Source organism: Phocoena phocoena, chromosome 10, assembly GCF_963924675.1.
Source record: "Phocoena phocoena chromosome 10, mPhoPho1.1, whole genome shotgun sequence".
NCBI lineage: Eukaryota > Metazoa > Chordata > Mammalia > Artiodactyla > Phocoenidae > Phocoena > Phocoena phocoena.
The window spans coordinates 16,018,216-16,162,394 of record NC_089228.1 but is presented as its reverse complement, the minus strand read 5'-3'; the positions used below and the strand labels follow the sequence as shown (position 1 = coordinate 16,162,394).

At 36.5% G+C, this 144,179-nt stretch overlaps 1 pseudogene; it reads right to left on the bottom strand.

Annotated features, from left to right (window-relative positions):
- Nucleotides 1-68,024: 68,024 nt before the first annotated feature.
- Nucleotides 68,025-105,315, bottom strand: LOC136129522 (ubiquitin-conjugating enzyme E2 Q1 pseudogene; annotated as a pseudogene).
- Between the last annotated feature and the right edge of the window lie 38,864 nt (nt 105,316-144,179).

Genomic DNA, 144,179 nt, shown 5'->3' with positions numbered 1-144,179 from the left:
AAGGATTCTTCAATATATGCAAATCAATCAATGTGATAAACCATATTAACAAATTGAACGATGAAAACCATATGATCATTTCAATAGATGCAGAAAAAGCTTTCAACAAAATTCAACACCCATTTATGATAAAAACCCTCCAGAAAGTAGGCATAGAGGGAACTTTCCTCAACATAATAAAAGCCATATATGACAAACCCACAGCCAACATCGTCCTCAATGGTGAAAAACTGAAACCATTTCCACTAAGATCAGGAAAAAGACAAGGTTGCCCACTCTCACCACTATTATTCAACTTAGTTTTGGAAGTTTTAGGCACAGCAATCAGAGAAGAAAAAGAAATAAAAGGTATCCAAATCACAAAAGAAGAAGTAAATCTTTCACTGTTTGTAGATGACATGATACTATACATAGACAATCCTAAAGACACTACCAGAAACTACTAGAGCTAATCAATGAATTTGGTAAAGTAGCAGGATACAAAATTAATGCACAGAAATCTCTTGCATTCGTATACACTAATGATGAAAAATCTGAAAGTGAAATTAAGAAAACACTCCCATTTACTATTGCAACAAAAAGAATAAAATATCAGGAATAAACCTACCCAAGGAGACAAAAGACCTGTATCCAGAAAATTATAAGACACTGACGAAATAAATTAAAGATGATACAAATTGATGGAGAGATATACCATGTTCTCAGATTGGAAGAATCAACAGTGTGAAAATGACTCTACTAACCTAGCAATCTACAGATTCAATGCAATCCCTGTCAAACTACTAATGGCATTTTTCACAGAACTAGAACAAAAAATTTCACAGTTTGTATGGAAACACAAAAGACCCCGAAGAGCCAAAGCAATCTTGAGAAAGAAAAACAGAGCTGGAGGAATCAGGCTCCCTGACTTCAGACTATACTACAAAGCCACAGTAATCAAGATAGTATGGTACTGGCACAAAAACAGAAATATAGATCAATGGAACAGGATAGAAAGCCCAGAGATAAATCCATGCACATATGGTCAACTTATCTTTGATAAAGGAGGCAAGAATATACAGTGGAGAAAAGACAGCCTCTTTAGTAAGTTGTGCTGGGAAAACTGGAGAGCTACATGTAAAAGAATGATATGAAAACACTCCCTAACACCATGCACAAAAATAAACTTAAAATGGATTAAAGCCCTAAATGTAAGGCCAGACACTATAAAACTCTTAGAGGAAAACATAGGCAGAACACTCTTGACATAAATCATAGCAAGATCCTTTTTCACCCACGTCCTAGAGAAATGGAAATAAAACCAAAAATAAACAAGTGGGACCTAATGAAACTTAAAAGGTTTTGCACAGCAAAGGAAACCATAAACAAGACCGAAAGAAAACCCTCAGAATGGGAGATAATATTTGTAAATGAAGCAACTGACAAAGTATTAATCTCCAAAATTTACAAGCAGCTCATGCAGCTCAATATCAAAAAAACAACCCAATCCAAAAATGGGCAGAAGACCTAAATAGACATTTCTCCAAAGAAGATATACAGATTGCCAAGAAACAAATGAAAGAATGCTCAACATCATTAATCATTAGAGAAGTGCAAATCAAAACTACAATGAGATATCATCTTACACCAGTTAGAATGGCCATCATCAAAAAATCTAGAAACAATAAATGCTGGAGCGGGTGTGGAGAAAAGGGAACCCTCTTGCACTGTTGGTGGGAATGTATATTGATACAGCCAGTATGGAGAACAGTATGGAGGTTCCTTAAAAAACTAAAAATAGAACTACCGTAAGACCCAGCAATCTCACTACTGGGCGTATACCCTGAGAAAACAATAATTCAGTAAGAGCCATGTATCAAAATGTTCATTGCAGCTCTATTTACAACAGCCAGGACATGGAAGCAACCTAAGTGTCCATCAACAGATGAATGGATAAAGAAGATGTGGCACATATATACAGTGGAATATTACTCAGCCATAAAAAGAAATGAAACTGAGTTATTTGTAGTGAGGTGGATGGACCTAGTGTCTGTCATACAGAGTGAAGTAAGTCAGAAAGAGAAAAACAAATACCGTATGCTAACACATATATATTGAATCTAAAAAAGAAGGTTCTGAAGAATGTAGGGGCAGGATGGGAATAAAGATGCAGACATAGAGAATGGACTTGAGGATATGGGGAAGGGGAAGGGGAAGCTGCGACAAAGTGAGAGACTGGCATGGACATATATACACTACCAAACGTAAAATAGCTAGCTAGTGGGAAGCAGCCACATAGCACAGGGAGATCAGCTCGGTGCTTTTTGACCACCTAGAGGGGTGGGATAGGGAGGGTGGGAGGGAGGGAGAGTCAAGAGGGAAGAGATATGGGGACATATGTATATGTATAACTGATTCACTTTGTTATAAAGCAAAAACTAACACACCATAGTAGAGCAATTATACTGCAATAAAGATGTTAAAAAAAGAGTAGCTGCACCATTTTATATTCCTCCAGCAATCTGTGAAGGTTCCAGCTTCTCCACACCCTCACCAACACTTCTTATTTCCTGTTTTTTTTTTTTTATTATAGCCATTCTTACATTTTCCGTTTTGATCAGTGTTTGAATGGTATATTTATTTCCATCGTTTCACCTTTAACCTATGTATTTATATTCACATGGTTTCTTCTGAAAGTATAAAATTCATCTTACATTATCTGTGTGTATATATAAATCACTTTTAATATTAACTTTTGTAATTTTTTTTGAGAGCTATGCTTTAAAAAATATGGAACACTTCATGAATTTACATGTCCTCCCTGCTCAGGGACCATGCTAACCTTTGGAAAGCTATGTGGTATGAATAGCTTCAAATTTTCCAGTAGTGTATTATTAAGAGGATTAAAGATTTTAACTGTTATTCACTGATATTTATGCAGATGTATCTATTTAAATTTTATTTTCAGTTGACTAAAAAAAATAATAAAACCTTTTTAACAAAATTGAGTTTTGCCATAGATTTGCTCCTCTTTTCCATAAAGTACGGATTGCATAATTTCAATTTTTAAAAAGTTCATAGATTAAAATTGATCCATACTACTTGACACCCTTAAAGTCAACAGATATACAGAGGTTAACACATTCTCTGAAATGTTGAATCAACAAAGCTGGACTTAGTAACATTCTGATTAAAAGATTCTTTCCATGTTGGCATTGGTTTTGGAAGATTCAGTTTATGCCAATAATGGAATTGGAAATGTGACAGAACAGTTATGATGAGACTTTGGCTATATGGTGCCCTTGGACACTTTGAGATTTCCCTAACTGAACTCCCTTTTTGTCTAATACTAGTTACAGTATCTAATATTGATGCCAACACCTCCCTTGCAGAATACATACCTGTCAAGAATTGAGCACAATGCATGTACTAGACAGCTCAGCACACAGGGACTTACGATCTTATGCATTCATTTTCAAGTTAAGTTTTACTGTTTGCTCATACAATAAGCTAAATTTGGCTTTTATTTTTCTAAATATGTGTCACCAACACAAGGTCTCAGGAATGACTTATTCTTTAGAGGAAAGTGGAATACTGGCTATTACGCTTAGATTTTCTAACTAGCTATGCGACCTAGATTGTTCTTCATCTGTTTTTCTGTTGTGAAGCAGAGATAATATCTGTTTACCTCTGGCAATATACGGAGCTGGTAAAGACAGAAGACACTATTTGCAAATAGCTTTCAAAAATAAATATTTAAAACTATCTTTTGGTTTTGCACATTTTATCAGAGTTTCAAATTGTTGGCCCTTGGACTAGTTGGGTCCCAAGACGTTTTATTTGGCTTATGTATGTGATTTCTTTCAGAAAGAGCCTGTGTGTTCTTCACAAGTCCTATGTTCCTGTTGGCCCATTTTATTAATTCATTTTCTGTAAATACTTGAGTTGCTACTGCAGCTCTTAGGAATTCAGAAATGAAAATTTATTTTGTGGAAACATTGAGAACTTCTAGTCATTTCTTTCTTTTTCTATTTTTTTTTTTTTTGTGGTACGCGGGCTACTCATTGTTGTGACCTCTCCCGTTGCGGAGCACAGGCTCTGGACGCACAGGCTCAGCGGCCGTGGCTCACAGGCCCAGCCGCTCCGCGGCATGTGGGATCTTCCCGGAGCGGGGCACGAACCCGTGTCCCCTGCATCGGCAGGCGGACTCTCAACCACTGCGCCACCAGGGAAGCCCCTAGTCATTTCTTTCTTAAAATCACTTTGGGTTAGAACATCCTCAAGGTTCTTTTAGCAAGATCTATCAATATAATATTATTACTCCAAAACCACAATTCTTATCCAGTGGTCCTTGATAGAACCCAGAAGGTTTGTGAATTGGAGTGGGAAAATATAAAATATTACATCTTTATTTTCAGCATGTCCCCTAATTATGATTGTAGGTAACAAACCACCCTAGTATTACCTAATAAAAATTACAGATATTTTTGTACATTACATATATTTCTGATATCCTGAAATATTATTCTTTACTTTGAAATTATGTTTATTGTTACACTCACTGCTAGACTGTGTTATTTAATATGTAATTAAAGAAGTGCACATATTTCTATATTACAAATATATATTATTAATATTTTTATAATTGCATTTCAGAATGTGTTTCCTTTCTAATCCTATATGGTTTAGTTCATGAGCTTAAGAAATGTATTCTGAGAGGTATCTTGGTGAGAGAAAAAGAAAACAAGAAATAAAAACAAAAAACTAGTGCCCTAAAACATTGTGCTTTTATCTAGAGAAAGTACTTATTAGTTCAAACAATGTACATATCAAGTCTATGTTGTCATATAATCTCTTATATTCACTGGAAAAAAATACTGGAAATATATATATTCCAATTGCAAAATTATTCCATTAGACAATGTTTCTTTTCTTGGAAACATCCTTCTCAGAAACACGATTATATGCCTACTTTACCTTTTATCACACTTTGCTAAAAGGAGCACAGAATGGTTTACAGTTATGTATTAAGAATTTATTATGCCAACCACTATATTAACATAGACTTGAAAATAGCAAAAGAGCACTGTATAAATCATGCACAACAGGAGTTTTAAAAATCTGGATAAAACATTCAGTTGTAAAAGTTTAAATAGTAGATTGGGACTTCAAGAGTCTGTTACTTCAATAATATACAGTTGTTATCTGCTGCAACTGGCCAATTTATGTTTTCTACATTTTGGAGTACCAGGAAGGCAGGATTTTAATCTTTTTTTTTTTTTTTTAACATCTTTACTGGAGTATAATTGCTTTACAATGTTGTGTTAGTTGCTGCTGTGTAACAAAGTGAATCACCTATATGTATACATATATCCTCATATCTCCTCTCTCTTGCACCTCCATCCCACCCCCCACATGGCACGTGGGATCCCACCGGACCGGGGCATGAACCCGCGTCCCCGCACTGGTAGGCGGACCCCCAACCACTGTGCTACCAGGGAAGCCCTCCCAGCGCCACTTATTGAGGAGGCTGTCTTTCCTCCACTGTATATTCTTGCCTCCTTTGTCAAAGATAAGGTGACCATATTGATGGGTGTATCTCTGGGCTTTCTATCCTGTTCCATTGATCTATATTTCTGTTTTTGTGCTAGTACCATACTATCTTGATTACTGTAGGTTTGTAGTATAATCTGAAGTCAGGCAGCCTGATTCCTCCAGCTCTGTTTTTCTTTCTCAAGATTACTTTGGCTCTTCGAGGTCTTTTGTGTTTCCATACAAACTGTGAAATTTTTTGTTCTAGTTCTGTGAAAAATGCCAGTGGTAGTTTGACAGGGATTGCATTGAATCTGTAGATTGCTTTGGGTATTAGAGTCATTTTCAGAATGTTGATTCTTCCTAATCCAAGAACATGGTATATCTCTCCATCTGTTTGTATCACCTATACTTTCTTTCATCAGTGTCTTATAGTTTTCTGCATACAGGTCTTTTGTCCACTTGGGTAGGTTTATTCCTAGGTAATTTTTTTGTTGCACTCATAAATGGGAGTGCTTCCTTAATTTCTCTTTCAGATTTTTCATCATTAGTGTATACGAATGCAAGAGATTTCTGTGCATTAATTTTGTGTCCTGCTACTTTACCAAATTCATTGATTAGTGCTAGTAGTTCTCTGGTAGCATCTTTAGGATTCTCTATGTATAGTATCATGTCATCCGCAAACAGTGACAGTTTTACTTCTTCTTTTCCGATTTGGATTCCTTTTATATCTTTTTCTTCTCTGATCGCTGTGGCTAGAATTTCCAAAACTAAGTTGAATAATAGTGGTGAGAGTGGGCAACCTTGTCTTGTTCCTGATCTTAGTGGAAATGGTTTCAGTTTTTCACCATTGAGAATGATGTTGGCTGCCGGTTTGTCATATCTGGCCTTTATCATGTTGATGTAAGCTCCCTCTATGTCTACTTTCTAGAGGGTTTTTTTTTTTTTTTTTTTTATGCGTTACGCGGGCCTCTCACTGTTGTGGCCTCTCCCGTTGCGGAGGACAGGCTCCGGACGCGCAGGCTCAGCGGCCATGGCTCACGGGCCCAGCCGCTCCGCGGCACGTGGGATCTTCCCAGACCGGGGCACGAACCCGCGTCCCCTGCATCGGCAGGCGGACTCTCAACCACTGCGCCACCAGGGAAGCCCTAGAGGGTTTTTATTATAAACTGTTGTTGAATTTTGTCGAAAGCTTTTTCTGCATCTATTGAGATGATCATATGGTTTTTCTCCTTCAGTTTGTTACTATGGTGTATCACATTGATTGATTTGCATATACTGAAGAATCCTTGCATTCTGGGATAAACCCAACTCGATCATGGTGTATGATCCTTTTAATGTGCTGTTGGATTCTGTTTGCTAGTATTTAGTTGAGGATTTTTGCATCTGTGTTCATCAGAGATATTGGCCTGTAGTTTTCTTTCTTTGTGACATCATTGTCTGGTTTTGGTATCAGGGAGATGGTGCCCTCATAGAATGACTTTGGGAGTGTTCCTCCCTCTGCTGTATTTTGGAAGAGTTTGAGGATAGGTGTTAGCTCTTCTCTAAATGTTTGATAGAATTCGCCTGTGAAGCCATGTGGTCCTGGGCTTTTGTTTGTTGCAAGATTTTTAGTCACAGTTTCAATTTCAGTGCTTTTGATTGGTCTGTTTATATTTTCTATTTATTCCTGGTTCAGTCCCAGAACGTTGTACTTTTGTAAGAATTTGTCCATTTCTTGCAGGTTGTCCTTTTTATTGGCATGTAATTGCTTGTAGTAATCTCTCATGATCCTTTGTATTTCTGTAGTGTCAATTGTTACTTCTCCTTTTTCATTTCTAATTCTATCAATTTGAGTCTTCTCCCTTTTTTTGTTGATAAATCGGTCTAGTGGTTTATCAATTTTGTTTATCTTTCAAAGAACCAGCTTTTAGTTTTATTGATATTTGCTATCATTTCCGTCATTTCCTTTTCATTTATAAGTGATCTGATATTTATGATTTCTTTCCTTCTGCTAACTTTCGGTGTTTTTTTTCGTTGTTGTTCTTTCTCTAATTGCTTTAGGTGTAAGGTTAGGTTGTGTATTTGAGATTTTTCTTGTGTCTTGAGGTAGAACTGTATTTCTATAAAGTTCCCTCTTAGAATTGATTTTGCTGCATCCTATAGGTTTTGGGTCCTCGTGTTTTCATTGTCATTTGTTTCTAGGTATTTTATGATTTCCTCTTTGATTTCTTCATTGATCTCTCGGTTATTTAGTAGAATATTGTTTTGCATCCATGTGTTTGTATTTTTAAAGTTTTTTTCCTGTAATTGATATCTAGTCTCATAGCGTTGTGGTTTGAAAAGATAGTTGATACGATTTCAATTTTCTTAAATTTACCGAGGCTTGATTTGTGACCCAAGATATGATCTATCCTGGAGAATGTTCCATGAGCACTTGAGAAGAATGTGTATTCTGTTGTTTTTGGATGGAATGTCCTATAAATATCAATTAAGCCCATCTTGTTTAATGCATCATTTAAAGCTTGTGTTTCCTTATTTATTTTCATTTTGGATGATCTGTCCATTAGTGAAAGTGGGGTGTTAAAGTCCCCTACTATGATTGTGTTACTGTTGATTTCCCCTTTTATGGCTGTTAGTATCTGCCTTATGTATTGAGGTGCTCCTATGTTGGGTTCATAAATATTTACAATTGTTTTATCCTCTTCTTGTATTGATCCCTTGATCATTATGTAGTGACCTTCTTTGTCTCCTATAATAATCTTTATTTTAAAGCCTCTTTTGTCTGATATGAGAATTGCTACTCCAGCTTTCTTTGATTTCCCTTTGCATGGAATATCTTTTTCCATCACCTCACTTTCAGTCTGTATGTGTCCCTAGGTCTGAAGTGGGTGTCTTGCAGACAGCATATATATGTGTCCTGTTTTTGTATCCATTCAACCAGTCTATGTCTTTTGGTTGGAGCATTTAATCCATTTACATTTAAAGTAGTTATCGATATGTATGTTCCTATTACCATTTTCTTAATTGTTTTGGGTTTGTTTTTGTAGGTCTTTTCCTTCTCTTGTGTTTCCTGCTTAGAGAAGTTCCTTTAGCATTTGTTTTAAAGCCGGTTTGATGGTGCTGAATTCTCTTAGCTTTTGCTTGTCTGTTAAGGTTGTAATTTCTCCATCGAATCTGAATGAGATCCTTGCTGGGTAGAGTAATCTTGTTTGTAGGTTTTTCCTTTTCATCACTTTAAATATGTCCTGCCAGTCCCTTCTGGCTTGCAGAGTTTCTGCTGAAAGATCAGCTGTTAACCTTATGGGGATTCACATGTATGTTATTTGTTGCTTTTCCTTTGCTGCTTTTAATATTTTTTCTTTGTATTTAATTTTTTAAAATTAATTAATTAATTTATTTTTGGCTGTGTTGGGTCTTCATTGCTGTGCATGGGCTTTCTCTAGTTGCAGTGAGCAGGGGCTACTCTTCATTGCAGAGCACTGGCTTCTCATTGCGGCAGCTTCTCTTGTTGTGGAGCACCAACTCTAGGCGTGCGGGCTCAGTAGTTGTGGCACTCAGGCTCAGTAGTTGTGGCTCGTGGGCTCTAGAGCACAGGCTCAGTAGTTGTGGTGCACGGGCTTAGTTAGACCGTGGCATGTGGGATCTTCCCGGACAAGGGGTCGAACCTGTTTCCCCTGCATTGTCCACCAGGGAAGTCCCTGTATTTAATTTTGATAGTTTAATTAATATGTGCCTTGGTGTGTTTCTCCTTGAATTTATCCTATATGGGACTCTCCGTGCTTCCTGGACTTGATTGACTCTTTCCTTTCCCATGTTAGGGAAGTTTTCAACTACAATCTCTTCAAATATTTTCTCAGTCCCATTCTTTTTCTCTTCTTCTTCTGGGACCCCTATAATTCAAATGTTTGTGTGTTTAATGTTGTCCCAGAAGTCTCTGAGACTGTCCTCAATTCTTTTCATTCCTTTTTCTTCATTCTGCTCTGCAGTAGTTATTTCCACTATTTTATCTTCCAGGTCACTTATCCGTTCTTCTGCCTCAGTTATTCTGCTATTGATCCCTTCTAGAGAATTTTTAATTTCATTTATTGTGTTGTTCATCATTGTTTGTTTGCGCTTTAGTTCTTCTAGGTCCTTGTTGTATGTTTCTTATACTTTCTCCATTCTACTTCCAGGAATTTGGATCACCTTTACTATCATTACTCTGAATTCTTTTTCAGGTAGACTGCTTATTTCCTCTTCATTTGTTTGTTCTGGTGGCTTTTTACCTTGCTCCTTCATCTGCTGAGTATTTCTCTGTCTTCTCATTTTGCTTAACTTACTGTGTTTGGGGTCTCCTTTTCACAGGCTGCAGGTTTGTAGTTCCCATTGTTTTTGGTGTCTGCCCCCAGTGGGTAAGGTTGGTTCAGTGGGTTGTGTGGGCTTCCTGGTGGAGGGGACTGGTGCCTTTGTTCTGGTGGATGTGGCTGGAACTTGTCTTTCTGGTGGGCAGGACTGCATCCAGTAGTGTGTTTTGGTGTGTTTGTGAACTTAGTATGATTTTAAGCAGCCTCTCTGGTTATGGGTGGGGTTGTTTTCCTGTCTTACTAGTTGTTTGGCATAGGGTGTCCAGCACTATAGCTTCCTGGTCTTTGAGTGAAGCTGGGTATTAGCGTTGAGATGGAGATATCTGGAAGAGCGTTCGCCATTTGATATTACGTGGGGCCAGGAGGTCTCTGGTGGACCAATGCCCTACTCAGCTCTTCCACCTCAGAGGCTCTGGCCTGGCACCTGGCCGGAGCACCAAGACCCTGTCAGCCACACGTGACTAGAAACAATGTAGTGTGCCTCTTTACCAGCATTTGAGTGACTCAAGCATTACAGGGTTGGGTATGCAGTAAGCTGCTCTGCATGGTGCTGACACATTAAGGTGGACCATGGTCTTGGCTCCCAAAGCTGAGTCTACTTGCTTGTTTGGACCCTAAGGAAGTTTTTACTCATCTACGCATCGAATACACCAGGGGCCGGAAGAGTTGCATTTTGTCGGGAAGACCCAGTAGGATTTTTATCTTAATGTCAGCTCTGAGTTTCTGCAGAAAATTCAGTCACGCCAGATATACCAGATGCTTCCCTGTGTCTTTAGAACTATCAAGGTAATGATGTTCTGTACTAATGTAGCTTTCGTCAGATCAGAGTGTGAATATGAAGGATTATTTTCAAGCTGAACAAATTATGTTTTTTCTTACATACCTCCCTAATAAGTGATTGTCAGAATTCTAACTTTCAGGCAACAAGCATGACATTAAAAATATCCAAGGTATTAAAAGGTCAGAATGCCAAAGGAACTTACTTAATACTATTGTAACATTACTGTCCCCCACCCCAGTGAAAAACAAAATAAGAAAGAAAAGAAAAAAAAACTTTTTAATCAATGTGGAGAAAAGATGCAGATATATTATAAATTTATATCCCTATCCTGGTTTCTCCCTTCAACTACAGACTCTATTAGTGTCTAAGAGAATAGTCATATTTCATACATTAATAATAATTTCTACAATTCACCCTACATTGTAAACTCCAAAAAGTGGTGAACTTTCTTTAGGCCCATCATTCCAATGCAGGATGTTTTGGAATGCTTTATTGGTGAAATGATCCAAAGTGTATCATAGGGGCATGAGGAACTGAGAGAGGGAAGGGAAGGAAGCCAGTAAGTAGCACCGGTGGCGGTTCAATTCCTCTGGAAAACTCTGGAAGGGAGTGTGGGAAACAACTGAGAAGCTGGAATAGTTATTCTCCAGCTCTCATGTATTACTGGTTGTGGGCTGTTGTGAAGGCATTAATGCCCTTGCACTTTCCACTTTCTGTTTGTCCCATGTAGAGCTCAACAGGACAAGAAAAAGCCCTTAGGTAGAAAGTATCAGGGATCATAGGATAAGGACTTCCACACCTGCAGAACTGATGCACAAAGAGATATCAGGGGAGACCAGTTGTACCTCTTGCAACTGTCATACCAGGACAGAGTGAAGATGATTTTTGTATGATTCATAAAAAGAAAGTTATATGAGGTTAGGAGGGAAAAATTGCATAGAAATTCTAAGAAACCAAGACTAAAAATAAACAAAAATCACCTTCCAATGCTTCTTCCATTTCTGCTGTTAGAATAATCATTAAAATTTTTTTCAACAGAAGCATGTATGCTCTTTAAAAAAAAATTTACAGGGAGAAGGTAGGTGGAAGGTATGGGCTAAGTACTTGCAATGAGGAAAGAAAAAGAGTAAAATTGCAGTAGTGAAAGAAAGCAAAATGTGCTCAGTCTCCCACAGTATTTCAGCACAGAAGGCATGAAGGAAGAACAAAGGGCAAATATCTCATCCTTTACTCCCACCAGGCAGACTTCGTACTGTGAAAATTAACCTTCTTTTGCCTCATCAGAATTAAAATCATACACCGTTTGCAGACATATGCTCACACTTGAAATAGTTTGGAAAGAAATGATTCATTCTACAGTATCCATTAGAAAATGCCTCAGAATTATGGACAGTTTCTCAGTGTGAGGCAATAGTTTGTTTTAATTATTTTTTTTGACTAGAATATAAACTCAGTGAAATCAGAAACTGTAGTGTTTTTCACCATCTTACTAATGCAATGCCTGGTATGTAGTATTCACTCTATATGTAAGAGTTGGATGAGTGAATTTAATTGGTTAAATTAAGTGAAGTCATTTCATAACCCAGTGGTTCTTAAAGGGAGATAATAGGATTCTGTCTTTCCCCTGGGACATTTGTCAATGCCTAGAGATATTTTGGGTTGTCACAACAGGAGAGAGAGTGCTATAGGCATCTAGTGGGTAGAGGTCAGAGATGCTGCTAAACATCTTACAATGCACTGGACAGTCTGCACAACAAAGAATTACCCATCTCAAAATGCAACAGTGGCAAGACTTTCTAACCCTGCTATAATACCTAGCAGTGTTCAGTCGTTGACATAGTCTATTCATACTTTATAAAATGCACTTTTAGTCAATAACCAGCAAGTTGATTTTTTTTGTCCAACGTAAGTCAGTCTCACATGTAAAGTTCTTTGATTCATTCTCGAGTTAATGTTTGCCCTGTGTTTGGGTTCCCCTAAAAGCCAACCCAGAGACAAGGAGTTCTACAAAAGTAGTTTAATTGACAAGTGACTTCTGAGACACCAGTAGGAAGTGGAAAACTGAGGTAGGGAAAAAAGGAAGGAGTCAATGGTGTAGCATTATCAGGACATTTACCACTGTGACAACTGGGGCTAACAACTACTGGAGAACCCTGGGAGATAGGGTAGAGTGCAGCTGAAGATAATCCCAACTGAAAGATAAGGATGCTGGGGTATGTATCCACTGATTCAGTAGTAGCTACTCCATCATGATGTGGCAGGTTTATGACCAAACATGAGTTCACGTAGGCAACTGCATAACAAAAATTGTTTACAGTGAGTTTTTACTAAATGCTTCCTTTTCTCTTTAGAGACTTAGTACTCTTTAATCCTTAATCTTATTCTTATTCTTGTGATATTTTAGAATCCTAGAATCATGAAGCCTTTCAGTGTATCTAACCCAACCTGTTCCATAACTTGGACAAATGGATAGTTAGCTTCTGTTTCAGCATTTATGTCCTACTATGTCTAACTATTTGATTAATTAAATTGATACTGAATAAGGAATAGTCTGTTTTCCTTTGTGTTTTCACTTTTCATTATGGATTAATTAATGTCAGACTGTCCTTGACATCTAGATCTATTGCTACTAGAAATGCCTTGACATTAATACTTGATTTATTCTTGGAGAAAGATACTAAACTCAAAAGAATTGGCAAAATTTTACGTAGAAAATGGTGACTGTTTGAAGGTCTCTGTATTTTGTGTTCATTTGTAGTTTAAATATTAATGAAAGCTTTCCATTAAATATTCCAGTAGGTATATGATACTAATTTATAAGGAAACACAAAATTAGTTTTATAGAAACTTCTAAAACTAGTATAAATCAACCCCCTATGCAATATTCATCTCTGTCCACACATTATATTAAAGTGTGCTAAAATGTGTAAATTTAACCCTGGTACATAGGGGCTGAAGGCTCTTTTACATGATTTATGGGATCACTAAAAGATTTGTTTCTCCTCCTCAGTTATTTTTCTACTATTGTCCCAGGATTTATATTATCCAATCAGGTAAAGACCACTTTCAACCCTATTTGAATAAGTGCTGATAGGTCATAACATTTCTAGAAAGGTATATCAGGTACAGTAATGATGTTCTTTGATTTGATAAATCTTGAACAGGGAAAGTTTGGCTGCTGAGATTTTCAACATCAATCCACTTTTCATGTTCTTATGGGTCTTATTTTTAGTCTCAAAACACAAAAATGAACTATGTCAACTTCTCAAAAACTGTTACCAAAAAAAACAAAAAAAAACAACCCAAAAGACTTGTTACCAAAAAAACTATTCAATTTATTTTAAATTTAATTTCAGGAAAGAATATCAATATGGATGATTGTATGACAGTTACAACAATTACTGCCAAGCCATAAATAATTCTCTTTAACTTAAATATATATTTCTCTTCAAAGTCTGCTTAAATGCAATATAATTTTTGTGCAGATGCATTTATCTCACATTTTATTCACTGCTGTTATATCACTCTGTAGAGAGTTAACAAAGGGCAAGAACACTAAAGATTTTACATTTTAGATACCATTTTATAAATATTTTATAGAAGGCTGATCTAGGAGGAAAAGTTTGGTACCACTAAACACAAAGAAAATGCTATTTAAATCATTTAGATCATGCCACTGGAACTATTTTTCAAATAGTTTATGAAAATTATGTTTCAGAAGAGATTCTAACACCATGAAAGACACCGTGGTTTTTAATGGTGGTTTACAGAAGGACATTTCTTGAAAAATTGATTTATATATTTACAGTGAATCTGGAGTGAGTTTGTCCTAGTTCCATTTTGATATATGAATTTCATTTGGTATCTTTGACAAAGTGCTACAGCAATCAACCTGGTTTTTATTTAGTGTGTGAAAGGACAATCAGCCAAATTCTAATCTCAAATGTGTGAATTTATCACATACTTCATAAAATATGCTGCTTCGCCGTATCAAAAATGGATTTAAGACATTTATGGCAATGCACAGTACATGAGAAGCACATGAGAGTGGATGAATTCATTTTCAGGGAATCAACCTGGGGCTTTGCTAGTGCCTTCAAGAACACAAGACTTTTATTATTCTCTTTAGGTTCTTGTCAGCTCAGGAAACTTGTAATTTATCAGTGGGCAGAATGGAGAGGCTAACCATTTTGTGTGGGAAGAAAGAAGGGCAGCAAAACTTGCAAGTCATAGATTATCTGAGAGCTACGCAGTGCACAAAATGGTTGTGTTTTCTTTCAGTGATCCCTGATTGAACTAGTCATTGATCATTTGCATTCTCCCGCATAGATTTTCATAAATTGCAGTTATACTTCCTTTTACATTGGGTTGATACACTGCCAAATATGACCATTACCTCTTTAATATAGGCTTTCTTGATTTGATTTTTTCTGCTCACTTTCTCCACCTCACAATGAGTAGAGTTATAAAAATGTTAGAAGGTGGCAAAGAACCTTTAATATTTATACATTTCAGTTAACCTTCTAAACTTCTGGGTATCCTTGAGAAGCAATCCAGAATGTTTCACCCTTTGAGGCTTCTCATTTCAGTTTTAAAATGCAACTTAGTTGTATCATTAAGAGAAATATTTACTGCAGGAACTTACATTTTGTACATCTTAACTTTCACATTTTGTGGCCTGATCAACTGTTCTATAGTCCATATTTCCAGTGTATTGTATATAATTATGTTGAATTGATTGCAGCTTTTTGACAAGTTCTAATGAAATATTCAGTTGTCAATTTTTAGTTTTCTTTACTGGAGCTATGGCTCTTAAATATTATTTAATATGACTAATAATACCAGTTTTGGATATAGGCTACATTCTGATAAACACTTAGGTATTCTGGGTGTCTGGGACCAGGCAAGTCCCAGTAGCTTTATTTTTAAACATGCAATTCAATTGAAACTGACATTATGCAGTTCAAAATATATATATTTAGTCTCCTTTCACTTTGAAGAATTACAGTCTCTGAATGCATTTCTTTCCGTTGTTAATAAGCGCTATGCCTGAAGATCAGGTCCTATAGCAAACCACATGCCAACCTTCACTACACATTGCTTCTTTTAAGTGGATAATTTAAAACATACGCACTCAAGTATACTATCTTTCTTCCTCTTTAGATGCTGTTTGAGTATCTCATCTGAAAGAGTCTAAAGCATAAATATTTGGTGTTTTTTATTGTAACTAACACTTTTCACTCCACAATAGCATACCGTTTGCATCGTATAGTAAAGACCCTTTGCAAATCAAGCTGGATGGTATGAATGAGAGGGATCAACATTAGCTTCTAAGTGGCTATGAAGAAGATTGGGAATTTTGAGTCTTGGGAATCCTGAATATGTAATAGAGAAAATTGTGTAACTACTTATTGCAACATTTTACAAAGGGACCTTACATCTTTTAGGAATGCTTAGAGTTATAATGTAATAGTTGATACACTTCCATGAGTAATGTTGCCTATAAACATTAAATATTGAAGAAACTTAATGTACTGGCCAGACTGAACCCTTTCATGGAGCTATTGTTACGGTTATCATTGTTATTATTATTGCTGCAGGAGGTTCAATACACAGCTAACACAGACCCTTTTAAATTGAATTTGCATCTCTGCTATTTAACACCATCCGAGGAAATCTCTAAATGAGAAACACAGTTACCTAAACGCTTGTAATATAAAAACCCAATGTACACAACATTAATCATCAAGCATTGGTAACTGGATGATTCAGTGATGGAGACTCACTGAATATTTCAAAATCAAATCTAGATATTGAATTTTTGGTAAAGTTACATGTTTAATACCTTGGTTTCATTGATGAATCCTGTCTTCTCTAATTCAATTATTAATTCTTAATTTTAAAAAGTTGTTTAGCATAACATTTCTCTAAACTATGATACTTTGCTATTTGCTTAGAATTCTACAAAAACTTATTGAGCCCTTACTGCATGCCTTATATCATGATAGGCACTAAGTGCCTTACTCATAAAGATAGCGGTAAGACACCATTCCTGACCTCAGAACTTCAAGATTTATTCAAATAAGCATAATCTGTGATATGATAAGAATCATGATGAAGGAATAAAAAAGGGAAGTAGTAATGGCACAACTATATTCTAATGAAGATTAAATTATCAAAATTCTCTGTGATCCATTTTTTTCAACAAATGCTCATTAAGTACTTAACCATGTACTGGGTCTTATTCAAAACACTGGGGATTTCTCAGTGAATGAAACAGACAAAATCCCTCTTCTGGTGAGGCTAACATGCTAGTGGGGGGAGGTGGAAAATATATCCTAAGTATCATACATAAGTAAATTTTGTAGCATGCAATATTTGATTAACCATCTTCCCCCTTTAAAGGAGATAAACTTACGTCCTGGTAAAGGGACATATTTGGGGCAATTTTAAAAAATTATTTAACTCAAATTATTCATGTTGAATATTCAAATATATTCGAAAAATATGAAATCAGTTCTAGGTTGACTTCACCAAATTTCATATTTTATTGCTGCTAAGATACACATCTCCTTACATATTTAGTGACTCTGAAAACAGAGTGTCGATTAATCAATAGGATGTAACAATCATTGTCAACAGGGCAGCAGGTGCAGTGCAAGTTGTCACCTGCTGTGCACGCACCAACTTGGATTTCACTCATGATGACACGATGAGAATACAACTACCCCTTGGCCTTTCAGTTGACACACCATGTATGAACACGTTAAAGAAAGAATATGAGTGCTGGTTGTGGTCTGAAACCTCCCATTAATTCCTTGTGTAAGGTCAAGAAAGCACTGAATAAAAACTTACCAGAAGTGTGGCAGCAGCTTAAAGGAAAAAACTGGAGACAACTGAGGAGCAATCTTTTGAGAAGTGCTGTATCACCAATGCTGTCGATGGGGACGATACTGTGGGAATAAAGAAGAACAAGGATATGGATGACTGATGTGAAAACATTTTGAGAATACTCTACCCAATTTATTTGGTTTATATTTCCCTTTTCATGTGTACACAACGTGATATGTTAAAGATGTTAGCTAAGTCTAAAACATCTCTACGATATCTTTAAAAAAAATTTCAGGCAATATGAATGTATAATCCATCAAATTGGCAACTTTCTTCTTGTCTTTCAGGGGAATATAAGTTATTGGTTTGTCTTATAATTAATGGTGTTTTAAGTTTTATCAAGTACAATAATTGTATAAGCAATAGCTGGATTTTCACTTTTATTCATGGAAATAATTATTCTCAAATGAGGAAAAAAATTCCTTATATTTGAAAACTATCACAGAAAAGATCATGTCTTTGGATGTTTGCACATGAACATTCTATGATCAGCAGGTGAAAAAGACTGAGACCATCTGCTGCAATTAAACATGGAAGCTTTCATTCAAATGACTGAATAATTCCTATAAGCTCTCAGCAGGAAAATCAAAAGCCAATGCCTTAGTTCTTTTTGTCATTCAGAATAGTTCAGTCAGGTTTTTGAAGACCAGGGTGCATTTTTTAAAAGATACATTGTTGCATGATTTAGAATTTTTTCATCTCCACCACTCTGCTTTTTAAAAAATGTATTTGAGTTGATTTATAACAATGATGTACTTTTCTTTGTAGATTCAATTATGTTTGCAAAGCTATTGCTCCGTTGTGTATACCTAGCTTTCAAACCACTACTATTATGATGACCAAGCACAACTGATTGTCTAACAGGTTGCTTGGAGATAATGGCAAGGTGGTAAAGAATTGAGCGCATGCGTCAACTTCTGTTTGGTATGTATTACGATTTCAGTCTCTTTTCAATCTTTGAGGTTCCTGGCCATCGGTTATTACACCACTTCTTCCTTCTGTCTCATGACAAACCATACACACACAATGAGTAATAATTTTTATCTTAAAAAATACGAAGGGAACAGACAGGTTTTTGCTGTCCATCTTTTGGTGTGCTGGGGAAGGGAAGAATTCTTCCTGATGCTCCTCAAATAATGCCCAGTGGCTACTATCTTTAGAGTTTTTGATCAATTCTGGTGAAAAGGAAAGTACAGCTACTGATGCATAGTAAGTCATTTTAAAAATCAGATAAAATGTGGACTTTCCGTTACTGTTTTTGATTTAAGAATGTAGTACTTTTCTGCTTTGTTGAGCCAATGTCATTTTAAGAAATGTACAAGACTCTATTATTTATTCATGTTATTGTTTGTGTTAATAGTATCATTAATAAAATGAATCGTCTATATGCCATATGGTAAAATACCACTAACATTTCCACTAAAATTTCTTTCTGAAGTTATTAGTAGACGTTTCTCATTTTAGGTCACATAATTTCCTTTTGTCATTAAGGATATTGGTAAAATTATAGAAAATCTAAATGATGCATTAGGAGACCCACATCTCAGCAACAGGGTTTTACTGTGATGTAGTCTACGGTGTGCCAAGTTTACTAGGCACTGGAGAACAATGGAAGTTTGGATAAATGGGCATTTTCTCTTTAATTGGCATAACTTTAAATGTTATCCACTTGGATGCAAGTTTTTCTTTAAATGTAATGTACTCTGTTCTTCCTTAAGACGTAGAACACACTTGACTTTGCTTGACAGGTCCCAAAATCAGGATCATCTTTAATAACATTGATTACTGGACGGCAGTTATAAAAAAAAATGAATTTTGTGAGGGGAGCTCCTAAGGGCCAGTTAATTAGCATATGAAAATACATTTATGAATGGTGTATTCTGCTTATGACCACCACTTACACCTGCTGTGTACTCAAGTAATTTTTCCTAGTCTCTACATCTCCACTGGCCATGACTACCAGCTCTTTACATCCATTGTTTTCTTTCAACTTTTGTCCATTTTTTTCCTTTCCTCTATCTTCTTTTCTTTTATCTTGTCTCTTTTTTCTCAGACTCTTTGGCTTTCATACATTTCAGATTTGGCTGATAGTTATAATTAGACAACAAAAGCAAATTCTTGGTTGGATTAACATCGCTTCTTTAGTTCTTCTTGGCTAGATTTATTGGTAGGGTTTTCTATTCCTTCTCTTGTTGGAACCGTTTCAGAACATTGGCCATGCCCACTATCCAAGTGCTGAGTATACAGTGTTCCTGTAATAAAAATTAGAGCCTTTGGATACCAATTTTATTAGCTTACCGAAATGTGAATTCTCTTATGCCAATTTTATATAATGTGGCATTTGGATACATAACAATATTTTATGAAGGACACTATGTGTTGTTGCCAGAGTTTGTGTTTGATCTAATGTCTGTGACTGCTGTGCCAACAAGATGGCTTATGAGTAGATTAAAAAAAATCAGATCTGACGTTCATCTGAAAAGAAAGTGTTTAGTCATTATAGGTTATCATTTATCTGATTTCATGAGATAAGAAGTTGGCGTTGAAAGCATTTTCTTAAAATTTTGAAATTTATCTTCTGTGTAATTGATACATCTCTGTACCATCCCAATCTATTTGGATGAAGTCACCAAAATAATCAAAAAGCCCATAACTTAGAGTTTTTATCATTATTGTCTAATACAACAAGGACTCAGGTTTCATGATGAAGTGTATTCTGGACAAATAATGTAACCAGGCCCATATGTCTTGTAGTTAAGTCTTATCTATTATATAATTGCCGACATGTGTCTTTGTTCCTAATTATATCTATTTCTAAGTTAAAACATACATAATGCTCCCAATTTCTACATGGGAAAATATGTAAAAGAATTTTGTGAATCAAGCCTATGTTTCTTCTTCTATGGCTTCACGATTTCTACTCAATTCCAAAGCACTATATTTTTAAAGCAAGAGACAATGTTATGGGATATATGAGCTCTTTCAAATAATAGTGTAATGTGAAAGCTAACAGCTGACTCTGGAGTTACACTAACTTAGGTCAAGCCTCAGTGCCATTATTTTAATTGCAGGATACTGGGCAATCCTGGGCTTCACTTTCCTCATCTGTAAAATGGGAGGGGGTGGGGGATACTAAGGGTGCATATATTATAGAGCTTTGGAGAGGATTAAATGAGAAAATACATTTAAAGCACTTAAATATACCTGACCTATAGGAAACATTTGACAAATGTTAGATCTTATACATATATTTTCTGAGTAGCTATGTTACATTTAGACATGAAATGTAAGAATGCACAAGAATTTACAGATGGATTTATTGGAGAAGCCATGATTACATATTAGAGTCACAAGTAAAAGGACAGCATGATCTTTCCTTATATATATATTTCTTTGAATAATCCATCTTCCACACTATGCAATCTAACTCAGTCCCACATGGAAACACCTTCAGAATGTAGCCAAAAGATCAAGGCTTGGTTTCTCTGAATATTGCCACTATGCTGGAGAGAAAACAGGGGATGATACTAAGTGGATTTGATTTTTTACTATCTAGAAACTTACTGTCTGAAATGAATTTGTATAAAGAGAAGTTGGTCTTTTAGAATTTGTGACACATAGAATGGAATTCAGCTAGACACAGGGTAATTTTCAGTCCTTCTGATTACTGTATGTCACCCACTTTAATTTTAACATAATACTTAAAAATCTGATACCAGACCTGATGTGTGGTATCTAATATCAAAGATAATACAGAGGAAAATTTGAAAGCTAAAAAGTAATAAAAATTACAATGTTTGTTGGTATTTTTATACACAAAAATAAAAAGCAGTATAGGTTATAAGGCTAAGTTTCCAGAAATGACTGTTTTAAGTTACTAATAATTCAGTTGTCAGATGTAGAATATAGTGTTTTTTTCACATGCTTCAACTTCTTTTCTCTCTTCTTTAAAAGTGAATTGAAATATTTTGTGAGTTTGAGTTGAATGGTATTAAATAATTCATGTTTTAGTAATACATTATTCTGTTTTAATAAGATATGACCGACTTAATCAATGGGATACTAAAACACATACTTTCATTCATGTTTCAATTAATCAGCCATCCAAAAATTTATTGAAGGATTTTAGAAATTATGAGTAATGCTGAAAAGGGTATTAAATATTTTCAAGGAGTTTACAGTTCAAACAGAGGACAATAGTAATGCATATGTCACAAGCATATAAAAGCATAATTAAATGTACCTCAGAGTACACAGGATATTTTTCAAAAACTCTAAAATAACAGTTAAGTCTATGGTGCTGTCAGCATTTCATGCAAGTCATGCCACTCCACAACACAGCAAAGCATCATCAGAAGAGCTACAGAAACTGGCTTAACATTTGAAGTTTTTTCACTGCACCATCCAGACTATGCCATGTCACTGCAGCGCACAATTATCAGCACTATCTGGGCAGAGGCTGCTTCAACAGTGAATATATTAATACTGTATTTTGGAAGATTTTTATGGGATAATAGAATACTTTTCATATTCTATGCAATTTCTGCATAAAGCTGTAGTATTGCCAAGGGAAATGTAAAAGCAGTGCAGAGCATAGTAGCCCCTATAAAATAGAATGGAGAACTGGCAGTCATTAGTGGATCATTTTCTATTGCAAAATGCTGAGGATATGCACATATTCACCACATATGGCTGTTCAAGTTGTGCACTACACAACTCTAAGGGATAATAACTATCATTTGCTTACTCAACCCAGGAAACATTTTTTTCACTACAAATGTTTGATGACAGAGAGGAATCTCAAGAGCAAAGTGCAGATCCAGGACAAAGAAAATAGGTAGGCTTTTCAAGGCAGGAATGGCTATGTCCGTACAAGTGGTGGTGATGATGTATGCAAACTATCCATTGCTTATATATCCTTCAGGATACATATGGCAGGATTCTGACAGATAATTTTTTGAAGGGGTAAGAAAATATTTTATTTTCAGTTTCTGCTGTTTGCCTAGGTTCTATATCAGTTGCTTTGGAGAACTGAATTGGTGAAAAGAACCTTATGTTTTTGTGTGTTTGGGTTATTGAAAGATCTTCAGTGAAGCTGCAAGCATATCTCTCTACACAACATGTAACAATTAAATATTAGCTTAACTCTTTCTATCACCTCCTGTGTCTTTATAAACCACCCTCAAACTAACTCAGCAGGATTAAGAACATTTCTAATAACTGAAACAAAAAAGCTTATTTTATTTGTACATTCTGGATAAATGCATATAAGTGTATAGTGTATAGTATATTTGGATACAGCATCATAGTCTGAAGAACTATGAACAGAGACAAGAGTGTTCAAATGTACTAACATATGCTGTGTGCAGATTCAGCTGCCATCAGCTGCCATCATTTTCCTTTGCCACATTTCTGCATAGAGGAGGGACACATAGATGGAACAGCAGAAGAAAGTCTTTTCTGAATTACATATTCTTACCCTTATCAGTTGAAATCATTTATCTTGATTAAAATGGAGACCAGAAATGCCTAACGTTTTATGGACTTTGCAAACTCAGTTCCCTGATCTATAGTGACAGAAAACAAGAGTGGTGGAATAGGGCTGGGTGTTGGATGTGGCATTGATTGGGAAAGGATAGACACGACTTTTTGAGGTGATGGACGTGCTATATCTTGAATGTGATGGGCATTATATGAGTGCATCTACTTGCCAAAAGTCATTAACTGAACATGTACAATGGGGGCATTTTATGGTATGTAATTTATATTTCAGTAAAAGTGATCTTGAAATACTAGCTGCCTATATCCAAAATTAATATTTCTATATCCAACATAGAAAAAAAAATTGTGTTCTGAAGAAACAGTAGTACATCTGTATATTTGAAAACAAAAGTAGTACATCTGTATATTTGAAAACAAAAGAAGAAGTCTTGTTGAGAATTAATTCTTGAAGAACTGTAAATTTAACTAAAAGTAAAATATGACAACATGATTTTAAAATGTTCAGGTCATTAAATCACTATGAGTATGCTTGAGTGTATGAGTGAAGAAATAATTATTCTATTGCTAAGTAATCTAAAAATGTATAATTTGTTTGCTATACATATTGAAACGTTTCCTCCCTTAAAAATTGTAATATTGGTACGAATCAGTACATTCTCTTTGAAATGTCTGAGCAGTATGAAATACTTCCTCCCTTCTTATCCTTCTTTGTCTCCTAATGTTTACTGCTAAACTGAGACTTCACATTGGAAGCTCACACTTGTACTTCACTGTGTATCATTTCAGATTTTATTCATTCATTGAACATTTTGGGTATGAATGAGTGGATTTACAATGTAGATATACACACACTAATTCTGCAACTTGATCTTCACTTAAGTATTTTAAAAATATTTCAAATATTATTAAGACTGTCCAGATCCAAATTCAGTTGGTCAATTGTAAAGCATATGCTTCCTCCAAAGTATATTCCAGAGGGATTTTAAAGTAGTTAACATTTTGAAGTTGTTGATTCCAGTGGGATATTAGAGCAAATATTTTAAACATTTTAAACTTAAGTGTAAATTATTAAGCATATATCTTAAACTCAGTGAGTCTTGACAACTGCATACATGTCAAGACTCACTGAGTCTCACTCTATCTAGACATAGAATTTTCTCAACTTCCCAGAAACTTCTGTCATAACCTTTCTCAAGCAGCACCTGTGGCAATTGTTCTTATTTCTTTTACCAACGATTAGTTTTGTCTGTTCTAGGACTTCATATAGATAGAATCAAACTGTTCGCATACTGTCTCTAGTCTCTTTGGCTTACCAACATGTTTTTGAGCTTCTACATATATAAGTAACCTGTTCCTTTTTACTGCTGACTAGTATTTGGTTGTAGGAATATATTACACTTTGTTTATCTATTCTCCCTTTGATGGATATTTGGGTTAGTTTTAATTTGAGGTTATTATGAATAAGTGTTTATGACCATTTTTATACAACTCATTTTTGTGCCTGTATGCTTTATTTCTTTGGGGGTAAATATTTAGAAATGGAATCGCTGGGTCTTAGAGTTAGTTCTGGTTAACTTTGAGAATCCACTAGACTCACTTCTAAAGCGGTTATATCATTTTACACTCCCACCAGCAGTGCATGCCAGTTCTGGTTAATAGCCTATATTTTAAAGCTATTAACTTCAAAGGGATTTTGGTACCCAGTATTTTAAAAGAACTATGAGTCTAAATAGACAATTTGGCCAATGCCATCAGGGAGCTACTTTCAGCTCTAGGAGCTCATTTTGTAGGGCAAGAGTTAAATGTCAGAAACCGAAGAAAGGTTTAAACTTCTGCTAATTATCAGGTGTATTAATAAAAGTCCTTGACTTTGGCTGATTTTACAACTACCACATGTGCTTCAGTATTGGATATATTTTGAAATATTATATAAATTAGTAGTTGCTTAAAACAATATAATTTCCTGTGTTTTCCTTTTTAAAAGCTGGTACAAGCCATCATTTCTCACTGACTTAATTGTAAAGTGCATGACCCAGCACAGAAATAAACACATACCCTCAATTTTGTCCTAAATCTTTGAGTTTTCGCCAACCCTGTCATTTCTTTACACCTCTTAAGTCTTCCAGTGGGGGATATGAGGTCATGCAGACATCAAATTCTAATTCTGCCCCTTACTTGCTTTAGAATTTGGGCAAGTTAGTCAACAGAGAAGGGACAAACGGAGGCTGTAAAAACGACATGAAGTAATGCAGATAAGGCACTTAATAACTGATGGCAGGAATTTGTGGCTGTTGGATATTGTAGCAGCAGGAATTTCTTTCCTTAATCCTGTGCCATAGACAGGTGGAGTACTTTTTGTTTTCTAGATGTAGCCTGTTTTCTCTCTGCAGTGCCTTTATCCATACTGTTCCTACCATCTAGGCAGGTCTCTCTTCTCCTTTTTATAAGTCTAGATCCTCATGGTAGTTCTCAAGTCAAAGGCCACCTCTTTGGGCTTCCCTGGTGGCGCAGTGGTTGAGAGTCCGCCTGCCAATGCAGGGGACACGGGTTTGTGTCCCAGTCCGGGAAGATCCCACATGCCGCGGAGCGGCTGGGCCCGTGAGCCATGGTCACTGAGCCTGCGCGTCCGGAGCCTGTGCTCCGCCACGGGAGAGGCCACAACAGTGAGAGGCCCGCATACCGCAAAAAAAAAAAAAAAAGGCCACCTCTTTATCTGAATCTCTCCAAACTTCCTATCTGGAAACAAACAAATTTTCAACTGAAGTGTAACGGTCCTTTAAAAACAAAACAATTTTGTTTTCTTTGTAACTTGTCATCACGTTTAGTACTATTAGAGAATAAGTTATAATGAAAACAAAAGTTGTTTAGTTCTGTTTATTTATATTTTTCACTCTTTGAGAGGTAGAAAGAGTACCATACTGTATATTACCATCTTTATCATCACCACGAGAACTAACATTAATTAAATGCTTCACACATGCCAGACTCAGTACTAAGCAGTGACATTATTAAATGAATGAGTCAGATACACTTGGAAATTTTTAAAATCTCACTAACATTAGCTTCTTTCCTTCAAAACTTCTTTTAAATAAGCTAATTTCCTTTCATCTATTACTGAGACTCAGGGTGGACATTAAATGAAAAATCACTGCAGAAAATGCTGCATTCATCTAGAGTTGTGACAGGGATTAAAAATCAACATACATTATTAATGTCTAATTTCCACTATTTTTAAAAGTGTTCTTTCTCTCTCCCTCACTTTTTCCCCCTCCTTTAGTCCCGGCTCATATATGAGTTTCAGCATTAACATTCATAAATTGGACTATGGCGAGGATGAATCACTGAAATACTATATGCACTCTTTCAATACATATGTGCAGTGTAAGAATGAACATGTCAAACTACTGTAGTGCATCTGTCTTTAGCACTGAACTTTTGTAGGTCATCTGAGAAGGCAAAGCAGTTTTTCAGGCATCGAAGAAGCAAAACCATATCAAAGTTTCCTCCATGTCCTGGAAACTTTCTCTGATTTAATCAGTGGATGTATTGTCCTGTAATAACTTGTGATTGAAATGTAGTTTGTTTATTAACTTTACTGTAATTTTAGACATTAAATGATATTTTAAATGACTCTTTTGAGGTACAATTCATATACAATAATATGAACCTATTTAAGTGTATAGCTTAATGAGTTTTGTCAAATGTGCACTCATGTCCACCTCCAGGCAACCACTTCTTTTGTGTTCTGACACTGTAGATCAAGTATTGCCTCTTTTACAACTTCATATAAATGGAATTCACAGAGTCTGTACTCTTGCATCTGGCTCATTTAGCGCTCCATAATATTTTTGAGATTCAGCCAAATTCAGTTTTTTCATATGATCTAAGAACTATCATAAAATTATTTTTGTATAGAAAGGATATGGAGTAAAATATGTTGATTTTTTTTTTTTTTCCCGTATGGATGTTCAGTTATTCCAGCACCATTTGTTAAAAAGGTTTTTCCTTTCCACACTAAACTCGATTGGCACCTTTGTCAAAATTTCAGTTGGCTACATACTATGGGTCTACTTCGGGACTCTCTATTCTGTTCCTTTGAGCAAGTTGTCTACTCTCATACCAAAACTGCACTGTCTTCACTACTAGAGCTTTATAGAAGGTCTTGCAATCAGGGGTAAATTTTGCTCTTCTTTTGAATTTGACTTTATTCTCTTTTTCAAAATTGTTTGCCCATTCCTAATCTTTGCTATTTCCATATAAATTTTAACAACAGTTTATCAACTTATACTAAAAAAGATGGGAAAATTTTGATAATGATTGCATTGAAACTATACAGCAATTTGGAAAAAAATGGTACCTGAATACTATTGAATCTTCCAAAACATGAACAGTGTATATCTATATATTTATTTAGGTCCTCTCTAATTTCTTTAACTGCTATAGTTTTCATCGTAATGATATTGCCCAATTTCCAATGCATTCATTCCTAGGAAGTTGGTGTTTTTTAATGCAGATATAAATGATATTCAAAAAATTACTTTATAATTGTTCCTTGATAAGATATTAAAGTGCCATTTATTTTTCTGTATACTGATCTTATGTCTTGCAGCCATACTGAATCCACTTATTATTTCTAGTAGTATGAGTTTTTTGTGTGCATATTCTTTTAGATTTTCTATGCACACAATCATATCTTCCAGGAATAATGGCATTTTTACTTCTTCCATTTTCTACCTTTCAGTTCTATAGACTCTTTTTTTTCTTATGTTCTTGCACTGACCAAAACTTTTAGTACAATATTGACCAGAAGTCGAGGCAGCAGACATCCCTGCATTGCTCCCAAACTTAAAGGACAAAGATTCACTTGTTCACCATTAAGTGTAATATTGTAAGTTTTTCATAGATACTCATTATCACATTGAGAAAATCTATTTAATTCCTAGTTTTCTGAAAGTTCTTATAATGAATGTGTACTAAAATTTATGAAATGCTTTTAATGTATCATTTGAGGTAAACATATGGTATTTCCTTTCTGTTTTGAATATATTGTGAAGTATATTTATTAAAATCCTCATGTTAAAGGAGTCTTTGATTCCTAGGATAAATCCCACTTAGTATTATATATTTTACATGTTGCTGGATTTCATGTGCTAATTTCTAATAAATATTTTTGCACCTACATTTATATGGACATTACTTTTCTTTCCTTGGATTACCTTTGACTTGGTTTAGTATCTCATTAATTCTGGCCTAATAAGATAAAAAGGAATTGTTCTTTCCATTCATTTTCTGAAATAGTTTGTTAACATTTTTATCTTATGTTTGAAATAATTCATCAGTAAAGCGAGCTTGATTTGATTTTTTTTCCTTGTTGGAAGGTTAACAGCATTTTAATGTTTTTATATACGTATGGGACTATTCATATTTTTTCCTTTTGTATTTTACATTTTTGTTGGTAAAAATGTTTCTTTTATGGAAATTGTTCATTTCATCTAACTTTTCACATTTATCGGCAAAAATTGTCCTTTAATCTTTTCTTCTCGTTTTCTTTTAGTGTTTGTAGGATCTGTACAGATGGCTGCTTTTTTATTCCTGATACTGACGATTTATACCATCGGGTCTACTCCATTGATCTATAAGCTTTATCCTTATGCCAATACCATACTTCTTTGATTACTGTAGCTTTATACTAAATCTTGAATTTTGGGGTAATGCCATTCCTTTGAATTTGTTCTTCTTCAATATTGTATTGGCCATGCTAGGTTATTTTGCCTTTCCATATAAATTTTTGAATCAGTTTGTTGATAGTCATCATGAAATAATTTGCTGGAATTTTTATTGATATTGTGTAGAATCTATAGATCAAGTAGGGAAGAACTGACATTTCAACAATACTGAGTCATCCTATCCATTAATATGGAAGTAGTGTACCTTCTTCATCATAGTTATTTTAAATTTATCATTTAAAAAACCTTCTTAATCATGGTTATTTTAGATTTATCATCTGATAATTCCAACATCTGTGTCATATCTGAATTTCATGCTGTTGTTTGCTTTGTCGCTTTAGACTGTGCTATTCCTTGCCTTTTAGCATGCCTGTAATTTTTTGTTGAATACTGGATATCTTCTATCATGTAATAAGAACTGAGGCAAACAGACTTTTTTCTCATATATAATTATTTTTTCTTTCATTTTATTTAGATATAATTGGCATATAGTTCTATATAAGTTTAAGGTGTACACCATAATGACTTGTGTGCATTGCAAAATGATTGCCACAACAAATTTAGTTAACTTCCCTCACTTCGGACAGATAGATTAGGAAAAAAAAACAGGTAAACAGGCTTTTTTTTTTTTTTTTTTTTTTTGGCGGTATGCGGGCCTCGCACTGTTGTGGCCTCTCCCATTGCGAAGCACAGGCTCCGGATGTGCAAGCTCACTGGCCATGGCTCACCGGCCCAGCCGCTCCGCAGCATGTGGGATCTTCCCGGACCGGGGCACGAACCCTTGTCCCCCGCATCGGCAGGCGGACTCCCAACCACCGCACCACCAGGGAAGCCCGGTACATAGGCTTTTAATGTGAGGATTTATTTTAATCTTGGCTAGGACTTGGGCTGTGTTTAATGTTAACTGAAGCTGTAGATTACAGAGCCTTCAGATTCTTCAACTGCTATCTTTGGCTCCTTTGTTGAATCTGGTCTGGGCTTCCCTAAGTACTTCTTCTTAGAGACACTGTGACTTTATGCTGTTTCAGCTGTAATCCACTGTTATTATATAGAGCCCTGTTGGTGTGGTTGTAATGTGGAGGGAGGGGATGCATTGTATAATCTTATGGCTAAATCATTTATGTGTTTCTGGGTCAGGCTTTGACCTTCAAGAGTTTTTCTCCAGAGGCACAGCTTTTTTTCCCCCTTTAGAAGAAGACAGGAAGATGAGAGGGGGACAAAATGACTTTCTACCAGCTGGGAGAATCTGGTAAAGTCTTTTCTCTTGGAGAGCATGCCTTTGTTATGGAGAATGTTCTGGGCATATTTCTCAAGGATTCATCTTTCCTGCTCCTTTCCAGAACCATGAGAGAATCATTCTCTGATCTTCACCAGTTGGTAAAGCTCACTAAAGTGTCAGAGATCCCTGGGTGAGGGCCCAGGAGTTTCCCACTTTCATGCTAGTCCACACTCAGCCTCCAGCAATTCCTTAAATTTATCACTTAAGTGGTCCTACTAGTTTATATCTTCTGCTCCAATTAAGTAAATCTTGGCTGTGATTCCTTTTATTCTTCTCTCTCTCCAGATTTTGGAGTCTTAGTTTGTCCTGAAGCTTGGTTAACTGATGGATTGAAGAAAAGTCATTGATTTTCTGTGTTTGGATTTTTCTGTTTATAAGGGCAAGCATGATGAGTTTCAAGGTCTTTAAATGTCAAAACTGAAACCAGAAGTCTGTGCGTTTATTTTTTTAGTGTTTTGGTTTTTCTGGACTTCGGTTTAGGTAATTTCTATTATTTTTAACTTCAAGTCCATTGATCTTTTCTTCTTTAGTATTTCATATGATATTAAGACATTCTATTAGTTTTAAATACACATGATGTGTTTTTCACCTCCAGAATTTCCATTTGGTTCTTCTTCTTATCTCCTGTTTTTCTCCTCATTATGTTAATGCTTTTATTTAAATCCTTGAGCATATTTAGAATAACTGTAATTGCTTTTTTAAAATTCCTTCACTGCTATTTCCATTATCTTTGCTATTTCTTGGTTTGTTTTTATTGACGGATTTTCCTTGGGATTATGGGTCATAATGTATGCTACTTTTTTGTACATCTATAAGCTTCTTTAGTCAAGCGGCTCAGTTATTTATTGATCAGCTTATCTTTTTCCTTTTACTTCTCTTAAAAACCCTCTTTTATTTTTAAGCTTTGTTAGAGCATATTTACAGTAACCTTTACAGTAAAGCTAGTTTAGTCTTAATATTTAGGTGTGACTCTCTGGCAGCTCTGCTGATTGCCTCAGTGTTCAACAAGGTCTCACTACTTCCCGTGAGTTCTAGAAGGATTTGCTTATAGATATCCAACTCTTTTTGTTTTGTTTTGCTTCAGCTGATGGAATATTTCCTTTTGAAAATGATGATTACTATTTAGCTGAAAACTCTGCAAACCTCCTATGCAGACTACTGGAGCCCTTTTTTTCTGTATCTCCCTCCCACTCAGTACTCTGTCCCACAAATTACAGCTGATTTCGCTTCCCCAAACTCCAATCAGTGTATCTTAAGCTTATCAAGATCTCCATTCTCTGCTCAGGTTCCTCCTTCCTGTGCCATTGTTCTGAAATTGGCTCTAGGTAGTAAGCTGTGGCAGTTTTTAAGGTGGACTACTTCTTTCTCTTCCCTCAGGGATCACAGTCCTACACTTCTTGTTCAAATGTTTGAAAACAGTCCTTTCCTATATTCAGTCAAGTTTCTATCTCTTATTTCAGAAAGGCAAGTTTCATACCTGTCACTCTTTCATAGTCAGATGCAAAAGTTCTGAATTATACTTCCATGTCATTGAATTCCCATAATATAAACTATCATAATGATTGGGGACTCTGGGATCACAAAATAACCTTAACTTTATAGAGATTTATGGGATAAGTTGTAAAGAATTTTAGTTTCCTTATTTTTAGCCAATTTTATTCTTAAAAATGATTAGCTAATTGCACATTAATATAGTAATATTGTTTTTAATTATTCAGTTGCTTGGCAATGGATCGATTTCTTTCCCCAAAGTTTCTCAGCATACATTCAAAATTAGTAAAAATGTATTGAGGTTAACTGGGATAATAATGACAACATTAGCTAATATTTATGGAGCCCTAATTATGCGCCAGCTGCTGAGCTAGATTCTTTATATAGTTTATTTTATTGAAACTCTGAACTGTCTTTAAAGGCAGTTGTTATTATTGTACTGATATTATTGATGAGAAAACAAATAAGGTAGGTAGCATTATCATACCCATGTTACATAAGGAACTAAATGCTTAGAAAGATTATATACTTAATAGGATATGAACTTAGGTTTCTCTCAGAAAAGTACAAATAAATGCTATTTTCTCTTTAAAAAATTGTGAATTTAATGTGTATGATTTAGGATATTCTTGAAAAAGTAACCTTAAAAGCTAAAGTGAGAGGCTTATTTGGGTGTGTGAAAAACACTTCTCTGTTAAAATTACTTTCAGTGTCCATTTGAGATTTCAAAGGTTCATATCAGAAACATAAAGTTTATCTCACAATCTTTTATTTATTTTCACTTTTATAGTTATTGACATCATTATTTTATGTGGACAAATATCTTCCCCTTTTCTAATTTGTAATCAAGATCATCACCATTTGTATTTCTCCAAAGATCTACCTACCATTAGGATCTGTTCTGTTTTACTCTAGACGTGGATTTATTTATATTCCAGCACCTCCCAGTGCACTTTGCACATACTGTAGTGGTATTCATTATGCATTTGTTGAATAAATGAGTAAATGCAATAAATAAGTAATGAAAGCCTGAAATCCCTGTCTGCTCTCCAAGTTCCCTATGCCAATTGCTTGCTCTTTTCACTCGCCACAGAATTCCACATCTCTAAATCACTTATACTGTGAACGAGTCATTGCTCTTCTGTAGAGAATCTAAATTTTAACACTCTCTTCATTCTTTCCTCCCTTCTTCTCTTTACCCTTACCTCTCTAAATTGTAAATGTGCACTTATAAACAAAACACAGACCCACATACAGCATACATTTACCCACAGTTTACTTATAATTGTGTTACAAGTTTCATTTACTCTTTCACTAATGGAAAACTCCTCATTGACAGGAAACATAATTTTTCTCTTTCCAGCACTTTATTCCTCAGTTGCAATGAGTGGAATCAATGTGTCCATCAAAGATTGTCCACTCCCAAGGAAAATGTTATCTGATATTTTTTTGGTTGCTTACTAGCGCACCATATGCCACCAAATTTGGTCATATTTAAGGATTACACACACACACAAACACGACCAAGTACTGTCTGCACATAGCATTTTATTGTGTATGCATTTTATTTCATGATATAAGTAAACAGACACAATCCTAATTTATAGAAATTTACATTATAATATGAAGAGAATTTCAAAAAGTTTAACCCAGGAATAATGACAGAGAGGCTATTTAAAATAATATGCATAGAGTACAGAGTAGTGAGACTGAAACAATTAAAATTAGGAAAAGATTAAAAATTACCATGATAATGATATATACACAGTTACTTGTATATATTTCATGTATACACGTTTTGACCCTTGAACAATGCAGGGGTTAGGGATGCTGACCCTCCATGCAGTCTCAAACTGATGTGTCCGATGTGTAACTTATAGCTGGCCTGCTGTATATGCAATTCCTCATATCCACAGATTTAACTAACCTCGGATCCTGTCTACTCTAGTATTTACACTGAAAATATCCATATATAAGTGAACCAATGCAGTTCAAACCTGTGTTGTTCAAGGGTCAAATGTATATATTTTGGGGAAATATAAAACTGGAAATGCAGAAGAGGATATAACCTAAGATTAAGGACATGGATTTGGGTATCAGCTCTGGGTTTAAATGTTAACTCTGGACACACAAGCTGTAGGACTCTGGGAGAGTTACAGAAACTCTCTGATCCTTGGAGATAATACCTGTTTTATGGCACTATTTTGATGATTGAATGATAAAAAGCAACTTCTCTCACATATTATTTTCCCATGAATACTTTCACAATCATCGCCATATTTACATATCACCTATAATTTACTTAATGTTTCTATAAATGTACTCATATTTTGACTATTGTATTTAAAAAGAAAACTATAAATGGAAGCAGTATTTTTCTAATTCACACGAAAATGAATGCATACATATTAATATAAGAAATATTTGTGTATCTTCCATGGTACACATACTATTGTACTGATACTTGGGTTAACCCTGAGATAATACTAAATTGAATTGTATTATCTCTTCATTACGTAGATAACACTAAATTGAATTTACTGCTCAGTAAATTATGACTGTAATTATTGCTCATAGCTAAAATAGTATAATAATGAAAAAATAAATTGTGTTATTAGAGGTATTTTTTAAGGAGAAGATGAAATTTCACTGTGGTAGCTAAGCAGTGAAATTTGGTAAATGTGTGCTAAAGTTTCAGGGAGCATCCTAATTTCATTTAATCAAACCCTGTTCTGAGCCTATATCCCAATTTTTGCTTCCAAATATATGAAACAGGATATAGGTTTGGTGCTTGAGGTCTAGGGAGGAGAGCAGAGCGTGTATTTCTAGTAAATTTCCAAGTAGTACTGATACTGCTGGTTCTTGGTTCACACTTAGAGAACCACTGCTCTAAGTCATTTAGTCCATCTTTCTCTGTTGTTCATTTGCACATTTGTTTCTTTACTTCATGTTGGAATAAATCTACCCTTAGAGGAAATGAATTCATGTGAAATATTGGGACTTAAGATAAGGGACTCCCCTAAATTATCTACATTAGGTTAGTCCCTTTTTTCTTGAGTTTGACAATCCAATTCGCCCACCCTAGCTCACTAACCCTAATGATTCTGAATCTTAAGATAAATCTCTTCTATCAAGGTTCATAAATCCCTTCCCAAACCCTGCTCCTTCTTTCACAGAGTTGCATCTGAGCAGAATCTGCTCTTAGGAACTTTTTCCAAACACCACTGATGCTTCTATCAAAGTCTACCAGTCCTTTGTCTTCCTCTTGACTCTGCTATCTTATTGGACTGGACAAATAAGCTTGTATTATGTCTGATAATGTATATTTTCATAAGCAAAAGTGGATACTTTATCACTTGGATATAGACATGTCTTATATAACATAAGGGCAAGGAATGTGACTGGACTTCCTAAGGACTGGCTAGAATCAGGAACTGCAAAGCTATCAGGAAATCAAGTGACTACTCACTTGTTTTCTCCCCTTCAGAAAACACAGTCACTTGTCTGTTGCATTCATCTCTGCAGACAGCTTTCTATTTCTCCATTCATATGTCCATGCCACAGCTCTCAATTTCATGTTTGTATGAGCAAACAGGATGATCAGTGTCTTTGTTACAAATCAATGGAATACAGAATTTGGCCCATGTTGGTGTCAACTGTCCAGCCCTTTATCAATTAACCATGTCCACAGGAAAAGTGTATATAGTAAAATTGTAACTGTTGATGCCAAACCCTGGGGATCAGGACAACTCTTAAGATGAATGTGGATTTCTCATAAAAGGAGAACATTGATATTTATGTTCTACTGAAAAATATGTATATATGAATTTTAAAATTATAAAAATAAAACTTGCATATAATAAAACAAAACACATTCAGATAGGTCATTAATGGAGCTGGAGGAATCAGGCTCCCTGACTTCAGACTATACTACAAAGCTACAGTCATCAAAACAGTATGTTACTGGCACAAAAACAGAAATATAGCTCAATGGAACAGGATAGAAAGTCCAGAGAAACCCATGCACCTATGGTCACCTAATCTATGGCAAAGGAGGCAAGAATATACAATAGAGAAAAGACAGTCTCTTCAATAAGTGGTGCTGGGAAAACTGAACGGCTACATTAAATGAATATTAGAATACTCCCTAACACCATACAAAATAAAAAACTCAAAATGGATTAAAGACTCAAGTAAGACCAGATACTATAAAACTCTTAGAGGAAAACATAGGCAGAACACTCTCTGACATAAATTGCAGCAAGATCTTTTTTGATCCACCTCCTAGAATAATGAAATAAAAACAAAAATAAATATATGGGACCTAATTAAAGTTAAAAGCCTTTGCACAGCAGAGGAAACCATAAACAAAATGTAAAGACAACCCACAGAATGGGAGAAAATACTTGCAAACGAAGGAACCAACAAGGGATTAATTTCCAAAATATACAAACAGCTCATGCAGCCCAATTAAAAAATAAATAAAAAATGGGTGATATATCTAAATAGACATTCCTCCAAAGAAGACATACAGATGGCCAAGAATCACATGAAAAGATGCTCAACATCACTAATTATTAGAGAAGTGCAAATCAAAACTACAATGAGGTATCGCCTCATACTGCTCAGAATGGCCATCATCAAAAAATCTACAAACAATAAATGCTGGAGAGGGTGTGGAGAAAAGGGAACCCTCTTGCACTGTTGGTAGGGATGTAATTTGGTATGGCCACTATGGAGAACAGTATAGAGGCTCCTTGCTAAAAACAGACCTACCATATGATCCAGCAATCCCACTCCTGGGCATATACCTGGAGAAAACCATAATTTGAAAAGATACATGCACCCCAATGTTCATTGCAGCACTATTTGCAATAGTCAGGACATGGAAGCAACCTAAATGTCCATCAGACAGAGGAATAGATAAAGAAGATGTGGTAAATATATACAGTGGAATATTAGCCATAAAAAAGAGTGAAATAATGCCATTTGCAGCAACATGGATGGACCTAGAGATTGTCATGCTGAGTGAAGTAAGTCAGACAGAGAAAGACAAATACCATATGATATTGCTTATATGTGGAATCTAAAGATGGTACAAATGAACTTATTTACAAAACAGAAGTAGAGTCACAGATGTAGAAAACAAACTTGTGGTTACCAGAGGGCAAAGGGTGGGGAAGGGGTAAACTGGGAGACTGGGATTGACATATATGTACTACTATACATAAAATAGATAACTAATAAAGACCTACTGTTTAGCACAAGGAACTCTACCTAATACTCTGCTATGACTTATATGGGAAAAGAATTTTAAAAAGAGTGGATACATGTATATGTATAACTGATTCACTTTGTTGTACAGCAGAAAATAACACAACATTGTAAATCAGCTATACTCCAATAAAAAGTTTTTTAAAAATATATATTATACATACCATCCTTGAGGTAACCACTTTTAACTTTTTTTAGTTTGCATGATTATTTCTTTTTGAATATTTAAAAAACTTAAATAGATGAAAACAGATATTCAGATATTCAATTTTTCCAACAACATTCTCTAAAAGGTTCTTTTCTAACAAAAAATTGGGGGTTTGTCAACACTCAGTTTGCAAAATATTTGTGGGTATCTCCATACTCTCTATTCTGTTCCATTTATCATTTAACTGTACTTAAAACCAAGAGAACACTATCTTCATTAACGTAGTTTCATATGCAGTCTTGACATTAGGTAGTAGGAGTCTTACAGCTTGTGGAATCTTAGTTCCCTGACCAGGGACCAAACCCGCACCCTCGGCAGTGAAAGCACAGAGTCCTAACAACTGAACGGCCAGGGAATTCCCTGTTCTACTCTTTCAAGATTGCTTTGGTATAGTAGATTGTTGGCATTTCATAATAAATTTTAGAACCAGTTTGTCAGTTTCTCTAAAAATCCTGTTAGGATTTTGATCAGGATTTACTTGAGCTATTCATTGGTTTTGGTGAGAATAGACATTGATGTCTTCTAATCCGTATGATGGTACATTTCTCCATTTATTTAGATCATCTTTGGTTTCTCTCTCAACAATGTTTTGTAGTTTTCAGTATAGAGAACTTACCCCGTTTATTCCTAGGTATTTGATATTTTGACATGCAAAGAGTTTTCTTAAAATTTCACTTTCCCATTGTTCATTAACGAGATATAGAACTAGGATTGAATTTTGATTACTGACTTTATATCCCTTGGCCTTACAAAATTCACTAATTGTAGTATATTAAAAAAAAAAAATTCTTGGTGTTTTCTATGTACACAATTCTGTCATATAGAAATCATTAAAAAATTTAATTTCCCTTTCCACTCTGTATGCTTTTTTTTTCCTTTTTCTTATTTTATTTCAGTGGCTAAGACGTCTAGTACAATGTTGAATAGAAGTGCTGGGTGAAAATATTCTTGTCTCATTTGTTATGCAGGGACAAAGCCTTCAGTGTTTTATCATTAAGTAGAGGTTTAGGCTTTTTGTCAGACAGAAGCATTTTCCTTCTATTTCTAGTTTACTAAACATTTTTATTATTCCAGTTATTAAAATGATGGTATGGTTTTCTTCTTCCTTTCATCTGTTAACATTGTAATATTGATTGATTTTCTAATGTTAAATTAACCTAACATTACTGGGATAAACTCTATGTGATTATGATATATTCTCTTTTCATATATTTTTAGATGCTCTTTGCTAATAGTGCCTTAAGCATTTCGTATTTATGATCATGAGTGATAATAAGTAATTTTTTTCTTTGTCGGGTTTTGATATTAGGGTTATGCTGCTCTTACAAAGCAAGTTGGGTTGTGTTCCTTCTACTTTTAAGTTGAAAGAGTTGTCTAAGATTGACATTCCTTCTTTCCTAAATGATTAATAAAATTCACAAGTGAAAGCCTCTAGACCATTGTCTAGCCATTGTCTAACCATTGTGGGATGGTTTTTGATTAGGAACTCAGTGTTTAATGTATATAGAGCTATTCAGATTTTCAATATCTTCTTGCAATATTTTTTGTAATTTTTGTTTTTTAAGGAATTTATTTCTCCTAAGTTTCTGAATTAATTAGCATAATGTTCATAGTATTATCTTATTGTCATTATTGTCCTTTTCATCTTTGCAGGATCTGTTCTGATGTCTCCTCTTTCATTCCTGAATTATGTCATTTGTATTTTTTGTTCCTTGATCCATCATGCTAAGAGTTTATCAATTTTATTAATCCTTTCAAAGTTCAATTTCTGATTGTTTCTCTATTATTTATTTGTTATTTACTTCATTTATTTTATTTCTATTTTTATTACTTCCTTTAAAATTTTCCTTTGGTTTAAGCTTGATATTTTAAATTTTATTATAAGTTGATTGGGACATTTTTATTGTCCAGATTATGGTAAATCTTAGTAAATATTCTAAGAGAACATGAAAAAATTATATTCTGTGCTTGATGACTACAGTGTTCTATAAAAGTTCATTCAAATTGGGGGATGGTACTGTTTAAATATTTTATGTTTTTACTGAATTTTTGTCTACTTTTCTCTACATATACCTGTCCACTTGTCTTCTATGTTCTGATTTTGATTGTCTCCTTATTGTGAACGTGTCCATTATATTAGTTTTCTACTGGTGTGTAAAAATTACCAGACATTTAGCAGCTTAAAAGAACACAAATTTATTATCTCATAGTTTCTGAGGTCAGGAATCTGGTATGTGTTCCCTAGATACTGTGCTCAGGGTTCCAACCTGGCTAGGGCTGCAATTTCATCTGACGTTTGGAGTCCTCTTCCAAGATCATTCTAATTTTTGGCAGAATTTATTTGTAGAATCTATGTCCCTGCTGACGGTTGGGGTTCACTGTCAGCTCCTAGAGGCTGCTCTCAAAGCCTAACCATGTGGTACTCTCACAACATGGCAACTTACTTCAAAACCAGGAAAAGAAGCTCTCATTAGTCTCCTAAGGCAGAGTCATATGTAATATAGCATAGTCAGGAGAGAGATCATTGCAACAACTTTATCATACGATGTATCCTAATTAAGGGAATGACTATCTCATGGTATTCACAGGTCACACATACACTCAAGGGAACGAGATTATTCAGTGTGTACACCAAGGGGCAGAAACCTTGGGAGCCTTCTTAGAATTTGTCTGCCACAATGAGGAAATCAAAATGAACCAGTAGGATTGCTCTATTGTATATCAAACATCTCCACGTTCATAGGATTACTGTAAAAAAGTGTAACTTGTGATTCCTTGAAGTGATGGGCTGGGCCCTGGAAATGTGGCAGAAGGATCTGGGCCATGTTTGAAGAGCTATATTTTATCATGAGGAGAGGGATTTTAATTGCCTGAAGAACATCCCAGAGTAGAAGCTTGTATAATAAAAGAGTAGCTAGGCACTGCCTTGTGGGTAAAATATTTTTAAAAGAAAATTGCTGCCAAAAGCATGGGATGAAGGAACTTTGGAGAGCAGAAAAGTTGAAATGATATTTTTCAAATGAAATACATTGCAATGTTACATGAGGACATCTACTCACTCCCCAATCTCAGTAAAGACCATAAAATTTGCAAAAATAAATTGACATTTTCATATTTTTTGTAGAAACTAGTGAAGGGGCTGGATTCCATGTCTTACTCGATGCGAGGGCAAAGACTTACTCTCAGTCTGGGCAGATGAGAAGGCGGACATCTCTGTGATAGTGGAAATTGCTGTTTAATAAACATACAACCCATCCTTAATCAATTTTGTGATAAAAAAGTTTGGCAGATAACATGTGAAACTAGTTTCCCCTAACCCCTTTTCTAGCTATAAATTAGGTTAGCTCAATGACTCTTACACTGTATTTTTTTGGACATATTTGGCTGTTTCTTGAACTTCTTAAAAGCTTAATTGTAGGAACAATTTGCTGCTGAAAGCAGAGTTTCAAAAATGTTCATTTTATTAAAAAATTACTTCTGAGTATTTATAAAATTTAGAAAAGTGCATATAATAAAATAATACTCCTCCATATTTTCCACTGCTGTGGAAATCTTAGCCTATTTGCTTGCTTTCTTTACTTCCAGTCTCCTCCTCCTCCTTCTTCTCTCTCTCACTCTCTCTGTCTGTCTCTATCTCTCATTCTGTGTCTCTCAACTTCTTACTCTATTAATTTTGTTAAAATTATAACTGCACAGCATAAAAACTAAAATAATCCAACAATTATAATGTTATTGTAAGATCAAAATTAAAACAATGGCAATAAAATAAACGTAAAACGCACCACTATGAACATTAGGTGACTGTCACTTCCTGTTTTACGTGTAGTAGCAGGGTAAATAGAATGCTAGATAGGCAGGTAGACAGACAGACTTATATTAAAAAGTAAGTAATATATATTATATTTTTTATATAATTACTGCTATTTTTAAATTTGAGAGTAATAACTTTATTATTTGAATTAAATTTACTTGAATGAACAAGTAAATATCTGTTTCAAGAAATATTTCGTAAATGACATTTAGGTTCAAAAAAGTGATTATAAAATGCATTAGGTAGTTGAATTCATATTCTTTAGCCTGCATTTCCCTATCATAAACAATTCGGACATGGACATTCTCCCAGGTCTCCTCTCCACCCACACGTGTCTTTTTATTTTTGTTTTAAAAAACTGATCGACATTTTCATTGTGGATAATCTTGGTTTATATTCTTTTTCTCTCAGATACTGGTATATGTTGTTCTGTTGTCTTCTGGCATCGAACTTTGCCTCAGAGGTGAGGACAGCCAGCTGCTTTGTATTTCTCCATTATCGGTTGCTTGTTTGTTTTTCTTTCTGGGTATTTAAAAGAATTCTTTATGTTTGAGGTACTGACTAGGCTATTTCTAGGTGTGGAATGTCTATGTCAACTTTTTTTTGAAACAGGATGGGTTATTTCAATCTGTAGTGTTTTCTTCATTTAAAGTAAAATATATAAATCTATGTCATTTCTGGCTTCTTTAGTTTTATATCAATGTCTATAATTTTAAACGCTTTGACTTTTTAATTTGTATTCACTTTGCTTAAGCTTTCTTTTTATGTCAACAATTCAGTTTTTAGTGTGGCCTCTATTCGGCCCCTTCTTATTTTTTAACTTATTTCTTAGCTCTGTAATGATGATGCCATTCTGTTGGTCAATGTGTTTCTTTGGGAGGGTCTGCAATCTGAGTTTCATTTCATACTATCATTTATTTCATTGCTGTTTTGTGTTGTTTTATCAAATTCATGTTCTAATTGATTTGTTGTCTATTGTGAAAAATAATTATGAGGAATTTTATTCTTTTCCTTGAAATTTTAATTTTTTCTGAACTGGATTACTTGTTTTCCTATTACACCTTACTTCCTCTCTTTCTTTTTTCTGTCTTCCTCCTTCCCTTCCTCTCTCCCTTTCTTCCCTTCCTCCCTCCCTCCCTTCCTTGCTTCTTTCCCTGCTCTGTAGTATATCTCCATTATTGCCATGTGGTTTCTTTCATCTGGGTTATGCTTGGCTATTCTGCCCATAAATTTTTTTGTTTATATATAGAGTGAATGAATCTTGACTCTCCTCTTGGAGTATCTGACACTAGTTTGCTTTTCCTTTCAAGGTAGAGATAGGTGTTGGGGATTGTGTATCTTGACCATGTTCCTGCAGATTTATATGGGATAGTAGAACGAGGGATGTAAAGATGAGGTGAGTGAGAACTCAGTAGAGTTCTCGCACTTTTCAGCTTCTGGTTAAGGTCTTGAAGCAGGTTTCACTCTGTCTAATTTGAAGGCTGGTATTTTTTTCATGGAGAGACTTTTGGCGTACCCTTGGGCTTTGGACTTTTTTCTCAATTTAATATGTAGAGCCTTTAGTTGATTGAGTCATTTCCTTTGTTGTCTTCTTTATATTAACCTTCAGATTCCAATATTCCTCAATACAAAAAGGAAAAATAAAGTGGATGTCCACTCAGTTGCTTCATTCTGGGTTTGGGGAGGCATTAACAGTGAGTACTAATGGGATTTTGTTAACTCATTAGTAAAACTTCTAGAAAGTGAGATCAGTGTTAGGAATCAAATGCTTTATCTCCTGTAGCCACTATTACTTGCTAAAGAATCTTAATATAGGAAGCAACTAAAGTTTCTGTGTCACATGGTGTCTTAATTTGGGTGCCTCCAGAAGAGCTTGAGACAAGATTTGACTGCAGGTAGTTCATTTGGGAGGTAACTCCAGGTGCTGAAGAGGAGACTTGAGCAGAGAAAGAAAGACATTGTCAGTGCTTACTTTTCAAGACAGACAGTCACATAAATAGTTGGAGAAACTCTGGAAGCCACTCCTCAGAATTCTGCCACCTGAGAAATAAATACCTGCCACCAGGTATTTATACCCCAAACACCTGTTAGTCATTCATTAGTTGCGTGTTGTTCCTGAGGTTGTTAATCCTCAGCACTTTTAATCTGTTGTATAGTCAGAAAAGCAGGTTTCATCCTGCCAGAGAAAACCCTCAGGCAAAGCAGTGTAGGTGCTGCAGGTTGGAAGATGCAGTGAACACTTAATTAGTAATGGGGGAATGGGCACGGTTCTGACAGCATCTGTTACAGATAGATGAATTTTCCACTAATTTGCTGTCAATATGGTGAAATGGTAGCCAAAGGAAAAAAGAATATGCCCATATAATTTATGGTAGACCCCAGTACAGTCTAAAAAGCTATTAATTTATAAATAATAAGGGTTTACCAATTTTGCTCCAGTATTTGGCTTAATGTGTGTTTTTATTTCCCTCAAGTGACACTTAAAAATACAAAGGTTAGATCAAACCACTCAAAAGTAATGTGTAACAACAATATTATAAAGCACATTTCAGGAAATCACAGCAAATGACACAGAAGAAAGAAATTCAGCTACAACATTACAAAAGGGATGAAAATTTGCTGAACATATTAACATAAATAATTTTAGCTTCTAGCTCAATTTTGGAAGTTGGAAAGTTTGGATCTCTTCCTCGGAGATCCCATTATGATCATGGCATTGAAGTACAAATAATAATAAACCCAGAACGACAAAGAGAATTAACACGTGAGATCTCAAGACATTTCTGCAAGCTAGAAAGTCTGTTGTTTGAACAATGAATGTACTTCAGACTCTTAGAAGCTGTAGGCCAACATATGACCCTACAGAACTCTTGTGGAGGTAAGATTCGGTCTTCAAAACAAAACTTCAGAAAGGTGCTCAAATTGGAGTTAGAAGAAAGGAAAGAGAGAAATAATGAGAATGAATGTAGGAATTGGGGGAATGATTGACCAGGAAACAACCCAGTATAAATAGCCACTACCAATCCAGGAGGGTCTTCTATAAAGAAATCAGATGCAGTCTCTTGGGAGAACTAATACATCTGGTACATGTGATGGCGACTTGGAATAAAACTCTTCTTAATTCTGTCATTTAATAGAACCACGCTTGGCCTGCTAGCATTTTCTTGCGTGATCACCCTAAATTGAAGCTTTATAGTTAACACCAGACTTCCTAATCTGGCATGCCACTCTGAGAAAAGATCTGTTAGAAAAAAGACAAGGTTATTAAAAAGCAAAAGAAACTCATATTAGCTACCTAAAGTAGTCCTCTCAGCTCTTTATTCTTAAATAAGAAATGGTACTTAGATATCACCTGATTATGAAGAAAGCTAGAATAATGAAAAAGATAGGTGTAAATTGAAGAAAAACTGACCTCCTTAGGATACAGAAATAATTCTTTAAAACTATCTCTTAAAAATAAAACAGTGATGTCTTCAAAACAGAATATAATAAAACCTGAAAAACTAATTTTAATCGTCCTTGAGTGGTAAACAATTGCACTCATAAAACATGAAGAATAGATAATGTGATATAAAGCATTGTAGAGCATGAAAATAACTGTTATAAGTTAAAAATATGATTGCAAAATTTTTAAATCAATTGAAGAGTTGGAAATTAATCTAAATAAAATATCCCAGAATGAAGAGCTAAAATATTAGACACAGAAACTATTTGAAAAAACTTGAGAAACAGAGAGCTAGTATAGAACATTCATCATCAGAATTATAGCCCTGGAAAAAGAGTTAAGAAAACAGACAAGAGAAAAATCATCAAAGAAATTACACCAGAAAATCTCACTGTGGAAGGGAACTACAAGTCTCTAACATAAAAGTGTTCGTGATGAATATGAAAATTGCTACACCTTGTCACATTTATGTGATTTCATGAATGATGAGAAAACTCTGAAACTAAGTTGAAAAATACTTAAACAGAAGATAGGATATGTACAAAGTAAAGCAAAGCAGGCAGGTATCAGTAACATGAAATGACAAAAGTTAATGAAGCAATACCTTTAAAGTTCTGAGAAAAAAATATATTAAATCTGGAATTCTATATTCATCCAAAATATCAATCAATTCAAACATTAAAAATGTTCAAGACTGTCAGCATTTACCATTTGTGTACCTTTTCATAGAAATTTCTTGAAATACTCTAGCAAAATTAGGAAGAAAACCAAGAAAAACAAAGCTCATGAGATCCAGGAAAGTATAGTTATAGCCTAGGAGAGTGGAGAAGTTCTAGGTTAACAGCTTTTGACCACAGGACTCTAAGGTTGGAGAAGATTATAGCACTTTGGTATTTTTATATTTGGGGGAAAAGATCTTATATGTGATATTTTTGTCAATAGGTATATGATAAATTGAAGCTATGGTGAAGCTTCTTCTTGTTTTGGTTTTTGGTCAAGAAGAAAAAGGAAAGGCGAATAGACTGTTCGGGAAAAATCAAATTTTGTATAGGAAAATATGAAGCGGACTAATATGTGGAATGGTTTGAAGTAAAGGAGTGTAAGAAAAGTAATTTTATTTGACTTATTCCTCACAGCTACTCTGGAATCGAAATAAGCTACAATAAAGTAGAAAGTTCTCAATATGGCAAAGACATGTGAAGTTAGGACATTCATAATAATATTGATATAGACTATTAGTTTTCAACTTTACAAATACATCTGTACAAAAGGTGAGACAAAATTATGAATATAGAATATAATGTTGTTTTTTTTGTTGTTTTTTTTTGTATATTTTTTGCCTCTGAGTCCTTGTGGGATTTTTTTTTTATTCAAACAGAAAGTCACAAAAATTATAATCGTCCTCATCAGTTCACTCTGTCCCATCGAATTAATTTTTTTTCATCTTGATCTTTTGTTAGCACTTTTATGAATTCATCAGTTTTCCATTAAAGTTCTGAAAATGCTTATTCATTCAGTTCAGCAGTATAGTCAGTTACCAGAAACCTGTACTTGTCAGAGTCTTTTCCATGAATTCCTTGAAGATGAAACCCTTTTATAGGAACATTTTTGCGAAAGCATCAGAGTACACCCAGAATATAATGTTAATTTTAATCTTAAAAATATGCAAACAAAGAAATATTTGAGAAAAGATAGAAGGTTAAATGTAGTGGGAGAAGATGGGATGGAAGGGCATGGGTGATGATATGTCCATCTTACCTTAACAAAACTATTATACTGACTGAGGTTAATGACATAAGAAATAGAGCTGTAAAAATTTTATTCAAAATTACAAAAAAATGACATAAAGAGTGCAATTGTGAGGATGGTTGCTTTTCATTATAATTTTTATGTACTCTTTAATTTTTATTATTTCCCGGTATTACTATGATAAATTATTAATTTATGTGCAATATGGAGAATCAATTTGTTTGCTTTTTATGTTACTTTATCTCTTATGTGACACTATGCAAAAGCAACATTTTTCTCGGTGTAATTATTTCATGATAGCTGGAGAATGGCTCCATTTATAATTGCTCAAAAATTTTAATCCATTTTATTATCAAAAAATAAAATAAACCAAGGGTGATATAAAAAAACCAAGGCAGACTTAAACTCTAAAACTGATTCTGAAAAGGATTTAAGGGCAAGGGGAAGTGGCTGAATAAATTTACAATGAATGTGAATTTTCAGGCTGCCAATAAATCTGTTAATTACTAGGCAATTCATTGTGAAATATTTAACTTATATAAAAGAAAAGGAAAATTTAAGCAATTACTTTTATAGCAGATGGTTTTAACTCTCTAGTTACAAATCTTATCTCTTTCTGGCTCCCGTATTTATGATCTCTTTTCAAATGTACTGTTAAGACAATTTCTTATTAAAAATAGATTGAGTAACATATGCCTCCTAATATATGAGTTTACAAAGTCAATTGTAGTTGTATTATCACAGAGCTTTTTACATGTCTGTAATAAGACTTACAGTCTTATTTAGATGGCAATATTAAACACATTCATAACATTTAGGCACAAATATTTTAGGGATACAAGGTGAAAAACTGCAGTTTTCATTTTGGTGTTTCATTTCAGTACGCTGGCTGTCATTACGTACTACGTGATGTGCTTTGAGCTCTACAGCTTAACAAAAGATGTGGGAAAATGAGAGAGTCAATGAAAAGGATTAAAGAATTGACAAGATTTAAGATTTGGATATAGAAATTGGGGTTTAGTTTGGCAAAAATGATTTTTGGAGAAATAACTAGTCATTTGTGCCATTTTAACAGGGTGACTGTGTAAGTCACATTGAGGGGGTTAATTTCTCCATCCTTAAATTTAAAGGATTATTTTAGAAAATCTTTAAGCTCTCTTCCATATATAAAATTGTGTAATTCTAGGAAGCATTAGCACAGAAAAGGTATTGTCTTAAAATATTTTAAATTGAAGCAAGAAAAGGATAGGTTACATATTGCAAAGCAAAAAAAAAAAAACAAAAAAACTGTTAACTTAGTTATATTCTTTTAAAAGAATCTCTTTACAGATTTTTGTAACATCAGGCAGCTAATTTGTGTGGGGAAAATGTCTACTTATATGTTGGGACAGAGTGGACTGAGTCCACTTTAAAAATTGATACCTAATCTTAGAAATCTAAGTTCTAAAGAAACGAAAGCCAGCCACAGCTTCAGTCATTTGCTTTAAATAGTCCAGACTCACAGACCTTCTCCTGGTCCTAAGTATTCTTCACCAACCCCCCCACCTTCACAGGATCTTTGCACATGCTGTTGCCTCCATTTAGAATATTTTTCCATCACCTTTTAAGTCTGCTCATCCTGAAGATCTCAGTTTAAGCATCATTCCTCCCTTGGACATCCTTAACTCTCCTCATTACATCAAACTGCCCTAATACGAACTCTTTTAGCAGCAAAATATCTCCTCTACAAAGTACATGTCAGAGTTGGAATCTTCATGTCATTTGTGTACATACTTGGATGTGTTCTGTCTCCTTCTGTTCTCTAACTCCATGGGGGTAGGGACGAATTAGGGTTTGATCTTAGTTGCATTCCCAGTGTCCTGAGACAGACACTGGTACAAAGAAGGCACAAAACACATAGATGTTGAATGAAGGGATGGATATTTTTAAACCTCTATCCATAATTTTGGAGGTCCTAGCTCTCTTTGCAATATCATTATTTTCTAGAATTCCCATTCTGAGGATTGATAAAGTTCTTTATAAACTCACAATTTCTTCCTTCACTTTTACTCTCAGATGCTAGGTAATCCTTATTAATATTCAGGAAATAAATTGTTAGAATAATGAGACAGTGGGAAGGGCAATGTCATACAATATAAAAAATATCAGATATCAGAAAGACATAGGTTCCAGTCCAAGATATAATGTATTAGCCTTGTCCTTTCTTCCTTGTTTATCTGTAAAATAGAATTAATAATATTTGCCTTACCTGCTATGCTGGATGGCTTTATGAATAAAGATGAAATACTTCCAAATTTTATTGTTTTTCTGTTGTTTATTAAACTGTGTATATTTATCTAAATATAACCAGGAAAAACAATAAGCAAATCATGAACAGTTATGTGTTATTAGAGCTCTTTCAATTGTAAGTAATGCAAATGAAATTCAAATAGGCTTAAGAAAAAAGGGACTGTATTAACTCATTCAAACTGAAATGTTCAAAAGAGATTTGAGCACAACTGGATTCAAAGGCTTAAATGAACTCTTAAGCTTCACCTGTACTCTGCTCCCATTGTATTAGCTTTAGTTTCAGGTAGGACCACCACATATGTTGACTAAGATGGCCACACGCAAATCCATTGCCTACCAGGTTAGCATCCCCAGCTGGAAAAAAAAAAAAAAAATCTTCCTTAATTGCTGCCTCAAACGTCCCAATATTCACTGGCCTGTCTTGCCTCATTCTGTCTCCTGAACCAATCATTTTGAGATTTGATTAGTTAGGCCTGAGACAAACATGCTTTTGTTGAGTAAAGGGTAGGGTATGTCATACCCACACTTGGATTGAATTGCGGAGGACTGAATTGAGTTTTCTACAGCAAAAACAGTGGGCTCTTTGGGAGGATGAAATACTAAGAAGGCAAAAGAAAATATGCCTCCAATATTTATCTTGTTACTAGGATTACCTATAATCTGTTATCTACTTTTTGCTTCTCTGTGTTTTTCAATAATTCTACAATAATCGTGTACTGTGTGGGCAGTAACAAAAATATAAATGAGATACTGTATACAATAGTGTGCTCTAAACTCTAGGGAGCTATATAATGAAAGGGATTATTAAGAAGACTGGAATTTTTTTCAAATAGAAGAAACAGGGTAAGCAAAAACCTCAACCAAAACACCTTTAATCCCCATTTTAGACTTATTGAGAATGTTTTTGTAATTTTTTTTAATGTGCTTGACCTGAGAAAAGAATTTGAGATGGTTTTTCCAGCATAAAGCTGTCATTGCCTCTTAAGGAAGATTTGGTCTATTTGCTGTGAATGCCAGTGAATAACTGTGGCTTCTTATGATAACTCAGCACCTATTTCTCTACACGCTTTATGGCTTAAGGGAGCATTTTCTCATTTTTTCATATATTTCCAGTCGTGTTCTATTATTTTATCTTTGGCACTGCAGACTGGTGGTAGATGGAACCCACGTATGGCTCTTAGAGTTGGTAGAGTCTAGATGGAAAGTGGGTCTCAACACAGTCATTTGGTTTTCCATGAATGTGTTTTATTTAGCCCATCATACTGAGAGAAACAATCTAAGTGATTATTTTCAACTGAAAGTTGCTGTTATGCTTGTTTTTTCTCACCCCCTCATCTTGCACAGTATTTTCAAAGGACTCAGCTTTAGAACGGTTCTGTGTATGATAAACTCTCTTAGGTCAGGTTACCCAGGAAATAGACTAGGAGACAGAGATTTGCGTGCACAAGGTTTTTTGGGGAGTGCCTTTCGAGCAACACCTACCAGGGAGGGATGAAACAAGATCACGCAGAGAAAAAAGTTGTACTGTGACGTTGTGAGAACAGAGGCTGATTCTGTGGGGAGCTGTGGAGCTGCAGTGACCCTTCAGACTTGTCCTGAATTCCGGCGAGGCGGCTGGACTTTTGTACCCAGCACAGACCAGTCACTGAATGTGGGGGTCCCTGGGACAGAGGTGCAATGGGGGTGAGGGAGCCCCTGTGAATGAGGGCAGTTCTTGAGCAGGTCTCTTCTGTGAGTGTTCAGTAGCCAACAAGTCTTGGCAGCTGAGGAAATAAGAACTTTTGTCCTTTAGGACAAAAGTGACATAATGGTTTTCCTCCTCTCTTTAACATATTTAAGCTTCATTTGTAATGTCTTTGATTTTTTGCATTTTGATTATTATGTATCTATGCATGTTTTCCTTAGAATTTATCCTATTTGGAATTTATTGAGTTTCTAGATTCTATACATTTATGATTCCCACCAAATTTAGCATATTTTGAAATGTTATTTCTACAATTACAATTCTGCCCTAAACTCTTTATTCTCTTCTTCTGGGACAACAATGTAACTTACTTTAGACCTTTTCCTATTGTTCCACAGATCCCTAAGTCTTGTTCAATTTTTAGGAAGTATTTGGGCAGCACGACACAGCTTCTACTACATATATCTAGTGAATTGATGGTTTCATTTATAATTGAAATTAAAATAACATTTGAACAATCTCCATAGTTAGGGCCAAAAATCTAATTTAAGGTTTTGATATTTGTATCTAGCTATCCAAATCAATTTCATTCTTTTTATCAGCATGCATTTTGTTAGAATTTTCTCAATCTCTTCCTTTATTCCTGAAGATTAAATTTTTCCTCTACTATTATTTTCCTTCAACTTGAACTTCCTTAAATTTTTTCTTATAGTTTAGATTGGCTGGCAACAAACTGTCTTTGTTGTTCCTTGATTTGACAACATCTTTATTTCCCTTTCATTCCTGAAGGATATTTTTGCTAGATATATAATCGGAGCTTTTATGTTTTTATTTTTCCTGTCAGCATTTTATTTCACTAACTACTATTCTTGATGGATTTTGATAAGAAATCCAGTGACTTATTTAAATGGCTTTCCTCCTCTCTTTAACATATTTAAGTTTTGTTTGTAATGTCTTTGATTTTTTTGCAGTTTGATTATTATGTATCTATGCATGTTTTCCTTAGAATTTATCCTATTTGGAATTTACTGAGCTTCTAGATTCTATAAACTTATGATTCTCACCAAATTTAGCATATTTTGAAATGCTATTTCCTCAAATACACTTCTGCCCTAAACTCTTTATTCTCTTCTTCTAGGACAACAATGTAACTTACTTTAGACCTTCTATATATATATGTATATATATATATATATATACATATATATCTGTTTATATATATACATATTCTGGTTTTGAGCCCATTCAGTGAACTATTTATGTAAGTAAGATAGTGTACTTTTAAAATTTTCATTTACTTATTTTTTTTAACATCTTTATTGGAGTATAATTGCTTCATTTAGTTATTTTTTATAGTTTCATTTTCTACTGATATTTCTCATCTTTACATTCATTTCAGTATATTTGTTATGAAAGTTGTAACAAATAGTGATATTTAAAATAGCTGCTGGAAAGTCTTTGTTGGATAATTACAAAATCTGGGTCATCTTGACCTTGGCATCTGTTGTCTTTTCACTTAAAAATGAGTCTCTTTTTCCTACGTCTTTCCATGTCAATTTTGGGTTGTATGTTGGTCATTGTTAATGTTATATTTTATACATTCTGGTTTCTATTATAATCCTCTTGGGAGTGTGGATATTTTTGTTTTGGGAGGCAACCAGTCTGGATACATCTGAACTGTAAGATCTGTCTTGTCTTTTGTGGGTGGTGGTTTAAATTTCAGCTCAGTTCTTTCAGCTTTTACTATGCTGTTTTTTTTGGTTTTGGTTCTTTTTTTTTTTTTTTTTTTCATCTTGCTCTATTCTCAGTAAGTTATACTCATGAGTTGCATTTTTCCTTATCATCAAGCAATATCATAAATTACCAATTACAGACTGACATATCTCAGCTAAATTTTCTGCATGTCATTGAACTAAATTTACATTAGGGAAATCTTGTCTCTATTAGATTTATCAGACAAGATAATATTTTAATATTTTTGAAAGCTGGTCCATTAACTTCTACAAATATTTATTTTTTAAGCAATGATAAAGAAATTCTGCTTCTAGTAATGACTAACTAGGAGTTTTCGGAACAGCCTTTTTGCTGAGAACAATGAAATAAGCTAGAAAAATATTTAGAAAATTATCAGTTTTAAGACATAAAAAAGGTACCAATACATTGAAAACTTAAAGAACCAGGAGACAGAAAATGAGGAATACCAAGGGAGGTTATTTCAGTATCTGGAGCCACTTTTACCAGTAAAATTAATGCCAAATGCTAAAGCAGTGGTTGAGAGGATATCAAATGCCAAATGCTAAAGCAGTGGTTGAGAGGATAATCAACTGAGCAGAATATGGGCTGTCTTATGTTGCTGGGGAAACTATGGTATTAAGGGCTCTGGGTAAATACCCCGATCTGTCAGTTGGTATCTAAAGGTAGTGCATTCTACATGTGATGTTGAATGGGAACTAAATAAGCTCTCATAATAACTAATGCCCAGCTTAAAATCATCTCATCTACTCTGTGGATTATGGCGATGTACCCCCCTGCTTCATGATAACAAAAATAATTCCTCTCTGGAGAAAGATGACATTAGTTAAAGCTTCAAATGATTGATACTAATTTTCTATACAATGGTAGGCAATGTGGGTGAGCAATAAAAAGTAATCAGGCACTTATAAAATAAATAAGATACAAGGATGTATTGTACAGTGAATATAACCAATATTTTATAATAAGTATAAATGGAGTATAATCTATAAAATATCAAATCGCTATGTTGTACACCTGAAACTAATATAACACTTTAAATCAACTATACTTCCATAAAAAACAATCAGGTGCAAAACATCAAGAACCGGCCAAAAACAAGAAAAAAAAGCCAAGAGAACAACCACATATTAGAGTTATAAACTATAGCTTAATTCATATGTTCAGAAATTGTGACAAGATGGAAAATTTTAGCAGAGAACTGGAAATTTTAAAAGATGGGAATTCTAGTACTTAAGTAATAAAATGAGTGGTTAAGATCTCAACAGTGGAGATTTTATTAAACTAAGTGACTAGATACAGCTGAAGAAAGAAGAAGCTGGAAAATAAGTCAAAAGAAAATATTCAAACTGAAGGTGAAGCTCCAAAAGGATAGAAAATTTAGAGAAGAACATAATGGATATTTAGAATATAGTACAAAAATGTCTAACAAATATGTAATTGGGGTCTTAGAAGCAGACAAAAGATTGAATTGGGCAGAAACAATAGTTGAGAATATTGAGATTAAGAATGTTAAAAAAACTGAATAGAGTGTTCAAGGCAGAGATTCAAGAAGTGGTATAAAACCGAAGAAACACAGATACAAAGAAAAATATGAGCTATGTCATATTGCTGAAAACAAAAGATAAATAATAAATCACAAAAGCAGTCAGAAATCTGTAGATTCAACTCAGTCCCAATCAAAATTCCAGCAGTAGTTTTTGAAGAAATTCATGAACTTATTCTAAAATTAATATGCAATTGCAAAGGATATGTATATTTACATAAAATATAATAAAATATATGTTTATATAAAAGCATGTATATTTTTTTCTTAATGAACAAAGTTGAAAGACATATTACCTGCTATTGAGAACCACTATAAAGCTACGTTAATTAAGACTGTAGTATCAGTATAAGCAATAACAAATAGATCAGATGACCCAAACGGAGTTGAGATATAGACCTATATATACAGCCAGCTATTTTAAACCAAGGTGCAAAATTAAATCCATGGGATAGGAAAGTTTTTTTTAAACAAATAATGCTGAATCAATTCCATATATCACTCCAAAATTAAATTAATTCAAGATAGATCAAAGGCCTACATCTAAAATCTACAACTATAAATCTGTAGGAAAATGTCTTCATCATCTTGAGTAGGCAAAGATTTACTGGACAAACACAAAAAAACACTAGTCATTACAAAAACTGATATGAACTTTATCAACATTAAAGATAAAACTTCTGGGCTTCCCTGGTGGTGCAGTGGTTGAGAATCTGCCTGCCAATGCAGGGGGCACGGGTTCGAGCCCTGGTCTGGGAGGATCCCACATGCCACGAAGCAACTAGGACCGTGAGCCACAACTACTGAGCCTGCGCGTCTGGAGCTTGTTGTGCTCCACAAGAGAGGCCGCGAGAGTGAGAGGCCCGTGCACCATGATGAAGAGTGGCCCCCGCTCGCTGCAACTGGAGAAAGCCCTTGCACAGAAACGAAGACCCAACACAGCCATTAATAAATAAATAAATAAAATTTTAAAAAACAAATAAAACAAAAAAACCCTTCTATTTTTGAAAAAAATTAGGAAAATGAATAGGCAAGTCACAGACTGAAACAAAATATTTACAATGCATAAATCTGACAAAGGACTTTTTTCTGTAATATATAAAGAACTTCTACTTATCAATGTTACAAAGACAGATTACTCAATAAAAAGGGTAAAACTTTTGAACAGACACTTCCCAAAAGGAGATATAAGAATGATCAATAAGCACAAGCATGTAAAAAAACGCTTAACATCATTAATTATCAGAAAATTAAAACAACAATCATATATCATTTTACACCCACTGCAATGGATATAGCCGTTAAGAGTAACAATGCCAATTGTTGGCAAAGATGTGGAGCTACTGTAACTTTCATAAATGCTGGTAGGAACGTTAAATTGTTCAAATACTTTGCATAACTGTTTGGCAGTTTCTTATCAAATTAAATATACATTCTATCTCACACCCTGAGAATTCCATTCTAGGTATTTACCCAAAATAAATAAAAAGCTCTGTCTGCAAAAGATTTATAAAAATGTTCATCATAACCTAATTTGAAACAACTCAAACGCTCATCCACAAGGAGAACGGAATAAACAATCTGCGGTATATTCATACAATGGAATATTGCTTGACAACGAAAAGGAAATTAATAATGCTGACACATGCCATGACAAATGTTATAAACACAACATCGAGCACCCAATGTTGAGCAAAAGAAGCCACACATAAGTGATTTTATGCTGTAGGATTTTACTTATTTGAAGTCCAACAAGAGAAACTATAGTGACAGAAATCAGGACAGTAATTCTTAAGGTGAGAGTATGAAATTGAATGGAAAAAGGCAAGAGAACTTTCTGGGATAATGGAAATATTCTATATATTTTGCTTTGGATAGTAGTTACATGGGTAAATAAATTTGTCAAAACCCATCGATACTTATGTGCCTTTTGTTGCATGTATACTATACCTCAATAAAACAGGAACCCAGTGAGATGTCACTACATATAAAAAATGGCTAAAATTCAAAACAAAGTAAACATGGTAATACTAATGAGGGGTTTATGGACCCATGGAAACATCCAAGCAGTGCTTGCAATAGCGTAAGTTAGCACTATCAGTTTGGAAACCTAAAGAATGAGCTCCACAGTGCTTTGACCCAGCAATTCCACTCCTAGTTATATTCCAAAAATACCTAAGTAGAAAAGGTGGTCCAGGCTATTTATAACAATACACTATTTTAATGGCAAAACTTGTGGTATATACATTAGAGCAATGAAAATTACTACTACATGTAACAACATGGAAGAAAATTTCACAACCATAATAATTTGTGAAGGAAACCCCAAAAGAAAGTATACATATTGTGTGAGTCCATTTATAAAAGCTTCAAAAATGATTATAAATTTCTGTATGCATTTTTGTGTTTGTATGTTTTATTTCAGTTTCAGAAAGTGTATTATAAAAGAAAGTAGAGGCTGTGCTAAAGGATGGGTTTGGGGTAAAGAGGAAGAGGAGACTTGGATGAGAAGCAAGTATTTTATATTTAATTGCCATTTTTATTATCAGAAAAACATAGTATCTCTCTTATACTTATGTTCAATTTTTTCTTCATTGATTTTTACTATATTCATCCCAGAAAAAAGTCACAAATCTTTAGCCATTGAAATTTTTTTTGTTTTCTTCCATATGCACTCTGCATTACAATTTTTAAAGTTCACCAATGCTATGGGAATGTAAGTTGGTACAGCCACTGTGGAAAACACTATGGAGGTTCCTCAGAAAATTAAAAATAGAACTACCATATGATCTAGCAATCCTACTCCTGGGCGTATATCCAGACAAAACTATAATTCAAAAAGATGAATGTACCCCAAAGTTCATAGCAGCACTATTCACAATAGCCAAGACATGGAAACAACCTAAGTGTCCATCAACAGATGAATGGATAAAGAAGATGTGGTACATACAATGGAATACTACTCATCCATAAAAAAGAACAAAATAATGCCATTTGCAGCAACATGGATACAACTAGAGATTATCATACTAAGTGAAGTAAGTCAGAAAGAGAAAGACAAATACCATATGTTATCACTTATATATGGAATCTAAAATATGACACAATGAACCTATCTATGAAACAGAAGCAGAATCATGGACATAGAGAACAGACTTGTGGTTGCCAAGGGGGAGAGGGTTGAGGGAGGGTTGGAGAGGGAAGTTGGGGTTAGCAGATGTAAACTTTTATATATAAGAATGGATAAACAACAAGGTCCTACTGTATAACACGGAGAGCTATATTCAATATCCTATGACAAACCATAATGGAAAAGAATATAAAAAAAGAATGTGTGTGTGTGTGTAACTGAATCACTTTGCTGTATAGCAGAAATTAACACAACATTGTAAATCAACTGTACTTCAATAAAAAAATAAAGTTCACCAATGCCATATTACCTTATTATCTTGCTGAATATTTTATGCATAGACACTTCTTTCCGTATTTGCTTTCACAGCTTTGCAGGTTTTTCATTGACTTCCAAATGCTAGCTTTCTGCTGAGATTAATACCTTTTGCAAGTCTGTTAGACCCTTATCAGCTTTTGTAAAGTACACTGACCTTTGTGATTACACTGTTAAACAGCGTGATTAACATACACATTTTTGAAATTAGGACATTAACGGGCTCTAAAAGAAGTCATAATTTAATTAGATTATTAATGTGTTTCATTTATGCATATTATTTACTTATAAAAACATGATTGCCTCAAATTATTGCACAAACCCAATTTTGTTCTATTGTGCCATTCGATAATTTCAGTGTGAATAACTGCTTTATAAAAAATAAATAACCTGATTAGGAGGACGGGTTAATTAGATATTTACATGATTCTAAGCATTTTTCTTCTGAAACTCCAGTATTTTAACTATGACAACAATATAGGATTCTGAAAAATCAAGATTTTTCCTTTTATAGATCCTTTCATGTATACATTTTGTCTGGGAAAAGTAAATTCTGTCTTAAATATGTGCATTTACAGACAAAGGCAAATATAATTGGCAAACAAATGTAAAATGTGTTTATAGAAAATACAGCAGCTATAATTTAATTAGTACCTACTGTATTATGGCGCCACATAGACCATTTTCATATATTATTTTATACTGAGTGTAATTTTCACTGCAAATCTCTATAATATATCATCTCTATATTCTATTCCTTTTTGCAGATGAGTAAACTTAGTCTTAGGGAGGTAAAATGACTTGAACAAAACATATATGACTGTACTGATTTCCATTGTTACTGTTCATGGCTTTTCATGGTTCACAATGATGTGCTCAAGGGTTTGGCTATTCCAGGCCCCACCTGTTCATCCATACAGAGAAAGGTCATCAAGTAGCTCAGTGTAGTGGTTGGAAAGCTCTCAACCAATAAGTGGTAGAGGTATTTCTTAATAAGGTAAAAAATATGAAATGAATATTAACATAATGGACACCCTGGCTCATGGCAGAGGTAAAATCAGTGGAGGAATAGTTTTGTTGGAGTAGTTTAGTTTGAGTTCTGCACAAAACTGCAGATCTCACATTTTGCTAAATCATTCCTAACCCCAAACACTGCACTCAAGTACATGAAAACATGTCTTCTACCTCTGCTCGCTTCCCTTTTTAATGCCCCTCCCGTCACCAGCCCCCCCACCTCTCTGTTCTGGGTACCTGATTATTCTGCATTCCATTCAGAGCTTATGGATTGTGCTTACTCTTCTAAATTCTTCTTCCTCCTCCCTCACAAAATGTTCCTGTCAGGTATCATATATCTTCAAAATTTTGATGTCTGATAAGCATATCATAATAGAGCTTTCATTACGTTTTGAGCATTTGTAAAAATACCTTGTCCTTGTGACTATCCTCTTGCAAGTGACAATAACCCATCTCTAAACAGCTTAAGCAAAAAGTGAACTTATTAACTTCAACTAACTGAAAAGTTACGGTGGTTCTTCCATTAGGTAGCACTTCACTCTTGGACTTAAATGATGCCCTTTGGGATTTGTCTTTCTGAGTCCCCTAACTCTGCTCTTTGTGCTGACTGCACCTTCAGACAGACTCTGCCTTTTTGGAGCAAATATACTTAAAGCTCCAAGGTTACCCACGAGCAGGTGGGCATCCTCAGTGGAAAGAGAATGCATTTCTTCTAAGAGTGGTAAAGAAAGACCTGTCTCCAGCTGGTTTGTTTGTCATATGCTGACTGCTGGAACAGATTGCCACCTCATGGTGACACAGTTTTCTCCTTGGATGGATGCTTGGTCGAGAAAAAATATATCGAACTCACTCAGTATATTTTCAAACAAGCCTTAAGGCAGTCTTATCAAGACATATGTAACTGTAGGATTAGTGAAAGCATTCCTATTTGCATTTTAGCAGTTTCAGTACCAGGAAATTGACATTCCAGGAGTGTAATTTACAGATATGAGGGCTGATGCAAATGCTCCTTTGGACTATTTGGAATTGGAATGGGGGCCACAACTTCTTTCTATAAGTGGAGCAACATGCAGAAATGAATGAATTGTTCTTAGTAAGATCTTAACTGGGAGATATGATTCTCTCATCCACATTGCAATCCTGTTTTCCTTGTCAACGGCTTTCTTGTGCTGATTTTAAAATATTCTAAGGATTGTAGTTTGTTTTGCTTTTCTGGTAGCCAAAAATGTGTTCCTCCTTTGAGGGGGATTATATTCTGCTCTGGCTTGGGGTGAACACTTATACATTTTCAAATTCATGGCTTTACTCTTGAGTTTGTTGAAAATATGAAAATTCTTAAGGTTTGTGTGCCTAACAGTGAAACATGGTGCATGATGAAACATGACTAGTTTATTTAAATAGCACAAGTGAAATGTCTGCAGCAACTTGCACACCATAGAGATATTTCTCAGTGGTATACCCTGCTGCCTAATATGTCTCATGTAACTGCTGGAAATTTGATCAGGGATTCCCTGCGCAGTCTAGAGTTTAGGATAAAGTATGAGAACTTGAATTTCACATCTAAAATACCCTCCTTCCACCCAATCAGGAGTAAGATTGGAGTAATCAGTTTGCGTGTAAAAAACGGAAACATTATCCCTAGAGTTTAATCCAGAATCAGGGAAAATACAGTATGTTCTTCCGTTAAGCAAATAGCCTTCTTTATTGAAAGTGGGTCATCCAGAGCCCAAGCTGCTTAAGGAAAACAGATGAAACACAGTAATTCCAAGAACAGACCAATAAAGGCCAAGTGCCCAGTTGATCTTTCAAAGGACAAGTCCCTCAGTAGCCATGAATGCCTGTTAAGAGTTGAACATGTCTAATTTATATATGACTCCAGCGTCAACATGATTTAGTGGGAGGGGAACAAGGTATATATAATTTGTAGAAACCAATGCAAGGGAAACTGTTAAGGAAAGTTTTAAGGTTTAAAAGATTTTAAGGAAACTTTTCAAGAAAAAGTACATGTCATAGCCTCCAATTGACAGTTGCCCCACAGAGAGTAAATGAAAAGGTTTTAGCTCATTAACTCCTTTTATAAAGGTCTAAATAGAAACAATATAAAGTAAGATGCCCTAAAGCAGGAGAGGACACTCCTGGCATCTCAACTGTTCTGAGGCAGCTTGCCTGATAAACACGTCATTACTGCATTTTCAAAGGTCAGTTTGAGGTATGATATCACATTCCTTTTATAGCATGAGAAATTCAATATGTATTAATAAAATATTAGCTTCCTTCCCAGTGATTTACAAGCTAGGAGAAAAATTTCTGGGTTTTTGGAATTTATCTTTAAACATTCAAATCCTCCTTGAAGCATGCATGCCATATTGTAGAACATGGCAACCTTTTTCTGTAGAGGACTGATAGCAAATATTTTCAACCTCTGGGGATAGATGGTCCCTGTAGAAACTGTTTAACTCTGCCATTGTAGTGCAAAGGCAGCAATAAGCAATATGTAGATTAATGTGCATGGCTATGTTCTGATAAAACTTTACTGACAAAAACAGGCATCAGGCTGGATTTGAACGATAGACCATCATCTGCCAAATCTTACTGTAGAAAATTGTTTACGTAAGTGGTAACTTAATGACTGGCTGTAGAGGTTGGTGGGTTGCCGGCATATGAACAGCCAAGTTTCAAATGACTGGTTAGTGATGTCCCAGTATGACTTTGAATAATTCTGATATCACTAGTAACTGATATAACTCATAATTCTGATATAACTAGTAGGAGCTGTGGATGGTTCTCATGTTCTGATTGTTAATAACTCTTTTGGAAACACTGATTTCTAATTTTCTGTGTACACACACATACACATCCATACGTGTACATATCTATTGTGAAAATCATTTTTTGGAACACTGTTGTATTTTGGAAATAAGGTAACTGAATTATTTAAGACACTATGATACTGATTTTGTCACAGATCGGTTATGGACATTATTAGTCAACCATATTCTACTCTACTCTCCTGTTGTTACAAACAAACATCATTTTTTGAAGCCACGTAATGAAGTTATTTTACTTTGCAGCTTCTGTTTTCTTGTATTCTCTGAAAATAAGATATCAAGTTAGTTCTTATGGAAGCAGTATAGTGGTTAAGAGTCTCAAGAACCTGAACTGGGAAATCAGATAAATCCATATTGTATTTTAGCTCTGCCTTTTATTAGCTTTAGGGATTCTGTGCAAGTGACATCACTTTTTTGAGCCTCTGCTTCTTCATCTGTGCGTAAGATAAAGCAGATAACATGTGTACAGCATTTAGCACAATCCCAGATGTATAGCAAGTGCTCTATAATTTACAGCTACTATTATCTTTAGTAAGATGGGGAAACCACTTTGTCACTTACCATTATGTCTTTACTGTTAATATTCGTCTTGATAAGGTGGATGACTACTGTTTTTTGCTTGCCAAATATTCATTCTCGAATCTTACAGTAATTTTACTGGATTTTCCTTGTGGTTTCTAGGTGTTTAAAAGTGAGGCTGCCTTCATCTCTGGTTCAAAGTATAAGCATATGGCCTATCTTGGCCATAGGACTGCTTCAAATGTGGCACATGGCCCTTTCTGGCCCATGAGATTTAATTCTGGGACATCTCTCTGGGAAAGTGAAGATGAGCGTATAAGCCTAGAGCTTTGCCAGCAAGCAAAGATATTTGCCTGAAGCCATACCACCCATGAACTTTTCATTTGTGCGTATCACTAAATATTTTGTTGTTGGTTTTTTTGCTTTATCCATTTTGAAAGGGGTTTCTGTCACTTGTAACTGAATAAGTCCTAACCAGTACAGCTAATTATTTTACATTTGCTAGCAAGACAGATTCAATCAGCTAATCAACGTCTGAACTTTCTTATTTTTATTTTTTTATTTTATTTTTCTTTTGTAGAATAGCACATATGATTGACCAACTTTCTTTCTTTTCTTTTCTTTTTTTCTTTTCTTCCTTCCTTCCTTCCTCCCTCCCTCCCCCCTTTCTTTTTCTTTCTTTCTTCCTTCCTTCCTTCTCTCTCCTCCCCTCCCCCTCCCCCTCCCCTCCTCCTCCTCCTCCTCTCTTTCATTCTTTCATTTTTTTACCTTGGGGACCAAAATTCAAAGTAATCAAGTGGCAGGACCTAAACCTGTTATAAAGATCAAATATTTTCAAAGAGTATTAACTCTGGGGGAGGGGTAATGCTAAAGACCAACAGCCCCTTTTTCCCATAAGAGAACACCTTGTCCTATGAGATTTGTCCCAAAGTGACATGCCCAATGTCCCATAATTAGTTACAAAATAGGATTAGAATTCAGGTTTCCTATCCATACAGGACTTGGCTTTTGATGTGCATTTATATGTTTAGCAAGCCATCTTGTCTGTGCTACATGAACCCGAATTAGTAAGATTTCTTGGATAAAAACAAGGAATAAAAGAAATAAAATACAAACAAACAAGGAATAGACACAGATATATTTCTTTTGTACATAAAGCCTAATTATACCTGTAAAAATAATAGCATCTGTTTAAATGCAGGTAATAGTTTAATATAGATGTCAAAATGTGTTAACATTTCAAGTACTTGGGGTGCTTTGGATGGCTCTATAGCTGCTAGCATTTAACATACATATTGCTTAAAGTTTGCATGGGGTATCTTTGGACTCAGATTCAAAGTAAATAGGAGATGGCTTTGGAATAATAACAGAGGGACTTTGGGAAGTCACTTAACCTCAGTGAGCCTCAGTTTCCTCATTTGTAAAGCATTTATAATATTACTAACTTTAGCTTAGTAATAATGTAGGTAAAGATCAAATGAGACAATATCTGTGAAGTATGTAGCACTGGGCATGGCACACAGTGTCTTAGTCTGCTCATGCTGCCATAAAAAAATACCACACACTGTGTGGCTTGTACAACAAAAATGTATTTCTCTCAGTTCTACAGGCTGGAAAGTCCAAGATCAAGATCAAAATGCCAAATTGATTTCTAGTGAGAGCTGTCTTCCTGACTTGTAGATGGCTGCTTTCTCACTCTGTCCTCACATGGCCTTTCCTCCATGCTTCTGTAGACAGAGAGAAAGAATGTGTGTGTGTGTGTGTGTGTGTGTGTGTGTGTGTGTGTGAGAGAGAGAGAGAGAGAGACAGAGAGACAGAGAGCGAGAAAGAGAGATATCTTTCTATTATCATACCAGTAATCCCATCATGAGAATCCCACCCTATTAAAGAAAAAATTGTTGTGAGCCTTGTTCAAGTGGTAAGGCAAGCTGTGTTCAGGATTATCAGGCTAGGAATGAGGGCTACTGCAATGAGGCTTTTGAAGTAAGAGAGGTGGCTCAACTCTAAATACAGCAAGAAATGGTGGGAATTTGTAGCCAAGGATCAGGGTGGGGGTCAGTAGATGGAATATTGCTAAGAAGAAACATCAGCGGTAAGAGAGGATTCTAGCTAAATGAACCTAACAGAATTCTTGCTTAAGGGGCCAGGGAGATCAGATGTCACCTGGGGTAAGGCGGGGAAGAGGAACCCAATTAGCTATTGAGGGTGATCAGATATTGAGGGGGGAAATTCTGGCTAAATTGACTTAGCAGGACTCTTGCTAAAATTGTACAATGCAAGAGGTAGAAAGAGTAGGACAAAAGTTGAGGCCCAGTTGGTAAGAAGATCAAAGGAACCTGACTAAAATTTGGTCAAGGAGAGACACTTTGTCAAATCTCATGACCTCATCTGACCCTCATACCCCACAAAGGCTCTCTCTCCCACTACCATCACATTGAGGGTTAGGGCTTCCACATATGAATTTTGAGAGGATACATTCAGTCCTTAATGATTAGTAAGTGTTCATTTTAAGATTATTATCATTTTGTTATCCTCATCTTTCTTTAGCTCAAATATTAAACCTGAGCCTAGGTTAGCTATTTGGAAGTTTTTTCTATCCTCCCATATGTTATAATGCTTTGTTTAGAAGTCTGGGATTTTGGTGAGCTTCCTCAGGTATTTTGTCATGTAATAGACTGTGTAATAAAAGTGGAGTGGAGCACGCGTCTGAAATGGGTACCAACCACAAGTTGATCTATTTGTATAATAACAGTACAGTTAAAAATAAATAGGCAACCATACTTCTGAAAAACAGAACTACAATTTCAGGAAGCCAGTGAGTTCATTAGTTGCTTTTAATGATCTAACAAGTAACATTTCACCGGGAACGCTAAAAAAGATAATTAAGCTTTTTGCGTCACAGCCTGTATTCTGTTGGTATGATATGTAGCAATCCTACTCACAACAGCAAGACATTAGAGAGGGATAGTACAGGGGAAAGGATGGGAAGGGAAGACAGCAGGGCAATACCTGGAAATCATGTTTGGAAAGAACTGTAAGACAATCTTTTTCCCCCCCAGATGTAAAGCATTTGATTGGAACCAAGTGGTGTGTATATTTCACTGAGTTCCCAAGGGGACTTGAGGAGATCTCATAAAATTGAGGCCCAAATTGGTACCAGGCAATATCCTCATCTCTTCACTCATTCTCTATATTGGAATTTTCTCTATGCTTTTCACCCCATTCAAAGTAGCAAATGAGGGGCTTCCTGGTGGCACAGTGGTTAAGAATCTGCCTGCCAATGCAAGGGATACGGGTTCGAGCCCTGGTCCGGGAAGATCTCATGTGCCGCGGAGCAACTAAGCCCGAGCACAACTAAGCCCGTGCACCACAATTACTGAGCCTGTGCTCTAGAGCCCGACAGCCACAACTACTGAGCCTGCATGCCACAACTACTGAAATCCACACACCTAGAGCCCATGCTCTGCAACAAGAGAAGCCATTGCAATGAGAAGCCCGCACACCACAACGAAGAGTAGCCCCGGCTCGCTGTAACTAGAGAAAGCCCGCGTGCAGCAATGAAGACCCAATGCAGCCGAAAGTAAATAAATAAATTTATTAAAAAGAAAAGTAGCAAATGATTAATAGAACTCCATTAAAAGGTCAGTTACCTTTTAGAATATGGTTCTCAACCTTTAATATGCATAGGTCATCTAATAATCACCTTCAAATGCAGTGTGGGACTTGACATTGTGCATTTCTAACTAGCTCTCGGGGATGTCTGCCATGCTGGGGTTTGCAGACCACACTTTGAGCAGCTGTGCCAATAGAACTCTCTGGGACAATGAATATTCTGTATCTGTGCTGTCAGATAGGTAGCTACCAGCCACATGTGCCTTTTAAGCACTTAAAATGTAAACACTGTGACCGAGAAATTGAACTTCTAATTTTATTACATTTAAACATAAATAGACATGTGGCTAGTGGCTACCTGATTGGACAGTGCAGCTCTAGGATAAGACTAATGTCAACTATAACACTGCCAGTGTCCTCTCCCCCATTAAAGCCTCCAAGAGGTTCCCTTTGTATTTGTAGAATGAAGGAGGAGCTAGTCTACAAGACTCAGCTGTCACCTCAATGGCTTCTTCTCACAGTCTGCTTCCCCTTCCCTGTTGCTATCCCAGTTGTTCCAAAACTGCTGCTATTAATAGTATACTAGCAAGTTGTGCTATATTTATTTAAAATAAAAAGGTAACATGCCCAAGTTAAAGGGAAAACACACTGGCTAGCAAAGGTTATTTGCTTTACAGATGCAAATCATTAGTGTGGAGCTGGAAACTGAGTGAAGGTGACGAAAATAATAAAGGAAAATCCAACATATTTGGACACTCAGCCAACAGGAAGGTGGCCCATCTCATGTTGAAGGTGAGATGAGAAATGAAAACCTCACTATTCTACCTTCTTGCCTGCATTCCTCTGGTGAGAAAAAGATAATCTTAGAAGAACTAGAATTCACTTTTTTTCAGAAGGAGGTAGGGACTACCACAGAAACGTGATCCTGTTGATATGACAGCGCTTCCTTCTTTGGTTGGTTCAGTTCATTCAATCGATACATATTCAGTAGAAGCATAGCATAGTGATCAAGAATATTCTGTCTGGAGCCAGACTGCCTGGGTTCAAATTCTTTCACCACTTACTAGCATTACCAGTTGGGAAGGTTGCTTATGTATTTGAACGCCCCAACTTTCTTATCTATAAAATGGAGATCATAATAATAATTCCTATTCCATGGGTTGTGGCAGGAGCAAATGATTAATATATTTTAAAAGCTTAGGACAGTGATGGCATTCTAGGTTCTATATTAGTATTAATTTTTTGTGTATATGGGTGTATTTTTTAGTGCAGTTTTGTTTGAGGAACACTTCAGGGTGAAAACCTACCTTTGTAGAATTTACAATCTAGTGAGAGGAGATGAGACAGTCCACAATAAACATAATGTATCAGTAAATTATAATAATAACAGTAATAACCAGTAAGTAATAGAGTATGCTATGAAATACAAATGGACTGTGGAAAAAATAGCATTAAAAGAAGAGCTGGGGACTTCCCTGGTGGTCCAGTGGTTAAGACTTCACCTTCCAATGCAGGGGTGTGGGTTCGATCCCTGGTTGGGAAGCTAAGATCACACATGCCTCATGGCCAAAAAACCAAAACATAAAATAAATAGAAGCAATACTGTAACAAATTCAATAAAGACTTAAAAAAAAAAAAGAGTGGAGTTTGGGCCCTGAGAATAGTTATTGTTATTCCCCAAAGGACAGAGAGGTTCAGCAGTTTTCCCAAGGTCACACAGCTAGTATGTGAATTCTGACTCCAGAGACCATGACCACAGTCACCTGATCGGTCATGGTACATCCCACAGAAGTTTGCCATTTGGAGGAGGAGGTGGAATGAACCATGCACATCAGGAGAGGAAGGACTGCAGGCCAAGGGGACAGCTACTATAAAGGCATTAACTTGGGTCCATCATGGCACGTTGGAGGAATTGCAGTGGATTTGTTGCGACCAGAGTAAAGTTAAGGAGTGGGAGGTAGTTGGGTCAGATAGATAATGAGAGGATGTAATTCATGTAGACCACTGTAAGAATTAGGCTCTTACTTAAAGTGAGATGTATGTTTATTGAAAGTTTTTTTTTTAAGCAAATGACTGTCATAGGAAAATATCAAATATAAGAAGTGTATATTAAAAAACAAGATGCAGACGATTATATATACAATTCTAGAAAATAAATTCTGGAGAGAAATACAAAACACTGTTAACAGTAATAACTATCTTGTGTTTGGAACATGGCAGGCTTTTATTTCCTTAATACCTTTCAGTATTTTCCAAATAATATAAAATGATATGCATCATATAGTCAGAGAAATAGAATATTATTTTCTAAAATACAGGTGGCTGCTAAGCAACCAGAAGTGAAATATTAACATCTAATAATATAATTATCAGATACTTGGCCACTTTACTGATGGTCGCCAAAGAAAACTTTTTACTGTGTCGAGGCAAGCTGATTAAGTTTTCTTTACTCAATTACAGAAAAAACACTTCACCTATATTATCTAGAAAAATAGGTTTATGTAGACTTGACTCTAGGACAGATATAATTTATTCTCTCCTTCATCTGAGGTGTTTTTGTGTCGTGTTTATAAACCTGGTATTAAATTTGTTCATTTTAAATTTAGTAGAGTTTTAGATAGTCTTTTTCTTTTCAAGTTAACAAACTGTAATTGTGTTCCCAAAGATACATTTTTTTTCATAAACATCCATCATACACTGTAACCAAAAAAAGCAGTGTACATGAAATAAGGGAAAATAAATTAAAAATCCATAGCATAGGTAAGGAGGCTCTAGTCTGGAGCACAGCTGAGTTTCCAGCCGTATAATGAGGCTCGAAAGTTTCTTTTATAAGAATGCCTGCTAGCAAAGGTTCCAGCCAGGTGGCTGGTTGGTCTGTAAGTCCGTCTTGAGTACTTGAAACAGTTCTGTGTTTTTGTTTTTGTTTTTTTTCCTTAGCGTTTAGAATAGCCATCATTGTCCTGCAATAGGCAGAGCTATCATGTCCAGAAAAAGTGAGGGAGGGAACCACAGAGGCAGAGGGAGATCCAAATACAGCATTCAAAGGTAACTGGTCCAGGGGCTTCCCTGGGGCTTCCCTGGTGGCACAGTGGTTGAGAGTCCGCCTGCCGATGCAGGGGATGGGGGTTCGTGCCCTGGTCCGGGAGGGTCCCACATGCTGCGGAGCGGCCAGGCCCGTGAGCCATGGCTGCTGAGCCTGCTCGTCCGGAGCATGTGCTCCGCAACGGGAGAGGCCACAACACTGAGAGGCCCGCGTAGGGCAAAAAAAAAAAAAAAAAAAAAAAAAAAAGGTAATTGGTCCAGTGATGCCTAGGGAAGGAGGAAGGGGATGGCACTCCCAGGTTAGCCATCTTCCTTCGGGGGTGTGTACCAGGCGTTTTTTTCATGGATCTGCACCAAGGACTTGTAGGCCTGCTGTGCTCTTGTCGGGCTGTATTGAGATTTGTCGGCTCCAAACTGCACTCGTGCTTTTTCCTTCCCCCGTGTGGCACTGATCTGCATGATCACTGACTCTATTGAGTAGGCACTGCTCCAGTCCTGCTTGGTGAGGAGTTCCATGCAGATGGCACCTCTGCCCAGAACATACCCTCGGAGAAGACTGGAGACACAACCCTGACAAACGGCACGTCAAAGGGAAAGTTATCTGTAAAAGAAGAGTTAAGTAGGATGAAGTCGACTCCTTTCTCTGAGGATCTGGAGATGGTTGTGCAAAGCACTGTCCTGGTCAACTTTGAGGAGTTTGACATTCCAATCATACAGGCTGTCATTCACGAGTTCAATGGTATAGTTTCTGCCTTTGAAACTCAGTGATCAGTATATATCCCTGAGCTCCTTCATCACCTGGTCAGTAGCCTGCGCTGAGCCAGACGCTGCGCCATTTAAGTAATCTTGCCTCTGATTCTTTTTAATTTTCTCTGGTATGGCCAAGTTTTCTTTTCCAATGCCGTCATCTTCAGATTTCTTGCCCTCAGCTGGCGCTTCTTCTTTCATTTATTTCATAGTGATCTAGGTCTTCTGTGTCCTCAGGCATCTCTTCATCTTCACCTTCCGAAGATACATCTTCCTGTGTACACTGCTCTTCTGGCAAGGGCTGATCCAGCATCTCCACATCTGGATGCTGAAGGAGGTTACAGAGTTTACACAGGTCGGAGATGATACTCTTCAGATGCTGCAACAGCAGAGTATTCCCTTTCTTTATGTCTACCAGCCTCTCCAAGAGAGCAGCCAAGTTAGGGTCATCGGACTCCACTGACCAGATGGGGGGCACAGCTGGGTATGACTCCGTGATGTTGCAGTGGACGCAGACGGGATTCCCAGGCACTGACCCCTGTGGGGAGAAATGCAGCCCGGGAGCGGCCCTCGTCCCGGCCCCTCGGGCCTCAGCCAGCGGGAACTCGCATCTCAGCTGGTCCAGGAAGGCGCTGGCAATGCGGAAGCGCTCGTGGCCGCGGGGGAGAAGGAACTGGAGCAGTTTCAGCTCCCCACTCAGGCAGGGCCCCGGCTCTGGGGCCCGCCCCCATCCCGGGACTGTCTCCCTCCCCCCGGCCCCCCCCAGCTGCTGCCCCGGCCCCGGCTGCTGCTGCTGCCCCAGGGCCGGCGGGCGGGAGCCTCCAGCCTCCGCTCCAGGCTCCACTGTCGCCCCTGCCGTCCACACTTTCTGATCCCCCCTTCGACAAGATGGCGCCACCGCCTCCTCCAGGACAGGGCCCCCCCCAGCCGCCGGAAGCCAGGAGCCCCTCCTCCTCGGTAGCCCCGCCTCCCTTAGATAGCCTCTTATACTTCCTGTGAAGTTTGGAAGATTATAAATTTAGGTTGAACTGATAAAATATTTTGGCCTGCAGGAAAAATATTATAATTCTATTATATCTTTGAAATGTTAATTTTACATTGGGATTTGGATAAACTATAATTATGTCAAAATGATACTTTTACAAGAAAATTATATGAATAGAAGACTTAGACATGTATTTTGCATATGCTTTTATAATTATTCTGTTCCTGTGATAAATTCTTCTTTTTATACACATTACAGAATAACTGAGTGTTTCAGTTCAAATAAAGGAAAATTGTGTTTAAGAAAAATATTTTCTCTGGATAAATGCCCAGAAGTGGGATAACGGGATCATATGGTAGCTCTATTCTAATTTTTTGGGGGGGAACCTCCATACTGACTTTCATAGTGGCTGCACCAATTTACATTCCCACCAACCTCATCCTCACCAACACTTGTTATCTCTTGTCTTGTGAGCACATTGTAGGGTATACAGAAGTAGAAGTATAATGCTGTGCACATGAAACTCATATAATGTTATAAATCAGTGTTACCTCAATAAACAAATTAATTTTTAAAAAGACAAAAAAAATATTTTCTCTATTTCCTATCCTCTAAATTGACACCATAGATACTGTATCCTTTACGAAGCTCTCTGTGGTCAGAGACCATTAACTCAATTAAAATTAGATTAAGGAATAAATGGAAATTATCAACACATAAAAATATCCAGAGCTAGATTAATTTTCAGGTATAGTTGGGTTCAGAGACTGGGCCACCTCCTCAGGATTTGTTTCTTTCTGTTTCTTGACTCTATTTTCAACTTTGTTGGCTTAAGTCTAGGTAGCACTAGATTTCTCCTTGTGTCAGGAAGATGTTGGAAAGCAGCTTAAACTTCCCATTCTTCTAGTAAGAGACTATAAGGAAACAGTGAAATTCTTTTCTGGTAGCTTTTCCAGAACTCCTGAAATTTATTGTGATTGGCCGAACTAAAATCTTATGTCCATAACTGAATCAAATTACAGTGACCAGAAAAATCCCAAGACTTGGTTTACCCCAGAAACTCCCTCCTAAAGATATGGAATGAAGGTGGATCTTCGATTAAAAATCAGGGAGACAAATGCTGGGGCGGTAAACATGAAACATCCATAGTATAAACATTTCTGGAAAAGCCTTTATTAAGGGAAATAGTAATTTCTGCTGTTAACAAACAAGTTCAAAAATCTCACTGTCTTACAACAACAAATATCTTCTTTGCTTTCAAGTCGTGGGTCAGCTCTGCATTTCTCTAATTAGTTAATAGTCACGTGAGGCATGTTTCTCTAATAGCAAATGGCATGAAAACAAAAAAGGTGAGCAGAGTTATGAAATGCCTTTAAAGGCTTCAGCTTGTGTCTAGGGCCCATCACTTTAATCCACATGCTATTGGACAAACAAGTCATGTGGCTAAACTCAACATCATTTGAATGAGGAAACATATTCATTAGTGCGAGGTAATGCAAAGTCCTGTGACAAATGGTATGGAGTAATTCGAATACAGGACAGAAGTGAAGAATTAAGAGCAATGAACCTATTTACCAGAGGACGTTTCTAGTGCTCACTTGATGACAAAGTCAGCTGTCAGAAGAATTTTCTCCAATTCACGTCTCTGTAGAGTTTATTATTAAGATCCAAGAAGATAGTGTTCATCACCATTACATTTCTGTTCAGATTAAATTATACACGAATATCTGTATATAAATTTGTTTTATAACAGATAAGTAACCAAAACAGTAACAAATGTAATTTATTTTTAAATTATTATTGACATTTTCCCATATTACAGTTTTTGAATACCAAACTTTATTGAAATCTTTTTTTTTTTTTTTCCGTACGTGGGCCTCCCACCGCCGCGGTCTCTCCCGCTGCGGAGCACAGGCCCCAGACGCGCAGGCCCAGCGGCCATGGCCCACAGGCCCAGCCGCTCCGCGGCATGCGGGATCCTCCCGGACCGGGGCACGAACCCGCGTCCCCTGCATCGGCAGGCGGACTCCCAACCACTGCGCCACCAGGGAAGCCCTATTGAAATCTTTTATACTAGTTCCGGAAGAATTCTGATGTCAATTTCAGGTTTCCAATTAAGATTTTTATACTATCTTTGGTTTATTCCTGTGGAGTATATTTTCTAAATCCCCACAAAGGAAAGTTAGGTCAAATCACCATTAATTCTGAATATGCTTGTGTTTGGTTAGTGTCATAACTTTAATATGAGCTAAGTGTATTTTTATGCAGTAATTTGGTAAATCATCTCAGTAGATGATAGCAAATTACCCACCTTTTTTCTGCCTGATGGATAATATGTTCTAGTTGAGTAATTAGGTATTAGACACAGCTGCAGCTTGTGTTCGACAAGTACTTTTTCAGTCACACATTTATCTCTCTCTGTGGATGAATTGGCAACATGCTTCATACGGGTCTTTAATGTACTGTTTTTATGCAGCTATAGGCTGCTGATCCAAAGGGTATGTATACAGTTTGATATATATGTAATACCATCTTTGAAGAAGAGGACAACTTTTTCTTAAAAATCATACATGGTAATATTGATATATTATTATTTTTTATATAATACAATATTTTTAATCTTTCAATCATCCCTACATAATTCTTTCTTTTAGGCTGTCCTTTCCAACTGTGAGAGTTTAAGGGTTATATTTCATGACTTTGCAGATAACATTTGCCTATGCATAATTAGTATGTCTGAAATGCTGGAGACTATGCCATTGGCTGGAATGCCAGTGTGCTACAGTGGTGCTCCTTTGAAGTGGCATATGTCAACCTGGGTATAACTGAAATTTTGGGCCAGCAGATAATTTGTTGCGGGAGGCTGTCCCGTGCTTTGTGGCATGTTTAACAGCACCCTGGCCTCTACCCACAAGATGTCTGCCGTACTCTGCCCTATCCCAGGTTGTGTCAATCCAGAATGCCTCCAGACATTTCCAAATGTCCCCGGAGGGGCAAAATTGCCCCCACTGAGTGCTACTGCTTTAAAGTAATTTCTAATTAATGGTGACATATATTATAGCAACCTCTCCCTCCTATCTGCCTATCATACTTAAAATTGCTGACCTGAAAATTGATAAAGGAATGAGGAAGAAAGAGGCTAATATGTCTGATTTATCATAAATCTCTGAATTTGGACAATAGTGAATTACATGTTAGAAAAAATTGTTTACATTCTTTTATTCAGGTTTTTCATGTAGACCTTTATAGGATAGGAAGGTTCTGGTCTACCAGTTTTCTCTTTCCTTTCATTAGAAATGTCTCTCTCCATTGTTATTTGTTGTTATTATTGTTCCCTTAATGGCTATTAATTTAAAAGGTTGCACTTATTCATTTTCTTTGCTGTGCAAAATATTTTAGAATAGATGTTGTAAGCGAATTCCATTATGTCTATGAAAACTTACTCTGAGTAGGTGGTTTCTGTAAATTAGGAGTGTCTGGGGAGTAAGATTTTTTTACATTTGCAGAGAGAATGATTTGGGGTTAATTGAACATAGTTATTAAACAGTCTCACTCCTTCAGTGTGCATGTTCACAGGGATAACAGATGAGGTTTCATCTCATTTCTCTGCAAGAATATTTTGCCTTCTAAGTTCACGATTTTTGGAATCTAAAACAATTTCATGAGGCTTGAATTCTGGGCTCTAGAACTTAAATTCTAGGGAAAATCCAATCTAGCAGAAAGAACATGGGTTTTGATTAAACAGAACTGGATTCCAGTTCCAACCCCTAAGTACTTGCTGTGCAACTTTGGCTAAGTTACTCAAAATCTCTGAAACTGTTTCCTCCTCAGTGAATGGAGATAATACATTTTATTGCTGAGACTGGGGCAGGAATGAGTTGGTGGTGGGAAGGTGACTGCATTTATTCTCTCCATTTTCTTTTATCCTATTCTTTATATTTAGCATCAACCGTTTTACTGAAAACTCCTCTCACAGAGTCTCCCAAAACCTACTTGCTGATAAATCCAAAGGACTCCTGGTAGTCCTATTTTTAATCAACTGCTCTTTTGATTTAAAAAAAGGACTGGCAAACATTTTCTGTAAAGAGCCAGATAGTAAATATTTTTGACTTTATGAGATAATGTCTGTCTCAGTTACTCAACTTGGCCATCATATGTAAAAGTGGCCATAGACAGTGTATTAATGAGTCGACTTGGCTGTGCTCCAATAATACTTTATTTATAGTAGTAGGCTTTGGGCTGGACTTGTCTCACAGGTGTAGTTTGATGATCCCTGCTCTAAGCTCCTCATTGGCTTCTATTTCACTTTATATCCTCTGGTTTTCTGCTACAAAAGATTTGTCTCTTGTCATTGATAACTCCTCCTCTATCTCCTTCACTGGGTTTTCTTTTCTTGCTCACATATTAATTGTTTAAATTAAGATAGTGCCGGTTGGGAAGAGGAAGCAGATGTGAATCAAAATGAGACCATCATTTTCTCTCTCAAGCCTTTATCCTCTGTGTGAAGGCCAAATCTCAGAGGCATACAACTCTTTATTATTTAATTTCTGCTCAACTTTGCATCTTCTTCTCCTTAAATTCCTCAAAGCTGTTACCCTCCCAAGCTATTTACATTTTCTCAGTTTGCCTGATGCTCCCTCTTATCCCTGAGCTCAGCACATATGACTTTTTCCTCTCGAAAGATTTTTTATCTTTTTTTTTTCCTGGATGGAGAAAGTTCATTCTTTATACTCTACCCTAATTAGCTTCTGCTCTCAGATTTCTTTAAATCCCCACCCAAGATTGGATTAGAGCTTTTTCTACATGATTTCTTTGAGTATATTTAAAATTATCTAGAAATAAAACTTTAATGAAAATATCAACATAGTCTGTTCCATAATAGAGTTATGGTTGGATTGCTATGGGACTGCACAGAAAGGGTACTAACCCTATTCTTGGAGACAAAACTGCCAGGGAAGGTATAAGTGGAAAGTGATTTTTGAGTTGGGTCTCGACACAGAGGACCAGGGGAGGAAGGTTCTGACAAGCTGATGGAATGTCAGAATTCAAGACTGTGGGACACTGGGCAGTTCATGGGACAGTTCATATTCTGGACGACATTCTATGATTCATGTCTGTTCTCTGCAGTAAAGCTTCACTTAGATAACTGATGCTCAGTATGTGCATGGTCAGATGACAGATTTATTGTTAGAAGTTACAAGTTAGGCTAATTTTTTTTAAGGTAGGCATTTACTTTTGATTGATCTTAATATATTCATCAATTAAGATAATTTAAAATGCACTGACCTTTAATCACAATACTCTAGGTGAGCTTTCACAGATGTATGTATGACTAATTCATCTCCCCTCCACCCATTCATCTCCCCTCCATCAAAACCCAGCATAGTGCACAGAGAAGGTCTTCATAAATATTTGTTGAATGAAAGAAAAATGCGGAATGTTGCAAGGAGGTGGCACCAGATAGACGACAAAGAGTAAACAATTTGCCAAACTCAAGAATGCACATATGCAAGGCATAAAATAGATCTTGGTACTACTTGTTTATAACAAAGTAATTACCTTTTAATCATAAAATGTAAAAGCAACTAGAATATGAAGCAAAGGAGAAATACAATAAAGAAAAATGCTTATGAAAATTCTAAACTCTGAGTTGAGATTTATAATAAACTTCCATTTTAACTAAGGCAGTCCAGTGATATTCATCATTTTCTCTTGACGTTCATTCATTCATGCATTCCAAAAATATCTACAGAATACTACTTATGCAAAGGCACTACTACAGGCTCTCATTACCCTTCTTATTAAATTCTGAAATCTTGGTATTAGCTATGAATATATTTACACACACATACACAATTATGGACACACATATGTGTACATATACATGCATTCAGTTTAACTAAAAGCTGCTATTCAGGATGAAATTGTTTCTCAACACGTGCAATTACCATGTCTCCTGTACTGTACATTCCTTGACTACTTCTGGTAAAATGGCCTTATATTTCACGCTAAGTTCTTCTAAAAGCTCTTCATGACGTTATTTATGCTGGGAATAAAGTTTATGAGAGAAAATAGCATTAAAAAAATAATTCTTATTGCAATGTGACCAAAATCCAGAAAAGACAAAAAGAGGGAAGCTGGATTTTCTTACAGACCCCCTTCTACTTATTCTCAGAATTGGAATTAAGAGATATAACTTATGGAGAACATACACCATTGAACAGGTGCCTAGGGAGTTAGAGCCAAATTCTTGTTTCAATGGGTGAACAGTCAGTCGCTGCCATATGGGCAGAACACGGTTTCTTCTCAGATGTCTCCTAGGTATTTTGTGCCCTATCAACTGTGGCTACATCCACTCCATTTCTAGGCTCAAAATATTAAATATAGTTCAAGTATCTTATGCTGTATTTTCCAAAAGAATGTTCTGATAAAACAATGCATATCATATATATTCATAACCTATTAAAGAGTTCATCACAGACTAATTAGTTGCTCATTAAATATTTGCTGAGATCAAAAGAATGCATTATAACTCTATCAATGTAAAAGATTTGTCAAAGTCCACAAATGAAGCAGGAAGTTATCACTCTTTACAGACATATACAATAACATCTGACTGTTGACAACTTCTTGATAATTCACAGATCACTCATGCTCAGGAAATAATAAGGGAGTACACACAGTATGATTTGATTTGGGGTGATTAAAAAATAAGGATGTTCTATCCTAGGATAGATGCAGTAGTAGAACTCGGTGTCTAATTTCAAGTAATTCTGCCAGCTAGCTGTAATGCCTCTGAATATAGGAATAATAATAATTTCCTCAAAAGTTTTTAGTGAAATTTAAGTGAAACAATGCAGGTACTGCGTTTGATTCAATACTTATCACATCATAGAATCTTATATAAGAGAAATACTAAGATGAGATCATGAAATCAAAGTAAAATAATAAAAATAGTGTTCATCTGTAAATGTTTGTACTACAGTTTCCTGTGCTTTTAATAATTTTCTATAAAATAAATTTGTGCTAATCATTGTCAGGTTTGCAGTGTTCTGATACTCCAGGGATGTAATAGTAACCATATAATTAGAGAAAAGACAACAATAGTGGTTGTAGCCTTTTCTGTAATTCTCAATGGCTATTTCTTTCTTTGCATCAATCTTGGGACCCATGAAGAGTGGGAATAAGGAACAAATAAAATCTTTAAAAATGTTGTCAGCTTGAAGGTTCTCCTTTTTCTGTATTATTCCTTCAACACCCTAAGTGATCAGTGCTGGGGAAGAGGTCATCATCTGACTAGGAAAATGAATTATTTTTATAAGTGTGGGGAGAAAATCATTTAAATTAAGTTATATAGAGAATGATAAAAGAAATTCCTTGAATATATGAATATTTACTATACATTTTTCTTTGAGCCCTTCTCTTTTCTATTCTTATTTTTTCAAGAAATGGTAAACAATCATTTTATGTTTTCCTTCTTGTTCTAATTTTCCTTAACCTTTCCCAATTCTCATTTTCTCATTTCCAACCACCCCATCACCACAAGCACCAAAAAAGAAAAAAAAGGAAGTCAGACTTGTCAGACTTTGTTATCATTGTCCCAGAAGGGAATTACTTATCACAATTTCTTTTCTTTCTATTCCACATCTAGTTATTTAAAATTTCTGTTGGAACCAGAGAGATTACTTTATTCTAGGATTTCCCCTAAGACAGAAACCCTGGTAACCATAGCAGCATTGCCATCCAATCTCTTGAATCCACAACAAAATGCGGCTAGAAATGCTTAGCGCAGTCTCCCAAGGCAAACATTGCTGTGATGAGTGACAAACTGAAACAGTAGGAGCTGCTCCTGTTGCCATGGAAACAGGCCTTTCCATCGGAAAGGTTCCATCCCGGGATTCACAATCTAAAGCTTTGTAAAGGTATGCTGGTCTTCACTCCCCTACTGGTTAGCACTTACCACCAGACTAACACTGCTGAGATGACTGACATGGAAAAATAAGGGCTATCCCTCATTGCCACAGTAACCCAGGTTTCCAGTAATTTGCCTTAATGGAAAGTTGAAAGAGCTTTGTAGCAGATGTCTACAGTAGCTAAATCAAATGACAGTTAAAGAGAACAAATTGTGATTTAAGTTCCTTAAAAGTTAAATGCACACCTTTTGGGGTATCACTGGGGCTGTGTTTTCTAAAAAAATATATGCTCCACCATGCTTTTAAGGGATCACAATTTACATCATGAAGCACTGGAACAAAATATGTTTTATCCACTTGCAAAAATGTTTATAGAGAATACAAAGTTCTCTGAATATAAAGAGAAAGCACTAAGTTATTAAACACTTTTTCTTTGGGAGTCCTTCAACAGAAAGGACTCTGTTGAACAACAAAGAACAGAAATCTCATTGAATTAACTGGCATATTTATGACTAATCATATATCCTAATGGCATTTTTTAGCAAATGGCTAGTCAAAATATTAGATTTGGAAAGTTATGATGCGCTGATAATCCATTACCATTACTAGGGGATTACCATTACCATTTAGATCCAAGTTACTAGGCTTTTTCCAACGTAACTGGATTGTCAAAGTGTACATATAGTCAGATGTGCATGAAAATTATAGCTTAATTATTTTATGCAACTGACCTAAACATTGTCACAGACTCTTATCCTTCTAGGCAGTGAGGAGACACATGTTGTTTATCAGCAATATTTCAGCATCTTCCAGTTTTAACAGCACCTTTCAGTTTTCAGTAGACCCTCTATGTTAAATATTTAGTCAGGTTAGAAGTCAAGGCTCTGTCAGGGCTGCTTCACCTTTCCCCTTCAGTCTTCCCCCAGGTGGCATCTGGACATAAGTGACAGGTCTTCACTATGTTTCATGGAGTAAGAGCTGTCTGAGGTTTTACCTACTAGTGGTCTACTCTCCAGGGCGACAGATCTGGTATTCGTGTTTTCACTGGTGGTGTCTGCTGAGGTACAGTTAGTTGAGCTTTATTCCAGGACAGCTAGCTCTTTCTGCTACTACAGTCTATGGCTGGTGACCTTGGGGTCTGGTTTCTTAGCTCAGGCTTGATGATTTAGCCCCACCTCAGTAACTGCTGGTGTTACAGATCCACCCTGAAGATGGCTGTGACTGCCTCCGAGCTTCATCCTTAATGACCAACCTTCTTGTTCTCAGCTACAAGGCCACTCTGGCCACACTGTTCTTAACAGTGATTCTCTTTTGGTAGTTCCCCCAGCAAGATTTTTAATTCCTTATCTCACTATTATTAATTTGTGATCCATATCACATATTTCTAACATTTTGTTTATCTTTACATTGTTTCTAAACTCAAACCCAGTTTTTGTTAAAAAAAAAAAGGGAAATGAAAAAGACATACACACAGACAAAAGTTAGCTGAAGTTTACACAGCTTATATCCATTGAACAAGGTAACTTTTGCAATGCCTTTCAGGCTCTGTATGATCTATTCATCAATACTTTTACCTATAGGAATAGGATGCTACAGTTAACTTTGAAATAAAAGACTACTCTCCTGGACACATGTGACTATGTCCAGGAAAGAAGATGAATGACTTAAACTGGGCCAATCATATTCTTTTTCCAAAGGTGCCCTTATTTATCAATCAGAAGCAAAAGGAAGAACGGGTAGTTTCTCAGAGAAAAAAAATAGAGATCAAATAATTCCTGTTTTCCAGATACTTTTCTCTTCCTTGTTACCATCCTTCTCTGAGGCCTTGCTACATCCTCACCCTTGGAAAATACAAAACACTTTGATTCTTCATAATGAATTCCCATTATATCTCTATAAGCTAGCTCAAGTTGATTTCTAGAATACTTAAAGGGTTATGATGAACACATCTGTGGGGTTTATTTCTTTCATGGCCAAATTACCTCGCTGAAAATGAAATGGAAATTTTGGCCTTTATTTTGGATTCTATACAAGAACAATGGCTCTAAGAATTTAAGGAAGGATAATCTCCATTTGTAATTCAAAGGTGTGACAACGGTTCCAGCGGTGAGTAGAATCTTTCTGTGTTCTTCTTCTGAATCTCCATATTGTCTGCTTTATATTACCATATTGAGTAATTCAACCAGTTACTGCAGGTACAGCAAAAGAGAAAATCTATTTCTGTTGGCTGATGTTTGAACATTTCCTACCTGTCCTTAATATGGGTATGCTGGTGAACATTTTGCTTTAACTACTGCTGGAATTTTTTTAAAAGCAAAACAGTATTATTATAATTTTTTTATTCTTAATGTAGTCTTAGTAATGATTTCCTGCTGTCTTGGATGGTGATACCTAATAGCTTTTCCTACCTACATCCGTTTCACTTTCTTCCAGTTGTTGCAACTCTATGTTCCTTTAGGGAACTGTTCCTCATTTCTTGCAGCCTTGGTGAGACTGATAATCCAGGTACTCTAGCTTGATCTGAGAAAGTCTATCAGCTCCTCTCCTTCTCTAGATCCTGATGTAGTTACTGGACTTTCTAAGCCCAGGTTGTGCTAGCTTTCCTTCAAAATTTGCTACTTTCCATTTATTTGTGTCATCTTCAATTTCTTTCATCCATGTCTTATAGTTTTCAGAGTACAGGTCTTGTCACCTCCTTGGTTAAATTTATTCCTAGGTATTTTATTCTTTTTGATGCAATTTTAAGTGGAACTCTTTTCTTAATTTCTTTTTCTAATAGTTCATTAGTAGTATATAGAAAGACAACAGATTTCTATATATTGTATCCTAAAACTTTTCTGAATGCATTTATTAGTTCTAATAGGTTTTATGGGATTTTTGGGGTTTCCTATATACAGTACCATATCATCTGCACATAGTGACAGTTTTACTTTTTCTCTTCCAATTTGGATGCCTCTTCTTTTTTTCTTTTTTCTAATTGCTGTGACTGGGACTTCCAATACTATGTTGAATAAAAGTGGCGAGAGTGGACGTCCTTGTCTTGTTCCTGATCTTAGAGGAAAAGCTTTCAGTTTTTCACTATTGAGTATGATGTTAGCTGTGTGTTTGTCACATATGGCCTCTATTATGTTGAAGGATGTTCCCTCTATATCCACTTTGTTGAGATTTTTTGTATCATAAATGGATGTTGAAGTTTGCAGATGCTTTTTCTGCATCTATTGAGACGACTGTATGATTTATATCCTTAATTTTGTTATGTGGTATACTGCTTGATTTGCAGATATGGAACTATTCTTGCACTTCTGGAATAAATCCCACTTGATCATGGTGTATGATCCATTGAATGTATCGTTGAATTCAGTTTTCTAGTATTTTGTTGAAGATTTTTGTATCTAGGTTCATCAGGCATATTGGCCTGTAATGTTCTTTTTTGTAGTGTCTTTATCTGTTTTTTTCCATTTATTATTACTTTTTAACATCTTTATTGGAGTATAATTGCTTTACAATGGTGTGTTAGTTTCTGCTTTATAACAAAGTCAATCAGTTATACATATACACATGTTCCCATATCTCTTCCCTCTATCTGGTTTTAGCATCAGAGTAATGCTGGTCTGGTAAAATGAGTTTGAAAGCATTCGTTCCTCTTCACCTTTTTTGCAGCAGTTTGAGAAGGATACGTACCAACTCTCCCTTAAATATTTGGCAGAGCTCATCTGTGAAGTTGTCTGATTATGGACATTCTACTCCTGAGTTTGGTTAGCATCTTTATGAGTATTACTTTGAAGTCTTTATCTATTAAATTGTTTATCTTCATTTTGTTTAGTTCTTGTTCTGAGGTTTTGTCTTGTTCTTTTTTTGATTGTCTTTTGTTTTGCTTTTTTCTTTTGGAAGGTGGTTTGTCTCATTTTGCCTAACTTTCTGCATTTGTTTCTATGTACTAGGTGTTATCCACTACCTCTGTCGGTCTGGAAACAGTGGGGCTCATGTAGAACCTGCTCTGTGAGGCCCAGTGGCGCAATACCCTCTGGTCTTTAGAGCCAGGTGCTCCAGGGGTATCTCCTGTGTGGACTGTGTGTGCCCTCCTGTTATGGTTTGGCTGCCATTGCTACATTTGTGCTGGTGGGCAGGGCTGGCCCCCGGCTTAGCTAGCTGTGTGGCTTGGCCTCAACTGCTGTGGATTCCTTGTTGGGCAAGTCTGGCACCCGGCCCAGCTGGCTGAGAGGGCCAGCTATGACTACTGCAGGCACGCTGATGTGTGGGACTGGCCCTTGGCCCAGCTGGCTGTGAGACTTGGCTGAAATTCTTAGGGGCACACTGGCATGCAGGACTGTCCCCGCAGGATGGGAGCTGCTGTGGAGGGGTGCCAGTGCTGGTAGAGACGGCCCACTGGGTGAGACAGGGCAGGAGCCATGTTGAAGGGGCAGGCCTGGATGGGCAACTTAGGCAGGTTGGGTCCTTGGGGGAACTCTGGGGTGGGGCACAGGATATTAGCTAAGCTGATGGAGAGTGACAGATATGCACAAAAATCATAATGGCACCTGCAAGCACTTCCATCTCAAGACAAAGCTCCATCAGATCCCTGCCTCTCTAGCACACACCCTAAAATTAGTCAAGGAATTTCCTTCTCATATAAACCAGGTGCTTTTCAAGATGCTGCCTCTGCACTGTGAGTATTAGCTAGTGAGTTTGTGCAAGAGTCAAGAGTGGTGTCTCAGTTTCCCACAATCTTCCAGGTCTCCCAGATGCAAGCCCTACTGGTTTTCCAAGCCAGACTTATGGTGGCTCATCTTCCTGGTGCAGGTCCCCTGGGCTGAAGAGCCAGACATGGGGCTTGGAGTCCTTGCCTCTTGGGGAGGGGGGACCTCCACGGTTGTGATACCCCTCCTGTTTATGGGTCACTTCACCAGGGGTGTGGGTTCTGGTTAGACCATGCCCGAGCTCATCCTCCCTGTCTTGACATGGACTTTGCTTTATATCCTTAGTTTCAGAAACTCTATTCTGCTAGTCTTCAGGTTGTTCTCAGAAATAGTTGTTGTGTATGTAGTTGTAGTTATCGTGTGTCCATGAGCAGAGGGAGGTGAGCTCAGAATCCTCCTACTCTACCATCTTGATCCAGACTCCACTTTTGTAATATTTTGAAGCAAATCTCAGACATATATATTTCCTTTGTAAATATTTCAGTATACATTTGTCAAAATTAATAAATGTTTCTCTTCTTTAGATATAACTGGAACAGCATTATCACATCTAAAAACAAAATGGAGTTTCATTTCTGGTAATGGTGGAATAGCTGATATCAGACCTGCTCTCTTGATGAAATAATTATAAGCTTTGGACAAAACACATTAGAAAAAAAAAAAAGAACAATTGTTTCTAGTCAGATGAATCTAGAGGGTATGCTCCATAGTGAGAGAGACCGTGACTCAGCAGCTTGCCTGGATATGGGAAGGCCAGGCTCTAGGGTCAGCAAAACACCTCATTTGAGGATTAGAATACGTAGGATCTGCACCCTGTCAAGTTCTCTGGTCAGGGGATGCCCAGAACTTGGTTCTGCAGGTGAGTGAAGCTGCTGGTTGGGATTACAACTTGGGCACTACAGAATAAGAAACAAACATGTAATAATGAGGAGGTGCTTGCTGTACTAAGCCATGAACTGAGGCACTGGAATTTGGGACACACAAAAATATCGTTATTAGCCAGATGAATTATTTCCTGTGTTTTTTCTTGTTTGCTGTACTAATTGATTGAAAAAGAGCTTTTTGCTGTATTTGGTTATTATGGCAGCCATTATGCTCTAATTGGACTACTGATCATCTTCCAGTTTATTTTTCCACCTTATCATGATGGTCTTTCTTTTCACCTAACAGCCCTAAGCCACAGATTTGACTTTCAAGCTGATGCATTTGCTAAAAAACTTGGAGATGCTAAAGACGCATGCTGCTTTAACCAAACTAAACAAAGGTAACTTGGGATTCCCTGTTTTTGACTGGCTGTTTTCAATGTCACATTATTCTCATCCTCTAGTACCAGCGAGACTTCAAGCTTTGGAAAATTCAAAACAAGACTAGTTGTCCACAGTCTGTGACTGAAGACACTTCCGATCAGTTTTGTCCTGGTGGCATATTCTAGCTCTTCCTGTTTTTAATTTTTTCTTTAAGAAAAATTAATAAGTACAGAAAATCCAAGATTTAAATAAATTTAATATCTCATTTCAAAAATTATTTTAATAATCCATTTCTTAAAGAAAATGGATGAAATTTTTAGGCTTAATGTTTTAAAAGGCATAGTTTTTCTTGAAGTATAGTTGTTTTACAATGTAGTGTTACTTTCTACTGTACAGCAAAGTAATTCAGTTATACATATATATACTTTTTTAAAAAAGTTCTTTTCTATTATGGTTTATCACAGGTTACTGAATATAGTTTCCTGTGCTATACAGTAGGACCTTTTTATCCATTCTATATATAATAGCTTACATCTGTTAATCCCAAACTTCCACCCCATCCCTCTGCTATCTCCCTTCCCCCTTAGCAACCACAAGTTTGTTCTCTATGTCTGTGAGTCTGCTTCTGTTTCGTAGATAGGTTCCTTTGTGTCAAATTTTAGATTCCACATATAAGTGATATCACATGGTATTTGTCTTTCTCTTTCTGACTTACTTCACTTAGTATGATAATCTCTAAATCCATCCATGTTGCTGCAACTGGCATTATTTTGTTCTTTTTATGGCTGAGTAGTATTCCATTGTATATATGTACCACATCTTCTTTATCCATTTATCTGTTGATGGACATTTAGGTTGCTTCCATGTCTTGGCTACTGTGAGTAGTGCTGCAGTGAACATAGGGGAGCATATATCTTTTTGAATTACAGTTTTGTCTGGATATATGCCCAGGAGTGGGATTACTGGATCATATGGCAATTCTATTTTTAGTTTTTTGAGGAATCTCCATGCTGTTTTCCATAGTGGCTGCACCAACTCACATTCCCACCAACAGTGTAGGAGGGTTCCCTTTTCTCCACACCCTCTTCAGCACTTGTTATTTGTAGACTTTTTTTTTTTTTTTCCTGCTGTACGGGCCTCTCACGGTTGTGGCCTATCCCATTGCGGAGCACAGGCTCCAGACGCACAGGCTCATCGGCCATGGCTCACGGGCCCAGCCGCTCCGCGGCATGTGGGATCTTCCCGGACCGGGGCACGAACCCTTGTCCCCTGCATCGGCAGGCGGACTCTCAACCACTGCGCCACCAGGGAAGCCCTTGTAGACTTTTTAATGATGGCCATTCTGACCATCGTGAGGTGGCACCTCATTGTAGTTTTGATTTGCATTTCTCCAGTAATTAGCAATGTTGAGCATCTTTTCATGTGCCTCTTGGTCATCTGTATTTCTTCTTTGGAGAAATGTCTATTTAAGTCTGTCCATTTTTCGACTGGGTTGTTTGATTTTTTTTGTTGTTGACTTGTATGAGCTGTTTGTATATTTTAGAAAATTAAGCCCTTATTGGTCATATTGTTTGCAAATATTTTCTCCCATTCTGTAGATTGTCTTTTCATTTTGTTTATGGTTTCCTTTGCTGTGCAAAGGCTTGTAAGTTTGATTAGGTCCCATTTTTTTTCTATTGCCTTGGAGGACTGACCTAAGAAAACATTGGTACGATTTATATCAGAGAATGTTTTGCCTGTGATCTCTTTTAGGAGTTTTATGGTGTCAGGTCTTATGTTTAAGTTTTAAAGGAATAGTTTTATCTTTAAAATCAAATTTATCATCAACTTGTAAAATTATTTGAGAAAATACAGAATTTGTTTTACTTACACACTTATATGGAATCAGGTCAGTTTGGGATCATATGTTTAAAAGAGGGAGCATCACCTCTAAGTCCTCTCTGTAAGACAGAAATAGTAGTCCCAAATCATTGTGCTCATACCTGAGTTGAGACTTGTTATTACTTTCATGCTTTTATGATTTAACCTGCAATCAGTGTTTTAAATGAAAAAGAAAAGTAACAATTGGTAAGGCTGATGTTATTTAAATGAAAGTAGCTAGAAATATGCTCTACTGTTACACCAAATTTCTGTTTGCTCTCTTGCTACAAACTGATCAGGAGTTTCTAATGATGCTTTGAAATTAGAAATTATGTGTAGAATGTTTTACATCATTGGGCTTTATTTTTGTTTCTAAGAAAATCCCAGTCTTTATTTTTCCTTCTACATACTGGGAATGATCCCATTATGGGTAAATTAGTATTTTTTAAAAATATTCAGCTTTCTCCTCATTCATAATCTTTTAGTCAATAAACAGTACATCTTTTCACTTAGCAGAAGTTGCCATATTGAACAGCTTTTACTGTTTTTAAAGTGGCAGAATGTGGATAGAAGAAGAAATGACATTTTAAGAGACACAGGGCAAAACACTGGTGGCTCTCCTATAATATTGCAGGAAAAAATATAGTCTTCTATCTCTTTCAAGGACAGAAGAGTTTCACTTTTTATTTATAATCTTATCAGTAAGTTGTAAGTACTGTTTAAGCAGGCCTGATTATGTTCTTGATAATTATAGTTTTTGATATGCAGATAATTTTTATTTTCAAATCAAATGTCATAAAATTTTTCTTTTCCAGTTTTCAAGGCTCCATATTTGACTGCTTTAAATTTCTGTCCACTTTCTGAATGAGAACTGACTTTGTCCCTAGAGCTCCCACCCATTGGTGATATCTGCCTTCTGGGGATTTATTCCAAAGTAAGATCAATGATGCATCCTTGGTATCTGCTCAGAAAGTCTGTGGCTCAGCAGATATTTGGGTGATGTCTTTACATGGAAATGTAATTAAAAATAAATATCTAATTTAGTGCCACATTATTTATTTTCCTAAGGCTAAAGAGGAACAGTCCTATGATTTTATCCAGCATCCTATATCTTTGAATTCATGCTGTGACAACTGCCTTTCCTTCCTTCTGTGACTTTAAAGACAAATTTCAGTTGTGCACAAGTGAAACATTAAAAATTGCCAATGCAAATTTAAAAAAAAGTTTGAAGGCATTAAAGGGGCACCAGAAGCAGAGAGAATAGAGAGAGAGAAATAGAACTCTTGAAATGAAATAAACTAGGTGAGATCCACACTTAACTGACTTTTCCCTGAGGGAATTCTCCAGTCTGTGTGAGCACCCCAGAGTTCAAGGTGAAAGATGCAGTCTTGCTTGACTGAAGAGTTAGACATAACAATGTGAAACTGACAAAGAGATTAAAAATTGAGAGGAAAATGATAGAAAGTAGTTAGACACAGAACAGGAAGACCTAAATATGCATACAGACTCCTGTAAATTTTTCAGTTTGTTCCTAAAGTGTAACTGTATAGAGCAAGACTTCAAGGGACCCAGCAGACAGCAACAAATAGAATCCTTAAAATGTGAGCAAAGATTTCATCAGCTTCAACACTGGAGAATAAGAGTTTTGTGTTGGAGTCCTGTCAAGTTGGGGTGGTTAGATAAAAACCTTGCTTTCTGTGTAAAACTTAGAAGGGGCATACTTTAGGAATGAAGTCTCCAGTAAGGGCCATGCCCAAGGACCAAGGGCAAAAGCAAAAGAGTCCTGCCCTAACAAAACCTAGTAAAAACTTTCACAGAATTAAAGTTATCTGTAAACAATATAAATGTGTGCTAGGAAAATTCTGAGATACCTAACAATATCTAGCATTTCTACAAAGCATTATATTCAATTTTCAATATAACAATACTATAAAAAATTACTATACACATGAAAATATCAGGAAGTGCCATCACATTCAAGAGAATAAAGAGTCAATGGAAGCAGATCCAAAGGTGACTCAGATATACACAGGTTTTATAACTTATTAGTATGTTAAATAATTTACAAGAAAACATGGACATAATGGGTGAAGGCATTTTCTCAGGAAAGGAATAAAAAGTGTAAAAATGAAGCAATCAGAAATCCCAGAACTAAAAAATACAACATCTGTAGAAAACATCATTAGGTGGGATTATAAGCAGATTGGACATAGTTTAATAAAAGCATTGAACTTGAAGAAAAGTTAATGGAAAATTTGTGGGTTCTTTAATCTTTGTATTTGTAATTTGCAACTCTGAAACTCTAACTCATGTTTAATTTAAAATCCAAAGCAAATATACACATACAAAAATTAAAGTTTGAGAGTTTAAAATGTTAAATATACATAAAACTTAAGTTTTTAAATTCGAAGGAATTTCCGCTATTTCTCCATTTCTTTTGATGTGTTCATGACTGCTTCAGTCACAAAGGCTTAAACTCTACTAGACATGGCTCTCTTGACAAATTCATCTAGTGAATCATTAAGTCAGTCTCATGGCAAAAAATTTCTGTTCATTCTTTCAGTTTCTTTTTTTTTTTTCTGCTGAAATTACCTTCCTCCCTAAAAATAAATATGCCCCTTGTCAAAATATGAATATAAATTGATAGGTGAATGAATGGGATTATTCAGTACTTAAAAAATGAACAGTTTTCCCATGGCATTGAGTAAATTAATAAAAAGGAAGATCCTTTTCTTCTGCTCAGGGAACGCAGAGCTCCTTCAAGGTTTATGTGAGAGACCTTACTTATTACTTATCCACAACTCCCCCTTTCTTGCTGGCTATCGGAAGCACAGTTGTTTTTTCATTTTGTTTTGTTTTGTTTTTTTGAAGAACAGTAATATGTCCATTATCAGGGAGTAAATCATGTCTGTTCTAAGTGAACCCCTGTCTCCATCTTTCCTATTTGCCATGTACAAATTTTCCAGTGTCACTTATAGCCGTGTGAACATTTTCTGGCCCATAAGATGTAAGGAGATATCTTTTTTTTGGGGGGGGGGTCTTCAATTAAAGCTTTTATTTCCTGATAAGAAGACATAGACTCAGGAGGAGAAAACCCTCCCCTCTCTTTCTAATTTTAAATATAACTGTGACATCTGGAGCTTGCAGCTATGAGGCAATAAACCTAAAACAAACAAACTAAGGCAATGAAACGTACAAAACCAAAAGAGCCAATGTGTCAAAAAGAATGGGCAAATGGAAAGAGTCTAAGTCACTGATGATTACATTAAAATTTGAACTAGTCTTTAACTTCCTATCGCTGGACTTCCTATTAAGTGAAATAATTATAGCTGTGATTTTAGCAACAGTTAGTTGGATTTTTGTTATTTGCTGCCCCCAAACTCTTGATGAATAAAGATTACCTCCATGAAATAATTTAATACCAACGCAAGAAAGCATGTGATTGTTACCAAAAGTCATGATGGATTATTGTAAAATGGAAAGACAAATTTGATAAATGTGTACTTTTGAGTCAGAAAAACTATCATGGAATGTTTGCCTGTAATGACCGTGAGTTGTGCTGATTCTTAAAGTTTTCCTATCTCAAAGAAAATGAATAGTACGTGAAAGTAAACTCAAAACTTTTCCCACGTTCTATTTTTATGAAGGTTGAACTTACTGGATAATGAAGTTCTGTTTATGAAAATTACCTCTGCTATCATTATCCCTAGTAAATGTGTAATATGAGGTAATAGTGTATTTATGCTTTTCTCACGAAGTTTCTGGATTGGAAAAAGATCTTCTGAGCACAATACCTTTCCAGTTGTTCAATTCCCTTTACACATTACTGATAAATGTTTGCCAGGTCTGTTCCTAAGTTCCACTGGTAATGAGGAACTGGAATCAGTATACTTTATCTTCTAGCAGTACTGGACTTATGACAACTCTCTCCTTCTGTGGACTAGAAATATGTATTCTGTAGTTTCTTCCCATTGGTGTGAATTAGTATTGGAAATGTATAAAGATAGCTATTATTTCCTCCCTGACACTTTTTCAGTTTACTCATCCCCAGTTCTGAAGAGCAGTTTTATAGTAAAGTTTTATAAACCTTAGTCATTTGTGGGCTACCTTCATGATTTTTCCATATCAACTAAACTATCATTTATTCAATAACTTATTAATGTGACTCCTCGTTTTACTTAAATAATTCTACCTCCCCCCAGGCAGTAATAGACATTAAATCACTAGTTTGATTCCTTAGTTATATTTTTCTAATAGGCATTATAATAAATAAATATTAAAATAAAAATATTCACGTTTAGCCTAAGTAATATGTGTAACACATATTGAGAAATACTGCATTAAATATATTCCTATAAAGATTTTGTGTGTCCTAAAACCTTTCTACTTTCTCTGCTGACTATGTTAAAGCCTCTTTTTCATTCTTCGTCTCCCTCCCTCCCTCCCTCCCTTCCTTCCTTGTGACAAAACAAATTAAACTTATTTACCATGAAGCTAAAAAGTATGAGTTTGAATCTTTCAACTTGAAGAGAGCTCTCATTTCATGACTACAAACATGTAGGTTATTTTTTCTCTTAGCTACCATAGAAATATTCAGGTACCCTATACTTGTTGAAGCATGCATTCTTTAGGACTAAGTAAACATAGTTTTTTATTAAAAATTAAGAAGAAAAGTGAGATAATTTTTATCCATGTTATTTAAATTGATATAGGAATACCTCAGTTGGAAGGATAGCTGTTTTAATAATAGAAGTTCATCCTATTTTTAATAAATATAATAAGGTAGACATGGTTGTAATTATTTTCTAGGAAACAGTTATGGCTATATCAAGGAAATTAAATAAATCTTAATATAACATTTTCCAACATTTTTAAGAATCAAATCCTACATTTTAAAATAAGAAAATACAGTGTAGATTATAGCCATTTTCATGTGTGAGATGGTTCCTTATTTCTTTTTCTCTAATCAAGCTTTTAGTCACTTCACATTGTCTGGCCAATTTTAGGTTTATGCCCATCAATGCTTGGCAGCCTCCAGCATGGCATAGTCTTGTTTTATGAAGACCCTAGACAACCATTCAAACAGATTGTGTGATTCCAGAGAGGGCTGAAGGTGAGGTTTAAAAATGTCAGTAACTCAGATTTATTACACTTCAAGATGGAGGAGGAATAAGATGTGGAGATCACCTTCCTCCCCACAAACACATCAACAATACATCTACATGTGGAACAACTCCCAGAACACCTACTGAACACTGGCAGAAGACATCAGACTTCCCAAAAGGCAAGAAACTCCCAATGTACCTGGCTGTGTGGCTGAAGGGTCTTGGTGTTCCAGCAGGGTGTCAGGCCAGAGCTTCCGAGTTGGGAGAGCCGAGTTCAGGACACTGCACCACCAGAGACCTCCCGGACCCATGTAATATCATGTGGCGAGAGCGCTCCCAGAGATCTCCATCTTAATGCTAAGACCGAGCTCCACTCAACGAACAGCAAGCTCCACTGCTGGACACCCCATGCCAAACAACTAGCAAGGCAGGAGCACAACCCTACCCATTAGCAGAGAGGCTGCCTAAAATCATACTAAGCTTACAGACACCCCAAGACACACCACTGGATGCAGTTCTGCTCACAAGAAAGACAAGATCCAGCCTCATCCATCAGAGCACAGGCACCAGTCCCCTTGGCTATGAAACCTACACAACCCACTGACCCAACCTTACCCACTGGGGCCAGACACCAAGAAAAATGGGAAATACGAACCTGCAGCCTGTGAAAAGAAGACCCCAAACACAGTAAGTTAAGCAAAATGAGAAGACAGAGAAATACGGAGCTGATGAAGGAGCAAAGTAAAAAACCACCAGACCAAACAAATGAAGAGGAAATATGCAGTCTACCTGAAAAAGAATTCATAGATATGATAGTAAAGATGATCCAAAATCTTGGAAATAGAACGGAGAAAATACAACAAATGTTTAACAAGGACCTAGAAGACCTAAGAGCAAACAATGATGAAAAACACAATAAATGAAATTAAAAATTCTCTACAAGGAATCAATAGCAGAACAACTGAGGGAGAAGAATGGATAAGTGACCTGGATGATGAAATAGTGGAAATAACTACCACAGAGCAGAATAAAGAAAAAAGAATGAAAAGAATTGAGGACAGACTCAGAGACCTCTGGGACAACAATAAATGCACCAACATTCGAATTATAGAGGTCCCAGAAGAAGAAGAAAATAAGAGAGGGACTGAGAAAATATTTGAAGAGATTATAGTTGAAAACTTCCCTAATGTGGGAAAGGAAATAGTCAATCAATGCCAGGAAGCGCATTCCAAGGAGAAACATGCCAAGACACATATTAATCAAACTATCAAAAATTAAATACAAAGAAAAAACATTAAAAGCAGCAACAGAAAAGCAACAAATAAGAACAAAGGGAATCCCCATAAGGTAGACAGCTGATCTTTCAGCAGAAACTCTGCAAGCCAGAAGGCAGTGGCAGGGCATATTTAAAGTGATGAAAGGGAAAAAACTACAATCAAGATTACCCAGCAAAGATCTCATTCAAACCAACGGAGCAATTAAAACCTTTACAGACAGGCAAAAGCTAAGAGAATTCAGCACCACCAAACCAGCTTTATAACAAATGCTAAAGGAACTTCTCTAGGAAGGAAACACAAGAGAAGGAAAAGACCTACAAAAACAAACTCAAAACAATTAAGAAAATGGTAATAGGAACATACATATCGATAACTACCTTAAATGTAAATGGATTAAATGCTCCAACCAAAAGACATAGACTGGCTGAATGGATAAAAAAACAGGACCCATATATATGCTGTCTACAAGAGACCCACTTCAGACCTAGGGACACATACAGACTGAAAGTGAGGGGATGGAAAAAGATATTCCATGGAAATGGAAATCAAAAGAAAGCTGGAGTAGCAATTCTCATATCAGACAAAATAGACTTTAAAATAAAGACTATTACATGAGACAAAGCAGGACACTACATAAAGATCAAAGGATCAATCCAAGAAGAAGATATAACAATTGTAAATATTTATGCACCCAACATAGGAGTATCTCAGTACATATGGCAAATGCTAACAGCCACAAAAGGAGAAATCGACAGTAACACAATAAACGTAGGGGACTTTAACACCCCACTTTCACTAATGGACAGATCATCCAAAATGAAAATAAATAAGGGAACAGAAGCTTAAAATGACACATTAAACAAGATGGACTTAATTGATATTTATAGGACATTCTATCCAAAAATAACAGAATACAGTTTCTTCTCAAGTGCTCATGAACATTCTCCAGGATATTCTCCAGGATAGATCATATCTTGGGTCACAAATCTAGCCTTGGTAAATTTAAGAAAATTGAAATCATATCAAGTATCTTTTCTGACCACAACCCTATGAGACTAGATATCAATTACAGGAAAAAAACTGTAAAAAATACAAACACATGGAGGCTAAACAATATGCTACTAAATAACCAAGAGATCACTGACCACATCAAAGAGGAAGTCAAAAAATACCTAGAAACAAATGACAATGAAAACACAATGACCCCAAACCTATGGGATGCAGCAAAAGCAATACTAAGAGGGAAGTTTATAGCAATACAATCCTTCCTCAAGAAACAAGAAAAATCTCAAATAAATAACCTAACCTTACAGCTAGAGCAATTAGAGAAAGAAGAACAAAAAAACCCCACAGTTAGCAGAAGGAAAGGAATCATAAACACCAGGTCAGAAATAAATGAAAAAAAATGAAGGAAATGATAGCAAAGATTGATAAAACTAAAATCTGGTTCTTTGAGAAGATAAACAAAATTGATAAACCATTAGCCAGACTCATCAAGAAAAAAAGGGAGGAGACTCAAATCAACAGAATTAGAAATGGAAAAGGAGAAATAACAACTGACACTGCAGAAATACAAAGGATCATGAGCTATTACTACAAGCAACTATATGCCAATAAAATGGACAACGTGGAAGAAATGGACAAATTATTAGAAAAGCACAACCTTCCAAGACTGAACCAGGAAGAAATAGAAAATATAAACAGACCAATCACAAGTACTGAAATTGAAACTCTGATTAAAAATCTTCCAACAAACAAAAGCCCAGGACCAGATGGTTTCACAGGCAAATTCTATCCAACACTTAGAGAAGAGCTAACACCTATCCATCTCAAATACTTCAAAAATACAGCAGAGAGAGGAACACTCCCAAACTCATTCTATGAGGCCACCATCACCCTGATACAAAAACCAGACAAAGATGTCACAAAGATAAAAAACTACAGGCCAATATCACTGATGAACATAGATGCAAAAATCCTCAACAAAATACTGGCAAACAGAATTGAACAGCACATTAAAAAGATCATATACCATGATCAAGTGGGGTTTATCCCAGGAATGCAAGGATGCTTCAATATACACAAATTAATCAACGTGATAAATCATATTAACAAACTGAAGGAGAAAAACCATATGATCATCTCAATTGATGCAGCAAAGCTATCGACAAAATTCAACACCCATTTATGATAAAAACCCTCCAGAAAGTGGGCATAGAGGGAACTTACTTCAACATAATAAAGGCTATATATGACAAAACCACAGCCTACATCATTCTCAATGGTGAGAAAGAGAAACCATTTCCACTAACATCAGAAACGAGACAAGGTTGCCCACTCTCATCACTCTTATTCAACATAGTTTTGGAAGTTTTAGCCACAGCAATTAGAGAAGAAAAATAAATAAAAGGAGTCCAAATATGAAAAGAAGAAGTAAAGCTGCCACTGTTTGCAGATGACATGATACTATACATAGAGAATCCTAAAGACACTACCAGAAAACTACTAGAGATAATCAATGAATTTGGTAAAGTAGCAGGATACAAAATTAATGCACAGAAATCTTTTGCATTCCTATAATGCTGAAAAATCTGAAAGAGAAATTAAGGAAACACTCCCATTTACCATTGTAACAAAAAAAATAAAATACCTAGGAATAAACCTACCCAAGGGGACAAAAGACCTATATGCAGAAAACTATAAGATACTGATAAAAGAAATTAAAGATGATACAAACAGATGGAAAGTTATACTATGTTCTTGGATTGGAAGAATCAACATTGTGAAAATGACTCTATTACCCAAACAACCTACAATCCCTATCAAACTACCAATGGCATTTTCTACAGAAGAAAACAAAATATTTCACAATTTGTATGGAAACACAAAAGACCCCGAACAGCCAAAGCAATCTTGAGAAAGAAAAACAGAGCTGGAGGAATCAGGCTCCCTGACTTCAGACTATACTACAAAGCTACAGCAATCAAGAAAGTATGGTACTGGCACAAAAACAGAAGTATAGATCATTGGAACAGGATAGAAAGCCCAGAGATAAACCCATGCACATATGGTCACCTTATCTTTGAAAAAGGAGGCAAAAATATGCAATGGAGAAAAGACACCCTCTTCAAAGTGGTGCTGGGAAAACTGAACAGCTACATGTAAAAGAATGAAATTAGAACATTCCCTAACACCATACACAAAAATAAACTCAAAATGGATTAAAGACCTAAACGTATGGCCAGACACTATCAAACTCTTAGAGGAAAACATTAAGAACATGTAGAACACTCTTTGGCATAAATCACAGCATGATCCTTTTTTTTTTTTTTTTTTTCAGTACACGGGCCTCTCACTGCTGTGGCCTCTCCCGTTGCGGAGCACAGGCTCCGGATGCGCAGGCCCAGCGGCCACGGCTCACGGGCCCAGCCACTCCGCGGCATGTGGGATCTTCCCAGACCTGGGCACGAACCTGTGTCCCCTGCATCGGCAGGCGGACTCTCAACCACTGCGCCACCAGGGAAGCCCAGCATGATCCTTTTTGACCCACCTCCTAGAGAAATGGAAGTGAAAACAATAATAAACAAATGTGACCTAATGAAACTTAAAAGCTTTTGCACAGCAAAGGAAACCATAAGTAAGACGAAAAGACAACCCTCAAAATAGGAGAAAATATTTGCAAACAAAGCAGCTGACAAAGGATTAATCTCCAAAATATACAAGCAGCTCATGCAGCTCAATATCAAAAAAACAAACAGCCCAATCCAAAAATGGGCAGAAGACCTAAATAGACATTTTTCCAAAGAAGATAGATTGCCAACAAACACATGAAAGGATGCTCAACATCACTAATCATTAGAGAAATGCAAATCAAAACTACAATAAGGTATCACCTCACACTGGTCAGAATGGCTGTTATCAAAAAATCTACAAACAATAAGTGCTGGAGAGAGTGTGGAGAAAAGGGAACCCTCTTGCACTGTTAGTGGGAATGTAAATTGATACAGCTACTATGGAGAACAGTATGGAGGTTCCTTATAAAACTAAAATTAGGGCTTCCCTGGTGGCACAGTGGTTGAGAGTCCGCCTGCTGATGCAGGGGACACGGGTTCATATCCTGGTCTGGGAAGATCCCACATGCCGCTGAGCGGCTCAGCCCGTAAGCCATGGCCACTGAGCCTGCGCATCCGGAGCCTGTGCTCTGCAATGGGAGAGGCCATAACAGTGAGAGGCCCGCATACCACAAAAAAACCCCAAAAAACAAAACAAAAAAAGAACTAAGAATAGAACTACCATACGACCCAGCAATCCCACTGCTGGGCATACACCCTGAGAAAACCATAATTCAAAAAGAGTCATGTACCACAATGTTCATTGCAGCACTATTTACAATAGCCAGGACATGGAAGCAACCTAAGTGTCCACTGACAGATGAATGGATAAAGAAGATGTGGCACATATATACAATGGAATATTACTTGGCCATAAAAAGAAACAAAATTGAGTTATTTGTAGTGAAGTGGATGGACCTAGAGTCTGTCATACAGAGTGAAGTAAGTCAGAAAGAGAAAAACAAATACTGTATGCTAACACATATATATGGAATGTACAAGAAGAAAATGGTTCTGAAGAACCCAGGGGCAGGACTTGAATAAAGATGCAGACATAGAGAACAGATTTGAGGACACAGGGAGGGAGAAGGGTAAGCTGTATGAAGTGAGAGAGTAGCATTGAGATATATACACTACCTAATGTAAAACAGATAGCTAGTGGGAAGTAGCTGCATAGCACAGGGAGATCAGCTCGGTGCTTTGTCACCACTTAGAGGGGTGGGATAGGGAAGGTGGGAGGGAGACACAAGAGAGAGGGGATATGGGGATAAATGTATACGTATAGCTGATTCACTCTGTTATACAGCAGAAACTAACATGACATTGTAAAACAATTATACTCCAATAAAGATGTTAAAAAAGATGTTAGTAACTCACACATGAACCTCTCTAAATCAACTCTCATTTCATTTGCAGAAAGACAGTTTTGAAACTTGATTTCTAAGGATTTAACAATAAGTAAGCTCACTGCTCTCAGGATCACATGAGATAGACTAGGGACATGCTCACATTAATATATCTTAAAGTAATGTTTTTCAAACAAATATCACTGTATATTTTTAATGTCACATAAATGAGAAAAAATATCCTCTGATGTGAATTAATATACATGAATGCAAAGAAAGTCAACAGAAATTTACAGAGATTGATAAACTGGAATAAAGTAATGAAAACTTTTAAAAAATAGCTTTATATGAAAATTATAATATGTTCTTAAAATGAAGAGAAAGAAACTCACATAATTAAAAAGTGAACTGGTTTGGCTGCAGATATTTCAATCAGAAGGACACATTTTAGTAGATAAAATTATGTTAGATCCTCATGTATACTCATCTTGCAGGTGTGACTATTTGGATATATAATATATTGAGATGAAAATATTCAACGTATGTAGTTAAGATACATGGATTAGCCTCAAATTCAATTCCTTTCATCTAGACTTGTTGTGGGAGATAAATAAGTGATAACTATTCAAATGCTTGAGTAATGAGAATTCAAGTCAACAGTTTCTTTTGATACTACTTATTCTCCAAAAGCCCAATCGGGTCATGAAATTTCTAAACAAACCAAACAAAAAAAATTTATACATTGCTTACATGAGGGAAATCTCTGGACCTTTTGAAGATGTCAGTAATGTGCTTCATCGTGAGAAGCAGAATTCTTCAAATTGCACAATGTTTTTTATGGTTGTTATTTAAACATAAGCTTTTGGCTTAGGTTGACTCATGGGACAATCCCACCTCATCCTAATGGGTTTTATTTAAAGCAACACAGATTTTTTGGTTGAATCTTGCTGCTTTTTGTTGTTGTTGAATCTTGTTTTCATAGGTCTAGATCTCCCATTAAATCAGTTTCACAGTAGCTTCTTTGTACTGCTGAGAAATCATATATAAATTTTCCTCTCTGTTTTTATTTTTCTCTTCTATTTAAGTGAAGGATTTGTGAACCTTATTAAAATAGGATTTATCCATTCACTTCTGCTTTATTCAACTACCTGTGCTACTTTATGATATGGAAGTTGCTTAGTTGCTTTTATACTTTGGGTGCAAGTATCATATTTAAGATCATATAAAGATGTGGTAGGCCATTTGCTTGGTGTTCCATGGAATGAAATCTTTAAGAAACCAGAGATAAACACAATTGTTATCAGTTTAAGTTCTCTGCCAAGAAACAGAAAAAAGATTCTTGAATAAGAAAAAAATACTCTGAGCGGGTGATATCATGGTCTGTGATCCATATTTGTGCTGAATTAGATGTTGCTGATGGTCTAAATCAAACAATTTTTCAACAGATTTGAAATCTAATTTTTTTAATCATAAAGATTTGTTTACATTGATTTCTCTATATTCTTCTATTCAGTCATCCCAATGGTAATGATCTATATTTGGGAATCAAAGTTAAAAGTCAAAACATAAGCCAAGAAAAGAAAACAGGAGTAGGGAAATTTGCCTGTTACCTCATTAACTGATTATCTAACCATCCAAAGTTAAGGTTTAAATATTATTAAAATGGGATTAATTTTCCACTCTTCTAAAACCACCTTCTTATCACAATCTATACTTAAATTGTGTTAATTTATATGTTGACCTCTGTAGAGGTGGTTGCCTGTCTGTTATAAAATAGGTTTCATAAGGACAGATACTTTGTTGTGGACTCTACTACACTGGGATTTAGCACAGTACCTGGCACCTGGCAAATGTTTGTTACAGTTGAGTGCACAAATGGCTTAGGATAATGGTGCCATAAACCAGGCACTATCCGTGTTTGCAGACCGTAACCCAAAGTCTTAGGTTGGACAGGCATTTAAAGCTCACCAGTCCAATTCCCAATGAAGAATTCTACACGTTGTGTAATTAAAATATTGTCATATGGATTTTGCTCTTTGGAGCAACAGAAATGAAGACACTACTGTAACTGCTTGAGACAACTATCATTGCTTCTGCTGTCTCCTATTGTTTTCTCTCTGACTAAAGCACCAGAATTTCATTCTGCTCACTCTCTTTTGAGTTCTCTGGTGTGATCCTCTAGTGTTTCAATGCTTGACTGTGAGAGAAAAGAGTCCTTGCTTTTAGATACACTACGTTGCTGGATTCAGTTAATACAGGTGACTGATTACGAAGTACACTAGGTGATTAAGTCTGGCTGGAACCAGAAATGGAAAATCTTAAGAAAAACCTTTATCAGGGTTCCACAGTGGAGAAACACCAACTCTGAATGGCTTTACAATGTTACAAGTGTAGATGATAGAAACTAAAAACGTTATTAAAAGGAGTATAGAAGTTTTCCATTTCTATCAAGACGTCTAAATTTCTGATTTCTTTGGCTCTCTGATTAGGAAAAAAGTACATCTTTACATATTTATATATAAAAGATACAAATAACAGTTTGACTATAAAGTTTCCAAAGTTATTTATAATTTAAAAAAAGCACTTGATAATGCAAATGCCCCTCTTATTGGTTTACTTTAAGAATGAGGAAGAAGTGAATGATTAGAGAAGAATTCATTTTGAAAAGTCATCTACTTAAGATGACTCTGGAGGAGTAAACATAAGCTTCTTTAAAATAAGCATGACTATGAGACAACAAATAACAACAAACTAAAGTCTGAACACATTCACACTGAGAAAGAATTCTAGCCCCTGACGTGCAGCTAGAACCTGGTGTTGCTACAGGCTGATCTGATGCTCGCAGTCATGCCGCGGAGTTCCCCTGTTGAACATAAACTGACTCAGAGAACCTCAACATCAGACGCGGCAACCCCATGAGCACGATGAATCAAGACAAAAATAAGACCAGTGTGTAATCACGCTTGAACACGGACTAAACATGAACATTGTCTAAACCATGAAACACCAAACACTTCATTCTCCCATATGGTATGCGTGACTGTTGCTCTAGAGCTGAAGGATTTAGTCTTCCCTTCTTCTAGATAAGATTTATTAATACATCCATTCATAGAATTACCCCACCTCCTGAGAATATCCAGTCCAGACCAGAGCCCCACATCCTTAAACTCCCCCCCAGATCACTTAACATGATCCCAAATTCTTTAACAAGAATATAGTGTTTTCTAACACTCTCTTACTGAGTCATCCCATGGTTCCCATGGCAAGTGTTGTCTCTCACTGTTGTGGATAATAAACCTAACTTGTTCACCTACAGCTGTTAACACTGGGGGGCTTTGGCTGGAGAGCACTAGCAGCAGATAGGTGCCTTGGACACTTTTGGTACGATGGTGCTTGTGGTAAAGGTAGGAGTGAATAACCCTCTTACAGTTTTAACTGACACCATCTTCCTAGCTAACACTGGGAGGTGTTTGAGCCATTTGCACTGCCCAAGTGCTCTACACTTAAAGCATATCTAACGCATGTAAAGACAGATTTCTACAATCGTTAAAGCAGATTGTGTGTTACCTCCAAGGATTACTAGTTGTGCAGTTCACTCTTAACGGAGAGTCCTTTTAAATAACAAATTCTCCTAGTGCTTTTGAAGTGTGATTGATTATCAGAAATTTGATTTAAGAGAAACTTTTCATGAACACATTGAAAGCAGAATACAGCTGTAAGGGGAAATATTAGAACTTGTTGGTCTAGACAGTAATTCGATTTGCATTCATTTTTTAGTATCTAGATGCACTATTCTAAACTTAATTAAAGCCAACAGGGAAAAAATTCACTTGAAGAAAGGATGCTTCTTAAGGGCCCATGTGAAATATGAAAACACTTCTGATTTTTTAGACGAACATTTTATCACCTGAGGTAAAGAGAAAAATGCACTTTTTCTGTATTTCCCAGAGAATAAGTTGGCATAAAACATTTTTAGTAATTCAGTTTTTAAAGATAAACAATTCCTATTTTCTTTCCTATGTATCTTAGTTCTTTTTCAATGTTATGTAACAATAAGACACTCTTCACAGCAGATGCCTTGTATGAATGAAACTGGCTTTAAAAAATTCTATTAGATCTTGCTTTACAAGGATTTTATTGGAAATATGTATATATTTTTAATATTGCTGAAAATGCTTCATTGCTATAAAATGGTTTCCTTTCAAATTGTTGCCATTGTTTCTGACAGAAGCTCACCAGCCAGAAAGAGCCACATTTCTGCTCTTTTCTGCTATAATATACCTGATGAAGAAGTGAATTCTCATGGAATCTATGCAAAACTTGGTCACTGGATTTCATTCATCGTATGGATGGCGAAATACAATGTTTTAAAATTTTAATCGCAATTTCTACCTGCCTTTACTGTCACAAAAATAACCATACAGTTCATCTGAGTGAGCCTTTAAAATGTAAGAATAGAAATGGCAAGGTGAACCTCTTAAGTTTCATTTCTATTTAAGGTCAATATTGTGTTCTGAGGAGGTGGCTGAAGGTAGTGGTGACTTGAAGAATACCTAGGATGGCAAAGGTGCATGGAAGTAGCTGGTACATGGTGCACAAATGCCTTGGGGGGAAGCATAACTTGGTTCACGTATGCAATCGTTTGTGCCTTGAACTTCCTCTACCTTTATGTTCCCATTTTTTTCAGATAAATTTATTTAAAACTGATTTAAACTAATGATTTAAATAAAGTAATTTAACCAGTGATTTAAACTAGTCATGCTAGAACATCTGGAGATTATCATTACCAGTTTTTTATTTCATCTTGATACTTTTAATCTTAGTTTTGAAGAACATAGATTTTTAAAAAATTAATTAATTTATTTAATTTTGACTGCATTGGGTCTTCGTTGCTACACGTGGGCTTTCTCTAGTTGCGGCGAGCAGGGGCTACTCTTCACTGTGGTGTATGGGCTTCTCGTTGCAGTGGCTTCTCTTGTTGCAGCGCACAGGCTCTAGGCGTGTGGGCTTCAGTAGTTGTGGCACTCAGGCTCAGCAGTTGTGCCTTGCGGGCTCTAGAGCGCAGGCTCAGTAGTGGCGCATGGGCTTAGTTGCTCCACGGCATGTGGGATCTCCCGGACCAGGGCTCGAACCTGTGTCCCCTGCATTGGCAGGCAGATTCTTAACCACTGCGCCACCAGAGAAGTCCTAGAACATGGATTCTTAAACTGCTGTTTGAAGATGAAGTCTTCAAATCAACTAGTCCAATGGTTACAACATCATTTTAGAGACAGAACCCATTATTCTGTTAAAGCTCATTTGACATCCCCAAATGTAAAATATATAACATCAGAACTTACGCATTATTTATATGTATTGAAGTAGGAGAAAGAGACATAAAGCTCTTCCTGCTCCAATATCCTGTTTATTCCCTCTCTCCTTCCCTAGCTGGGTAGTCACTGAGGCATTCTATGAAATTCCATGATCTTCAGAACGTGGGTAGGAAACTTCAGAGGATAAAGGTCTTCATTGTATCAGGGAAGTGATTCAGTTCTTTCAAGAAGAATTGAGTTTTTTGAGAGGCAACAGCCATTGAATGATAAAGATTGAACCCGAATACAAACACCTTCATTCCAAGCCTGGTTGTTTTCGATAAATCTTATTACACATTAGTGTAATTCTTTAATCATTAGGTCATTTTTAGAAAAATAAGGTGCATGTCAGAAGAAATTGAAAAGTATTTCCATCTGAGTAGAAAAGAGAATTATGAGGATAATGATTTATACTCTTGTTCTTAAAATCTTCTATTATATTTCTTCTTGAAATTATAACTACAATTACTTTGAAACCAACATACAATCAGTTGCCTATATCATAGAATCTCCTTGTTGAGCAGACTTTGATATGGGACCATAAGAACAAGTTAAGATCTCATAAAATAAAATTTTTGCTTCATGTCTCACTCTAGCTACTACTAACATATTTAGTAAAGAAAATAATAAATTGGTGTCTTTGCACAGCTAGCTGCTTCTCATCCTTCAGGGGCCAAGTTAAATTTCATTTCCTCAGAGAGGCCCTTCTGCAGGTTCTGCTTGTCATTTTCTACAATGACATTTGTTTACTTCCTATAAATGAAATAATCCAGATTTATCCTTTTTTTTTTTAAAGGGCTTCAAATGCTTGGCTTTTTAAAAAAATTAATTAATTAATTTTATTTATTTTTGGCTGTGCTGGGTCTTCATTTCTGTGCGAGGGCTTTCTCTAGTTGTGGCAAGCAGGGGCTACTCTTCATCGTGGTGCACGGGCCTCTCACTGTCGTGGCCTCTCTTGTTGCGGAGCACAGGCTCCAGACGCGCAGGCTCAGTAGTTGTCATTCACGGGCCTAGTTGCTCTGTGGCATGTGGGATCTTCCCAGACCAGGGCTCGAACCTGTGTCCCCTGCATTAGCAGGCAGATTCTCAACCACTGTGCCACCAGGGGAGCCCCAGATTTATCCTTTTTGTATGTGCTTCCTTAGTATTTATCTTTCTGTACATCTGTACTGTAAACTCCATCATACCAGAGTTCATGTCTTTTGTTCTTGGTCATTTTTGTATCGTTAGCAACTAGTATATTTCCTGTCACATGGCAGGTCCTCAATACATAATTATTGAACAATAAATGAATATATTATATAGATGGCTAACTCATGTGTGTAAATTGATCATGTATAACACATTCTAAGATGCACATCACATATATTTATGTACATGCATTCCCAAACTGATACTCAATTTTGAAAAGTTAGAGTTGTACATGTTCCTACACTTGTTAGTGGCAATTTTTGGATGATATCTTGATGTGCATTTGTGGTGCTTATATTCACTTACAGAGTTCAGTGAACAAACTTCATGAGGAAATATTCAGCCATATGCTGCTTCAGAATTGCAGTAAGAGTGTGACTAATCTCTGCAGCTCTTTCTTTCAATAACTCTGAATTTCCAAATGGTTCAGTTACTTTCATTTTAGGTTTCATTTTTGGCTTTCTCTCCAATTACCGCAAAATTACAAGGAAAGATTGGACATAAATAGCATGTTTTCTATCCCTTGGGTACTTATAACTTTGAAAATAATAATGTACAAAAATTACTGGATTATGTTTAATAAACAGCTCAGAGTGTTCTAATCAATCAAGTAATCAATTTAGCATCTCTTTATTGAGACCCCATATGGGCAGCACTGTGATACAGACACATAAATATATAAACAAAGGTCCTTTCCTTTAGAGAATATAGTATCTATTAACGATAAATATCATCCTACAAACCAATTCATTAATTGCTTAAGCCAACTAGCACTAATTATGTGTATAATCGAGGTAACTGAAAAAATGAATGATCACTGTGTGCTGGAATAATGATGAAAGATTTAATGGAAGTTAGATTTAATCTTAACTTTGAGGGATGGGAAGTATTTGGAGAGGTCCTGGCCTTTTGGCTTTTTCAGGACCTGGTAAGGGTGGGTGGGAGCAATGCACAAAAGTTCAAGCTTCCAAGGTTAACGCAGACAAAGAGGGTTGGTTGAATATGGTAGACCCAGCATTCTGAGAAGGAGAGAGAAATGAATGGGTGTTTTTAGGATAAGAAAAGTTTATGGAAGACCTAAAATGTGAAACGGTCTCATGTAGTACGTAATAGGGAAGCATCTTTTATCCCTAAGTAATTCAGTGATGGGATGCAAAATGTATTTTTAGAAAAATTAATGTGGCAGTGATACGCAGAATTTAAAATCAAAAATGGAGTTAGGGAGAGGAAAATAAAAATATATGCTTAACTATTTTCTCAATACGTTCTAGTTTTTTAAAAACACTCTTTAGTCATCCAAGACATAATTTCTGACTAGAACAATATACGAATCACTCACAGCTTAAATATGACAAGGTGTGTACTAAACAAATCCCAAATTGCAGATGTATAATTTAGAGATATTTTTGTTTATGAAGATGTATCCATTTAAGTACTTCTTACCTATAGTTATATTGAAACAAAACACTCATAGACATCTCTGTGACAGCTCTATGTAGATGAAATGTTTTCATTAGGTTTATAATAATAAACTAAACTCAGAACAAATTCATAGAGTGTGTTTAATGGTAGGAGATGAAATGAGAAGAAATTCATAACAATATCTCAGTAGCATTCAAATTGAACAGTAGATAGCAAGTGGGTGATTACCATTGATCTACTTCATATGCACGTACAACAGGTATTATCTTTAAACACCTCCAAAATTATGTTTCTTGCTGAAATCCACAATCAATAGCTTTAAAAATACTGAAGATTTGATGCCAGGGACGGAAAGCTGCTGGCAGCATCTGGGGCGTGTTGGGAGGAGAATGAGCATTTCCAAAGGTGACAAAAAACAGTTCAGTCAATTTGTTCTTGGATTTAATTCCAGGATTTAAATGTAATTTTTTTTTTTTTTTTTAAAAAGCTACATTAGATTTAGCGACATCAACAGCTAGGATGATTTTATTCCCAGGATTAACCAGTTACCTATCTATCCAGCTGAGCAAACCAGAAACCCAGGACTCATTCTGGATGTGTTTTTTATTTGCACAGCCCGCATCCATTCCCTTATCAAGTGCTGTTGGTTTTACATATACCACTGTAATCAGTCAGCTTCTCATCGTCTCCACTGCCTCACCTTTGTCTGAAATAGGATCATGTCTTCTGTGATTATGTACCCTGCATTCATGCTGGCCCTTGTCTGGTCTGTTCACGACATAGCAGCCAGCATGATCTTTTCCATACCTCTCCCCATTCCCACATTTAAATATTTCCATGACTTCTTATTCTCAGGAAACAATCCAAATCCTTAACAGTGGCTAAAGGCCAAGTGTGTTATTATCACTGCCTGTCTCTGCAGACTCCCTGCTCACTACCCCCTCCCCTAGTCTTGTCCTAAGAGCCGTTCTCTTCCTCCACATGGGTTCTGTGCACATACTGTTTCTTATGTTCGGAAGGCCCTTCTGCCTCCTCTTTTCCTGCTTGACTATTATCCGTTCCTTGAAAATTAGCTTCAACATACTTCCTGAGGGAAGACTTCTGTGAACTCCTAGTTTAGAACAAATGATATTACGTGTTATATGATGTCCTAGGATCATGTTTCTTTTATTCAAATCACTCAACTTGTCTATAATTATAAACTTGTCAATGTGACTTTTCATTTTATTGACATTTTATTGATACATTTGTCTCCTGTACTATATTTTGTGTGCCATGAAAGCAGAGGTCATGGCTCCTTTCTCTTACCGTTTTATCCATAACACCGAGCAACATGTCTTGCACACAGTGGGTATCTGATCTGCTTTTACTCCCACATTTATGACTGGTACTTCTTAGATCCACTGACAAGTCCCTTAACCACGAGTCATTGTTTTCCAATCAATAAAATGGGTAGTAGCACTAAGTCCCATTTCTGTCAAAATGTTTTCCTTTTGACAGTATGTGCTTAAGCTAAATAGATGCAGTTTGACTCAGGAATTTCCCAAGACACTCTGACTCATGAATTCCACTCCTAGATATAAACCCAAAAGAAGTACATACCTATGTCCCCTAGTAAATATGTATAAGAAAATGTTCATTGCAGCATTATCATACTAGCTAAGTTCAGAAAACAGCCCAAATTTTCATCAAGTACAAAGTGAATAAATAAATCATGATGGATTCATGCAATGAAATATTGCCCACGATGAAAATGAAGAAAACAAAAGTGGATGCATCTCATGAGCATAACAATAAGCAAGAGAAGCCAAAAACAAAACAGTACATACTGTGTACTTCCAGTTACGTAAATTTGAAAAATATGCAAAACTAATAGGAGTTAGAATAATGATTAAATTTAAGGGGATACTGACCAGGAGGTGGTGTGGTAAGAGCTACTGAGGTGCTGGTAAAATTCTGTTTCTTGATCTGAATGGTAGTTACGTGGGGGTTTTTATTCTGCAGAAAAATTAATGAAAATTCACCACTGTGTCCATTTTCTGTATGTTTGTTATACTTTACTAAAAAGTTTAATGTAAAAAAATCCATGATTATAGATAATTCCAAGTCCTAATATAATGGGTGAATATGAGAAAACAGGTTTTATCTAAGGTATGTGAGGATATTTATGAAGGTGTTAAAGTAATTTTCTCAAGAAAAGACTATATGAGATGTACAGATTAAGATACTTAAAAATAAACAAGTTATTGTTCTGGATGAAGTAAGCTATTTAAATTTTGAATCATTTCTATGTTGTTATACTATATTAACTAGAAAATGATAATTTATATTTTCAAGATATTAACTTATGTACATTCTCCTGATTGTTAACTGAGACAAATATTTTTATTGTTCTGCACTTAGACACTGGCTAAACTCTGTAATTATGGCCAACATTAAGTGAGCACTTATTATATGCCAGACATTGGGCCAAATACATTATATACAATATATTATTTAATCTCCATGACAACCATGTACACTTGGCACTATCATTTTCTTCAACTTAAAGAATGAGGAGGGACTTCCCTGGTGGTGCAGTGGTTAAGAATCCACCTGCCAGTGCAGGGGACATGGGTTTGATTCCTGCTCCAGGAAGATCCCACATGCTGCGGAGCAACTAAGCCCATGTGCCACAACAACTGAGCCTATGCTCTAGAGCCCCGCAAACCACAAATACTGAGCTTGTGCACTGCAACTACCGAAGCCCGCATGCTCTGGGGTCCGCGTGCCGGAACTACTGAGCTTGCGTGCTGCAATTCCTGAAGCCTGCGTGCCTAGAGCCCGTGCTCTGCAATAAGAGAAGCCACCACAATGCAAAGCCCACGCACCGCAACGAAGAGTAGCTTCCACTCACTGCAACTAGAGAAAACCTGCGAGCAGCAACAAAGACCCAACGCAGCCAAAAATTAATAAAATTAAAAAAAAAATGAATGAGGATGCTGAAGTTGAGAACTTAAATACCTTGAGGAAGGTGACAGAATGAATAAGTGATGGAGCACTGAATTTAACTGAAGTTGAGGGTTCTAGTTCCAGTATCTTAACTGTTACTCTGGCTCTCAACAGATGCTGAATAAACTCATCAATATTTGTTTAATATAAGAAATAAACGGAAAATTTTTTGCATAGTTATATTTGTTAAAGACTTTCTTTCACTGCCTAAGAGATAGGCCCTTGAAATCTAAGTGTTTACATGACTAGACCACTTATGAATTTTAGGGATTTAAACTAATGTAATTTTTAGTTTAGCCAGAATAGAATAGCTAGAGCTGACAAGATCTTTAAGAATATGGGCAAAGCGAAGACAACCTATGGGATGGGAGAAAATATTGTATATGATGTGACCAAGAAGGGATTAATTTCCAAAGTATACAAACAGCTCATACAGTTTAATATCAGAAAAACAAACCTTCCAATCAAAATGTGGGAAGAAGACTTAAATAGACATTTCTCCATAGAAGACATATAGATGGCTAACAGACACATGAAAAGATGCTCAGTATCACTAATTATTAGAGAAATGCAAATCAAAACCACAATAAGGTATCACCTCACATGGGTTGGTGAAGCCACTATGGAGAACGGTATGGAGGTTCCTTAAAAAACTAAAAATAGAGTTACCATATGATCCACAGATCTCACTCCTGGGCATAAGTCCAGAGAAAACACTACCTTGAAAGATACATGTACCCTGGCGTTCACAGCAGCACTATTTACAATAGCCAAGACATGGAAGCAACCTAAATGTCCAATGACAGATGAATGGATAAAGAAGATGTGATATATATATATATATATATGCAATGTATATATATGTATGTATGTATATGGAATATTACTCAGCCAGAAAACAGAAAGAAATAATGCCATTTGCAGCAACACTGGTGGACCTAGAAATTATCATACTAAATGAAGTAAGTCAGATAGAGACAGATATTATATGATATCACTTATATGTGGAATCCAAAAAATGATACAAATGAACTTATTTACCAACAGAAATAGACTCACAGACATAGAAAATAAATTTATGGTTACCAAAGGGGAAAGATGGGAGAAGGGATAAATTTGGAATTTGGGATTAACAGATATACACTACTTTATGTAAAATAGATAAGCAACAAGGTCCTTTTGTATAGCACAGGGAACTATATTCAATATCTTGTAATAACCTACAATGGAAAAGAACCTGTAAAAGAATATTATATGTAACTGAATCACTTTGCTGTACACCTGAAACACTGTAAATCAACAATACTTCAATAAAAAAAAATTTTTTTTAAAGAATTTAAAAAAGAATATGGGCAAAGCTATAAAAGAATCCCAATGTTTCTCTAAAAATGAGAAATAATATTTATCTGACTCATGCTACTACATTTTATGAACAGAATAAGAAAATAAATTATATATTTGAATGAGTAAATATAATTTATCAAATTGCTAAATCTTAGTAGCCTGTTATAGAATTAATAACCTATTTTTCAGAGCAAGTATTTTATGTCTGTAAATGTACTCATTATATAAATTTTGGTATACTCCCACCAAATAACTTTTATAATGATACATCTGAAATATATAAAATAGTTAGTACTCTTCAATAATTTTTGCAAATGAAGCAAACTATTTAAAATCTCCATGTAATCTACAAATGATTAGGAGCATAAAAAGACACAGAGAGAATAAAACTGGATGCATTTGCAAAAGATTTGTTAGCTCTAACTTTATAATCAATCATATTTTTTATCCCAGAGAACATTCCAAAATGAAGTAAAATAATTTGTTAAGTTTTCAACTGTAAGAAGTTATTTATAACTGCTTGTATAAAAATAACTATAAAATATTTATTAGAAGGTGAAAACTGCCAACAGTGATAGTACAGTGATCTGTGTTGATATTAATGCAAAAATAATAGTAACTTTCTACTGAAAGTTTCCTCCGATTAAATAGGGGGAAAAAAATCACATGAGCTAAAATAGTTACAGATAATGCCTTGCAGGCACTGAAGACAATAACAGTTAATGTGACTTTCAGAAATAAATCTTGGGAATTCCCTGGCGGTCCAGCGGTTAGGACTCCTCGCTTTCACTGCTGAGGGTGCGGGTTCAGTCCCTTGTTGGGGAACTGAGATCCCACAGGCCAAGCTGTGCAGTGCAGCCAAAAAAAAAAAAAAGAAACAAATCTCCTAATTCTGATTTTCTTTCAATTTGCTATTGATCCATAAGTCCCCTTGGATTTAATGAACAACCAGTATTCATGCTAATAATCAACATATTTCCATCATTATCTCTAAGAAGTGAACTAGCCCTATCGTCCTATCATTGCTAATAGAATATATCATATATGTGTGTATATATGTGTGTATATATATATATATGTGTATATGCACACATATATCATACATTCTACTGAAAAATTATTTCAATATTTCCTTGACTACACTGATAAATCAGGAAGCTAAAAACTTCAAACAAAATGGCATTATTTTCATTATATTATAAGCTTGGTTTCATATCAGGACTGTTATTCAGATTCTTACTGTGGCAAAACACTTCAATGAAATTATCTTTACTTTCCTGGAACTCACTTCCCTGGGATTGATGATGTCTGCTGGATGGTAAATAAATTTCAATGACCATGAGTTAAGTGCACAAAGTAGATGCTTCAAGGATTCACTGAAGGGAAATTGGGACAAGTATTGCAATCCCTAAGGATGGGATGACTTATCATTCATCTGTCTCTCGGGATAGAGACGTAACAAAGAGACAGTGTGTTCTGCCTTCTCTTCTTCTTGTAGGTGTTTTGTCTGGAAATAATCGCTGTTATTTGATTCAGCATCTGCTGTTAACATTAGAACTTAAAAATCTTGTCACTGGCTTCCTCATTCTGAGACCTAGCAGGAGGAAGCGAAACTCTTTCTCTTGTAATCCTTTAATAGAAGCTGAATGTAATAACTAGTGATGCAGAGATGAGCAAAGTTAGGAGAGACTGCCTACAGAGACTCCCATTCTGGGTCTGGCCAGTTCCTTCTTTATTTATTGTGTGACGTCCGTGAGCTGGAGTCGACTTGAATAGAAGCGTCTTGGCCCTTATTATTCTTCCCGCTCACATAACTCTAACTCCTTTTGACCAGCTCATATCTGCCTATCTCTAGCTGATGCCCTTTTGCTCTGCTCATATTTCCAGGATCCCTTTTAGAAGAATGGCGCCCAAAGGCTCTCATTCACATCCTTGTTCACGGTATTGCCATTAGGCATAGAAGCTGCTTCCCTTGGAGGGGCTTGGGAATGGAGCCCCCCAGCTGACCCAGAGCCAATGACTACATGCACAGGAGATACAAAAGCTCAGCTATTTGCTTCCAGGCAAAAGAGATTTCCTATGCAATTTGCACTCCCTTGTGGAATCAGACTGTGGCTAGACATCACCTGAAACCACATCCTTACTTAGCTTCTTCCTTTCTCCGGAAAGGAAAGTGCTACTTTAATGAATTTCTAGAATGAGAATCCTCATCTCAGCCTTTCTTTTTTAGGGAATCTGACCTAAGATAATACATAAATTGTATTTGTATGTTTAAAACCTAGTACAAATGGCATTTTGTCAGCAAATCTTTCACTAATCGCAGAGAAGGAAAAACCTGCTTTCTCTCTGGGAACGCTGTACATTGCTTAGAGCTTTTATTACTTCCTATCACTAATCAGAGCTATCAGTAATGTGGGTTTGCTCCTCACTAGAGTGGGTGCGCTCCTCACTAGAGTGGGTGCTCCTTGAGACTAGGAAATGGTTACAGCTGTGTCACGTTCACCTCTTCTACCTCTTTTTTTCATGCTGTAATAGGGAAGAACCTTTTGTATTCTATTACAAGTTAATCACTAAAGGGATGTTGCCTATAAGCTTAAATTATCCATAATTGCCCATATCTGGGAACCCTGCCTTCCAGGTAATGAGCATTAAGCTGAAATACCTTTGTTTAGCTCTCAGGGAACATCCTGACCAGACCCACCTGTGAATGACTGCAGGGAGGAAGAAATTAACACATCCCCTCTGGAGTCTGACCGGAACCAGGATATGTTTGACTTTACTCCCTCCTCTTTTAGTATACAAGAAGCCTGAATTCTGACTCAGGCAAGATGGTTCTTTGGGGGCACGAGCTCACCATCTCTTGGTTTGGCCTGTTGTGTGGCGAACAATATGAGCTTAGACTCAGTAACAGTGCATCTCAACCTCTTGGTCTCTTTGTCTCTCCTCCAGCCCCCACTGCCTTCCTTTTAGTTCCTCCAGCTCTTTTCTGATTCTAGACCTTTGTTCTTGCTATTCCTTGTGGCTGGCATGTTTTTCCCCTCTGCCTTTTTTACAAGCTGGTTCATACTTCAAGTCTCCCCTTAAAGCCACCCTCTGGCAGATGCATTTTTCCTGACCACCCTGTCCTATAGCTCCTGCCACACTGTTTTCTGTTATACTCAACTGTTTATTTTCTTCAGGTCTTTTGTATTAGTTTCCCACAGCTGTCTTAAAAAAGTACCACTAACTGGTGGCTTAAAACAACAGAAGTTTGTATTCTCATAGTTCTGGAACGTAGAAGTCACAAATCAAGTGATGGCAGGGCCAGGCTCTCTTCGAACAGTCAGGGGAGGACCCTTCCTTGACTCTTCCTAGATTCTGGAGGTTGTTGGCATTCTTTGACATTCCTTGGCAGGTGGGCACATCATTCCAATCTCTGTTCTGTCTTCGTATGACCTCATCTCTATGTGTCCATGTCTCTACCCAAACTTCCCTCTTTTTATAAAAGCAACAGTAGTATTGGATTTGGTGCCCACCCTGATTCAGTATGATTGAATTAGATGCAGCTTGATTAGAATGAGAACCCATTCAGGGGTTCTCAGCAAACATGAATTTTGGGGGACACTAGTCAACCCAGTACATCTTCTTAACGTTTAACACAATCTCTACTTTTGGGGATTAGTCTCCTGTTTGTTTCTTGTTTGTCTCTTGGCTGTGTCTGCTATGTTCACAGTTGTATCACCTGCTCCTAGATTGAGTACCAGACATATAGTAGGCACTCAGTAAATGCTGATTGAATGATTACAAGAAAGCATTTTTCAGGCACCAGTTGATTCCTAAATAAAAATTGTCATACTCACTAGTTATACATGCGATTAGTTGATAATTCAGTGCCTGCATTATAACAAATAACCTTCTGCAGGCATGAGTTTTGTCTACCTGCTTTTAGAGAAAGAACAGTTGTTTCAATCACAAAACACTGAAATTTAAGTGATGACTCATCAGCTTACTGATAAATATCATTAAAAAATCTGCATCTTTTGCTTGGAACTCAATGTTTCTTTGCTTGCATTAAATACACATATTTATATGTCTCTATAAACAATGGAATTTAACCAATAGAAGTTGGTTTAACCAATAGAAGTTGGTTTAACCAATAGAAGTAAAGGCAGCTCAAAACATCATAAAGGTCTGTATTCTGGATAAGTTATCAGACATGTGATTTGTTAGTTGCCCATAATCTACATATTCAGTCTACTCTGAGTATGAACTTTTTTGGAGAATGTATCTTCTTTCAACACGGAGAACGATTTCATAAATAGACAAGGGCTGTAATTTGCAAAAACAATGAGATGTATTCAGAAGCTCAATGGGGCTGGTGCTAATGAGGGAAAAAACAAACATAAACAAAAACCTTTGCATATAAATGATGTTTCAGCTATTAATTTAAATTAACTTGATGGGATTCAATATATGGTACCACTAGCCTCCAACTTTTAGTTTTTTTAAACAATTCTAAGCCCAAAGGGTATATTCAAGTTAGTACCATCAAGGTCACTGGGTATATACAACACAGAATTAGTTGCATAAAACACATGGATTCAATCCACAGAGCCCAGAGACCTATTGCAAGAGTGTTTGTTGGTACTTGCAAGTAATGGTAGAGCTGTGCAGCTATAGAACCGGGAGTGTAGCTGTGTGACCATTAACAAGTCATATAACCTGTTTATAACTCAGTTTCCTCTTTTATAAACTGGAAATAATCATAGTACTTCCCCATAGGGTTGTTGTGAGGATTTAACAGGTTACTACCTGTAAAATGCTCAAAGCAGTGCCTAGTAATCAGAGCTCATATGAAGCTATTGTGATCATTATATGGTAATAATGATAAATAACATCAGAAGTTATTTTCAAGAGTGCAAACATTTTTTATCTTGAGGCAGGATAGGTTTCGAATGTCCATCTGGATAAGACCTTTCTTTTGCTTATTTTTCTTTTTTCCACAACTAATTAACTTACTTTTTTCCATTTAGTGAGCATGACTTCAGATCTTTAGTTTCAGTTTTAGCCTTTGGTAAATAATGGTTTTAACTGAGTGGCAAGGGTGAAGAATAACTGTTTCCCTTCCTGGTGTACAACTATCAAGAATTTGGGGTTTCTCAGGTTTACCATGGGGCATCAATGGACTAGCAAATGACATGATAAGACCTGGAAGACAAATGTGAAGTTCCAGATCTGTGAATGGATGTGCCAATGTAAGATAAATATGATTCGAGGTGAGTACATTTAGGAAGTTCTAAATTTGTAGCTTCCTAACCTTTGCGAAAAGCTTGTGTAGCGGGGGTTGGCAGCCAGATTTAGATTTAGTCTGCAATGCATCTTGACCATGATGGCATGGGATAGCTTCACTCTAACGTTTGCTGGTCAACAGTGTGTCCTCAATGGTATTACTCTGAGAACCCACAACTACTGTGCAAGGGGCTTGGGGGCAAGGGAGAAAACATCGTACAGTGTATTCAGTTCTGTTCTCTCCGTCTGGAGCTAGCCTACAGGTTGATTATATTTTAATACTTTTCACATAATATTAGAATGGCACACATTGTCATCGTTTTGATGGGAAGTTTCACTAATCTGGCAGCTATCGTGTTTTTACTCCTTGTATTTTTCCCTTTCAGTTCTATTCTTTTCAGCTACAAAGATGAAGTTTAATACTAAACGTGGGGGAAAAATAATCATTTTTGATCTATTTTTTCCTCCCACCCATTGCTTTTCTTTCAAAAATATTTTTGTACTTCCTTTTGCTTCTATTTTCACGACAATATATTGCATCTAATCTCTTCCTGCTGTCTTACATTGTTTGTCATTAAATCATCTGAGATTTGCTCCCAAGAGCAAATTTATTTATTTTATGGCATTCGCTTCCAATAGCAATTTGTTACATTTATCCATTCCATTGTTAAACAGTTCTTATTAATGAGAGATTCTTAAACTTAATGTTTTGAAGGACTTCAGGATCCTCTCACAATTCAGACTACCTTAAATGTAAAAGTTAATTTATTTGACTTATCTAATGCAAAAACCTAGGAACAGATTTCCTGTCTTTAGGCATGGCTACAACCAGGTGCTCTACAGATTACCTGGTTTCTTTCTTATTTTTCAAATCTGCTAAATCATTATCAGGGTCACGTGGTCATTTAAAACAGGCTTCCATTCTCTCATGTGCAAATCTGTTGAAAAAAAGATTGCTTCATTCTCACCAGTTTGAACAAAGGCATTGGGCCTGGTTACATTGGTCTAGTGGGTGATATGCCTAGCAATAGGTATCTGAATTGCTGCACCTCACTCAAATATCCACTACAAAAGCTTCATCTTTCAGATGGCTATGACTTTTCTCATTGAAGATGTAGGCTTTCCAGCAGTTATCCAATTCTAGATAGCCTTTCTTTAAGTCCACAACTAGATGGAAGCTGCATCAGCAAAGGCTTGATTATACTATACTATACGCATAGTATAGTATATGCTATAATATACTGTACTATAATATTTGAGGAATAACATGTGCACATTATAGTATTCTGCTTTTTTGTTATGGTCTTATATTTTTGCATTTAATATGTCATAAATGTGTTTATAATATTAATGATAATTGTAAGCTATTTTTTAATTGGTAAAAATGGCCGACTACTTAGTTTCATCATGATGTATTCTATGGGAGTCCGAATAGTCTTTGGATTCAGACTTTTGAGAGTCAAATTTCAGAGTCAAACAAATTTGTTTGAGAGTCAAACAAATTTCTGTTTGTTAAGCTCCCTAAATATCTGTCTGTTATCAGAAAAATGGACACAAAATTACTGGGATTAAATCACTAATTGAGATAGTGACTGAAAAGGATCAATGTGGTATGTATTATTTTCCGGCTTAGATTTTATGCCATGCTTCCCAAGGACCATTCCTCTACTTCGAATATATGAATTCTTCATAGTTTCCACTTTATAACCAGTATAGATATCTAAGGTACAAATCTGAATCAGATCAAAAAGTTTATAATTTTAGAAGAATGTTGTGGTTGAGTAACGTGTACTTTTGCTGTGATTTGCGATCATCTGTCTTTTCAGTGTATTCTGTTTTGTTTTTTTATTTGATTTTGTTTTTAATTGAGGATTCTCCTTCTATGTTGAAACACGGTGGCTGGTAAAGTGATCACTGAACAGACCAGGTGCTGTTTTTTGGATTCTCCAAATTCTAGAAGCTGAGATTAAACTTTTACCAGAGTGCCGTAGTACTTGGTCAATAGGCCTCTTTATTTTTTACAAAAACGTCAGGGCTCTGAAATATTTCTTTCTCTAAGCACCTGTCAAAAGTCAATGAAGAAAAAGAGGATATAAAAACAGATGGTTGACTCATATTTATAATCTTAACAACTTTGATAGTTTGCTGAAAAGTATCTTGCTCTTGGTAAAGACTGACAAAAAAGAGAACACCAAATGCTGGACATCTGGAGGCCAAATAAAAATAAAGACATATGCCCTTTGTGGGCCCTCTTGCCTTTTTAAGACACTGTTTTTTGGGAAAAGATATATAGTCCATGGGTCACTATTAAACATATGCTATAACTTTTATTTTCTTATATTTGTGAAAAATGAAGTGAGGTCTGATAGCTTACAGGCAACCTAAACTACCTGGTGAGACGGAATGATATATCTTGATGGTAGAAGGGGAGTAAAACAATATTCAACCACCCCAGTGATCTGCTTTGTCCTATATAACTCATCCTCAGTCTTCCTCTCTTTGTTATGAAATAGAGGTTTTCAGAGAAATAATACTTTGATTCATAGGTTTATTATGTGAACATAATAGAAGTTGTCAATAGTTACAAGCAAAGATATGAAGAACAGTAATACCTAAAACTTAAAGAATATTGCATTGCTTTAAAAACTGTTTCAGATGCACAGTATAATTGATACACTCTGCAAAATTTTAAGGGTTGTGGGGTATACATTTTCCCATATTATAGGTAAGAATGCAAAAACTAAGAAAAGGTAAATGTTTTACCCAAGGCCATCCAGATAGACAATGGCTAGCTGGGAGCAAAATTTGATTATTTTATTTCTTACCCAATGTTCTATTTCACAGAACTATATCCCAGAACATGTAAAGTGATATTCACATAAATGAATCCAAAACCTTAAAAAAAAATCCTAAGAAATTGTTTTCAAACGTGTAACAATCATTAGCCAATGTGAATATAGGCAAGCCGCAATCCCTGTTTTGTTTAAACTTTTAGAGGGGGGTTTTCACCATATCCAACTAATAGAAATCAGATTTAAGTTCCTAAGACTATTTCATTTATGTTTCCAAAAGCATGGTGAGCTTCACACAAAACAATTTTCCATCTTTTAAGTCTTGCTAATCCACTTTAAGCTAGGGAAGAGTCACACATCATCTCAGCTGCTGTGATCACATACAAACCACTTCTGCTAATCTCTTCGAACGGGATTTTCCTCTGCACAGGCATACTGCACAGCGTGGAAGTTAAAGGCAGTACCTTGCCAAGTTTCACAGGTTCATTTATAATTCAGTCCTTATCCGAAAATTATAGCACGGAAGATCTCTTCCAAATAATTCCAGCCCCTTTCACTGCTGCCTTTGGTTTTCTCCCTAGCTTTTTAATAACTGATGAAGTCAAGGATGCAGTCTTTACAGCAAGGATTAACTGTGATCCACATCTTTTATTTGCAAATGGAAATAGAAAACTACCCTGATATTTGACACATCAAGTTTACAGGGTGTATCCAAGGGTTTTGGTCGTTGGGTTTTCTTAGCTTAGTAAATTATTAAAAAAAACACAGTAATTCTCTCTTGTGTCTCTGAATGCAATTTCCATTTTAGATCAGGCATTTGAAAATCTTAAGCACGATTTAGATAGCTTCTAGTACATAATGAATAGTATTATAAATAAATTTGAACACTTAGGCAAAAACAGAAGCACAATTTTTCTTTAAAAATTCAACAGAAATCTAAAACTGAAAAGAAGTTAATAAATACTAGCTTGACACACTTTCAGACAAACAAAACTACACAACTGACATATTCCAGAAAAAAAAGTGAATAAGTGTAATCAGCAAATTCAAGGATATGAAAGTAAAATCTTATTTTTCTATTACATTTGTAATGATATTCTGCAACTATGTGATTTAATTCCCCAAATTGTAACTTGGGAGATATACTTTCATAGTCCCGTGTGTTACAACTTTGGAAAAGTTTATGGTTTAGAATCCCTTTATAATTCAATGTAGCACATCCCACAGGAGTCAGTTCAATTCCGATGGTAACTCAGCAAAGCATGCTATCATTAACAGGATGGTCACACATCCTTTTGTTGTTACTTGGCAAAATTTATGGGATTCTAATTTTAATTTAATTCTGCTGAGAACTGATACTTTAAATGCTGAAAAATGAGGCAGAAGTTCATTAAACATCCTTTCTAGAGGACCTAAAATCGTAACATTGCAGTCTCTTATTTGTCTAGATAAAATCATTCAGAAAAAGTCTTAGCAAGATGGATACCTTTGGAAAAATTCACACAATCTTTAAGAACCTTGAGCTGGGAAATGTATTTTTCTCGGGTTAGTTTCTTTTTTGGAACATATATTTCCTATCCAAAGAACTACAGTTGGTTAAAGAAAGAACAGTGTTTTTTTTTTTCTAAAGTATTGATTGCAATATTTTAAAAAGAAGCTTTTTTCTTCCTTCCTTTCTATCTCTTCTCTCTCTCTCTATATATATATATGTATCCCTCTCCCTCTCTCTCTCTCTCTCTCTCTCTCTATATATATATATATCCCTCTCCCTCTCCCTCTCTCTCTATATATATATCTATCCCTCTCCCTCTCCCTCTCTCTCTCTCTATCGTTTAATATCCCTAAGAAAAGAAATTAAGTGGAATCCCTACCTTGGAAAGAAAAAAAGGGGGGGAAAAATAATTCTCTCATAATTTTATATTCTTAATCCATCTTCTTTGTGACCAGATTTTAGATATAAAGCTGAGGATGTCAGAAATGCAGATTTTCTAAGACATTCAGTTAGTAAGTGACACAAAACACCAGGATTTGATTTCTTTAAACCTAGGGCTTCTTAGATTGCAGGAGGAAAAAAAATACAGAACTGCAATTCAAATCTTAATCACTCCCTTGCTTGTTTCTTTGTGGTCTGATCTGAGAATGTAAGAATGGACATGGTACCTTCTGAAGCCTTTTCTAGTCCTGTGATATTTTCATTTTCAAATGTAATACAAGTCTAAAGAAGATAAACATGCCCAGCTTTTATTTTTTAACAGCTTTATTGGAGTATAGTTGCTTTACAGTGATGTGTTAGTTTCTGCTGTATAACAAAGTGAATCAGTTACATGCATACATATATCCCCATATCCCCTCCCTCTTGCATCTCCCTCCCACCCTCCTTATCCCACCCCTCTAGGTGGTCACAGAGCACCTGAGCTGATCTCCCTGTGTTATGCAGCTGCTTCCCACTAGCTATCTATTTTACATTTGGTAGTGTATATATGTCAGTGTTACTCTCTCACTTTGTCCCAACATGCCCTGCTTTTAACAGGTGCTTTGTGGTGAGTGCCACAGTGATTTTGCTTTACTATCAATTCTCCTTGCTGTCCACACTGACCCTCCTCTTTCCAGGAGGCAAAAAAGTAATAAAATACATAACTTTTCTGCTCTTTACCATCCACTCCCTTTAAATTGTAACTTATATCAGCAAATAGTTCATTGGAAAGGGAGATTACTTTGTGGAAAAAATGTAGAACAGAATGATGTAAAAAACTCAGTTATTGCTTCCTTGAGTTCAAAGAATGGCTAGAACCTTTGGTCAGTTACCTTTGCATATCTGGATATAGTAAATATCACTAGCTTTTTAAAATTAATTAATTAATTTATTTTTGGCTGTGTTGGGTCTTCGTTGCAGTGCGCAGGCTTCTCACTGCGGTGGCTTCTCTTGTTGCAGAGCATGGGCTCTAGGCGCGCGGGCTTCAGTAGTTGTGGCTCGTGGGCTCTAGAGTGCAGGCTCAGCAGTTGTGGCACACAGGCTTAGCTGCTCCGTGGCAAGTGGGATCTTCCCGGACCAGGGCTCGAACCCGTGTCCCCTGCATTGGCAGGCAGATTCTTAACCACTGAGCCACCAGGGAAGCCCCCACTAGCTTTTTTGGGAGGGGAAAAATCTCCTAATAGAACAGCAGTGCGTTGTGAGCATCTCATATAATATGTCTTTAGAAAACCAGGTCAGGTTAGTTCAGTTACATCACCGAGGAGAAAAGCCAAGTGACCACAGAGGAGTGTCATATGTTTTGCCTCAGTTCTTAGTTCAGTAGCTGATAATTCTCTGGGGACAGGCAAGTAATCTCTTGATTTGGAGCGTAGGTCTTTGGTTGCATCCCCACACATCTGCATTCCAAACTTCAAGCTCCATTAGCATGCAGAATACTAGGTAGAGTCCTGATGAAGGTTTAGTTGGCACAGTGTGCATCCGGTTATGCACAAGTGCCTAGAATTAAAATAATAATTTCTAGTTGATTTCATGCTTCCGTAGCTTAATGGTCTCCAATGCTACATGTCTTTGCACAGAAAAGATGAACTGAAAGGAAATGTCAGCTTTTGAATAAACCTGTATCCAAATTTACTCCAAAATGAAATTGAAAAGAAAATTGGAAATATGACTTTATGAAGGATTTACTACTCTCTTTTCTGGGTAATTTGATACCATGGTATTCATAATGATCAGTGAAGTACTAAGGACAATTTTGTGCTCATTTCTACACCAATCTGACATCTCCTGTTTTTCCTTTAAGTGCAGTAGAATATAATTAGCCAAGAGCTTGATTAAAATGTCATATTTTATAAATTTATGGTCATCTTCTGTGCCTTCCTGAAATTGAAAGACTCAGAATTCGACTCGACCTACATGCCCAGTAAACGTATTCCTTTGTTAAACAAAAGGGAAATGTACTGCCTGGTGGTATTCAGGAGTTTCCATAAACTTCCTTATAATGTACATGTAAATGACTTATAAAAAGTAAGCTCTTACATTATTAAGTGTATTTTGATTGCTAATTTTTTAAAACAAAAGCTATCAAATTTATCTCCCCAATTATTCAAAAGTAATGTTAATAGAACTAATAATAAAATTAGAGCCTGCTTTCTGATTGCTCTGAGCCTCCAAATATGAAAGCTAGAGATGGTATGATGGAGTCTTTAGGCTGTGGAGTGTGCTTTCCACTTCTTGGCCTTTCTATATTGCATAAGACTTGCTTTAGCCAGTGGAATGTGGAAAAGTGACCATGGCCAGTTCTGAACCTAGGCCTTAATAAGACTTGTCTATTTGCACTGGCTCTTCTGCAATCAAATGAAAAGATCTTTCACTGGGAAATGGTTGCTCCTTCACAGGGAGCAGACCTAAGTGAGGAGTCAAACTCATCCAGACCTACAGCTTGTTGTGGAGTCACTCAGGCCGTCTCTCTCTAGCTGAGTTGGCCACCAACCAGCTGATCCAGAGACGTGTGATAATTGCTTATTGTCACCAACAAGATTCCATGGTTCTTGGTTAAGCAACAACAGTTGATTGGTACAGAAATGGAGTAAAAGGATATTTGGAACTAACTAAATAGTGCTGCTCATGGATACCAATTCTGGTATCCAGCAGAAACAAGTACACTACTCACTTTTGGGGTAGATGTTTTAAAAATTTAGCACACGTTTTTTTTTTTTTTTTTTTTTTTTTTGTGGTACGCGGGCCTCTCACTGTTGTGGCCTCTCCCATTGCGGAGCACAGGCTCCGGACGCACAGGCTCAGCGGCCATGGCTCACGGGCCCAGCCGCTCCGCGGCATGTGGGATCTTCCCGGACCAGGGCGTGAACCCGTGTCCCCTGCGTCGGCAGGCGGACTCTCAACCACTGCGCCACCAGGGAAGCCCAGCACACGTTTTTAAAAAGGGTGCTGGGAGCAGAAATTCTCTGCATCGAATTTTATATCTATATAATATATATCTACATAATTTATTGTTTGCTGTTACTAATTAGTATGTATTATATATAAATATATATATTTGTTTACCTATTATATATACCTGTGTATATATATATTTAGAAGTAAGCACTCTTGAGATATTAGATATTTGCTTGACTGAACAATAGGACAGCTTATTAAAGTGAACGCAGACTAACTTCTGGATTTTCTTCACCTGTATCATACTGTATCAGTCAAGGTTCTCATTTGAAGAAACAGAATCCATACATTCTTACTAGATTAAGCACCGAGGGATTCCTTAAGGGGCTTCAATAGCTGATAGAATGTTTGGGAAGATTGAAGAAACAAACGCTGTTCTTAGCTTCTAGGAATGATTCTCAAAACTCACTATAGTACTGGGCCTCCAAAGTAGCTGTTGCCTGAGCCCTGACCAGGAAGGTGCTGCCCTCACTGCCAGCTCCAAAACCACTCACCCCAAGTGGTGAGTCATGCAAATAACACAGTTGCCTTTTTCTCCATCTAACTGCTGTAATCAGAGTGATTCGTGGAGCACAGAGATAGATGGAAGTCAGTATTTGTAGAACGACTACAGTGCCTATGATGTGCCAGCCACTGGCTTACGTCCTGTCCTCATGGACTTTACATTCTGGAATGGAATTAAATAAAATATAAAATATATAGTGTAATGGATGATGATAACTCCCCCGGCTGAGTGAGGGTACACAGTTTAAACTCTTTGGTTAAAACAAACCCCCAAAACTCACTTTAAAAGTAACAGCTGAGCAGAGTTTCAAAAGAGGGGAAAAAGTGAGTCATGCAGACGTCTGGATGAAGAGCATTCCAGAAAGAGGGAACAGCAAGTTCAAAAGCCCTGGGAGTAGGGGTGGGGGGGCATATCTGAGCATTTAAGGAATGGCAAGGAGGCTGGTGTGAAATGAAAGAGGAAGAAAGTAGAACACAAGGGCCAGAGAGAAGTGACAGAGGAGCAGACTGTGTGGGTTCTTTGCAGGGCATGGTAATGACTGTGTTTTACCATAAGTGGGTTGGGAAGTTATCAGAGGGTTTGACCAGATGAGTGATTTGGACTGCCATTTTCCCCCCGCTTAGAAAAAATAGTAAAATCCAAATAATATAAAATAACCGTCTTAAAGTCCACAGCTCAGTGGCATTTACTACATTCACAATGCTATATAACTGCCACCTCTATCTAGTTCCAAAATATTTTGTAACCCCAAAAGAAAACCCTTTCCCTATTCAGCAGTCATCCCTCAACCTTCCATGGCATGGAAAACACCAGTCTGCTTTCTGTCTCTATGGATTTACCTGTTCTAGAGATTTTATATCAGTAGAATCACACAATATATGACTTTTTGTGTATGGCTTCTTTCACTTAGCATAATGTTTTCAAGGTTCATCCACTTTGTAGTGTATATCAGTGCTTCATTTCTTTTATGGCTGAATAATATTCCACGATATGTGTAGTCTGCATTTGGTTTATCCAGTCATCAGGTGATCCATTCATCAGTTGTTTCCACCTTCATGTACAAGTATTTGTTTGAGTACCTTTTTTTCAGTTCTTTTGAGTGTACAGGTAGGAGAAGAATTGTTGGGTCACATGGTAACTCCATATTTAAATTTCTGAAGAACCACCACCCTGCACCTGCATCATTTTACATTCCCACCATTACTGTATGGGGGTTCTAATTTCTCCCATCCTCAGCAACACTTGTTACTGTCTATGTTTTTATTATAGCCATCCTAGTGGGTGTGTAATGGTATCATTTTGTTGCCATTTTTCCAAAACAAAATCACTCTGGTTGTTATGTTGAGAACAGGCTGTATGAAGGCAAGGGTGAAAGCATAATAATTGGAAGAGTATATATCCTTTTCAATAAAACCTACTCTGGTAGAATGGAAAACAAATCTGCATTGTCTGTTAAAAAGATCTCTGAATATATAGAATGAAAAATCATGAATGTACAGATTTCCATAAAGGGAAAATTATGTGTAGTGTTAAAAGAAAGAAAAGTAAATGTAGGAGATATGGGGATGTATGTATATGTACAGCTGATTCACTTTGTTATAAAGCAGAAACTAACACAACATTGTAAAGCAATTATACTCCAATAAAGATGTTAAAAAAAAAAAAAAAAGAAAGAAAAGTAAATGTAATAACATCCTTACAAAATGACCCCAGAATGTTGTACCCTGCGTGTTTGAAAGAGGTCACACAGTTCTAGAAGACAAAGCCTGTGACTGCGAGAGAGAATTTAGGCCTCTGTATTAGTCGTTTTCTCTTCAGTTGTAAGAAACAGAAAAGTCAAACAAAAACTGGATTAACTAATAATGGAATTAACTGTCTCATGCAGCTGTTATCCTATGGGAGTAGCAGTGGTGTTACACTCAATTCAGGAAGAGGCTCAAGAGATGTCCCCACAGGAACCAGTTTCTTCATCCATCTTGTCTGCATCTAGCTCTTCTTGTGTTTGCATATGATGTTAGCACTTGCAAAACTTATCTTTAACTCAGGTTTAAATCCTCCAGGAAAGATGTGAGCTCCTTTCCCAGGTGTCTAGCACATGTGCTATGGCACCTTGTTGATTCCAGTCTATCATGAGCCATCACAGGCTGACACTGTACCGCATGCTCTCCCCACGAAGGCCCCACACCTGCTGTACAGATGATGAGTGGAGGAGAGGTGGACTGCCAAGTGACTGTGAGCAGAAGGCAAAATGGATGCTAAGTTACCAAAATACAGCAAAGTCAGATATATCTGGATATATTTCCTGACTCTACCAGTTATCTGTTCTCTAGATTTGCATGTGTTCATATTTCTGAACCTCAGTGTCCAATTTTAATAACTGGAAATGGAATTCTCTGTCCATATGTTTATTGGGAAGTTGAAATGAGATAAAATATGTAAAATCCTTTATACATCTTAGGAACTGAACAAATGTTATCTGCTTTTATTTTTATAACAATGATTATAATAACCACAGTTAAATTGAATAGCACTTAATGTTTTACATTTCATCACTTATCCTTGTGCTGTGCCCATAATCTACACTGAGTAGGTACTGTTGAATTGGAAATTGTCTGTCTTTGCTTCTTTTTATTTTTTCCACTGTTATTGAGAAATAATTGACATACATCACTATAAGATTAAGGTGTATGGCATGATGGCTTGATTTACATATATTGGTAAATGATTACCACAATAGGTTCAGCTAGCATCCATCTTCTCATATAGATACAAAAAACATTCTGCTTGTGATGAGAAATCTTAGGATCTACTCTCTTAACAACTTCCCTAAATATCATAGAGTAGTGTTAATTACAGTCATCATGTTGTACCTTATATCCCTAGTACTTATTTATCTGAAAATTGGAAGTTTGTACCTTTTGACCATCTTCCTCCAATTTCCCCTAACCCCATGCTGCATTTCTGATAATCAAAAATGTGATCTCTTTTTCTGAGTTTGGTGGGGTTTTTTTAAAGTATTTTAGATTCCACATATAAGTGAGATCATGCAGTATTTGCCTTTCTCTTTCTGACTTATTTAACTTATCACAATGCCTTTAAGGACCATCCATCCATGTTGTTGAAAGTGGTATGGGTTCCTCATTTTTTATGGCTGAATTTATATATATATATATATATATATATATATATATATATATACACACACACACACACATACTTACACACACACACCACAAGGTCTTTATCCAGTCATTCACTGATGGACAAAACTTAGTTTATTTCCATGCCTTGGCTATTGTAAATAATGCTGCTATAGACATGGGGGTGCAGATACCTTTTCAAGTTAGTATTTTTGTTTCCTTTGGATATATATTCCTGGAAGTGGAATTACTTTATGGTAGTTCCAGTTTTAATTTTTTGAGGGACCTGCATACTGTTTTCCATAGTGGCTGTACCAATTTATAATCTCCCATCTTTGCCTATTTTAACTAACAATGACAATGAATTTATTATATATATTCACTGAATGGAGTTCAAAATCCTCTCTCTACAAGTACCTTACAATAATTTCTTCTATTGTACTTGTTATTCTTATTCAAAAGACATGATCAGTTTATCAAATATGGGTTTCATCACATTCTTAAGTTTATTCCTTGACTTCAATGTTTATTTCTAGGCCACTAAAATAATTTTCATTTGTATCACTGTTTCACGGAGACCTTTTTCAGAGGGTATGTCTTAGATTGGATTCCCTCAGAGCAGAATGTAAGACAAGGATTTGAATGCAAATGAACTTCTGGGAGATGATTTGAGGAAATGCTGAAAGAGTGGAGAAGTATGAAAGGGAAGGAAAGGCAGCCAATAAATGTTGCATTTCAAATCATCTACCACATGAGTAAATGGAACTTGATGCTTCTGTGGAAATTCTGAGACAGGATGAAACACACAGCTCTGAGTTATCCCACCCAATGGGCAAGGATTTATCCACCAACACTCATGCGTATGTATACCAGATCTCATGAGTTACTGGTTGAGGACGCTCCCAGTGGGGGTCAGTTTTCAGCCTATGGTGTATGTAGCAAAATGCATTCCAGTGGAAAGAAAATATTCTCAGGGAAAGAAGAGTAGGAACTTACAGTTAGAAGAAAACAGGTTCTTATAGGTGATAAGGGTCAGAATATGAGTAGGGCACAGATAGCAACTGCTGCTGATATATCTTAGAAAATAAAGTTAGAGAATTTAGTCATTCGTGGGACTTAGAAGGGAAACCTCTTGTAGTGGCTTACTAAGCACAGTGTGACCAGTGATGGGCTACAGGAGAGAGTGCTGAGCCTGTCACACTGAGATGTGGACCATGACAAGGACAGAACAGTGATCAATTGCCACAGTGCAGGTAACTTCAGAGGGGACACTCAGAACCTCATTTACTCATTTTCTTCCAACATATTCAGAAGTAACTGTGTGTCGGGATTTTTCTGGATTTGGGCTATCCAATGCCAGTATCAATAGCCATGTGTGGCTGTTGATCACTTGAAATGTGGCCAGGGCCATATATAGAAATTATATATTTTGCAGATACATTAGATTTTTACATGTAATAAATACATTTTACATTTATTTCACCTGTTGCCTTCTACTGTTTTAATGAAGCTTCCAGAAAACTTTAAATTATATATGTGGCTCTCATATTTCTCTTGGAGACTACTCTTCTACACATCTGCAAAGACTCTGTCCTCTTAGACTTTCAATTCTAGTGGAAGAAATGAGATAATCAACAATAAACCTAAGTGAATTATATGGCGTGGTAGAAGTTGGTGAGTAGTATGAGGCAAAATAAGAACTAAAGCAGCATAAGAGGAATCAGGTGTAATGTAGTAGGCTGTTTTTGTCAATATGAGTGGGAGGGCAGGTTGCTTTAAGAAATTTGAACATTTGAACAAAGAATCATGCAGGGAGAGGAAGAGTTGCACAGGAAGTACCAAAGACCTTAATGTGGAAGCTTGCCTGACTTGTTTGAAGAACAGCAAAGAGACCGAGGTGTGTGGAACAGAGTGAGATTAAAGAGAGCAGTAAGGACTGAGGTCAAGGAGGCAAGGGGTGTAGGAGGTGGGACAGACTGTGCGTGTTTGAAGACCTAGACATTGATTCTGAATGAAATGGGGATCCAGTGGATGGTTTTAAGAGGAGGAATGGCCCGACTTACTTTCATTTTAAATGGATTGCTCTGGCTAGTATGTTGCAGCCAGTTTACAGAAGAGTCAACTGTGGAAGCAAGAGACTCGTGCAGGCTCTGAAGTAAGCGAGTTGGGAGATGAAGATGGCTCAGATCAAGGGGGTAGCAGGATAGACTGTGAGAAAGGGTCAGATCTCCCAACCATTCAGCTCACCAGAAAAATACTTTCAAACCTTCAAGCTTAGGACAAACTAGAGAGATCCTGAAGTTCTAGGGGGTATCCCTGCCAAAATAATGTGGAATTTATTTCTTGGTCTGCTTGTGTACAGATCTGAGCTCTGTTCCTTTTATCCCAACACAAGCTTTGAGTTATTTATATGTTACTTAAATAGGTTCAAGTGGTTCTCTGGGAAACGATTATCGTTAGGAGTCAGGAGCTTTGCATATTTGATTATCAGACATGCATTTCCTGCTTGGTGTCTATTTTCTATGAAACCTCAGATGGATGGTAATAATAAATGTTTGTTCAGCAGCAGCTGGTCCCAGATTGTTATTCTGTCTTGAACATATTTTATTTATTCATCTTCATTTTTTTAACCTCTTTTGGTAGCCTTTCCTTTTCTCTAGGCATTACATGTGAAATAAAAATGTGTAGCACTTAATGCGTTCACTTTCACGTTTCTCTCGCTGAATTAAGTACAACTGTATTTATATAAAAGGCCTTATGATACCTGCTGTGCATCATTAAATAAGAACCTGAAGAACGAAGAAAAGGTCTTTCAACATTGCATAATGTTATGACAAATTTTCCAGTTTTTAAAATGTCTTTGTGGGGAGGTCTTTAGTGTTGACTTAAGAGAATTAGCTGCTTTCAAAAGAATTAATCTAGTATTAGATTTGAAAGAATTTAGGGAAAGAATGAAAGAAGACCACATATCCATAAAGGCTACTATAGCATCAATACTCTTACCTTGTACTAAGTGAAATGAATTGTTTTAACTGGAGCATAGTGTTCTGTTTATGCTTATTTCAACCGCATTGCAAGCTTTATCTTATAATCACATTCTCCAGGTCAGTTTTAGATAGCATTTAGCAGCCAAAAACCTGGGAAGTCATTTATTCTAATGCCTGTGTGATTTATGGATTATTTTTTCCTAACTAGACTTATCTAATCTTAGTGTGAATGACGCAATTGTTCAAATCCATTAGGAAATACCACCAAATAAACCAATAAGTTAAGACAACTTGCTCTAGACTTCTGACAGCGTGCCTTTTGAAGGCAGCATTAAATAGGAGGTAAGGCTATGGTCTTTGGTGGCAAATATCTAAATTCTGACCCCAACTCTCTAACGTATCAACTTTGAAACCTCGATGAAGATACTCAGTATTTCTAAGCCTCCGTTTTCTCAATTATGGAGGTAGAAAGCCTTCCCTTGAGTGTTGCCATGAGCATAAAGGGAAATATTGTTTGTGCATTAGCTTCCAATTGTTGCATAATAAATTACCACAAACTTGGTATCTTAACACAACACGCATTTTGTCACCCCACAGTTCTGTAGGTCAGAAGATCAGGCAGGCTCAGTAGGGTAACCTGTTTAAGGTCTCATGAGGCTGAAATTAAGGTGTCATGTCTTGGCTGGCCTGTGCTCTCATCTGGAGGGTCTGGGGAAAATCTGTTTCCAGGCTTATTCAAGTTGCTACAGGAATTTGGATACATATAGTTGTAGGACTAGGGTCCTCATTTCCTTACTGGCCGTGAGCCGGGAAACATTCTCAACTTCTAAAGGACACCTTCATTCCCTGGCTTGTGCCCCGTTCATCTTGAAAGCCAGAAACAGCACAAAGAACCCTTCTTGTGTTCAACATCTCTCTGACCTCCCTTCTAGTTCTACCTGTTAGAGCTCATGTGATTATACTGAGTTCACCTGGGCATCCAGGCTACCATGGCTATTTTAAGGTCAACTCATCAGTAGCCTTCATCACATCTGCCAACTATATTATGCATGTAACATATTCATGAAGGTAACACCAGAGGGCAAAGTCATGGGAGCTAAAATTCTGTCTGTCACAGTTTGCAAAGTACTTAGCATACCCTGCTTGAAACAGAATGATTGCTGACTGTTGGCGTTTACAGCAGCAGTGAGAACAGCACAGCCACCATGTGTGGGTCTATATATTCTAAATGAATATGCTACCCTGAAGTAAATTCCAAGGCACATTAGTTACTATGTTTGTATTCAAGGTGCCTTGTTATAATGTTGAATGATACCAGAGAATTTCAATGGCAGCTTTATTCACCTGAAACTGAGGAACTAAAATCAGAGAGGAGCTATTAACGCTTACACCTTTTCTGAAGTTTATAGGAGCTGGGAACTGAGCAGATTGATGATTAGACAGAATCCCGCTCACAGGGAAGGGAACCCGCATTCCTGAAGGGAGCCCTTAGGTTAGAAATCACTAGATAAAACATGACAGGAGACAATGGGATGGTGACAGCAATTTTAGCTATATACAGCAAAGAAAGATAAGGGATTTCTGAAAGAGCATAATGTCTCCCTCAAGAGAAAAGGACATTCCAAGGAGACTAGTCGAAGAGCAGTGAAAAGGAAGCTTACTGAGTGGAAGTGTCTTACCAGAGTGAAAAGACATAAGGCAAACAGCAGTGTGTACATGAAATATGGATGGATTAATTGGCTGTTTTTGATGATTGCAATATTGAAACCATAACAGCACTTGGAAGAAAATTAAACAAGCACAAAAAAGTGAAGCTCGTAATATGGGAGCTACTGTTGATGCCCTGCCCTTATTTCTTCATCACTCCTCATTCACCTAAACCAAGATTTCTCAGCCTTGGTGCTGTTGACATTTTAAGCAATTTAAGTCTTTATTATGGGGCTGTCCTCTTCTACGTAGGGTGTTTCACAGAATTCCTAGCCTTATCCACCAGCCAGTAGTACTCTCCTTCTCCAAGTTATGACAACCAATAATGTCTGCAGACGTTGACAACTGAACCCTGGGGAACAAAACTGCCCCTGGTTGAGAACTCCTGCCTAGACCAGTGGCTCACACACTCGAGTGGCATGAGAGTCACTTGGAGGGCTTGGTAAAACACAGATTGCTGGGTCTCAGCTCCAGTGTTCCTGTTCAGCGTCTTGGGTGCTGCTTGAGAATTTGCATTCCTAGTAAGTGCTCAGGTGATGCTGATGCTCACAGCCCAGAACCACACTTTGAGAACCAATGCTGTAGAAACCAAAAGCTTCCTCCTACAAACACCTGTCACTCTCCCTGGGGGCTTCCTCTGACCACAGGGAATGCCCAGACCCTCCATAAGGCAGGCATTAAGGGCCAGAGAATCAATGACCTCAGGAGTAGCTGCAAGCAACTAGGGAGGGAAATTGGTGAATAAATACCTCAGGTCCCTCACTTTTAGGGGGACAAAACTAAGGCATGTTCTTCACAGTCTCACAGGGGTCCTGGTAGGATTAAGCCCCAGTGGCATATGGCAGAAATCTGTTCATTAACTAACCTCTACTGGCTTCTTCCCTTCACTGGCTCAGTTTCCTCCTCCTCTTCTGGTACTTTCTGGGACTACCTCCCAAATAAACTATATGACATCAAATACTTGCATTAGGGTTGTCTTCTAGAAGAACCTGAATTAAGGCTATATTATAACTATAATTTATAGGTTTTATTTTTTAATGGCTATTACTTTTTCCCCTTTTAGCTCAGGGGTTCTCAACTGGGGGCAGATTTGCCCTTCTCTGCCAGAGGACGTCGGCAATATCTGGAGACACTGTTGGTTGTCACAAATGTGGATGGGAAGTGCCACTGGCATCTAGTGGGTAGATGGCCAGGGATGCTGCTGAACATACTACAATGCACAGAACAGTCCCAAATATTAGCAGGGCCAAGGATGAAAAACGAACTCTAAAGGATCTAAGGAAGATGCATTCCCAGCACTATGCACTTATCGTTTTTGGAATTACAGGCTTGAGGTTCAAGTTCAGGGACTGGTAAGATTCTGAAACTGTAGCCATTCATCTGCCTCAGAAATACTAATCACATTATTCTGTGGCATTTTTTCTTACCCTGTGAATTGGACTATTCCTAGATAAACTTCCAAAAGATCTCTGAACTCCTTAAAATATGTTTCCAAAAGTAAATGTTCAGTTTTCAATGGATAAAATTTTATGAAGGATGAAAATAATGCAGTTAATGTGTTAATAGTTACTTTTGAAAGTCTTACCTTTCCTGTCTTTCTCTCATTTTCCTTTAAGGAAAAGTAAGCAGCTGCTTCTTGTGTTTAAAGTACATTCCAGGTCAATGTATTATGCAACATATATGTGCAGCAGAGTGTCCTATAAGATCTCCTATAAGGACAGTGATCACCAGGTTGTTTCTACAGAAATAGCAAACTAATTTCTGGCAGACGATTCCATTGCCATTGCACAGCTGGAAGTTGGTATATTTGGATAACTGTCTGCAAGTTTTCTCATCTGTTCATATTGTTACCATTCAAAGATGTTTCTGGGTATCTGACACATAGGGCTTTTTTTTTTTGTCAGTGTAATCTTTTGAAATATTGAATGCTAATGAAAATGTTCAAACCAATCAATGCAAAAAATTTAACCTTGATAAAAGTGTAATAAAAGATAACTGAAGAAAGAAAAGAATTATTGCATAAATTCAAGTGCTTCTTTTTTAAATACAAAAGTTTGAGATAAGTAAATTAACTTGTGAGTTACTGAGTTTTAAAAAGAGAAAAAATAGCAGGACCAAAATTATTATTTTCAACTGTTATCAGTGTCTTAGTAATCTAGACAACTTTAGATTTAACTGATTTTTAATCCTATTTATCAGAAATCTGACATCAGTAATTCAAGGTCTAAAATTCAGTTTAGTATTTCTTTTGTGACATCACACAGCCTTTCACACAACCGTTAAATAATCAGCTACAAGTAATTCCGTTTGCAATAACTATTAGAAAAAAAACCTTCTTAATAACATTTGTTGCAGATTGAAAGAGAAGGTCATTCTATGTCACAGTACTTGATTCAGTCGACTTTTTGTTATAAAAATGTAGTCATAAGACAGCCACTATATTTAAAACCATAGATTATTTATGCTCCCCCATATGGAAGACAGTGTTTTACATTATAGCTTTTCTAAAGACTATATAGTGAAGTAATATGACTGCATGAACAAGAGAGAGGAGTGGGGGAGGGAGGAAGAGAGAGATGATGGATGAGAGATGTGGTTTGAAGTGCCTGATTAGGAACAAAGATTTTAGGGAGTACATTTCTGCAAAATACCTTAAAAATACAAGTTTTACTCTGTGGAAGACGTTACTTTTTTCCTGCGTATATATGCATCAAAATGAAGTGATTATGTATCCAATATCACTCAGGAATTATGAAAAAGTAATATCAAATCAGGTCTTATTTAACAATTGAAGAGAATAAATGAAAACATCTTTTAAAACCTATATAATTTAGATGAATAGCTATTCCATATACACATTTTATTGTGATTTACTTTTTATTAACTAGAATAAAAAGATGTAATATCAAAAAATGAATTTCTGAAACTGTGACATAGAAGTGGAAAAAAAATTAGCATTCTCTGTGATGGGAAACAAACAAAAACTTAAATATTCCAACTTGGACGTGCCATTTCACTTTCTGTTTTTGTTTTATCCTGAAGAAGAGGGATACGTGTCCCAGGCTCTTTGGGCATGCTTTTCTCCAAGTCCACCCAAAATCAGAAAGATGATGACCATGTTTATAGCTTTAGACAACAGTAATGCAAGGCAGTTACTCTGGGAGGGGCCATATCTAATTTGAGGATGCACAGTTGATGAATGGAACACAGCATGGAAATTTTGAAACACACAATAACCATTAAAAAAAAATCTGAGTAAAAATGTATTTGGTATGATTCCTATGTCACTACATGAAGTCAGCTCATAGACTGGGGGCATAAATTAATATAATTTATCACCTCTTGAAGGCTGCTTTGGAAATCCGCATAGCTCTGTCTATCTAGAATAGACTAATCTAACTCCCAGCTCAGGGTCTCTTCCCTCCGCCGTCACGGAACTGCCCCGGAGCCCAAGGGGAGGGCGGCCTCACTGAGGCTGCCAGCTCTGGAGGGGCCCCGGCGGCCGAAGCCGCGACAGTCATGGGGATGGTGGGCTGGTTGTTTCAACAAGTAACTTAAAGACAAAATGGAAAAAGAAGGTTTGTGCCTGAGATCATGTTGATGTGAAACCAGGGATGGCCACCTTGTGCCAGTTCCCTGAAACCTGGACCTCGAAGGCCACCTTTATTCACACAAAGAAAGGATTCTTCCATTTGAAGGTTAACATGTCAGAGCCGTGTGGATGAAAGGCTCTTGGTGCTGCAGCCAGGAGACAGTGCTGTGCCTCTGAGGTGGGAGAGCCAACTTCAGGACACTGGTCCATAAGAGACCTCCCAGCTCCACATAATATCAAACGGCGAAAATCTCCCAGAGATCTCCATCTCAACACCAGCACCCAGCTTCACTCAATGACCAGCAAGCTACAGTGCTGAACATCCTATGCCAAACAACTAGCAAGACAGGAACACAACCCCACCCATCAGCAGAGAGGCTGCCTAAAATCATAATAAGTCCACAGACACCCCAAAACACACCACCAGACGTAGACCTGCCCACCAGAAAGATGAGATCCAGCCTCATCCACCAGAACACAGGCACTAGTCCCCTCCACCAGGAAGCCTACACAACCCACTGAACAAACTTTAGCCACTGGGGACAGACACCAAAAACAACGGGAACTACGAACCTGCAGCCTGCAAAAAGGAGACCCCAAACACAGTAAGATAAGCAAAATGAGAAGACAGAAAAACACACAGCAGATGAAGGAGCAAGATAAAAACCCACCAGACCTAACAAATGAAGAGGAAAGCGGCAGTCTACCTGAAAAAGAATTCAGAATAATGATAGTAAAGATGATCCAAAATCTTGGAAATAGAATAGACAAAATGCAAGAAACATTTAACAAGGACCTAGAAGAACTAAAGATGACACAAACAACGATGAACAACACAATAAATGAAATGAAAAATACTCTAGATGGTATCAATCGCAGAATAACTGAGATAGAAGAACGGTAAGTAACCTGGAAGATAAAATAGTGGAAATAACTACTGCAGAGCAGAATAAAGAAAAAAGAATGAAAAGAACTGAGGACAGTCTCAGAGACCTCTGGGACAACATTAAACACACAAACATTCGAATTATAGGGGTTCCAGAAGAAGAAGAGAAAAAGAAAGGGACTGAGAAAATATTTGAAGAGATTATAGTTGAAAACATCCCTAATATGGGAAAGGAAATAGTTAATCAAGTACAGGAAGCACAGAGAGTCCCATATAGGATAAATCCAGGGAGAAACATGCCAAGACACATACTAATCAAACTGTCAAAAATTAAATACAAAGAAAACATATTAAAAGCAGCAAGGGAAAAACAACAAATAACACACAAGGGAATCCCCATAAGGTTAACAGCTGATCTGAAAGGGACTGGCAGGACATATTTAAAGTCATGAAGGAGAAAACCTGCAACCAAGATTACTCTACCCAGCAAGGATCTCATTCAGATTTGATGGAGAAATTAAAACCTTTACAGACAAGCAAAAGCTGAGAGAGTTCAGCACCACCAAACCAGCTCTACAACAACTGCTAAAGGAACTTCTCTAGGCAAGAAACACAAGAGAAGGAAAAGACCTAAATAACGAACCCAAAACAATTAAGAAAATGGGAATAGGAACATACATACCGATAATTACCTTAAATGTAAATGGACTAAATGCTCCCACCAAAAGACACAGATTGGCTGAACGGATACAAAAACAAGACCCATATATTTGCTGTCTACAAGAGACCCACTTCAGACCTAGAGACACATACAGACTGAAAGTAAGGGGATGGAAATAGAATAGACTAATCTAAACAAATGTAGATATTTGCCCCCTTTGAAAAACCATAAGCTTCAAGTGAAGGGTGGGAATTTAGTCTTTGGCAGGGAAAATCTGTTAGATCATGGGTGAGCTTTGTCTCAAAATAGTTATACCTACAGCAAGTCAACCAACCATTCAGAGAAAGAATATTACCACCTGGAAAATTATATGCTAAAATTTAACATAAGGTTACCTTGTTAAACAGGCATGATCAGATTCTCTACTACTCACGGCTTATGCCAGCCCTTGGTAAAACATGTCAGGAGGTATGCCACTTCAGCAATCGTGCACTGAGTAATATTTGCTGCCTACGAAAGTAATTACACATTTGTAAGCATTCAGTATCTATTGGAAAACAGGGAGACACTGACTATATTTAAAGAAGTGGTTTGAACACTGTGAAAAAGGAGGCAAAGTGTTGCTATTGTTTTTAGTATTACTGTTCATTAGAAGCTGCCCTGAGTGGATCAGGCTTGTATATGAGGCAAAGGTCCAGCTAAACAATGCTTGACTGATCTTGTGAGGACACATTCAATAAAGTGAAAATCCAGTATGGAGATGTGAACACAATGCTTGTCCACTCCTACCTAATCTGCAAATTAGATGTGGTTATGGTTGACTTTCTTGGGTGTAGACTATATTTAATGTGGCAGAAGCCATTGTTGAAATGTGTCCAGATTAGTTGCTAAGGATTATTTTGAATTTCTTCCTTTGAGGGTTCAGTGAGAGAAAAGATGACGGATAAATAAGAGACTGGGTGGGGCTGGGGCAGGGCATAAATTGAGGTGCTACAAAGTCAATGGAGATGAATGGAAAAACTGCAATATGTTCTGAATTAGTCATTTCCTTCAGTCATTATAGGAGTCAATTAGGTCAGCCTCTTCAATTTCTAACAGTGTTGTTTCTATTTAAAGGGAATCCAGATGCATCAGAGTGAATGGGACTATCTAACAAGTTGGCTAAAATGGGATCTAATAGAACTATTTTTATACTGTACAGGAGAAAAAGTAATTTTCCCTCTACCATTCTGAGATCCCTGTAACAGAAAGAGAAATTAACAAAAAACAAACAAAAAAGCCATTAACCCCTGCAGCACACATCCCATGGGAGAAACTGAAACCCAGATTAACTCAAAATGGTGCTTAAAATTGCAGTTTATATAGCATCTTCAACAAAGAACAATAAATTTGTAAAGAAATGACAAGACAAAGGAAAAAAGTTTTAGGCCTCCAAGGGTGGCAACCTTTGGGCAAAAATATGGGAGGAAACTAATGGAGTAATGTTTGTCTGCAGATTCCTCCGGTGCTATCTCTGGGCTAGTAAGAATGTCTTCTTTTCTCCTGGTACAGGGAGGGTGCCTTTCCCAGATAATATATGGGAATATTATTTCCTGATTTTAGGAAGAAAAATGAGGGTCAGAGTGAACTTCCTGAACCTGCTGTTTCAAAAGTGCTTTTAATTCAAAATAATCAGTGTTCCAAAGTAGCATATTTTGGGGTGACACATTCTGATTTCCTTCAGTACCTTACCTCATCTATATTAAAAAAATAATACAAATAGCCATGGCTTTTTCAGATGTGAAAATTCAGAGAATTACAAAGCATTCTGGTGCTTTACCTTTATGTCTTACACTTTACTAGTTTTAGGTTGAAATAAAAGTAAATTTTTTGACACATTGAGCCAAATTTTTCATGCTGTCGTTCAGTGAGTGGAACAAGAGGACTGAGATAAAAATGTAACATGTTCTTTTTAAATGTAAAGCATGAGACCCATTTTCAATGTGAAATATAAAACCAACCCTTTTGGCTAGCAGATATCACGCAGCTTCATTTTTATTTCAGTCCTTTGGCTACAAACAAACAAACAAAAAGCCAAATAATTTTATTTCTTTTTTGATTCCCCGATTGAAGGGAAAAAGGAGATGAGGGTATTAGAAGCAGTATTTGGACCGAGTTTTTTGTTTGTTTTTTCTTATGAAAAGACTGCAACACATTCTGGATAATGAAGTGAATAAGGTTGGAATACAAAATGGAAAGTATTTTTCAATCATACAATTCTCTTTCAAAACCAAGACAAGCCTATGTGGGATACTGAGATCTCAGCCTGTGTAATCAGAAGCCATTAGAACTGAATGAAACTGATTTGAAGAGATGAGAATGTTGTTATTGCCACCTAGGCTTGTGTTTTTTGCTCCTGCCTTATAACTACCCTTAATACTGTTTGCTTAGTTGTAAAACAAAACCTGAGACAAAAATTAAAGAAGCAAAACAAAAAGCCACAAGAGTCAAACCTGTTACTGGTTGTAATGCAGATCAAGCAATTGTTTAGATAAATCCCAAATGATAAATAACATTTCACTGGACAGCTTTTCTTGGAAAAAGTCCTCATTGATTTATGTTTTAGTATGCTAATCCAGTTCTGAAAAATCCAGGGCATAAACCTTTTGTTGAACTGAAAGAAAGTTAACTGCTGTTTTAATTTTAAAGGTAATTGCAAAGGTTAGTGGTACGCTTTAGGAACATAACATGCACAATTACAGCAGGCATGACTGGCCAGAGTGGGTTACATTGTACACGTAATTAGTCTAGACACATGGTGGAGCCATGCGTGAGGGCAATCTGGCTGATTTTGCTAGCACTTTCTTCACTTCTTGCATACTCATTTTTAAGAAAGTATTTGCCTTTGATTTTTTTATAGTAAAGCAGTTTTCGTAATAATATTGGGTAAATAAATAGGTATCTTCCAAAGCCATATGTTATCATAAGTAACCTAAGTCATTGTTGATTTATTTTCCTATAATAAGAAAGTTAATAGTTGGGATTGTATGTAGTTGCTATAGTAACTACACAAGTCTATCTCTTGAAGGGGAAGCATGCAATTAATTCGTTTTTTAAACTATTATATTTTATAATGAGAACATCCATGAAGTGCAGTAACAGAGATCTGTAGGCCTAATTATTTAACCTTTTTATTGTAACCCTCTAAATAATCCTTTCTGATTAAAAATGTTAATTAGCAGAACTATTTTGAACTTGAGGAAAAATAAGTGGATCTTCTGTTAAATAAAACTTCTAAAATATTCAGAGTCCTTTGTATTATTTTACATTTTATGGAGTTCATTAACGTTCTCCCCAAACAAATTTTTTAATTTATTAGTCTTTTATTACTTCACATAATGCTTTTAGTTAAAGTAAAAATATCATTCAACTTAAGGTGGAAAATGTACCATTGCTTCAGAGTATATTAACATATTTTTATATCATGTATCATTTGGCTTACATTTTCATGGGCACATGTCTCTGTTTCTGTGTACATATACAGAGTTCTCTCACAAATACCCCTTGCTGGAGTCTTTATAATCTAATGGTAAGTAGTTCTCTAATGTTTTTGATAATCTGATATAAACCTCTACTTCTAAGCCAGGGTTGTAAACGTAAATGGCTATAGGAGCTAGCCTGGCAAGAAAAGCAAGTGAAGAGGACCAGGCGAAAAACAGTAAGGAGGAGTGAGGATGGGAAGTCACATACCCACGAGAAAGACAGCAGCTCCTCCTCAAACCCTGGTGAGTACTGATGTGTGGAATGTGTACCAGTGTTTTCCCAGTTTTTAAAGAGAAGCCAGAATCTGAGTGTTGTGAAATCTGTTTGCATATAAATACAGGAAACAAAAGGCATTTAATTTTTGAAAAATGTCCCATGAAGAGTCATGAACATCTGCAGTGTTAATCTGGATCATCAGCTGTCATTTTGCATACTCTATTTCCCTCCAGGGGCAACTCCAGCCTTGGGAACACAAAACCTTGAACTGGTGATATCTGTTGAGCCACTGGAAATTACCAGAATTTACATTCTTAGCTTATAGATGCAAAAATCATCATTGATTGCTTGAAATTCACATCATAAATCAGAAGCAGTCTTAAAAGAATGGATTCCCTCTTGCTATTATAAAGTGAAATATGATATTGGATCTGATCATTAAAATTCTATGTTGAGATGAATGAAGGCCTCTGGGGAGGGGCAGAAATATGAGGAACAGTAAGATGGTTTGGGTTTGTGCTACTGGGGCAGACATTTGAGCAATGCAAAGGGACTTTGATGAGTGGAGCTGTGTAGAGTGACTGGGCAGAGAGTGATTGTGGGGGAGAAAGAAGAGAAGGTGATGATGTCACTGGAGGAGGAATATTGAGAGGGCAGTTGATTGGGGAAGACAAGGAATTCTGGTATTACTAGTTCAGGTTAACTTCCTCCTAGTCTTCTAATATCACCTTCCATAAAATCCAGATTATACTTCAGTGCTTTCAGAGGTGGGTATAGGTTGGTAACTGTTTGCCTAATTAATCTTGTAGTTGCTTGATAGTAGAACATCCTGAAATTAGCCTCACGGAAAAAACAGGTTACCTGAGAATGCCCAATTATGCCAGAGTTGCCTTGAGTTCTATATCATGCTATTTTATTAAATAAGACACTACTGAGAAAGGAATAGTTTTGAAACGGTAAGTAACAGAGATATAAGGCTAGAGACTACTGTAGCAGCTGAGTATATGGGGAAGGAAGGAAGGAAAATTGAACAAAGAGGGTGGAAGGAGTCTCACCATATGGCAGGATTTTAAGAGTCACTGTACCAGCCCTGGATGGAGGTAACATCTGCCACTACTTTTTTTTTTGCTTCCATCTATTATGGTTTTCTTAAACCATGTTCCTCTCAGACTGATACTTGAGTTCATAATATATATCCCAACCTCTGAGGATGAAAGTTCATACATGAGTAAATACAGTAATATGCAGGACTCCAACAAGATAAAATGTGATTGGCAATGAAGTGGGGTGAATTAAGTCCTAGGATAGCGTTTCACTAAATTTGTTAAGGTCAAGAGTAAAGACTTTGGTGAGAGGGGGATCAAGATGGTGGAGTAAGAGGATGTGGAGCTCACCTCCCCCAACTAGCACATCAAAAATACATCTAGATGTGGAACAATTCTCATGGAAAACTAACTGGAAACTGGCAGAATTCCTGTACAACCAAGGCTTCAAGAAAGATAGCCACATAACTGGGTAGGATGGGAAAAAAAGCATCAGGTCTGGACCTGTGCCCCTGGGAGGTGTCTAAAAGGAAAAAGAAAGAACACATGAGCAGAGACTCACCCTGGGGAGTGAGTGGGTTGAGCCACAGACTGGGCATCCCAATCCTGGGGTCCTACACAGAGGAGACAAGCCCCTTTGGATACCGGGAGAACCACTGGAACAGAAAGAGGGGCTGGAGAATCCTAGACTCCACTTGCCAGGAGCATGCAGGTGCTGGCTTGTCAACAAACAGGATGGAGAGAGTTCTGCACTACCGGCTGCTGCCTCTCCACACTGGGGCAAACTGGGTGAACACGCTGGCTCCACTCACTCCACATCAGGGCTTGGTGTGGGATCTAGGGCAGCCAGGTCCTAGGAAAAGACTTGATGTAGCAACACATAGGCAACAAGGGGGGCCTGGGGTGTGGTCCGGGTGGGGAGGCAGCAGCAATTGCTGGCACATATGCAAACAGCACCACAGAGGCAGCCCAGACCCCTAGTGGCAGCACAGTCGCTTGAGCCCCCATGACCAACAGGCCACAACCCCCACACTCAGCCCAGCAAACACTCCAACCCTGCCCACTCCACGCCACAACCCTGCACTAAATCTCGGATGACCACAACAGGGGAAAAGACACAACATTGTTCTGCATCTGAGTGGAGCCACAGATGCCTACACAGGCAGTACATCAGAACGCTGGGAGCAGGGAGCCTCACTTCCTTCAGCACTCCCCTGCAAAGGCCCTGGTGCGGGGAGAAGGAAAAACACACACGTAAAGGGAACAGAGCCTGCTCAAGCCCGACCCTCAGGGCTTCTGCTCCAGCAAATGGGGATCAGACCCTGCCTCTAACAGGGTGGAGATAGCCATGGAGCAGAGAGGAGGTCCTGCCTCACACCCTGAGCAGGCTTTATCTGCTCCAACACAGACCACACCCCTGTCAAGGTGATAGTGGCCAGCACACCCTGTGGAAAGGTGTGGCTGGCATCCACATCAGATCCAACCCTTGTACCAAAGATATTGGGCACATGCAGTCTACCCTGGGATGCTCCCAATAAAATATAAAACACCTCTTCAAGACCAAAATAGATAACTGTTTCACCTAACTTCATAGAGACAGAGAAAGTCAGATGAAATGAAAAGGCAGAGGAACTGCTCCCAATTGAAAGAACAAGAGGTAAACCTGAAAAAAATAATGAAAGAGATAATTAGTCTACCAGACCCTGAATTTAAAAAAAAAAGTGATAATAAGAATGCTAACTGAATTAAGAAAGAACATTGATATAAACACAGATCATTTTAACAACGAACTAGAAACTATGAAGATGGCCCAATCAAAAATAGATAATTCAATTTCTGACATAAAAGGTCATCTAAAAGCAATGAGTAGCCAACTAAACAACACAGAACACATAAGTGATCTGGAGGATAGAATAATGGAAGTCACTTGATCAGAATAGCAGGCAGAAAGAAAAATGAAAAAGGAAACAAACCTAAAGAAACATACTAGATCTGGGGGATAATAGAAAATGTACCAACCTATGTGTAACAGGGGTTCCAGAAGGAGAGAAAGAGAGAAGGGGATCAAAATTGTGTATGAAGAATTATGACTGAAAACTTCCCAAAACTAAACCTGTAAACAGATATCCAGGTACAAGAAGCAATCCTAAACCTATCCTAAAAGGAATGTTGAGGGTCTTCTCTAAATGAAAACAAAGGAAGAATATATAGGAAAGGGAAAAATTCCAACTGGAAAGGCAAATATATAATGAGGATTGAAGATCACTTAAATAAGCTCATATGCATATTAAAAAACAAAACAAAATAAAGTAAAAGGTAAAAGCAGCAGTAACTACAACAGTAAAGGGATAAGCATGAAGGTGTAAAATATGATGTGAAAAACACAAAATGCGGGGTAGGGGAGTAAAAAATGGGGATCATTTAGAAGGTGTGTGAACTTAAATGAATACCAGTTTAAATCAAGTAGATATAATTATGGGCCAAAATATATGAACCCCACAGTAATTACAACACAAAAACCTACAATAGATGCACAAAAACCAAAAAGAAAGGAACGCAAGCATACTACAAAGGAAAATCATCAGACCACAAAGGGAAAAACAAAAAGAAGAAATGAACAAAGAAGAACTACAAAAACAACTGGAAAAAACAAGGAATAAAATGGCAGTAAGTACACATCTATCAACAATTTTAAATGTCAGTGGATTAAATGCTCTGATCAAAAAACATAGGGTAGCTGTTTGGATAAAAAAAAAAAAGACCCTTCAATATGCTGTCTACAAGAGACTCACTTCAGGGTGGAAGACACACAGACTGAAAGTGAGGGGACAGAAAAAGGTATTTTGTGCAAACAGAAGTGACAAGGAAGAATAGGTAGCAATACTCTTATCAGATAAAACAGTCTTTAAAACAAAACCTTTATAACAGAAGACAAAGCATGGCATCTTATAATGATAAAGGGATAAATACAAGGAAAGAGCTATGGAAATCAAAACAGTGTGGTATTTGGGGAGGGGGGAAGAAAACAAAACAGACAAACATCATCAATGGAACAGAATAGAGAGCCCAAAAGTAAACCCTTACACCTACAGGCAATCAATCTATGACAAAGTAGGCAAGAATATACAATGGAGAAGAAACACTCTCTTCAACAAATGGTGCTGGGAAAAATTGACAGACACATGTAAAGCGATGAAATTAGAACATTCCCTCAAACCAGATACAAAAATAAACTCAAAATGGTTTAATTACCTAAATGTCAGACATGAAACCATAAAACCCCTAGAAGACAACATAGGTGAAACACTCTGACATAAATTGTAACAATATTTTCTTGGATTAGGTTCCCAAGGCAAAATATATAAAAGCAAAAATAAACAAATGGGACCTAATTAACCTTAAAAGCTTTTTGCACAGCAAAGGAAACAGTTAGCAAAGCAGAAAGACAACCTACAGGACAGTAGAAAATATTTGCAACTAATGTGACCGACAAGGGGTTAATATCCAAAATATACAAACAGCTCATATAACTCAATACCAAAAACCCCCACAATTCAATAAAAAAGACTTGAATAGACATTTTTTTCAAGAAGACATACAGGTGGCTAACAAGCACATGAAAAGATGCTAAACACTGATAATTATTAGAGAAATGCTAATCAAAACCACAATGAAGTATCACCTCACAACTGTCAAAATAGCTGTTAGCAAAAAGAACACAAATAACAAATGTTGGTGAGGATGTGGAGAAAAGGGATCCCTCATACGCTGTTGGTGGGAATGTAAATTGGTGCAGCTACTATGGAAAACACTATGGAGGTTCCTTAAAAAGTAAAAATAGAACTACCATATGATCCAGCAATTATACTCCTGGCTATATATCTGGAAAACATGAAAACACTGATTCAAAAAGGTACATGCACCCCGATGTTCACAGCAGCACTATTTACAACTGCCTAGACATGGAAGCAACCCATGTGCCCATCAACAGATGATTGAATTAAGAAGATGTGGTATTGGGAGTATTGGGAGCCCTAACCAGAGCAGTTAGGCAGGAAAAAGAAGTAAAATGCATCCAAATTGGAAAGGAAAAGTAAAACTGGCACTATTTGTGGATAACAA